General features: G+C 41.8%; 4 protein-coding genes across 5 annotated transcripts in view; 2 read left to right on the top strand and 2 right to left on the bottom strand.

The window, feature by feature from the left end:
* The window catches only part of ABRACL (ABRA C-terminal like), a 4270-nt gene extending 2253 nt beyond the window's left edge, over positions 1 to 2017 (top strand). For both annotated transcript variants that reach the window (XM_056488558.1, XM_056488559.1), the window contains exons 2-3: positions 195 to 261; positions 1434 to 2017. In XM_056488558.1, the coding sequence (XP_056344533.1) occupies positions 201 to 261; positions 1434 to 1618 (246 nt within the window). In that variant the 5' untranslated portion in view covers positions 195 to 200 and the 3' untranslated portion in view covers positions 1619 to 2017. The remainder of the gene's footprint in view (positions 1 to 194; positions 262 to 1433) is intronic.
* A 21984-nt stretch (positions 2018 to 24001) lies between these two features.
* On the top strand, positions 24002 to 49413 carry HECA (hdc homolog, cell cycle regulator). Its single transcript, XM_056487749.1, has 4 exons — positions 24002 to 24370; positions 38253 to 39293; positions 42404 to 42558; positions 45178 to 49413. The coding sequence occupies exons 1-4, from the start codon at positions 24139 to 24141 to the stop codon at positions 45340 to 45342; spliced, it is 1593 nt and encodes a 530-aa protein (XP_056343724.1). The 5' UTR covers positions 24002 to 24138; the 3' UTR covers positions 45343 to 49413.
* Positions 49414 to 60048: 10635 nt separating this feature from the next.
* TXLNB (taxilin beta) lies at positions 60049 to 92967 on the bottom strand. Its single transcript, XM_056488457.1, has 10 exons — positions 92774 to 92967; positions 87772 to 88188; positions 85917 to 86008; positions 82089 to 82259; positions 76418 to 76612; positions 74723 to 74842; positions 69626 to 69700; positions 65786 to 65878; positions 64584 to 64679; positions 60049 to 63478 (listed from the first exon to the last, which is right to left on the bottom strand). The coding sequence occupies exons 2-10, from the start codon at positions 88172 to 88174 to the stop codon at positions 62699 to 62701; spliced, it is 2025 nt and encodes a 674-aa protein (XP_056344432.1). The 5' UTR covers positions 88175 to 88188; positions 92774 to 92967; the 3' UTR covers positions 60049 to 62698.
* Positions 92968 to 109010: 16043 nt separating this feature from the next.
* On the bottom strand, positions 109011 to 112829 carry CITED2 (Cbp/p300 interacting transactivator with Glu/Asp rich carboxy-terminal domain 2). The gene is made up of 2 exons (XM_056488271.1): positions 112429 to 112829; positions 109011 to 111789 (listed from the first exon to the last, which is right to left on the bottom strand). The coding sequence occupies exon 2, from the start codon at positions 111780 to 111782 to the stop codon at positions 111060 to 111062; it is 723 nt and encodes a 240-aa protein (XP_056344246.1). The 5' UTR covers positions 111783 to 111789; positions 112429 to 112829; the 3' UTR covers positions 109011 to 111059.
* Positions 112830 to 144179: the final 31350 nt, after the last annotated feature.

The raw sequence follows: 144179 nt of genomic DNA, 5'->3' as shown, positions 1-144179 counted from the left end.
TTCAAATGTGGATGCGCAGAGGCTCTTTATCTGTTGAAGACTAAAATCCTAGATTATCCTGCAGTTACGCATCTCCAAGGTACTAGGATTTATGAAGTGTTGTGACATTTCTGAAGAACTGAGAACATGCCACAACGATGCAAAGGATTTACAGGATTCCTAATAACTTCGTTTTGTTTTTTTTTTTCTCTTAGACCACAATGAATGTGGAACATGAAATTAGCCTCCTAGTTGAGGAGATTCGGCGGCTGGGAACCAAAAGTAGGTATTGTAAAATCCCTGTGTGGATGTAGTCGTGTTATAGATGTGTGTATGCACATGCATGCATGTCGTACAGATGTAGTTGTGTTATATCAAACTAGGAACTTGGCAAATTCAAATAAGCAGGTAACCTGAAAACCTGCATATGCACTTAATGTTACACACTACAGTACTGCCTGTGTTCCATCCTTTAAAGTAGTTCTGTTTAATTAAATGTTTAAGCCTCTGCAGCAGAGAGGATGTAGGCCTGAAATCCTGCTCCCTGAATCCTGAATCAGCTGCAAGAGTCACCTTTTCTTTAGGCTTTCAATACTTGCTACAGTCACCACAGAATTAAGTTGCACCTTCTCCTTCCACCTCCTTCCTTGGTAACTTCTTTGCTTCAGAATTCATTCATTTCAATTCTGTTCATGATCATACTATTTGGAAGACATTGGTCTGCACTCCTAAAACTAATCCAGGAGTTACATGTGTAGTTCCAAACTTTCTGAAACTTGCTTAGAAGGTACCATTTCCTCTTAAGATTGTTTTTTATTGCTAAAACTCCTTTTTCTTTACAAATATTTATGCAGTTTGTGGATGTGCTGCCTGCTCCTATACATCAGTTATGGTGCCACTTGTTTTTTCAAGACCTAAACACATATGTACATCTGGCATTTTGTATGACTGCATCTGCTTTTTAGGAATAACATAACTTTAACGTATGTTTTTAAATTTTTCCTTTATGTGGAAATTCACATTGCAGCCTTTTCAGTGTGTCCCTCAAATATTGTGAAAAAATTGTGAAAAAGATATTTTAATGTATGATTTAGGTTGGAGGAGCAGGGTGTTGGACTTGATCCTTATGGGTCTCCCATGGTTTGAGATATCCTAGGATTTTAATTATTTAAAACTAATTTCTTCCAAACACTGTGAAGGGGTTCAATAGCCTGTGCTTGTCATAGGTTTCAGAAAGTCATCAATAAAAGTAAACAGAGCAGATGTATGGTCCTTGATACAAGTCTCTGGAAGCAAAGGCAGGACTAATACCTACTGTTTATCATCAGCATTTCTAATACGATCCCAAATAAATTGGGAAACACAGCGGGGTTTTCTTTCAGTGCTTCTGTGTCACCTTATCTCCCCAGTAATCTCCTAACTTGAAGGAAATCTACATTATGTCTTTTATTTAGATGCTGATGGACAAGTGAGTGTGAAATTTGGTGTGCTGTTTGCTGATGACAAGTGTGCCAACCTCTTTGAAGCCCTGGTGGGAACGCTTAAGGCGGCAAAACGACGGAAGATCATCACTTACCAAGGAGAGCTGCTTTTACAAGGTGTTCATGACAATGTGGACATCCTGCTGCTGCAGAACTGATGCAGTGTTTCAACTATGCATTGGTGGAATTGTTTGAAACAGTTTGATCAATCAGACAATTGTTTGATTTGCCACACACTCTTAATAAGGTTGATCATTCCAAGGCGTTTTGATGTATTTTGTATATCTTTATAGTCAAAAGAAAACTGTCCTATTTTGGAAAACATTCCCTTTTGTAAGTCTTCCTAAAATGGTACTGTATGTGAGTAATGTAAAAGATGCCAGATCTTTTTCTCTCTTTTTTTTTTTGTTCTTTTTTTTTTAATTTTTTTTTTTTTAAATCTCAGGTAATTCTCTCAAATGTCTGGTGGTTATTTTCAACATAAAAGAGGACTGGTAATTTAATGTTTACAAATGAAAATGTGCCATGAAAGTATAAAATAAAAGCACATACTTAAATTTGTGTTATTCTTACTGTTTTGGTTTCCCTTTTTATTTGTGATCTAAAATAAAAGAAAACTGAATTCCTGCAAGGAGCATGTTTAGGCAACCGTTCAGAAAGCATGACAGTGAGATAGAAATAATTTTGCAGTGTGATTACACAAAAAGGCATGAATGTTAAATGTACCTTGCTCATCTGTGGCAGGGTCATATGCTTTTGTTTTCTTGTCCTCTGGACTTGTGAAGGAAGTGGGTGAGGAACTCCCTGAATGCTTTCATGCAGTGTTAACCGGAAGTTAGTACAGCAGCTTCAGGCTGTGGTTCTTTTCCTCATAGAAGTCCTAGTTTCTCTAAATCTCTTCAGGAAGAAGGTGGCAGAGGAGGGGAAGAAAAAAACCCTTTTGACTGTTTTCCAGCTTACTGCCAATTCTTTTTATCAGAAGTGCACCCTCCAGTAGGGAGAAAGAAATCTGCATGAAGAAAGCAGCAGTGGGTAAGAAAACTGCTTACTGCTCTGTGCTTACACTCCACAGCTGCAGCTCTTAAAGTTGCAGGATGGGTGAATTTCCCTTTGCAACCTTTCACAAGTGCAAAATGTTTGAAAAGCGGTCTACTCATTTACAGACCCAGCAAATGCGTGCATCGTTACGGAATCTCTACAAAGCTTTGTAGCTCCAGCTGCTACCCCTTTCATCTTGTTTTGCTCTGCTTTGTGCAACAGGAAAACAACTTAGATCCTGTATGCAAACAGATCTGGGCTGCCTCTGCTTGTGCTGGCCCCAGAATCTGGAGAGCAGGGAAGTGATACGCAGAGAAACTTGAGCTGTCTGGGTCCAAGCCAGCTGGAGTGGAGGAGCAGAGCAGGAGCTCAGCACAGCTTACTGGCTCCAGGGCTCTGTCACTCTGGTGCAGCTCTTCTGCTTCCAGACCTGAGCTGGCAAGTGTCTGCACCCCTGTGCTCCCCAGGCAGAAAGAATGGGGACAGAGAACCAAGCCTTCTGCCAGAGGGGTGAGACCAGACAGCTGTGCGCTGCTAGATAACTACAGCTGGTTTTTCTTCTATTTTGCTAAAAGCCTGAGTCTGGATTGTCTGGAGTCACAGAATAGCCTGAGTGTGCTTACAGATACCAAGGGCTTTGTGATTGTCTGAGATGTCAGTGTTGGTACAGAGAGTACCAATCTATCTCAGCCAGGAAGTAGTTCTCTGTGCAAGCTTGTGACAGCTCTTTAAGCACTGAAGGGCTCAGCCTTGAAGGTTTAGTAAAAACCAAACCAGTAAGGCTCAGTACTGTGTTGTAGCTGAGACAGGACTATGAAGAGACCTTTATATCTCTCTTATTTTAGATTTATCTTAACAATACTAATAAAAGTGCTCAGGGCTTCTGGGAACACCATGTAGAAAGAGACAGAGAAACATGGAATGAAAATAAATCTGTAACAATCAGAGGAGAATGTGACTTGTGTACTGCCTGGGGCAGTTGAGTTTCATTTTCTCTCTGCTTCTGAAAGCAGGAAAGGAACAACAGGAACAAGGATGTATATCCAAGAATTTGCCTCCAGTGCAAAGTTTAGTCCAGTATCTTCTGGCCTCAGAATTGTATAGAGTTTTCACTTCAGGATATATACAATCACTGTTGATTTTCTAATTTATTTTTTTCCCCGAGAAAATCAAATACTAGCATTTCTTCCCACGTATGGGACAACATTTCTGTTGAGGAAATAATTTCCACAGCAAATGGCCCGGACATGGGACGTAGTTCCTGGAGCACTTGATACAACAATAGAAATCTGGGGGGGCGGGGGGGGGAATTACCTATTTCTATAAACAGTAGTACAATTAGCACTCCTCTGTGATGGGTTTGTGATCTTGCCAGCTATGGGTCTGAGGGAAGTTTGCAAGTCAGCCAGGTATAGAATAGAAAGTAATACAGACTTAGAATTCAAATAGAAAGTAATTCTGACTGTGGGGAAGTAGGAAGAATCAGAGATTTTTGACAACAGCGTAAGAGCTATTGGTAGCTGTTACCTGCCTGCAATAATGCTGGGAAATTAGTGAAAGTGTAGCTTGGCTAATTCAGTCTCCATAAGATCTGGATCATGGTGGAAACTTGAAGAGAAGCTGGATGAGCTCCAGGCAAATCTAACTGTGATACAATTTAAGATTCACCAGTGCATGTCTTCAGCTGGGACTGTTAGAGTAGCTGATGGAGTGGAGTGTGTGCACTTGCTGTTTCTGTATAAAATCCAGTGACTGGAGACAAATGTGCTTTTCAAAGGAGTTTTAAATATGCTGGGAAGGTGCTGAGGTGCAGGTCTGCATAACCTCTTGTGAGCTTTTTTAGTTGTTTTTTTTTTTCTGGGAGCATGAGCAAAGCAAGGATTGAAATATATGCCACACTGTATTTTATGTGCCTCTCATGTTGCAATCAATTTTGAAAATGCATGTTGTGTTTTGTTCGTTTCTCATGTTCCCTCCAAAGCGTTGCTGGAGGTATTCTTTCTGCTGCAAGGAGTTTTCCATTAATTCCTGCGTAAAGATTTGCCACCAAAAAAAAAAAATAAAAAAAATAAAACAACACTTGAAGGAAAAAACAAGAGCAAAAGAAGCAGGAAGCTCTTACATACTGAAAACTTATTATATTGCTACTGATACTTAGTGGTTTTATTTTAAACTAGTTGGATGTGTTAGAATAGGCTGAGTTTCTCCCCTTCTCTGGCAGCACTAAATATTAAGTATGTTTAAACTATTTCAGAGCCTTTGCTGAGATGACACCACATGATTGTCACAGGACTGGCCTTATGGCTCCATACCAAAACACTAACCCTTAATGATATCTTTTTATCCTCTCCACCTAGTATAAAAAACAGTCCTAGAAGTTTTTTCAGTCTGCAGCATAGGTTATGTTCAGCATTACTTGAAAGTAATTTGTCTGATAACTGTATGATGGGAATCATGCTTTCAAGGACTTTAAAAAAAGCGCAACATGTTTCTTTCGGAAGCTGGCAAAGTCAGTAATTTTGCAAAATTCATGTGATCTTCTTTTTCTCTCTGCATCAAAACCTATATAAATTTAGATATCCTAATTATTTGATTTTTCAATGCCAGACATCTTCAGCATTTTGTTCTGAAATGGCATTCTCAAAGTAAGTCAAGAGCAAGCTGAAGAGCTGTTCCAGTGCAACGATTTCCAGGAATCTGTATGATCAGTATTTCCAGGTGCCTCTGGTTTAAAAATAAGTTGAATGGGTTATTTGAGGGTAAGTACTTGACAGTGTTTCTAGAAAGCAGTGTTTTTAACATCTAGTTATATAAACTGCCTAATGTGAAATTCCTCTAATAAAGTTTTCCTGAGGGTGGCAGTTCAGTTTAGTTCTGCCACTCTGAGTGCAGCTTTAGCCACAAATTCACTGCAGTGTGTATTTAAGCAGCCAAAGCTAGTCTGCTGGCACATATTTTGAATAATACACCAGAAGCAGCATTATCTTCTGGTGTAGCCTAGATGCCATTGCAGATTATGCTTATCTCTGCCAGAGCACCTGAGTGACTCAAATATCAGCCTGGTAACCTAGAGAGGGAGTCATTCGACCTACAAATGCTCTCCTGAGTCTTATCAGATCAGATCCAGATCAAAACTCCTTTCAGAGAAATGCTTAGAGTCAGACCTGAGCATTTTCTAGTACAGCATTTTCACAAATATAGCAGCATTATGTCCGTGACCTTGTTCCTTTTTGGAGTTTCTTCCTGCACAACCACTGAAAGCTGAGTGACACTGAGGGTTTTGCTGCTGCCTTGCTGTGCTCAATGCTCTTCTCCAGAGAGGACAATGGTATGTACCATGTGACTGTATATGCATACCATGCATACTTATTGGTACAACAGGTACTCAAAACCTGGCTATTTTTTTTTCCCCAGTGGGGAAACACACAGTAAAATGAGAATTATGTTTGAATGGGAATATAGTGATCTGCATTTCCTGGTCTTTGCTAAGTCTGCTAAATGCCACAGAAGATCCTGTCAGTAAAACTGATAGTCTGTGTCTTGCAGAATTAGGTCTTTTTCAAAGTTTTGGTAATAGAAGACATATTACTGCCAGGTCTTTATTAGTCAAGAGGCCTTGGTCCATCTCTGCAGCTGATGCTCTAAAAAGCTTCCTTTATAAAATTCTATTTTGAAGCAAGGTTTATTTTCTTGGAAGTCTGGTTTTAGTTTTCTTAGGGAAAAAAAAGAAAGTCAACAGCAGTTGAAGACACTCACCACCATTCCTCAGGACTTCAGCACCATGAAGTTGTTCACACAGAATTCAAGATACAAACATGGAAATAACTGTGTTGAAGGTAGCTTCAGTGGCATTGGAATATTTAAATTCAAGTATGTGACTGCAAGGTACTCTTGTACCTCCAAGTCCACAGACACCTAAGGTTTCACTGGAAAACTTTGCTGGGAAGCTAAAATCATGCAAACCTTCCTATAACCGGAGGCATTGCCACCTTGTCTCCACTGAACACCAAAGTGCTTGTCTCAGACATGAGCACAGGGAATCAAGGCACACATATCCCTAAAATCAACCAAGGATGTGTGCTGGGAAGCAGGGACACTTAGCTTTGTACAAAAATCTCTGTAATTTTCTCCTTAAGCACCCACTCAGACACCTTCCATTATGCTGATGAGTTGGTTCTGGCCTGAAGGGGGTGGGAGAATCAGCAGTGGGTGGGTGCAGGTTGCTGCTAAGACCCTGCATGGCACATGGTGTGCCAAAAAATGTCAGCAGGCAAAGAGAAACCGCTGTGTGAAAAGCTGTGCCTCAGGCCCCTTGGGAAGCTGGTCTGTGCTTCTGTGTCAAGCAGCACTGAGGTTGAAAGGTTTGCTCAGAGCCAAGAGTAGGATTCCCTAACCTGTGTCTTTGTGTCTGGAAAACAAGGTATCTCTGTGTGCTTACATTTGCATTGTGCTCCACTCAAGCACATCCAGCCAGCTGGCCCGATGGCAGGGAACTGATGCAGTGGGACTTCTCAGAATTGTATTCTTCTCTATGAACACTTTTGGCAGTTTGTAAAGTCATAGAATATTTCAAGTTGGAAGGCACCCATAAGCTTCTAGCACACATTGCTTGGTTCTCTCTCAGACACCTTGCATAGTGAGAAAAAGAGCTCCAATCATGCTTGGGACCCCATTCATAGATGTGCACCCTAGAACAGGTTTTGACAGCTTTGCTGACATTACTGAACACGTCTTAAAAGTATAAATATGTGGCCCAGAGAATGAAGGGTTAAAACATGGCCATACCACAGTCCCACTGCCTTTACTAAGTTTAGGCCTGTACACAACGTGCTTCCCCTACATTTTGAAAGCTGCCAAAGACAGCAGGGTTTGCATTTGGATGTAGAAGTCAAACCTTCCTCTCTGCGGTCTGCAGCCAGCAGGATGTCGTGTGGGTGACAGCCAGGGGTGAAACCCTTCTGCAGAAAAGAAAACAAAGCCAGTTCATGGCAGCAGAAGCAAGAGGGAGTAAACGGTATAAACACAGCAAACTGAATGATACTGTGAATTTTTGCTTTATGGCAATCCAGACTACTTGTGATCATGCAAGCACATATTGTAAATTGCTATGTTTTGAACAAAAAAAGAAACATCACTAAAACTGTCTAGAAACTCCTCACTTGAGCTGTTCCTTGCAAGTAGAATGTGTTGCTGTCAAGTCTCATGACACTCTCTTTTAAATTTAAGAAACAAAACTAATCATCTTGCATTGTTAGTTACAGACGATGGCAATAATCTTGTCCAGATAATGATGTCTTGAGGGTAAAATGCAGACAGTTTTATCAATTTATAATAATTTTTTAAATGGCAGTGCCATCCCTTCTCTCCCTCTCTGCCTCTCCCACACACACTCAGCATTTTATGAGTCAGGCTGCAAGAATATCAAGAGGCTGATGCAAAAATCTGATTTTGGAAAGCTCTTTTTTAAAGAATGCTTGAGGTGCTTTTTCTTTGCCTTTCTTACTTTTCTGGTCATATTTCCAAGCTGCTGTCTGCAGTACAAGAGTAATGTTTTCATAAAATCTTGAGGGTACTGTATGGCTAAGGTGAGACCACAAAAGAAATACATTTTTTGCATCAAATTCTTAAGAATTCTTCTGTGTTTTGTGTAATCTTTATTTTTGCAAACATCTAGAAGTCAGTGGGGCAGTTCACATGAGATCAAGCCATGTATTAGGTTGTGGCTGTAGAAGCAAAGAAGCAATCAGTGTGAAAATGAGGAGTTTTATTACTGCACTTACTATCTGTGCACATTCCCATCCTCAGCACCGGTAGCGTGTGAGCCACTCGTGTTACATCATGAACCTGTGGCTTCACAGCCACAGTAGTTGGGGCTACCATACCATTAACCAGATTGTACCAAGGCCACAGCTTGGACATAAAATCATACTCTAGACACATCTGTCTCATGAGAATAGTTTATATTACCAGTTTAACCCACGACCATTGCTGTTTAAAAAAAAAACATACCTGGCATGAGATGTGTTTCAAGTTTAGAGGTTCACTGGGGTGGTACAGCTGTGAAGGCTGCTGGTGGTCTGGTCACCTGGCTGCTGGAAGGCAGCAAGCCTGGGGGAGAAACCCAGGATGAAACTTCTGAGAAAACCTGAGGTTCCACTGGGTCTGCCCATGGTTATGAGAAGAGGCTCTGCTCCAGAGGCACTGCTGCCTCTACCATGGACACAGCCATGCAGCTCCTCCCCAGCTGCAGGTCCGTAGCCCGAGGGGTGGGCATGACGCCTCCAGCTCCCACCCTGAGGTGTGCCTCTTGGGGTGACTATCCAATAGAGTGACTATCTATTGTTGGAGAAGGCAAAGTGTGGGTTTGTGCCTCTCTAACACCAGCAGTGCTTTTTACAGGTATCTATCCTCCTTTGGTTTAGTTTGTATCTCTAGGGTATGCCCAAGCAACATAACCCTACCTGTGATACCACAAAATATCTACATCTTTGCATAATGGGTGGACAAAACAACCTTCTGAATTCTTAGCCCATAAATCCCAGAAGATGTTTTCATTAAGGCATCTGATCACAGATCCTATCTCTATGGCTTTCCTGGTGGCATCAGGTTTTTTTGGTGGAAAATGTCCAGAGCAAGTATTGTTCCTTTCAATTTGTCCAATTATGTACCACAAAGCCAGTCCTGACTGGAACATCTGTTTTACTGATGTAATGGTGCAAATGATAGTATCATCTAGACTTAATTTAGTTGCTTTCCAAATATTTTTCTTGTCACACTCTTTTTCCACTATTACAGCAAAATTAAAAATCCATGTAAGACTTGGTTTTGCACTGGGTTGGTGGTAAGGTGAGAGAGAGATGGAGAGAAATACAGTGCAGGGCTCTTCCTGGATTTCAGGAAGAATGACTGACAGCAAGAAGATTGATAAAATAATTTTAATAAGAGAATAAAGAGAGAAACATAGTAAGTAATTCTTGTGTTCCCACAGCATCAGACACACCCCATATGGATTTTCTCAGGGCAGAACCTTCTAAGGAAAGGTTCTTCCTTTATGGTCCTTTAAGCTAGTAAATAATTTTCTTATAAAAACCCCAACTCTTTTCCTGAATGATGCTATCATGAGAGCTTCTCACAGCACTTTCAGATGAGGCCAAGGCCAAATGGGGTGGTTTAATTGCTGCTACCAAGAGCGAGCTGCCCACAGGCTCCCCTCTGAATAATGAGGTGGCTGAGTTTGTCCCATGGTGAAGGGGTCAATCTGTGCAGCACAGCTGAGGCTGAAGCCATTCTGGATGTGCAGCAAGGCACAGCACAGGCATGGGGTTGCTCAGGTTCTCTGTGGAGGGTGATTGATTCCTTGATGCACAGCAGATGAATTTTAGTTGATTCCTTCTAACACTCCTCCTTGTCTCACTTCTGAAATGAAGTCATTTAATGTACCAGAGAAAATGGGAAGAAAAACTGGGGAAGTACATTCTGATGTTGTTTTCAAGTAGAGTAATTTGTCTTCATGAGAACTTGAGTGTTTCATGTGTTGGAACGGACTTTAAAAATTGTCCCAATGGGAATTTTGCCAAATACATATTTTCTAAAATGTAAGAACTACATTGTATCACATAGAGTTAGGATATTAAACCGTACCAAATCCTACCTGGTGTCATGTGCTGTTTCTGGGCCTTCCTCTTGCAAAATTTTGGTCTTTTCTGATTTCCAGAGCTGCCAGGTACTCTAATGTTGGCCCATTTTATACTGACCCAGACACTTTTTCTCCACCTTGTTGAGTCTAAATGGCCAATTCACCACCCATGGACCAGACTGAGGGAGCTGTGGTTACAGTCAGGGAGGAAGTGTGCAGCAGTGGCAGGGCTTATTTTGTAATATTCACTTGCTTTATTCCAAAAGACATGCTCTCTCCTTTAGTCTCCTGCCTTTTTTCTTTGCAGAAATTTCATTTCCTACATGATGGAACAAGTTAAACAAGGAGCCTCATTAATTCCCAATCTTGCTTCTTTTTCTTATCTCTGTTCTCCCTATATGACAAGATCTCTGTAGAAAAACCTTTAATTACGGGTTACATTGTACATTGTACACTAGGATCCAAATTAAGGCTCCATGGAAGATGCCTTTTATAATTCTAGAGTGTTTAACCTCATTCTAAAGCATATAATGTAACTGCTGTATGTTGAACCTACATGCTCATTGCTAAGTGTTATCTCCATGTTGATAAGCATTTCTACATACAAATCCTTCATGAGGAAGATGGGAAGCAGGATCTCTCTGGATCTGTGTATGAGTTATTGGTAGCACACTCTGTTCCACCCCTTCACCAAGGCTTTTGCTCCATTATTTTGGCAGGATATTGACAGGGCAAATGCAGATAGACAAAGGACTGTGGCAACCTGAAAAATGCTTGTCATCCAAGCTTGAATGGAGCTCCCTGAGAGGCAAGGCAGCACCCAAGTCACCACTCCTCACTCCAGACTTGCAAAGGCCTGCCACAAGGCAGAGGTAGCAACTGAGCTCCTCCAGAAAAAGCCAGATAACTTTTGCAATAGCAAAAGATATTCAAGCTGAATATGTAAATCTTCACAACCTGCACATACAAGTCCAGTTTGCTCCCTCATGTCATTCTTACTGTTAAGATAAGTCACGGCAAAAGGCAGGGAAACTTCTTCAGAAGAATGATTTTGGTTTGCTTAAAATTTGGTAAACTTAGAACAGTGGCTTACTCCCTTTCTTCTGTAGATATACAATGTCTTTTAGAAGCAAGTGTAATCTTTAAACACACACTGTGTATTCCCATGTCACTAGTGACATCTTACTGAGCATCACCAATCGACAGCTGTTTGTCCTAAATCCTTTTTTAGAGATTTCCTTTCTTAGCATTTCCTGTTAGCACACTACAAGATCTCAGACAGTGCAAGAGTTGTATAAATAATACATAAACTGGATGCAAAATGTGTTTTCCTTCCAGTCCTCAAGTCTGCCTGTGAGCAAGGTTAGAGGACAAGATGGTAAGGATAATAGTTTTGCTACACTCTGGCTGGTGCTGCTTAGAGGAATGAAGCTGCTGTGCTCTTACTTTTTTCCACTTCCATTTTATGCAAATTGCACAATTTTGTAAGTGTCCTTCATCCTTCCACCTTTTTTTTTTTTTTTCCCTGCTTATTGCAGCAGGGCAGTCTTGTGGAAGCAAGAATGTTGTCTCTCCCACTTCTTTCCCCTTGCAGAACAAAGCATTCCTCCATTGTGGCTTTGCATTTCACACAGATGGCAAAATGATGTACAATATTACTAGATCAGAAAAGGTGTTTGAGATTAGTTTGCACAACAGCAGGTGATTACATCAAGTGCAAACTGCTGTATGATTAAACCCAGTATTTCTAAACATATGCTCAGCTAGAAAGGGTAAGTTTTATTGGAAGTTTTCCAGAAGAAAGTATTTGATTTTGCAGGTTGTACTTTGATGTTTATTGAAAATGTCTCAATCAGAGCTGTAAGAGTGGGCTCAGTATATTCAAAGCGGTTTGAATCTTTCAAGGTCGTGTCTTTTTTCCATTTCCAAACCCAGTGGCTTCAAATCACCACATTCCACCACAGCTGAAGTGATTTATATGTCTTAGCAGTGCTGCAAACTGCAGTCTTCAACCCTGGAACTCTCCACAAAGTATTAATGTTCCCCAATGATTTCAAATCACTTCACACACTATAAAAAGGGCTAGGTGATTAACACTCTTAAAAACTCCTTATGCTTGGCAGAGATTTACATTTAAATCCTAGGCATGTAGAAAGCCAGGTTGATAACTAACCCAAAGATATATTATTTTGTACCTTTGAATGTGAAAGGTATTTCCTAAGCTTTTTTGCTCTGCTAGTCAGCTAAATGTGTCAGAGTCTGTAAAATTACACTCTGCCTCTCAACTTCAGCAAGTTCTCATAAAAAAAAAAAAAAAAAAAAAAAAAAAAAAAAAAAAAAAAGACGAGAAAACTGGTGGGATTTTTTTTGGCATAAAATGCAAACTCTGACACTATTATATTATATTTCCCTAAGCTAAATAGTGGTTCTCACTACCTTTCTTCTCTCCTTTTTCTTGTCCACAGGCTGGAGAGAGTCTCCTGTTCCACCTGGGATATTGTTTATATAGACAAGGGGGTGGCTCTGAGACCATACAAGGCAGATCCAAAGCTGCATTCAAGGATTAGAGTAAATCCACTGGATTTCTCCCTCCTCCTCCCTTTCTATGATCAGGTAAAATGAGGGGACACAGAATAAGTGCATGTGAGGTGGGATCAGTGGGTGTTGACTTGTTGGCTAGAAGCAGATGGACCTTACAGATTTGTTGCCAATGGATACAAAACTATTTGCACAGGTGGAATGAGAACAGTCCACTGTGACAACTCTTATGTTTCTTTTTATTTTTATTCTTTTTTTTTTTAATGCAGAACAAGTTATCCTTTCACTTTCTGGAAAGGGAAGGGCAGAGCTTATTGCCTTCCCTAACTAGCTTTGAGCACACACAAAATCTGTCCCCTCCATCCTTGTGCACATAAATACAACCTTCGCTCATGTTGGTTCTGTCTTGGAGATTGACTCCTCCAGTTGGTTCAAATTATTTTCTCTTCCATATGCTTCCTTATTCATTTTGCTTTACCATGCTTTCTTGTGTTAGCTCTTGCTATGAGCCCTCCTGAATGGAAGTGCCAAAATCTGTGTGTTTGCCTTATTTCATGAGACTGGAGCTATACTCAGTTGTCAGCACATTGTTGCCACATCGCTATGGTCAGTCCCACTCAAGGCTATAATGAAGACAAGTATCAGCCACGTGCAGTACTTGTAGTGCAAAGGTTCTTGATAAAAGGATTCCTTCCTGAGCATGTGGTAAGGGGATTTCAGAAACAACCCTGAGAGCAAACAAGCTGAACCATACAGTTTTTTTGTAGCACAGAGAATTACTGATGTGTTAGTAGGGAAAATCAAATGTCAGCTCCCCCAGAGCACTAGGCTTGTCCAAGCATCTTATTTTCTCTGCTAAGTTTGAAGGTTTCAAAATTTATTTATTTATTTATTTATTATATTGCTTTTCTTTGCCCTGTAGGGAGAGGAAAAGTGTGCAAACTGAACCATACCTGTGTACATATATATCAAGACAGGCAATCTCATGGTCCTACAAGCAGAGAGTCTATAGGATGAACTGAGCTATAAAAACAGGAGCAAGAAGTCTGTGTTGGCCTGCCTTTGAAAAAAATAGTCAGCTATGGGATCTGTGAAGATCTCACTGTGATACCTCTGAGAATAAGGAAAGTCCAGGCTGATGGTTTTATTTTTTAATGGGAAGATTTTAATCTTCTGTGTTTTGGATGCACACATAGGAAATTTTAAAAATTAGATGGAAATGAAACATTAGCTGTCTTCAAAGCTTGTCACTGTTATTTTTGTGCCTGCTATTTTGCCACTACAGAAGCAATCAGAAACCCCTAGACTATTTTATGGGGCTCCTCATTTTGTCTCAGCAAAGAACAAGTATCCAAAAGTTAGGAAGTGCCATGTGCTCCTCACAGAGAGGGTCCAAGGGATACCATGACAGGTGGGCTGCCACCTCCCCCTGTTCCAGAGGAGCTAGCTTGATTTTAGCTCTGATGGAGATCAGTTGTTTTGCCTGAGGGGAGCAGGAGGAAAGCTAGTGCTCTGGAGATCTTGGATAGTTGTCTCCCGGTCCTGGCACCAGCCCCAGCTCTTTCTGTGACAGCTTGATGACTCATTTTTCCTGTATGCAAGATGAATGTTTTAGTATTTACTTCCTTGGCAAGGTGAAACGATGATTAAATTATCTTGGTTTTCGCAGTCTGATGTACAGAGTGTGGTTAGCTGCAATGTGTGCACATCATCCCCCAGCAGCATGAGCACGGCCCTCAGCAGGAGGAGCTGCTTTCACCTCCTGCTCAGCCATGGAGGGAGGTGCCTGGATTTTCCCTTCCTCGGTTCCACACAAAGGTGGTTGTTTGTCTTTTATCTGAAGGCTTAGTGCAGGTATGGGTGTTTTGAAATCCCGGGGTTAACCATTCACGAAGATCCAGTGGATGTCAGCTGGCAGTCTGAAGGGGCCAGTTGTACTACACATCATCCTCATCCTTCTGTCAGGGCAATACCTCCCAGGAAGACAAATTTCACTCTAATTGTAACAATATTCTTTGAGTACAATGAGAAATGATACAAGAAGTTTGTGATGGCAGCAATATAAATCAGCACAGCAGTCAATGGGAACACCCCACAGGCCATTCATCCATACACTTCCATTAACTGCTGTTCATTCTGTGACTTCATTATTTTCCCTACTTTACTGCAAAAGATTTACAGGTCTGGACATTAAATCTGTCTGACTTCCCTAACAGAGTAGTAAACAACACTGCAATCTAAATTTAAACTCAATACCTGAGAGACCTACTCTCTGAGATTAGAGATAAGGGAATTTAGTGGAAAAAGATGCTCAGCTCTTCCAAGCCTCTTCATTACTTCTCAGTATTTCCAAAGACTAAATATCACCTTCACACTTTCCACCCTTTTCATCATGTGATTGGAGCTAAACTCCAGAAATTTCATATAGATTCACTAGAATTTCTAGAGCTTGTGGTTCCAATGCCAGCTTTTCCTTTCTGTAATGCAGAGGCCTACATTACAGAAAAGAGAGAAGGAGACTGAAGGAGCCTAAATGATCTGTCTGCTCCAGAGCCCCTAGTTGTACTCAGATATCAAGGAATGATGTCAAATTAGAGCATGAAAAAGACATCTTCATTTTTTTTCTGGTTTTCTTTTCTGGTTGGTAGCATATTTTTTCTGCTGGAAATTACATATATACTACAAATTCATTATTATCATTTACAGTGAGTTCATGTGTATTCCCTGTTGTGAAACTCTGATACCCAACACACTTTTCTTGAAAAAAACTTCTTACAGAAAGAGAGACCTTTCAGCATGTGACAGGAATGGTGATGGCTGTGTCAAGTGGAGATGCTGATGGCATTTGTATACCACCTTTGTGTTATTTATGACTTTTACCCATCCTCTTCCTGCCCAAGTCATCCCAAATACTTCTTGTGGCAGAAGAGTACTGAATTGTTGCCTAATGGAGCCTGCTCCTGAAAATCACAAACCTGAGATGTTCAAAGCAGCCACCAAGCCCAGAGTAATGAACACCTTCCTGTTAAGGGTATGTTTCTGTGGCAAAGCAAGTACAGTGGATGTTCTCTTATCTTCTCCTTTTTGAGTTTTTAGGTTGCCATGCTAGCTTTTTTTCAACTTTTCACCAAAATTATCTGCAGTGGCCTCTTTTAGTCCAATGCTGTGCCCAGCAGCAGGGGCTTTGAGAGAGGACTCAGTCTGCAGCACCCACTGCCTGGATTGTGTCTGCAGCACAGGGGACCCAAGAGGGAGGAGGTCCAGCCAAGAATAAGTTATGGTATGGAAAAGGACAGGGAAGATGGTGCTGGGAAAATCTCCTGAGATCTTGCTGTTCCAAGCACTGGCAGGTGGCCGTGCCAGACCCCCTTCTGAGAAGCTGTCTCCAGCTTGCTGGTTTTGCCTTGTAAAGGAAATAAAGTTTTGTACCTTGTTTGTAAACAAGTGAAGCCATGTCAAAAACACTCACTTCTCTTATCATTACTCCTCTTACCAGAAAATTACAACAGAACCTTGAATTTTGGCTAGGCATTGAGGTTAAAACACAAAAAGAAGTACTAATTTAAATACACAAGGTTTGCTTAGTTCTCTTCAGGCATCCTGCAAAACTAATTTTCTTTTCCTCCTTACCCCCCACCTGAGGCACCCATTGTCTATAATTCAGGATTCACTTGGGAATATATTTTCTCTTAGAAGCCATCCTTCCTTGTTATTTCTGATTATTTTTTTTCCCCTGGAACTTGCCATTTGTGGGAAATACTAATGATTTCTGAGTTTGATATAATCTGGGCCGAAGCTGAAAATGAAAAAGAGAAAAAAAATTACTTGAACTGGGAATAGGGCCTTTTTAGACAGCTTCATCTAACTAGAACACTCCTGAATTACTGTATACATTTTGTGTAATTTCAGGATTTCTGAGAGGTTCCTTTGTAAATGCATAATGCCATTGATTTTTCAGTGTAAGTGTTTGATTTTAGCCATGGATTTCAAGGAATTTTACAAAAAACATCCATATCATGGCCTTTATTCTAAGGAACGTGAGATTTTAAACTAGAGAGGATGATATGCTCAACAGCATACCATAAGTGTCTGGAGTTGCTGGGAAGAGAAGGCAGGTCTCCTGTAAGGAAAGTCAATAATTCACAACATATCCAGCAGTCTCCACTCCTGTATCTCAGCATGAACTGATGGTTTAATTGGCTATGCACACAATTTTGAGTCACTAATACAGGGTGTGTTGCAATTGAAGCTATTTCTGAATGACCTCTCTCAAAGCTTGCAGTTACATTTATTAATGAATATTATTCTGTGCTTACAGCATCTCATTTGTCTTGTTCTGTTGGCCTGTAAAAGAACAAAATGTACTATTCTTCAGACCTGAGCCTCCACAAAGAATGATGCCCTATTGGCATATAAAACTGGGGAAATATGAAATAACTAAGCTGCCTTTGGCACCTACCAATTCAAGTTGCTTTAGTAGAAAGTATAAGGTCAAAGTACTGGCAAATTCCTTCTCTCATCTGGAAGGAAGTGAGCAGAAATCTCAGAGGCAGAAAGTACATTCTTCAATGTGGAATTTTGCCTGGTAATATAACAGACTGAGCAGAGAGTGTGGGGGAGGAAAAATCCAATCAATTTAAGCAAAATGTAACAGACGCAGCTATGAGTAGGTTTTGTCTCTATTTAATAATAATGAAAAAGGTTTGAAAGTATAGCAATTAGTTGACAATTATTAATTTAAAGACAATTAGCTGGAAGAGATCTGTGAATGGCATCATCAAGGCTAAGAAAATATTTTCTGAGTTTAATTTTTCTTTTTTTTACATTGTTTTCATACAGTTGCAAATTATATCTCTTCCTTTGCTACGACACATCTTGTTCAAAGTCATTTTTAAAAACCTCACAGTTAATTTTTTGGTGAACAGTAGGACTTGAAACCAGAACCAGAATTCCTCTCCTCTCCTCTCCTCTCCTCTCCTCTCCTCTCCTCTCCTCTCCTCTCCTCTCCTCTCCTCTCCTCTCCTCTCCTCTCCTCTCCTCTCCTCTCCTCTCCTCTCCTCTCCTCTCCTCTCCTCTCCTCTCCTCTCCTCTCCTCTCCTCTCCTCTCCTCTCCTCTCCTCTCCGGCATCCATACAATTTTTGTTGGGCACTGGCTATAGCTGGTGCCTTCAGTCACAATTTGACCTATATGCTCAACACAGATTTTGGGGGATGCTGATAGCAGGGGAGTGATTCACTACCTGGCATTATTTGACTGTACCAGTCAGCATCTCCCACGAGTCTGGGGGGAAAAAAGCCTAAAAGTTCACACAGACCAATTAGCTATTCTGTGACAGATTTAAAGGCTGGAACATGTCTTCCATAAAATATACTTCCCCCTCACTATACTTAGGCATGTTCTCAGAACAATCACTCGGGATTAGCACTTGAAATAAAATTCATGTTGCAGCAGCAGCCATAACAGGGTTGCTACCAGCAGGACCCAGAGTGGGTGCATGCTGAGGGTAACAGCTGGTGCAGAGAAATGAATAGCCAGCCATTGTCCCTGCACCTGGCCAGGACCAGCTCCCACAGCCGGAGACAATGAACAGGGCAGACACGGAGACGATTGGTGTATTTTTCTGGAGAGAAATGAATTAAATTATTATTGTGGCAGAAGTGTATGATGTGTAGGAATTATGTATAAATGAGTGGTGATGAACAAGATCTTCCACTTTCCCCCATCAAAGAAAGCTTTTCAGTTCTCTTGCCTTAGGAACAGAAAGACCTTGGGGAGAGGGTCCTTTCACAAATGGAAAAGACGGGAATGGCCAGACCAGGAATGCAAATGAGCCTTCCGGCACACTGGACGAGACTCTAATCCTCATTATTCTTTGTGGGTGCAGGGGAGATTTCGATTGTTGCCTTTGTTAGCTGAATGCAATTGAGACATGACTTGCACAGGAGGCCCATCTGTTTATAAGAATGGTGGAGGATGGTGGGAGAATGGCAAGTGCTGAGCTCAGCCTGCCCTGCTGCTTGCAGTGGCGGGCACACACAGCTGCCACAAACCCTGGTGAAGTTTTCAGACACGGAATGTGGAATAGCTGACTGTTATCACCACAAAGGGCTTTGCCTGGTGACTGGGAAGGGACAGGTAAGCCTGCTGCACTGGCTGTGTTTAGGAGGCTGGAGAAAGAAACCTTGTCCCTGTGCTGCAGCTGCCCTGGTCCCATCACCAGGAAATAATGTCTGGGTCAGTGGGGCTGAGTTTCAGCACAAGACCATTATGCTCATGTTTTGCTTTGGAGTTAGGACCTTCACCTTTGATCATAAGTGCTGAAACTCCCTTGAGTTCAAGGGACTGCATACAGCACCACTTTCCCTGATTTCACGTACAGCACTGCAGTGCTTGGCAGCATCCCTATCACAGATATCTAAACCAATCTTCCCAGTCAATTGAGTAGTAGCAATCAGTAACAGCAGAACCCATCTCCTGAGATCTCATTATAAATCCCCAAACCCATGCGTTTACACATAATTAGTGATAGCAGGAGAGACTAATCCCCTGCCTGTTGCTCATCCCAGGGATGGCAAATGTTTCCCCAATGGATTTTTGGAAACTCAATTGAGTTTTTCAAAAGTAAACATCACAAAAGTGAAATATAGGCTTTCTCATTCCTTCTCCTTCAACAACTGTTGCTATATCATCTTCCTACAGTTGCAGAGAAAACTTGCCCATGCATGGCTTGGAGCCTTTGCAGAAAATAGCATCCATTATTCAAAGAATGAGTAACAGTCGACATATTATATGCTGTGTTTCCTTTTTTTTTCCCCCTCCCTTAAGAAATGGCAGGAAGAAATGCTAACTAACAACTTCTTTGTAGTAAACAGTAATGGAGGAATGGAAAAAATTCCAGGTTATGGATAATTTTGTGTTTTGCAGCTTCCCAAAAATCAGCAGGTATTCCCATGGAAAATCTGTACCTTGCCTATAATCTCAGCAATAACTATGTGAAATCGATACATTTTTCTTCAGCTTCATCACTTACCAACTTCTGAACAACAGCAGTGAAAGTGAGAAATTCCAGCAATTTTCCCTCAGTAGTTGCAAAAGCTATGAATGTTCTGCTCTGGAAGCAAAGCTCCCAAGACTTGAAAAATACTTGGGGCTTCACAAGAGTCTGTATTTGGTGAGCTGTCACAAATTACTTCTGAGCTGAGAAGCCCACATTTTCCCTGACAAACTTCACTGCCCAATTGCAACGAGCCTGCCTGCCACTATTCCAGACTAGGGACAGAGAAAGATGCTTCAGGAAACTCAGCTTTTAATGTCTTGAAAGTTGGAAGGCTATACATAACACTACTTAGGAAAAATGGTGAGTGGCTTCTAGGACCAAAACTACTTAGAGAGACTGAGTTGAAGAGCCAAAGTCACTTCATCTCTTGCTTTTGGGGTTTGGGCCAAAGCCATTGATGAGAGGGGGCTGCAGCACAGATATGTCCAGGCACTCAGCAAGGGGCTTTACTAACAGGGCACGGGAGGTGAAAGAGGCACCAGTGGAAATCACAGATGGTAGTGACAGAGTGAGAGGATGAGGGACTCATTTCTCCTCAGAGTGGGTATTTGTGAATGGCAACTAACTGGAGCACAGATGTGAGTTTTTAGTCACCTTAAGCAGCTGGATGAGCAGTAATCTGTTATCTGGAGAGGTGACAGTAATAGCTAGCAATAAATCAACCAAAGTACTCCATTTTATCTCCCATAAAGGATGTTTTACTTTTATTTCTTCATTATGAGTAGTTCTATTTGATCAGCTTGAACCCGGACATGAATGAACATTTGTTGTTCCATTCATTGTTTGGAGAACTGCAGAGGTCTGAGTTTTCACTATTTTAATCTTATTTCTTTTTAAATTTTTGCTTACATAAATGCACTTGCAAAGAAAATTTAGAATACAGGTTTTTTTGTATTAAATATTTCCAAGAGGAAGATTTCAGAATGATTCACAACATCTTCCCATTAGCTCTCTCTCACACTTTTTGACAGCCATGGAGTGGAATATGTCTCTCTCTCTGTCAGCAATTTAAGTAGAACGGCACTATTTTATCTTCTCCCATTTCTTGTCAATTTACCCTGATTACAAGTGTCTAGTCTGTATCTATTGAGAAAGTCTTGTTTGTTCCTACACCATCATTCTGATTAGGTGCAGTAATTTATTTCTGTTATTGATGCTTTCAAGCTCATTTTTAACCTCAAAGGAGATTACACCAAGAATGAAATACTGGCCAATACCTGTAAACCTAAAATATATTGCTTTGGGGAAGTTTTCTTCTCTGTAGAAAACAAATTTTGTACATTTTCTCAGCCTCTTGAGTCTTTCTATGTGGAGCTGTTTTGATGCATACAAATATGATGCTGTTTACACTACTGCAGCCATGTCTTAAGGTACCTTTTATATCCTAAATCAAAATGTGGTGAGATTTAACAATTTGTGAATGGCTGCAAATCAAGTAATCTAAGGTCTGCTTTCTGGGAGGTCAGCTTGCTAGGTCTTTGTATAGAGAAAGAAATAAAATATTAAAAATTACAAACAAGAATAAAATGCAGTGAAAGGTGGTATGTATTGCTAACATTTTTCTTGTTTACTTACTAAAGGAGATAGTATCTATTCTGATAAAAGAACTTCTAAGGAAGTATGGTAAATGAAAAGATCTAAGTGTAAACAGAAATCTAGTTAAGCTTTCCAATATTTGCGTGAATGGTATAACAAATTACCTGATTTTTAAAATAACTCATTTCAGAGTAAACTGGTCAGAATTATTCTGTCCACCATATACAGAAAGAAAAAGAGATAATTATTTTTGAGTCATGAAAAACAAGGCTTCTGCAAAGGATTGGATTGTGGAGATATAATTTGCAGGTTGGTGTAGACATGCTGCACTTGTCAGAAAGATGCATCTCCAGGACAAGTCCTGGCTGATGATGTGCAATAAGGACTTACAGACCCAAGCAAAACCACATCACTCCCATGGCACAGAGAAGGGGGAGGCCTCTGTGGAAGGGCTGGTGGAGACTCCTTATGTGTAGGGATCCTCATTACCACACAACCAGCCATGGGTCTAAGCAGGACGTGTGCCAGAGGGACTGTGCCAATCTCATTCCCCTGCCAGACCAGGCAAGGGAGATCAGGCAGCACACATGGTAGCATCAGTACTTGCAAACTTGTGGAAGAATTTGTTCAGCCCCAGAACATTACAGCAGGTCTCTGTGACTACTGAAACTGCCATGAATTACTTGATCTCTGCACTTGATGTCTGGGATCTCACTTTGAGAAGGTCTTCCCTATACACAGTGTGACCCTTGCAAGGGTGTAAAGGCTGACTGGACAGCACCAAGATTTGACTTTCCAAACCAGGAAGCTGAAATTTTGAGATATTACACTCATGTACCCTGCCATGGAAGTTACTCCTCCAGCTCTTCTGATTCATACTAAGGAGCTGCTGTCTTGGCTCAAACAGAACCATTTAGTCTGACACTCCACACCTACTCTGGACATTTGAATCAGACCCCTATTTCACATCCATGGAGTTTTCACCATTTTAGAGGAACATGAAGACTTGAAAAGTTTTTCTTGGAGGTTTGACTCCCTGTTATAACAGGGAAACTGTATGCCTGTGAAATAGTGGAAAGGATCCTTTTATTTTTTTCCTTTGTAAACCTACAGGACTAGGGGTAAAATTTGCTCTTGTGCAAACAGATTGATGTCCTGCAGCTGGGGTGGCTGGAATCAGACTTGTGGCCTCAGAAACTGGCCACAGTTTCTCCATTCCTCTGGTTTCTATATAGAAATGCAATTTAGAAGCTTCAAAACTGTGAACTAAGGTAGGCAGAACATTTAGCTATGGGAATGCAAGACACTGAAAATCACATAATTTCAGAACATTCCCACCAACACAAGGAACTTTTTAAAAATATCTCTGAAATGCTGATGTCTGCAGGCAAAAAACTAGGCTAATTGACTCAAAACTTCTTGTGATATCTGCTTCAGTAGTATTTGAAATACAGTGGTGAATTTTCTTGGGAAACTAAGGCCTTGGCTACAGATGATCCAGAATGTATGTCATTTTTAAAAGGGAAAGATTTGGGAACTGTTCCAGTCAAACAGTTTGCCCAGTTACTTCAGATAAAATTATGACTTACAAAATGTGGCACATTCAGAGATTTCACTCATCTTGACCTATCCACTTTGACTTGATCTCTAGAGCCCAAACAGCCCAGGCATGGTCTTGTCCTCCCAGACAATAGACCTGCACAATTTCTTGCATGCCTGTGTACTTCCTCCATAAGGAGGTCATGGAAACCTAATCTCCAGGATCTGGATGAGAAGGGAAAAAAAAGTTAATTTATGTGCAAGGAAAAACTTGCCAAGCTCAGAATAACGGCTCATCCTGGGAGCTGGTGTAATGTCCTTATGATAGCCTGCAGTTTTTTATTCCCAAGTCGGATAAGCTGGTAGGTACAATGGGTGACACCTTTGAGCATCCTTGTCACCCAGGAAAAGGCATGCCATGAGCGCTGCTGTTTTGCAGCTGACGGGCATCATCTGGCGTCCCTGGGTGCAGGAATCCCGCTATTATTAGCCACCAGTTTTCTGCGGTGCCTCCACCGAGCCCGGGCTCCTGGAGGAGATGAGGCTGCTGCCCCTCGCCACCGCCGCTGTCGAGGCACGGCGCTCCCAGCCGCGCTCCAGGGGAGCGCAGCAGTTCCCTTCTCCCTGTAACTCACATCCTACAGGCTCGGCCCCGCTGCCGGCACCGCGGAGCTGCCCCCAACAGGAACCGCATTTGCTGAGAAACCCGAAGTCAGGGCTGTGCCGCTCTAAGGCTTTGTGCTCCCTCCCCCACGAGACTGCATTGCTTTGGTTTCCTTCCATCCCCCTCTCGTTCCCGCACGTTCAGGTGGCATTTTCCAGGCGTTCCGCGCTGTTTGCACGTTCGCAGCGCCCGGGAGGTCGCGGCGGAGCGCGGCCCTCGGCGCACGGAGCGCCCTGTGGCCGCTGCCCGTCCCCCGCCCGGCTGCACCCCGGGGGCACCGGCGACAGCTCCGAGTGCCGCCCCGGCTCCCGGCGGCACAGCGCGACCGCCGGTGCCGTGCCGTGCCGGAGGGAAGGGGCAGCGGGGCTTTCCCTCTCCCGCTAAGCCCCTCCCGCCGCCCGGCCCGCTCGGCCCGGCCCCCCCTCGCCGCGCACGCCGCTTCCCGCTGCCGCCCGCGCCTGCTCCGGGAGGAAGAGGGGCGGCGGCGGCCGAGAGGGACACGCCTTTCAGCCTCCCCGGCCCGGCCCCCCGGGCCCCGCCGCCCACCGCGGGCGCGGCGCAGCGCAGCGCGGCCGCCGCCGCCCCGCCATGAGCCGGAGGTAGCGGCGGCGGCGCCTTCCGCAGCCGCCGCCGCCCGCCCGCCCCTCCGCGGCGGCGGCCGGGCCCGCGATGCCGAACCAGAAGGGCGGCAAGGGCAAGAAGAACAAGCGCGCCAACAGCAGCGGCGACGAGCAGGAGAACGGGGCGGCGGCGGGCGGCGGAGCCGCGGCGGCGGCGGGTGGCGGCGGCGCCGGGGGCGGCGGAGCCGGAGCGGCGGCCGCGGGCGGCGGCGGCGGAGCGGGCGGAGGAGCGGGCGGCGCGGCGGCCGCGGGCGGCTCGGCGCCCGGAGACGGCAAGAGCGGTGAGCGGCGGGCCGGGCCCCGCGGCCTCCCGCGGTGGCGCAGGCGGCGGCGCGGAGCGGAGGGGCGGCGCGGGGGGACGCGCCCGAGGGACGGGGCGTGCGGGCGGGTGCCCGGGGCGCCGAGGGGTCTCGCCCGGGCCCTGCGCGGCTGCCGCCGGCGGGATCTCCCCGAGACGCCCGGTGTCCCCGGCCGGTGCCCCGCCGGAGGCCGGGGCCGCGCGGCGGCGGTGCGGGGAGCGGCGGGAGCCCGCGGTGCGTGCCCTGGCTGCGGGCGGCCCGGCGCTGAGCGCATCCCCGGCGGGCGGGAAGCGCGGCGCTCGCCGGCAGCGGCTGCTTCGGAGCTCCGTTGAAAAACCCCCGCTTTATTCCGTCACGATTAAAAATGGAGTCGTGCCTTTCGGTCAGTTTTGTTTGCCGTTGTACAGCAGTTGGGTTTGGCAGGTTAACGTGTTCACTTCGCATCAACCATTTTCTGCTGCCTTTGGTCGGTGGGTTGGATTTTGGTTAGGAGCGGTTTTGGTAAGGTGGTGTCTTGCAGAAACTTGCATTGCTATTCACGTTTGTTTTGCTGCAAAGAATGTGTCAGGTTAAAAGTAGCGGCAGGTAAAGGTTTTATTACAGTTTTGCTAAGCCGAGAAACCCCACCTCTTAGGTCTGCTGCTAGGTTTACAAACTGTGGTGCAGAGTCCCTACTCTTCACTTTTTTCCCCTTCCAAGTTATATTTCAGCTTTCTATTCTCCATGCTTTCCAAAAAATGGGAGTGTGGCTACAACTGGTGTTAGGCTTCGTGGTGATAGTTTAGCCTACTGCTGTTAGAAAGGCAATTCCGAATTTCTTAGTTTGGTTTCCGAGACGTCTGATTCCCATGTATTATTTAATGGAAACTTTTCCTTGGAAATATTATCAATTAATTACAAATCACTTTAGCTCACAAGGTCTTTGCCAGACTGCTTTTGTAAGAATATTACTCCAGAGAATCATGGAGAATGATTAGAATTTCCTTATTTTTCTTTTTTTTCTTTTTCTTTTTTTTTCTTTTTTTTTCTTTTTTTTCCCTATTTGCTTTAAGTGACTGAACAGGGGGCAAAAAAGAAAGAGGTTAACAGGAGTTAGAATTTTGCTAGAGTATTTTTTATCATGACTTCAGTATGGTAATGTAATATGTCCAACATCCAGATTTCAGGTGGTGTCTTATACACTGGCTTTTCTTTGGATGGGGAGAAGCAATGTTTGGAATTTTTGTTTTGCTCAAGCACAAGTGGCAGCAGTGGTGTGTCTCTGGAGTGGCGGTATTGCCTGTGGATGGTGGGGTGGTGCTCCATCTGCAGATGCCACAGGAGGTGATGCCAGTGGACGCTGGTAGTGGTACAGCGTGTTAGCTGGACAGGTTATCAGTCTTCTTCACCTGTAAGGCTGTGTCCCCCACATGCTTGACATATCCTTCCCCTGTGCTGACCAGCTTCTTCAGAAGTTCAGCTGCCTTTCTGACATCTAACCTGAGGTGCTCCTTTATTCTCTCTCTCTCTGCTTCCATATGACTTCAGTGGTCAGAAACATCCCTTGACTCTTTCACCAAATTCTTCACTTCCTCTTTTTTTCCCCTCACCTCAGAGCTGCAACCTTGGTTTGAACACTTGCTGTATGGTGCCTAGTAAGCACACCTGATCTTTGCCTTGACAGGATCATTGCATCTCATCATACCTTTCTTTTCCAATAATCATAGAGGCTGGAGGGGTAGATGTGGTTGCTGGCTTCATTTTACATTGGCTACTGCCCATCAGATAATCCTGAGCTGTAAGTTTCGTAAATTGTATTCTCACTGGTAAGTGCTGGTTCAGGTTGTGCTGCAGAATTGGGAATCTGGCTCATGTGCAGGGAAAAGATTAGACCATGATAACTGATTCCCTCAAGTCTTCAAACCCAGTGAATCTGAAATGAAGCTCTGTAGTGTAGGCACTGCCCTGGAGGCAGCTAGCCCGTTACTAGACTCCAGACATTTGTAAGAGACTCTGCACTTGGGGGCTGCTTGATCACTGAGCAGTTTATGGAGGATGTGGCCTGCTGCAGTGAGTGGTGAGGTTAATAGAGTTCTGCAGTGCACAGTCAAGTCGTGACTGTTTGTGGGAGACTGTCTGGGTTTTGGATTGAGTCTGCTGGGCTGCAGGGAAGCTCCTGGCTCTGCTGTTTTTGGACTGTCACAGCTGCATGCTGTGACTCGTGCTGCCCAGGCTCAGTGGTCCTGTGAGACCCCAGGCTCGCTCTTCCCTTCTGCATTGTCACCATAGTGTTTCTGCATGTCACCACCAATGCTCTAGTGTCATCTGTGTGTGTCTGGTACCACTGCTCTCCTACTGCACTGTACCCTGGAAAAGCAGTGCACGATCATAATGACATAAGCTGCTTTCTTTCATTAATGTCACAAGACAGAAGTGTGCAGAGATGAAAGCAGCAGATTTAACAGTTGCAAATGTCTGTGCAGACCTTGACTTTGCACTGTGATGTCAGTATGATGGTTTAATTATGCAGTCACATCAGGACCCTGCTTCACTCATGAAGAGATAGTGATTCAGATATGGGTTTTTTTAAGTCTTCACAGTTTGTTGTGTGGTCCATGTTTCTGCCCCTCATCCATATGGCATAATGAAAGAGAATTTTACATTTCGTCTGGGTTTCTCTGTGCAGCCTTGACTAGGTGTGCCATGTGATTGGAAATTGCCATTACAGGATCCTTTTATTGTGGGAAGTTCTTGTTCACTTTTACATTTTGATAAATATTGTCTCACTCCCTGCACCATTTTCCTTTTAAACAATCAGTCAGCTTTGGGCATGATTACTGAGAAATGTGAGCAGACTTTTCTCCTTCCCCAGGAGGGCATTTGTTTATGTTTTTTTGGTGGTGTTTCAAATTTTGTGTGTTCAGAACTCAGACTGTGCTTGGAGGGTTCTAGACTCCCACAGAGGAATTGGGAAGGCAGAGAGCATAACCACTGACCGGATGTGATGGCTTTTCTCACCTTGCACTCTCAGTTTCCCAGCAGGTATTGGGATGATGTCTGCAAGGGGAATTCACATTCTCTAGCTGTGTCCTGTCTCTTCCATCAGACCTCATGATTAATTTTTCTTGACCAAAGTGCATCCATTTTCTGCATAAGTGATGTATGGGATGTGGGTGGGCTAGTTTAACAATATCACAGTGCACAGGGAAACTGAGATGTGATGTCACAGAAAGTCTCATTTCTTAGATTACCTGTGTTCAGAGTATTAAATGATGTTGCTAAAAAAATTTTAATTTTGTAGCTAGTTTTCTGGGTTACTTTTCATAAAATCTGAGCTATGATAATGCAAAATTATCTCAGTAACTGCATGGGATTTTGCACTTACCCCGTTGATGGCAGTAGTCTTCATCTGCAGACATAAATGAGTGTAACATTTTGGGGATACTTTGCCCCAGTCATCAGAAGAGGAAAATCCACAGGGTTTACTTTTAGATCTGAGGCTCTGAGAAACAAATTCCTATTCCGTCTCTGACTTGCTGAGGCTGGACACTTTCAGACTCTCTGCTTCAGCTGTTTTATCCCTTTATCCTCTAAATGTCTTGCTTTAGTCTTGACATACAGTTGTTTCTGACCCTAATATTCCTTATTCTGTCCATTTTCTTTGCCTTGCATTCTTCATCTCATTAGAGTAGGGATAGAGCCAAGTCCTCTTCTTTGGCTTGGCTGTCCCTATCTTAAGATCTTGCTGCTTCATCCCCTTGTCATTGTCACTCTGTTCTGTCCAGCACTCGTGCTGTGAGAAGACTAGAGAAAAGAAAAAGCTGTGTTTCCTTAGCTGTGCTTTTCCCCTTCAGCATGGAATTCATTAAAGCCAGCCAGATTAAACTAAAAGAAACCCCACAGCATAACTTTCTCTAAATCACTGTCCTACAGTGTACTGGCCACTTGTTTTAAGATACTTTTTTTTTCTTTCTGCCCTTGCCATAGGTGAGCCCTTAAACTGCTCAAGTGGCAGAGCTGGTGAGTTGGTGGGTTGGCAGGTTGAGCTGCTGGCAGATTTGTGTGCTTTTGAACACTTCATTTGTGTTTCACAAATTTGTAAGACCTGATCTACTTTCAAATAAAAATGCTAATGTAGGAAAAGTGTTTGGAGAGGGAAATCAGCACAACAGTGACTAATGTGTTGAACGCTGCGACTAGCCAACAATTATGATTTACCAAAAAAATATAATTATATCTTGGATGTAGGATAGTTAAAGAGGGACAGAAAATTCATCAATGCAATGTTTAATTTAAAAATATACTTTCAGAGAATGAATTGTTGTAGTATTTAAGCCTGGATTAATATTTTCTGTCAAATGTTCCCTGCTGCATATAACATCCAGTTCCAGTTTGGCACTCTAGTGATGTTCAGTGTTGGCACCTTCTGATTATTTAGCCTGAGGGAGTCCCATTGGTATCAGTGAGACCACCTGGAAAATTAAGTTTCTGTTCTGTTGCAGTGACTACAAAATTTAATACCTAGTAATTTACTGAGGGGAAATAATTTTGCCTCATAATACCATTGTGTTCTTCTAACTGCAGAAATCAATTGAATGCAAATTTCGCTGTCTCTATCAATGCAAATCAGGTTTGAAAGGACTTTTATGTTAGTTTTAGGATTTTTAAAACTATGCAATTACATGCTTTGGTAGCAAATGCAGTTTGTGTAGTGCAAATCTTTGCAAATGGAATCATGTTCTTGGTGTTACTGAGTAAAAAAAAATATCCTTTCATGCAAGTGAGCCCGCACCCATTTAAGTTTGGGTTTTTTAAGTTATTTGCTATCAAAATGGCTAACACAGCATTCTGTGTTCATGTGATTAGTTAGTTATTGCTCAAGTGTTGTGCTTTCATGAGTAAGCTTTAGGTGTGATGTTTGCTCTGTTTCATATAAGGAAATACAGTTTTTGAACTGATTGCTCTGCTTTGTCTGTACTCATCGCATATCTTACTCCCAGTGATCTAACAAGTAGTGACAAAATGATTTCTAGCCCTTGGAGACATTCATAAGTTTTCTTCAGCCTTGCTTGCAGCCTTGCATATTGAGATATCCTTTGATATTAAAGTACTGTCATGGCTGGCAGACATCCATCCTTTTCTGCTTTTCTTCCTGCAGCATGTGTGAGGGAAAAAAAACCAGAGGAAAACCTTTCATTCAGCTCAGAGTAAAGTATTACAGCTAATCTTCAAGGTGTCTAAATTATAACAGGATTAGTAGGGCATGGGTTTTCTTTAAACTGTTTTGATAGAAATTCAAATAATTTTAAAGAGGCCTCTTGAAGTAGTAGTAATCTAGTCACTGGAGTGGGTAATTCCATTTTGAAAGCTTGTGGGATTTTGAGTGGAGTACTGGCATTTCCTGGTAGACTTTAGTGACATTTATCTTGGGAACATTCACTTCAACCTTGATGTCTTTCCGTCTGTCTCTCATAGTCCGTCAGTCCTCCTTCCTGGGCTTGGGAGGATATTGCTGCTGTTCTGTCTCGGGTGCCTGCTGGGAGAGGAGGTAGCTGCTGTTGGAGCCTGGCTGTGGGGTGTGCCTGGCACTGCCCATCTCCAGTTGTGTGCTGCCATAGCCACTGTGGGAGCAGTGTCAGCTGAGGGCTCTGTGTGCCACACAGTGCCAGAGATGGTCTGTGACAGGGCTGGGTGCAGCATGCCATCACAAGGAGATGCCTGTGGGAGCCAACAGCTCCACATCAGCAGCTGCTCTCTTGGAGAGATGCTGGGTACTGCAGCTCCTCTTTCCCACTCAGTTTCTACCACCTTATTTAGCCTGTAGCATGGAAAATAAAATCCAGTCTGTCGCACTGAAACTTGGGAAGGATAGACCAATGACACAAATATCCCTAGGTTTGAAAATATAAGTGATGCGGATACCACTTGATTCAACCTGCTTTCCATTCTCTCTTGCCTTCTTGTGCTTTTGGACTAGGTGTGGTGGCTAGCTGGCTCTGAGCGAGTCCAGCCTGCATTGTTTACACCTGTGCTTGGCATTAGGGCATCTACTGCATGCCACAGTTATCTCTATTTCCAGTGTGAGTTGGAGTTTGCCACTGAAAACTTGCTAGGACAGGTGCAGTAGAGTCTGCTTTAGTTATTATTAGAGTGACTGTTTCTTGAAGCACCAAGGTTAGTTCTCTGTAGCAGTTGAATTTTTTAAAAGCTCTTAGAAGGCTAAAGTGAAAGGATTTAATGGTTCAAGTGCTTTTCTGTGGGGACAATTCATGTGCAGACTAAGCAACAGACAATGTTGAGAAAAATCCTAGTGTCTTCCTAGCTGGGACATGATTGCTCATGGCACAGAGAACCAGTTGTCTTCTGACCTGGTTAAACCAATTCAGAGTTCACTTGGGAGTATTGGGGGTGCATAGTTGTCCTGGTACTGATACAGGTAGTGGCTTAGGTCTGTTCTCTGGGGATATTTCCAGCTGGATTCAGATGTTACAGCACAAGCCAGGTCAAATTTCTCCTGTACAGAGAGGGTCATTGCATCCCAAGCAAAAGCCAAAGCTTTTGTTTGTGATTGTTTTCTGTATTTGGACAACAGATATTAAATGGAAAGAAACTGGCTAAGATGGCTAGATGATAATTGTACAGATTATGGTGATTTCTTCAAGACCATGTGAATTCTTATGTTTGGTTTCAGCAGTGTAGGCAGTAGGTTCAGCTTGGAGCACAGATGGCTGTGTAAACAAGCTGCAGAATTTTTGTGCACATGTAAGTGCCTATCTTCCTTAGTTTGTACAATTTCAGTCTTGATTTTCTGCCTTACTTTGGTGAGGTGATGGTTGAGCTGGGAGTGGGTGGTTGAATGAGAGCTGCATATAACTGTATCACATGCTAGTTGCTGATTTCATAAACAGGCATTAGCTCAGACTGTGCTGTTAGTTAGAAGGTGTTAATGTGGCAGGTATGAGTTAAGCCTTCATTATTTCCATGGTATTTTCTTGCTCCTCTGAAGATGCTAGGTGTTTTTGTTTTTTTTTTTTTAATTTATTTTTTTATTGTTAAGAAATTGCCTTGGAGTTCAAGTGTGAAGTTAGCATAAGTGAAGTGCATGGAGATGTTTCTAGCAGCTACTAGCCATCTGGGAGTCCCATCACGTAAAGTCTCATCTGAACCAGGGTTTAGGGGCTCCAAAGTAGCTGAAATCTTTTCTAGGGGAAGGTGATCACTTCGTGTTACTACTCACTTAATACACTTATGGACATCTTGAACATGGGCATGAGGGAACTGGGCTGCTTATGGATTTGTTCTCCTTAAATCCCTTTTGAGAGTAGGTGTTGCCTGCAGCTGCGTGGTTCTTGGGGGCAGGATTGAGCTCTGGATTGGCACCTATTGGCAGTGACAGTATGTAGGTGCCTAATAGATGTAAAGCTATCAGCCAGACTGGCTCCAGATAACTCCTCATTGCAATGGCAGTGGCTCTCTGTTGCTTACTGAGAATGGACTGCTGGCCTTGGCTTCTCTTTCCAGGAGCGTGAGGGAGTTTTAGGCATAGAAGAAAGCCTTTGTTAAGAGTGACTTACCAGGTACTGCTGTCATATTTTTTTCCTTTCCCTCCTGGAGAATCCTCCTGGAAGCTTTTGTCTTGATCATTTGGCAAAGACTGCCTCTGAAGTTTTGAGGAGATATCAGTTATCATCAGAGAGTGTTACCAGTATGAGCCCTGAGCTGAGATGCTTTGAAAGACTTCTCCTACTGTTTGACAGCTGTTATTTGTTCTTGTTGCTGCACTGAAGATCCAAGCCTGCCTTTTGGATCAACTTATGAAATGTTTTTTGTCATTGCAATCTTGTACTGCACTTAGACTCTTAGGAAAGTGGCCAGTCATTTCTGTATTGCCATGTTATTTGTACTATTTAACCAGTTATGAGTATGACAATACCATTTGATCACATCTTGGTAATCTTTGGAATATTAGATTGTATTACAAGGTTCAGCAAAGCAAATACATCAGACGCTTAATTCAAGTTTTTCTGTCTGTTTTGTTGTGATGGTGGTGGTTTATTTTCTACAGCTGCATTACAGTATTAGTGCAGTATTATTGTATGACTTCAATTAAAATAAAGCTATGCTGATGGCAGAGGAAATTCAGAAGATTCATGCAGATGGTTGGTAGGGAGTGGCCTTCCCCAGGAGTGACTCAGCTCTGGTTCAGGCTGGCACAGTGAACAATTCCTAGCTGTGTGAGGTTGTGAAGAGAGCAGTGTTCACAGGAAAGCAGGGTAGAGGTTAGTGTTTGGTTTGAAAGGGATGTGTCCCACAGGAACCCTCCTCACCTTGGTAATGTGCTGGCAGCTAGCATGTCCTTGGCATAGATGAAGAGATGCTAGAGTGACAGTAGACCCAGAGCAAGCCATAGCAAGTGTCTCACAACCAATCTGGTGCCAAGACCTTTTCCTTTTTTTGGGGATAATTTCTTTTTCCAGATACACAACCCTACTGTTGCCTGACAGTTGTTTAAGATGACAGTAGGGCTGTCTCGTCCAGCCGCCACCGCGCTTCCATCTCCCTCTGCCCCCAGCCTCACATGTTTAACACCTCCCTTGTGTTTTACCAGGGGTGGCAGATCTGTGCACTGAGCTGAAACCTGTGCCGACAAGTCAGGGAAATAATTATCTGTTTCTGTCCACTGACTGAAAAACTGGTGCTTAACACAATGGGTAATGTGGGAGCGTAGCAGGGGAAGAGCGAATTTTGCTTTAGGCATCTACATTGAGGACTTGCAACAAATGGGAGCAGTCACGAAACTGAAGCCATGGAGTCATTGCATTTGGCTTGCTGGGTGCATCTTTGGTTTTATGATGGGTGTGTAAACAGAAGTAAACAACGTTCTCCTTAATATACTTCACCAGAGGGAAGTTCCTCCGGCAGCTGTTGTTCTGCTACTTTCATTTGGGTCATAAAATGGGAAGGATGGTCTTCATATACTGCCTTTCCTTTTTATTAAAGGCTAGAACCAGTTCATGTGGGAGGATTTTCTTTGTTGGAAGAGGTATTTCTCAGATGTTCTGTTTCTATTCCTATTCCTGGCTTTTATGGATGTTTATAAACATGAACAGAACAAATGAGAAAAAGCCAAACAATCCTATCCAGCTTCCTTGCAGTCTTCTGTCATATTCTCATTTTTGAAAGAAAAGTTAATTTTTTGGTGGCTGTGTCAAACATAAAACACAACCTTGTTTAAACAGTGAGCTATCTTTGCACAAATGTACGTGTGTTTGGAATATTGTATGTTATTTCTGTTTTAGAAGACATTTATTTACTGCTCCTTCCGACTATTTTCAAAATCACTGTTCCAAATCACTACAGAGGAATATGAGAAAACATTTTTTTTTTTTAATGTGGAAACATAACATCTTGAAAGAAGCAGCACACACTTGTAGTTGCAACTTGACAGCCTATGTTGAAGCTGTTCTGCTACAGAAAACTGCACGTTGTCTTGTTTTGTTCTCTTAGGCTATGAAACACATCTTGAAACTGAGAGTTAAATAGAAATTCTTTTATCATTATTTTGGCATCCTTTTGAAAGGGGCTGCTGGGAGAATGGATGTTGCTCTGGTACCATGTAATCTTTCATTTTCCCTGAAGTTCAGTTTCATAGTTTTGGAAACCAGAAACTTGTTGAGCCGTTAGCTACTTGGAAGCAAATTATATCTAGGTGACAAACCAGCTTGGGGCTCTAGATGTAGATGGGCAGTTTGGACATGTCATTTCTATTTACTTCTCATCATAATCTCTCTTGACAGTAATTGTTAACACAGTCATCATAAAACATTAGGATAATGATTCTAACTCTGACTTTCTGAAGAACATCTCAAAATTTATTTCTAATTATGGGAAGTACAAGGGCTTGATAACAAGAATTTTTTAAGTTTTGTAATGCTGAAAAAAGTGCTCTTTCTCATTTATAAAATGGTGATTAAATAACCCAGACCACTTCCAAGGGTGTGAATTGATGGGAAGAGCTCTTCACATTACCTAAAATGTGGCTCCCATACTGATCTGAATACTCCTTTTTCCTTCTAAGGCATATCTGTTGCCATGAACTGGGAATATTGCACAAAGTTAGCTGTTTTCTGTTTCTCATTTATTCTTTATGCAGGAATATGTGGCATAGTTACGTTTGGCAGGAGACATGGGTACGGAGAAGTCTGCAAGGGATGTTGGGTCCTGCACAGTCTGTTTTGGACAGATAATTTGAAATGTTAGGCAAACCAAATGTTGGCTTGAGATTTTTGTATGCTTTTCAGGTATTGGAATTTTCTGCTTTCTTAAATACAGGAAAACTGTAGAAAGCAGTAGAACTTTCTACTGAGACAACTTAAATTAGCCATGCTGGACTTCCCAGTTTCTATTGTGGAAATACTTCTCCAACCCAGCAGACTTGATAAAAGCAAATCTGTATCAGTTAAGGCAGGTGCTTTGACTAGCATGGCATAACCTGTGCTGTGGAGGGACAGGCTGAGAGACCTGTTTGTTTTCTGGAGTATTTCTTGTGCAGCTACAGTGACAGTAGTGAAATGCCAGGTGAGTCCCCAGAAGAGGTGAGTAGAGATCAGCTTCTTGTCTTAGCAATGATATTTTTCAAAGCAATCTCAGTGCCCCCATTTAAGAGTTCATTGGAGTCTTTTGTGTGATGGAAGGCTTTTGTTAATTCTGTTGCTGCCTTCCAGCTGCTCTAGACCTGCTTTTGGTGTGGTGATTATGTGACCAGCCAATTCACACAGTGTGGATGGCAGATCAGATGAGGGAATGTGTAAAACCTTTGTAATCATCTAGTTAACTTAAATGTTGAAGAAGGCATCGCTGTCCAGGACTTGCAGCTTTGCCTTTTCTTGCCCGTAGTTCCACTGTGTGGGATGTTCCTCAGGTAATTTGGCATTTGTAAGTTCTTGAGGAGAAACTGAAGATGATCTCATTCCACAGTGCTTCCACTGTCTGACTAGGAAAAGGGGAAAAAAGGCTATTGAAAGTCGCCTTTATTTTAGCATTCCACTACATGATCATAATTAAGTAATTGCAGGCATATTCTGTGGAATATATGGGCTGTGGTGATGATTTTTGTATTTCAGTCACTTACTTTATTAATTTCATTTTTTGTCCACATAGTGAAGAGTCTGTAAACTTCTCAGGGGGCTAGTGATCATATATTTTTGCATACAAACTCAAAAACGTGTTCAAAGGCTAATCAAGGAAACTTTCCTTTTTTAGTCAGTTAACTATGGATGAACAAGTATAGTGTCTATATTCAATTCTAGACTTGTCTGTGTAGTACTTTCTCAGCTGTCAGCTATAATTATACCTGCAACTGCTAGAACATTTACTCTCTGAAACACAGCGAGAGCAGAAGTGGATTTTTGGCATGTTCTTTTTTTTGCTGCCTTCTTGCAATGGTGGAAAGGAATATATACCAAAATAGACGAATAAAGGAAATGCAGAAGTGAGAATTGCTCATATTGGTGCCTCGGGTGCCTCGCCTCACATATGACTTCTGACGATTTGTCTTTCATAGCTTCAGTTTAACTGGCTTCTCTGAGGTCAGTTGCATAAGGATGCTGTAGTTGTGAACTATACTTTCACACCTTAAATATGATGAAAGAAAGACTGACAATGAAGAAAAGCTTTGCAGAGATACTTGACTTGAATTGAAGTCTGGGAGAATGGGTGGGAAAACTCCCTGAACTGGTAAACTGACTAATTTTGTTTCAGTGCAGGTAAGTTACCACTCCTGCTCTTGACCAGCAACATTATTGTAAATAATAGCAACATTATACCTAATAACACACAGTAAAAGAGTGAAAAAAAATTAGTTGCTGGTAGCCAATAAAATTGTTGCTTCTCAAAGACATCTCCAAACTTGTATATTCTTAGAGGGCTTTTCAGAGACATGAGACAACCAATAACAAAATATTTGTCACATGTATAGAAGGAACTTCCAAAGAGTCTCTAGGGGAAAGAAAGCTTCTTGTCGTTGTTCTCTCCAATTTGGTAATTTGTTCTTAATGACTGAAAATTCCATATTTTAAAATGAAATAGGCTTTTTCTTTAAAGGAAAGCTTTTGGGAATGTGTTTTGCTTGCAATTTATAGGCCACTCCCTAAAGGAAAGGTATTGCAGAAGAGCTCTTCTTGCAAGTGTGCCACCTCTGGCATTAGAAACAAAGAGGGAGAAGTTAAGAGAAGGATGTGGCGTCTTCCAGGAAATGGCTCAGGAGTTTTTCTGTGCTATTTGTGCCTCTTTCTCCGGTGTACATTTTAAGAATTACAGTAATCTTGGATTTGCTGAAGATAGCCTTGAACATTTTTATTATTTATTAGCGTTTTCCAAAAACTTGCTAGGAAAGGCTGGGAAAGGGACCACTAGCACAGCAAAGATCTGTTGTTGTAGAGCATCTGATTTGTGTATTACTGCTGCAGGACAGGTGATGATGGATAGTGTGTCTCTTGCTGAGAGTCAAAGTACATCTAGCAGCACAAAACCTCTCATTCTACTGCAAAGTATGTTGTGTTATTTGTGCAAGCAGTGATAAGAATGGGATTAAAAACAATGCAACAGATTTTTACCTGCTTATCTGATAGAAATTTAAAGTCCTAAGGGAAAAAAGCCAGTCAAGGCTCTGTGAACCCTCTGCATTAGTCCTGGGACTCTGGCTGAGGCTTCAGGGGAACTTGAGGAAGCTGGTTGCTGTGGTTTAGATAGGGTGAAGCAGCACTTGACCATGGAAGACCCTGAAGAAGCTTGCTAATATTTGAAATCAGCCATACAGAGGTTGCAAGGCCTCTGACAACCTTGTTGGAGCAGTACTTTCTCATAAGGTGGAAGAATTAGGAAGACAGAAATACAGAGAAGAAATATTTGTAATACTTGAGTAAGCATCTGTGGTGGGGGTCAACCTGCTGAAGCATCTAAAAAGTTTTTATAAGAACTCCAGTAGAAAATTTCCAGTCCTTTTTGAGCCTCCCAGCTGCAGCAGAACAGCCAGCAATGGGAGTCATGTGTAGTCTGTGGTACTTTGGTGAGGAGCTAGAAAGTGTCTTTGGTTCATAAATGCAGAACATTCTGTTGCATTTTTTGTGAGATAATTGAAGTAAACTGTTCTTTGCTCAAGGATGTAGCAAAGGTGCTACTTTTACTGTGTTGCATTTGGATTTTTTCACCTGTCTTGCTGCAGAACTGTTTGGTTTGTAAAATTTAGCTATCCAGAAGGTCAGTGATGGTGATATAGTCTGTATTTGCCTAGGCAATGTAATGAAGGCCCTCCTTTCTGTACTGAGAATGTAAGCTCTTTGTCTTGCTTTTCAAAGTTCTCTGCTTCCTCCTTCTCTCCTTAGCTGTTGTCTCTTGCTCACTCCCAAAGAAAAGATCTATTCCTGGCTCTCCCCATGATTGTGAAGCTGGGCTTACTTGCTTACTTACTTGCATTGCTTACTTGTTTTTCAAACAGACAGCTCTGTGTGTTCTCCCCATGTTGTCTCTCAGGCTTCAAAGCCCTCCAGAAACATTCACAATGCTTTCTCCTTGCTTCTTAAGGCTTTGCAACACTATCCACAAATGCTTGAGGAGAACTAATGCGTCTGAGATGCTTTGGTTTTGAATATTAAACAGAAAGTGGTGTCATTTTGTTTCTTTATTCGTGCATTTCCTTATCTCCTTTCACATGCTTATCTCTTTTTGGCAAATACTGCTTTTTGCACTGACCCAGAGCTAGTGCTTGTGGCCCTTTAGTAATACAGGTTGTTAGTAAGAGCTTGCATGTGTTTGTCACAGCGTTTAAAGAAAGTAGTGCAATAAATGGGCCACTAAGTTATTAATGTATCTGTTTTACCTTCCACAGAAGCCCCTTGTGCTACTCCACTGATCTGTAGCTTTGGAAGGCCGGTGGACCTGGAGAAGGATGACTACCAGAAGGTTATATGCAACAACGAGCATTGTCCCTACAGCACTTGGATGCACCTTCAGTGCTTCTACGAGTGGGAGAGCAGCATCCTCGTCCAGTTCAACTGCATTGGCAGGGCCAGGAGTTGGAACGAGAAGCAGTGTCGCCAAAACATGTGGACCAAGAAGGGATACGACCTGGCTTTTCGGTTTTGCTCCTGTCGGTGTGGGCAGGGCCATTTAAAGAAGGACACGGACTGGTACCAGGTGAAGCGAATGCAGGATGACAAGAAGAAGAAATCAGTGTTGGAGAAGAGTACGGGCAGGTCCATGACAGAGTCAGCAGAGGAGGCCAAGAAAGGCAGGCCGGCCAACAAGCCGCAGAAAGGCTTGAGTAATGACCTGCAGCGAAGGCACTCCATGGACAGGCAGAACTCCCAGGAGAAGGGTGTCATGGGCGGCAGCTACGCCGTTCGCTCCCCTTGTGTCTCTCCTGGCCAGTCCCCGCCCACCGGCTACTCTATCCTGGCCCCCACGCATTTCAGTGGCCCTCGCTCCTCGCGGTACTTGGGAGAGTTCCTGAAGAACGCCATTCACCTGGAGCCCCACAAGAAGAGCATGGCCGGAGGGGGCATGTTCAGGAATGCACATTTCGATTACGGGACAGCTGGCTTGCAGGCACACAGATCAGGACACTTCGATAGCCCCGTGCAGTTCCTGAGAAGGCTCGATCTGTCCGAGCTGCTCACCCACATCCCCAGGCACAAGTTGAATACTTTCCACGTGCGGATGGAAGACGATGCCCAGGTGGGCCAAGGGGAGGACCTGCGGAAGTTCATCCTCGCTGCTCTCAGTGCCAGCCACAGGAACGTTGTAAACTGTGCTCTGTGCCACAGGGCGCTGCCAGTGTTTGAACAGTTTCCGCTGGTGGACGGGACCCTGTTCCTTAGCCCGTCGAGACATGATGAGATTGAATATGATGTTCCCTGTCACCTTCAAGGTACAGGTTGTCTGTCGGTCATGCTGGGTTTCATTAAATGATGGAACTGCCTTCTGTGCCTGTCCCTGCCGTTAGAGATTTTCATCCCGATTCTGCGTTTTTAAGCAGTTTTGTAAAGCTTGAAGTAATGTCCAAAATACTCGCGTGGATCTGATTGGAACACTTAGAAAGAATTACAAAAAGATGTATAGAAAGATCCATGCCTTGTGTTTGGGCTTACAACTAAGCAAGTTCTGGTCCGATTTCTAGGTAGACCATGGGAAGGTTTTCCAGCCAGTCTGTTCTGGAGCAAATGCATGCTCATTTATCTCTTGGGAACTTTACTCCAAGATGCACATCAGCCTTTTAAACAGCCTTTTCAATTTAAGTGTGCTGTGCTGCAGCCTGGGTGAAAGTTGTGTTTGTACCACTGATGAGGATGAGGTACCTCTCATCTGCTTTAGACTAGACAGTATCAGTTTTGTTTTATAGTGAAGTATTATTTCTTAAGCATTGAAAAGGCTGTAGTCTGGCCTGTCTTACCACAGGCCTCAAGAGTTTGTTTCTGTTAAGAGTAAGCTTTTAATATGATGTGTTCAAGCACCAGTGAAGGTTTTAGACTTCCAAATGTGCATGTGCTTGAGCTATGTTTTGATTGTATCCTAGCTCTCATCTGAGTTGAGACCATAGCACATGGTTCTTTTTTCCTTCTAGAGAAACAAATGAATGTGGGCCAGCATGAGCTTTAGCTCTTCCTGAAAGCTGTGGCCCAAACTTAAGTGATCAGGGTGGTACATAGCTAAACGTGCCTGTCCTGCAGCCTGCTGGCAGCCAGCATGGCTAAAATAAGTCAGGGAAAGTGTTCCTGGTCTGGTGGTCAAAAAGCATAGAATTGTATGTTGAAAAGTATATTGGTAGGGGATTAACCAGAGGTATCTTAACATTAAAGATTCTCATCTTTCAATAACATACATTGTATCCCATGCATGGTCATAATGTGTTATGTAACATACCCTTGATGAGCAAACTTTGAATTTTAATTTTTTCCTTAAATCACTACGCACTAAGTCACTAAACTGTATTCATGCTAACATTATTGTTCTGTCTTGCCTAATGTACTTCAATGAGAAAAAGCAATAGGCAAATGTACAAGCCAGAAAAGTTCCAGGATAAACAAAATATACGTACATATAGTGAGATAAATATGCTTATTTGCTTTGGTGGGGAGTTACACAATGTGCTTGTGATTTTATCAGTACAAAAAGCTGATTTAGTAATAGTGAAACTCATAGTTTGTTACCATTTGCCACTAAGAGTGAAACTGTGAAATTACTTTTTTTACTTTAATTATTTCTTAACTGTTGGATGATATATCTTAAAAACTTGTTCAGACAAGTTGCTGTGAATAATTAATTGTTAAAATTTTGCTTCCTTGTCCTGGGTAAAATGGTTTATTACCAGAAGTACTCCTTGAAATGAAATTAAGCTGTAAGGTGCTGTTCCAGGGTGGTTTTTTTCAGTACAGGAAATAATTTACTTCCGGCATTTTTAAGATACTAAGTGCCTCATTTCCTATACAAAAAGTATCCTGAAAATTAAGTGGTGGGGGAGAATGTAGTATTTTAAAGTGCAGAAACAGTGCAGAACTTCAGATGGGGAAAGTTATTTATCTTCCGGCTCAACACAACTTCTATGCGTGGAGTTGTTTGAACATCACCAATCTCAAGTGTTTACTTTAGGAACAGAGTTTCTTACAAGGAATAGAGCTAATTATACATATTATATGTATATTATATACACTTTAATTTCATTCCATCATGTTTTCTAGAGCTGAACATGCCAGTGTAGAATAACTCAGTTTTTGCCAGCTCACACTAGTAAGTGCATTTTGTATGGAGATTTTAAGAGGAGTCTATTTTTTCTTCTTTTTCTGAAATAGTTGGCTTAAAAACCAAAACAAGTAAAAGCACAGACTGTTAATTTTGGAAATATCTGATACAGACTAATTGTAAATCGTTAATATTTCAATCCCATTTTTGTAGAAGAATTACAAGATGTGTGTCTGTTGAATTACAGTTTGTGATGTGTTCAGTGCTTTGATGCTAAAGGGCACAAATTGCAATCCAAGGTGAGCACATGTTAAACACAGTCCTGTTTTGTTGCTGATCTGTAACTTACTGCTTAGCTCTGTCTCACGTAGCAGTGCAAAATCTGGTATGTTGCAGGATTAGTACTCGGTGTCAGGCCACCTCTAATAGCCAACTATTAAATTGCAAATCAGTTTAATCACTACGAGTTAGGCATAGTCTGGGTTCCAGATCTTTATTATTTATGTAGGAATTTTGTTTTTTTGTGAAAGTCAGTCTCAGATTTTGCATTGGTTAGTTTAATCACATGTATGTAGTGAAAACACTTGATTTCCATGTCTGAGCCACTTGTTTTTTATGGAAAAAAGTGTAACTCAGGTTGACTTGGGAAAGTCATTTTGCATGCAGAGCCAAAGGTCATGGTAGAGCTCAATATATTCATAGTTCTGAATGGCATATAAAAGTCTTTGTATGTGCAATACATATGTAAATATACTTCTTATTAATGAGCAGTCAGAAGAAAGTACATGAAAAAAAATTTCTGACTGTTGCTTTTTTTTCTATGGGGACTATTAGGTCCTTAATTCCCTCTTTGCTGGAAGATACTGGTGAGTTGTTAAATGAATCTGTACCAAGTTTGCTAAATAAGCTTCAGCACTTCTCCACTTCTTATGTCAGGTGGGGATGATGCTAGGGCAATATTCTGGTTTTGGAAACACAGCAGCTGATCTTACAGCTTAACCTGGCATCTCTTGGAGGTTTAGCAATTCCTTTTATAAAGTATTTTGCTAAGACCTACCAGCAAATGGTGTAAGGGAGAGTGGGCAGGGTGATGACTAATTCTTGAGTTCTGCATAGCTTCAGTCAAGCCCTCTGTATTTCTTGTAGAGGGGTAGTTTTTACTTTGTCATTCACTCTTCATAAAGAAAAAAAAAAAAAAAAAAGATGTGATTTGTATCACTAAAAGTCAGATACTACATGCAGAAAATGTCTGTTTTAATCTTCTCTTTTCGTCTCCCTAAGATATGTCTTTTCTGTCCACAGGAAGGCTCATGCACCTCTATGCTGTTTGTGTAGACTGTTTGGAAGGGGTTCACAAAATCATCTGCATTAAGTGCAAGTCCCGGTGGGATGGAAGCTGGCATCAGCTGGGAACCATGTATACCTACGATATTCTGGCAGCATCTCCCTGTTGTCAGGTTAGTACCAGACATAAGTAACACTCCACACAAGGTGAAATTCCAGCTGGTTAGATAAAGTCAAGGCTGTGTATCTCTTCTCCCTTTCCTCCTTCCATCCTTCTTTTCCAGCCTGTACCTGTAAGTGCAGTACAAGAGGGCTGATGTGTCTCTGTCCCTTTGTCTTAATAGGGGCATTCCTTAAGAGGACTTTAGCTAGGCTAAAGTCTTTGGTTAAGGGTCACTGATTAATACACTTACATTTTTGAATATGCCTTGGTAATTAAATCTGATGCTTCATCACTAGCATCACTAGTGTCAGGTGCAGTTCCACATTTTCAGCAGATGTTTCATGTTTCCAGGGTTTTTTGGTTCATAAGCTGTGTTTTGTCACAATTGTAGCAAAAAGGTGCCAAGGGAACAGAAAGGTCCAAAGTGTCTTTGTGCTTGGAGATGACTCAGCTCTCCTTAGTCTTTGTTGTGGCTGGCCCTCGTGATGGTACTCACCCACCACAGCCTGAAGCAACTTTGTGTTCATCAAACACTCACCTAAGAGAGGAAGATCCAAGGCCTGGGGCAATTCCAGAGTAGACTCTGCCTGAGACAGCAGGTTGTTTGAATGCCAGAGAACAGTTGTCCATGTGCAGACAGAGCACTTGTGCTGTGCAGGTAGGGGTAGACAGCTGTGGAGAAACCATCTGTCTGGGAATAACTCATTGCTCTGCTCCAGATGCTCAGACACACAGGTGGTGGTAATAGGTCAGGACAGGAGTCTTGCAGAGATGCAGGCATTCAAGCTGGGATCTCTTCATGGTAGTGTGCATACTTTAAAGCCATCTGAAATACCATTTTGTCAATATGCAAAATTAGAGTTTATTTTAAATTTAATGTATTTACCAAAATGTGTTGCTCAAAAGACAAGTGGTATTGCTGCTGCTGGTTAAGGTGACATTGGTAGCAATTATAACTACAGACTCATATATTACCCCCAAATTTAGTGTCTCTTGAGGCTGTAACTTTCTTATTTTTAAATAGGAACTTTTGAAGGTAAAGAAAGCACTGATACTGACTTGCTACCTTTATAAAAGTCAGCAGCTTTAAATGTGAATAGCTTCTCTTGACTGTACAAGAAAAGATTTAAGAGCTCATTATACAAGAGCCTTAATTACATGATTAATGGACAGTGTGACACTGCATGGTATAAGAACTGACTGTAAAAGCATTAGCTGCAGTGACTGTGATTGCCAGATAATAAGCATTATTGTTTCACCATGATGGTTAGAGATAATTCTATGCGTGCAGAAGAATGACATTTAAATATGGTATATCCTATAATTCCAAATTGCCTTTCTGGATTTATTTTGAATAATTTAATGCCTTACTTCAAAATATTTAATTCTACATCTCAAATTTGCATGTAGAATAACGAACTGCAGCCACTGTCAGATTGCTAACTCTTAGCTGATGTGCTGGACAGTAATAAAGGAGAAAACATTTTGGTTAAGAATTCCATAAAAATTCATAACCTAGTAGATTGTATTTCTTAAAATTTCTGCTTTTCAAGCAGAGCAGATAGCAGTGAAGATGTTGGATTTGTTTCTTTTTGAGTGTGATCTCAACAGGGATAGTACTTTAATAATTTCCTCCTCTCTTCATCCAGGAAAATCCCTTAAATCAAGATGGCCTAGACAATGCTTTTTGTTCTTTTCAGTGGAGAGCTGAAGCTTTCATTAGTGTATTGGGCTGTGAGGTTAAACTGTGCTGCAGCTCAGGCCCTCGCTGCTCATTTGCCACCTTTACTCTTTAACTTCTTTACAGTCTCAAATCCTTTCTGCTTCTCTTGAGTATTCCAATGGGCTTGCTGAGCTTTCATGCTGCCTGTTGCTTTCTTTGTATCAGATGGGCTGTGTTTCTCAGCTAGATTTCTTCTGAAGTCTCACTTTTTTGTAACAGCTGAATATTAATAGCTCTGTCCGTCTTCACCTGTGACCTTGAATTATTTCTCATATCCACCCAGTTAATTTTGCTTCTTTCTCAGCTGGATTTTGTAGAATAGTTTGTGTGTTGAAGTGATGTTTAGTTTGTATAACATGATATGTACTATAAATGTTTAAACAGACACTTAAACTGTCACAATACCATGTTGTGCTGATAAAGTAGATCAAGTTATACATTTGTTAAGCCAAAAGATTAAAATCCTAATATATTCCATAGACAGATGATGTTCAAATGTCAGCCTAAACAGTTGAATTGCATGGCACAAATATGAAATTTCTCTCTTTGCTTCGATGCTTCATTAATGATTTACTGAGACATCCCTTCTTGTGCTGGGAAATGAGGAACTGATTGAGAGACTAAGCAGCACAAAACAAACCTTGATGCTCTCTACCTTGTATCAGTCAGAGTGGGAGGTGACCTACTCTCCAGAATTTGGTGGTGGTCTTTAATCTGAAAGGCATGGGATGTGCCTGCGAGTTCCCAGTCCAGGTGAGGAATGTCCTTACCAGCACATTCCAAGTTTCCTGAGTGACCCCTTCTCCTGCTGGGGAGGACAGGGATGGCCTCTGGCACCTACTTTTCCACAGGTGAGAAGCTGAGGGGAGTGTAGTTATTTCAAAAAGATGTTTTTGTTTTTTCCAGGCTCGACTGAACTGTAAGCACTGTGGGAAGCCAGTGATAGACGTGCGGATTGGCATGCAGTATTTCTCTGAATACAGCAACGTCCAGCAGTGTCCTCACTGTGGAAATCTAGACTACCACTTCGTGAAGCCATTTTCTTCATTTAAAGTTTTGGAGGCTTATTGACGAAAGCTTTGCTTTAGTAATAGCTATTTTATGGGTATTTCAACTTTATTACATATCTTTTTATAGGATTCATTCTGTGATGAAATCTAATTTCTTTTCTAACTGAAAGAGCAGCTTCTTTGTCAGTGTACATATTAATATGTATATATACATGTTATTAAAACCAGAATCCTCCTGACAAGATCTCTGTGAAGGTTGGAGGCAAGCCAATTTAATGGCCTTTCAATATATCCCATGTATGGGGTAAAGTTCAGCTAAAAATGATTTGGGTTTATTTTTTGTATAGTTGTAATACAGTTTATAGGAAGGGTGTGGGGAGACATAAAGGACAAGAGAAATATGTCCAGTTGGAAAATGGGTAATTGCATAGGGTTATTCCTCCAGCTTGGTGGAAATGGGAAATCCAGGAAATCCTGGAAAGAAATGATTCTGATAACTGTTGAATTCATTCAGCCTTTTGCATTGGTTTCTGGGGGTTCAGGAGTTGGCCCTGTGTTGCCAGTCCCCTCAGCAGGCTTTCTTTCAGATTTCCCACGACCAGGGTAAACTAAGGTATCATGACAAGTGAATGTAAATGTGTGCCAGAAAATGCAATCTTGAATGAATTCTTTTGGCATCACGTCTTCCTGCCATGTGTGTTTGATGTGCATTGCCCTCACTGAGTCATAGTGCAGGCAATAGTGCTGCTTCCAACAGGGCTGTCATGTGCCCAGCTGGTCATCTGCTCATACCAAAACAAGCTGGAGATCTTAAAATGCTTTGCTTAAAGGTATTTCTTCACAGACATTGTAGGGAAGGAGCTGGCTGAGCTGAATGGGGATGTGATTGTATGTGCCTGCTGGGACTGAGGCTTTTGCTGCCTGCAGGCTTGTGTGGCTGGCGTGGAAGGAGAGCCATGGAGTGGGATCTGGGCCCTCAGACCTGGATGAGCTGAGAGCTACTGAGTACAAAACATACATCACTTTTTAAAACAATTAATTGCTGCACCTTCGTCTTTCAAAATTGTTTTCTGTCTAGGATCTAAAAACAAGGAGATGTGTTAAGAAAGCAAACTTAGCATATTTACTTTCTACATGCCTCTGTGCTGTACATAATAGACTGCATTAAGCAGTGAATTTGTATCAGAGAGCCTGGCCCTGTAGACTCTGCAGTTGTTGTTTCTTGACTCCCATTTCTCCCTTCCTTAAATAAACTTTTTAAAATAGGTCATTAATCTTTTGCTTGGTTTCTCAAATCAGTTGAGATTTAAGGGACGTTTGGTTTTTTTGCTTTTCTCAGTAGTGTATTTATGAAGTATTTGTCCACTGGAGCAATATGGGTTTTGTTTCTGTTTACATGGTGGGATTATTTTTTCTTTCTTCTGAAGTCTTTTGTTTTTCCAAATTAGTCTTTTTAGAGTGTATCTGTTGAAACCACAGTCTTGAAAATGGCCTTGATAGTCTGCCACCCTGGGAAAGAAAACAAGTCATAAGCCAAACTAGTGTTTTTTCCTATGTTGGACTGAGAATTACACTTTCTGCTGAATTAAGAAATTATCGTGCACTCAAGCTGAATATCCATGTTTCATAGTGTAACAATGCTGAGTTCAGGGTGAGTGCTGATGCTGGCACAGTGTGAGTGGCAGTGTCCTTGGGTGCCACCCAGCTCATGTGGGGCAGTGCTGAACAGGCTGTGGTCACCTTCAGTGGTGCTCCTCTCCTGTGAGAGTTCCTGGGCTTGGTTTTGGGTCTGGAGCACGTTCTTGGGGTTTTGTGCAGCTGTCCCATTTGCAACAGTTTTGGGAAAAACCTGTTTCTTGTTCTGGGAGAATTATGGGAAAGACTTTGAGAGACTTCTAACACTGTCCTTTCATGGCAACCACACCAAGCCCAGCTGGTGGGACCAGCACTGCATCCATTGTCCTTAGGAGCAGGACCTGGCCTGGGCATACCTGGGCTGGAAGAAGGTTTCTAGCAAATAAAACCCAATTAGCTGTGCAGTGTAGACTTCCCTTGTGAAGAGCAATCAAGTTATAGTTTGGATTAACTCCTCCAGAAGGATGAGCCCTTCAGCTTTGATGGTGTGTGGAGCAACCTGCTGGAGTTAGGGTGGCTGGCAGGGTTGGAGTTGTGCTGCCTGGCAGTACCGTGAGAACCAGACCAGACAGAAAACAGCAGCTGTCACAGCAGCCTGAAACACTCAGCAAAGAGAAAGCTCCTGTAATTAAACAGTTAAAGAGAGCAATTAAAGCATCCATCTCTTACTGCAGGTTCAGTCTTGAGTGCCAGTCATGAGTCTGGGGTGTCAGTACCCATAGGATACATGGCACTGTGTGCCCACTTTTTTGTGCAGTGGTGAGAGGAGGTGTCACTGTACAATGCACATGGTAGGGGACAAGTGGGATCTCAAGTTGTCCTAGATACCTGTTCATTTGCTACCCTTAGAGCAGCTTAATTTATAATTCTGCCCTTTAAGTTCCTGGGTGCCTCTCTACACCTGTATGTGTGACAATCAAAAATGAGTAGACATGGAATAAAGGAAATATGGTCAGCTTTAAAAACAAGTGTATGAGAGATTGTATAATACATTCAAGTCAAAACCAGGAGTGGAGCAGACTGAGAAAATGGGACAGGAAAAGCACATTTAAAGTCTTAGCACTGACTAGGAATTACATACAAATATATCTAAGTAAACAGTTTAGTTCTTCACCAGCTTTTCCTTTTAATTCTGCTGTTAAGTGAGTCTTACCTACTGCTTGAGGAAATGCCTGTTTTCTTGTAAAATCTTATCTCTCAACTGGAGGCTAGCAGCACACATAGCACTGTAAAAATAATCCTCAGTCGAAACCAGTTGAGCTACAGAAAGATTCTTCTGTACTTTCACTCCAAAGTAAATTATCCCTAATTTGTAGAGGCTTTCACTGCTTCTTGTTGGTACTGAAAGCTGCTCTTGGGTTACTGCAAAATACTCAATTTTCTGTAACATGCAGATTCCAGTCAAGCAGTCAGCCCTCACCTTTGGCCATGAGAGTTTCCTGGGCTTTGCAGAAGTAGAATTGCTAATGCAACTTCTTTGGGGCCTAATGGCTACTTTGGAGGTTAAATTAGACCACAGTTGCTCTGCTTTCTGTCTTGACAAGCACTGGAAGTAGTCATGAGGTTGCAATTGCATTATAAGGGAAATTACCTCCCTAGCAAGGGAGCTGCTTGCTTTGCTTATTTGGCTAGTTTATTCTTCATTATCTTTCATTTCTTTTCTGATGCTGTGTGTTCTTTTTAAGCTGGCCCACGGTCAGATTAAGTTGCCTGAAATATGTTTTGTAAATGAGAATGCATTCCTCTGAATTTGGAGGTTCATTCTACTCTTAAGAGCACGATACTCCTTGTGATAGCAATAGGAGTTGCATGTGCAAATGCTTTTCCTTCCAGTAATTAACTCTCCTTTCCATAGGAGAGGCTTGCATTTAGGTAGACTTCATATTTTGGATGTGTAAAACTGATTTCATCCATCAGTAAGATGTCTACAAATAAATTTTGATAACCATAACTAACAAAATGGACATTTTTACATGCTGATGTGTAATTTGACATCTATCGACATGAACAGCCTGAAATTTTTGTTCTGTCTAATGCTGCAGAGTCATTAAAACTACAGTGTTTTATAGCCAGACCATAGACTATCCTATAGTCTATTTACATTAGCATCTCCAGTAATGAGCAGTGTATTCATATTGAGTTTAATTGGAAAAATAAGGAATATTCCTACAAGGGAGGCATCTAGCCCAATATTTTTCTTTATTCTGTTTTTGGTTTTTTTTTTCCCCTCCCATATTCCTCATTTTGCTGTACCAAGTAACCAAGGACAAACATGTAAGGCCACCGGTGAGAAAACCCCTCAAAAATACACTTGTCCATAAAGGTTTCTTATTGAGACATTCTTGGATTGCACTTTTGCAGATGGAAAAATATGTACATAGCAAATGAATGTTGATGAAATTAAAATAATTGGTTATGATATCATTTATGTGTGTTGTTAGAGAATATTTTGTTGTGAGTTCTCTGTATTAAAAAGTAATAAATACCAGACAGCTGATGGTGTGGGTTCTTCTTTCCCTGTTCTCTGGAGTAGTTTCTTACACCTGCTCTTTTATAGAATTACTCCAGTTGCCTTAAGTTTGAAGGGCACAGTAAAGCCAGGTTTTTGGTGTCATTTAAAATGAAGCTTTGTTGTTGTCATTTTGAAGTGTTGTGCTACAGGGGTAGTGGTGGGATGTGTGTGATGTGTCACTGTGCTAAACAGAAGTCCTGCTCACTTTGGTGGCGCAGTCAGTCCTGCAGGAGCAGTTTTAGGAATGCCAGCTGCTGCCTGTGGGGCTGAACGGAGGACAGAGTGCTGAATCCTTCACTTCTGGTGGAGTGTGCTAGTGGAATTGTACCCTCTGGTGCCTGTGAAATATCAGAAGTGCTTCTGGAGGGGAGAACACAACAGGGTAGCACTTGGGACAAAAGGGTTTCCCACATTATGACAGAACACTTCATCTCTGAAACCTGGCTGCAAATCTTTGCTTCCTCTCTAAGGTTTTTCAGCAGCTAACTAATCATGAAATCATCCATTTTAGCAAACCTTGCTCCGTATGTTTATAGCATGATTCTTCAGCCTTTCTATATTACCACAGAGAAGTTCAGGAAGGATGTGAGTGATCAAGGCCATCTGGACATACAAAAGGTAAAGCCAGTACTGCTGGGAGGAGAGTGCCACAGTTCAGGAGGCAGGAAGTGGGATTTGGAGATTTGGAAACTGTCTAACGAGCCCACTGTAGCTGTGCAGGTTTAATTTTGGAAGCAGATACTGTGGCTTGTTATTCAAGATTTGAATAGCCTTGAAACTGGCAACCTGTATGTTAATTGTGAAAAGCCTTCTGGATGACTGCTGCTTAAAATATGAGTATCTGCTCATGGGATGGGAATGTAAATAAGCTGCCATCAGCTAATTGCAAGTGACTGCAGTGATTCCATATTGATATTTTGCTGAAAGGATCTTAGGTCATGGTTTAAGCCTAAAGCCACTGTGGGAAAACTAAATGAGAACTAATATTTTGGAGAGACTCTTCCCCTAGCATAATTACTGCAGTCTTTGGTACTGAGTACTAAACTGCAGAATTTCAGGTTTGATCTGCTGTGTTACTTCGTTGCTAAAAGAAACTGAGGAGCGTTGTGAGAATGTAGAGGAAGGGAAAAGTCACAGAAATAAAAAAACTTTTCAAGCTATTACATGATACAGTATGTAGTTAAAATAAGGGTGGCACAGGCAGATTGGGTTAGGAGCATGCCTGGGCTTATTTTTCTCTTGAAGGCATCCCTGATTGTGTCACAGGAGGGGAATGAACTATTCAGGCTGCATATGTGTGTGGGTGTGTGCACCTAAAAATACAAGCCCAGGTTTCACACAGATACATTTGTATTTGATTTCTGTTCTGACAGTATTCTGTGAAACAATTTCTGTTCATTCTAAACTTGACCATATAGAACAAAGCCTGCTCTCCAAAACAGCTGCTGCTGCAGTATTTTGTCATTGACTTGGTACATGAATATGTTTTGGCCTTAAATATGTCTGTTAGTCACTGAGCTTTCTTCACGTTTGCTTTTCATTCAGTAATGTCCAACCAACATCAGTAGGATGTGGAGAGAAGCCAAAGCAGCTGGTATAGCTCCTTAATCCACAAACCTCATCCAAAACTCACATGGACTAGTTTGCAGAGCCAGACAAACTGTGGTGGCATCCAGGAGGGACTCTCAAGTCATGTTTCAACAAGAAATTTTCTCCTTCCTTGCATGAAGAAAATACTTTCCTAATGTAGGTACCTTTCCTAATGTACCTCCCTGAGGTGCTCTATATTCAAGAGTTTGCATTCAGCTCCATTGTATAATGTAACCCTGAAGCTACTCCCTTTTGTAAAACATACATTGTATTTGTTTTCTTGTGAGAAGATCACATCCATCTTATGGTTTCTGTGTCCCGTTTTCCTGGCTATGTACTCTTTTAATAGGCAACTGAAAAAAGTAAAAGGCTCTGGCTGAATCTTTTTAAAATAAATCTCCTTGGTTATCCAGATAGAGTTACAGAATAACAAATCAATGCTGCCTTTGTGTGATGCCTGCATGACTCCGACTAATATAAGAGTCATAACTGTGGAATGGATTCTGTGGAGATAGAAGATAATCCAGCCATAATATCAAGGGATATTTAATGTATATTTGCCAATTGCCAAATACTTCAGCCTTTCCCCCTAATTTTCTTTTTCTTTTTTTTTTTTTTTTTCCAGTGCCTGAGCTCTTAAATGAGTCTGGCTCCAACTGAAGAAATACTTTGTGTTTGCAATGTGATTAATGTAGGCTCAGTTTAATTGCCTGAGACTTGTTCTGAGGAACATCCCTGCTAGCTGATTACTTGTATAATGTTTGCAAACCTCCCAATCCCCACATGACAACCTGATCCTTTTGTATTTGTATATTTAGGAGGCAACATTCTATTGGCACAAGACACAAGTACTAGCTGAGGATGCTTGGTGTCTGTGAGCCGAGTTCTTCCTTTTCCATGTATTTTATAAGACCAGGAGGCAGGCAGCACCTCTGAGATCAGAAACGAGGAAGATTGACAAACTGAATCAGAATCTAGAATCAATATTTTAATAATGAGGGAATATTTTCTTCAAAGCTTTGTTTAAGTGATTGCTATGGTTACAAGCCCTGCAACAAGGATATTCCAGTTATACAAATAATTGAATTTAGCCTGCTTTTAAATCTGTTTTCTGCCAAAGAATATATTGAACTGTGTGGAAGTCTTTCCTTGCTGTTGGACAGCCTCTCCATTTGGTGCAGTCATGGCTAGATTGGCTGCCAGGTTGATGGCAAAAGGGGATCAGGCTGCAGACCTCAGCATACAGCCAGGTGGAACATGGAAATGGAATGGTTGGGGGCACAATAACACACAAGGTGTAATCCACTGCTTTGGGCAGTGCAGCAGCCAGGTTGGTTAGAGTCAGAAGTGCACAGTGAGGGCCGTTTCCAGTCAGTTTTACAGCAACTCTTCCTGTTGATTTTGTAAGCAGTTCCTCACTTAAAAGTTGGCAATGCTTGTACCTTGTTGAATTTAACAACTTCTGCCTCTGACTGGAAGAGTCCCTGTTCCATTTTTACCTCTGCTGTCCCACCCATGCTGGAGTTGAAGGGATGCTCACTGCTAGGGGGATCATGGACCTGGCTCCTTGCAGACCCACTGACCTGGATCTGTGCACCTTAGTGCTTGCAGGTACAAGATGCAGTGTGGAGAGTTGGAAGCCTTGGAGAGGGCCAGATGGATATGACTGAGCTGAATTATTTTGCTTCTGCATCCTGCCTCCATCATCTCTTGTGACCTTCTTCTGAGAATTATTTATCTAAAAGGCTGTCATGGATAAGCAAGTCAAAAAGCAGCAGCACTTAGCTACCCCTGTTGCTACATGTCGGTGATGTGAGACCTGTTACTCAGGGAACATAAAGCATCATGAGCCTGCTTGAGTTCCCTGCACCATGCAGGGACATCTGGAGAGGGTCCTTGCTTTGTTAGTCATGCACTGGAAGATTGGTGGGGGCACACTGTCACTGCCATGGTGTGTGTGACTGCTTGGTGCTCATGGAGAGGGAGCAGTCCAGCTTTGCAGCAGGTGGAGTAGGACTGCCCACCCATCTTTCTGCTCTGTGGGAAGATCCTAGTAGAAGCAGGTTTCAGCAGCTGCCTGTTTGTAGCTGGAAAAAGAGAGAAATGAGTAGTTTGCAGCAGAGCTAGGAAGCCAAGACAGGATTTTGGCAATGTAGTTGCCTGAAGTCTGTAGTCTCCTGAAGTCTGTGGAAATGGGGTTGTGCCTGTTTATGCCAGATTTGTACTAGTGCTTTGGATAATTGAAGGACATCAAAACTTCAGAGTACAGGTGTTACTGAGAACAAGCACTGTACAAATTAGTCTAGTCATGTGTTTGGCAGATCTCTCATTAGCAAGGAATTCTTAATAAGAATTACAATATTAATGAGGGTTTATCCACTAAATCCCTTTCACGGGAAGAAAAGAATCAGAAATCTGACTCAAACGGTAAGGTGAGGGCATTTGGCTGGAGGCATGAGGGAGGTGATGGGAGAATTAACACTGCAGTTCCTCTCTGGATTGTGTACAGCAGAGCAGGGCTGGAGGGAGAGGTGGGATTAGCACTTTGGGGAAGACTAAGAGAGCTTCGCTCAAGCTGTTTGATGACTCATTTCGTTGATTTTCAATATGAAGTTTAGCTGGTGAGAAACCATTGTCAAATACAAAGGATGTCCTCTGGTCTCTCTTGTCATTAAGGTCACTAGAGCTGGTGGGAGTTACCACCCAGGACACCTTGGAAGGGGAGTTTGTGGGTTGCAGTCAGGTTTTGCTGAGGGTGGTGTCTGCATGCTGGCACTCTCCTCTGCAGTGTTGTCATGGCCTTACTGGAGTCCTGTTATTTGTGTAGGTTTTGATGTGCTTCATGCCTGGCCTCTGATGGAAATGTGCTGGCAGGAGAGCAGCACTGGAGGGCCCAGCCCTGCCCTGCTCCTGGGTTGAGAGCAAGGCTGCCCTGCTGGCCCATGACCACTCAGCTGCACACACACCTACACATAAAGCAGCTGGACTTTCTAGTTCAGATTGCTGCTGAATCCTCTCTTCCCTCTGTGCTCAGCTGCTGAGTAGTGGAAATGTACTTTTGTGAAGTAAGCCAAGTTTTAAGCTAGGTGTGTATAATCTTAAGAAAAAATACTGTGCTACTGTGAACTCTCATTTTCTTCTGATTATTTTGGTGGATGCCAAGGCACGATAAATGTGCATGTGGGAACTTACACTGGTTTGACTGTGTCAATTTGAAATTGTACAGGACCCAGAAATGTCAGTATTTCACTTTTGGAAACCTGTTGTGTGGCAGTGAGGACCTCAAAATAAGTCTGACTTTCCTCTGCAGTACTGTTGCTCCCTCTGACTGCTGCAGGTGCACACTGCAGCAGCATGGGGGAAGATATTTCAGACAGGCTTTTTTGAGTGCTGGAGTCAGTAGTGCTAGGGCACAGATCATCTGAGAGCTTCATCATATTGACTTAACCTTGCCCCTGTCTTCTGGGACCAAGCTGATGCTTTACAAATCCTCACAGTTACGTAATTCATCAGCCATGACTGTTAGCTAAGTTGTTTCAGCAGTTTTCAAAATAAAAATACATATCCAACAGACTTGAAAAGTGTTATCACACATATATTGTTCAGACTTTGGTGGTTGGAGAAGCTCTGGGAGATGCTCTGTAGGTTATGTTTCTGTTTAATGTACTTAAAATGGTCTGGATGCAGGAGTTGAATGCCCTGTTGGCAGGTTTGCTGACAGTACTCAGCTGGGAAGTGCTGATGACTCTGGAGGGAGGAGAGGCCTTGCAGAGGGATCTGGATGGATTGGAGTACTGGGCAGTGATTCATGGGATGAAATTCAACAAGTCCAAATGCCGGATTCTGCACCTGGGACAGAGTACAGGTACAAGTATAAACTGGGAGAGGAGAGTCTGCAGAACTGCCAAGAAGGATCTGGGAGTGTTGGTGGGCAGCAGCTCAGTGTGGGTCAGCAGAGTGTGCCCAGACAGCCAGGAGGGAAAACTGTGTCCTGGGGGGCATCAGCACAGCAGCACCAGCCTCATCTTGAGCACTGTGAGCTGCTCTGGGGCCCACAATGCAAGGGGGATGTGAAGGTCCTGGAGTGCATCCAGAAGCGGGCAACAAAGCTGGTGGGGGAGCTGGAAGGCATGGAAGGTGAGGAGAGGCTGAGGGCTTTGGGCTTGGCTAGTTTGGAGAAAAAGAGGCTGAATTTTGACCTTTTTGCTCTCTATAGCTGCCTGAGGAGGGGACATGGAGAGGGAAGTGCTGATCTCTTCTCACTGGAATCCAGTGATAGGACACATGGGAATGGTTCAAAGATGCAACAGAGTAGGTTCAGACTGAGCATTAGAAAGTTTTGTTTTTTAGCAAGAGGTTGGAACAGGCTTCCTAGAGAGGTGGTTGATGGCACAAGACTGTCAGTGTCTAAGAGGCATTTGGACAGTGCCATTAACAAAGTGTTTCGGTTTTTGGTGGTCCCTGGGGCGGTCAGACAGTTGGACAAGATGATCCTTGTAGGTCCCTTCCAACTGAACTGTTCTGTTCTATGCTATTCTGCTCTAGTCTGGCTCTCAGTAAAAGGCTGGTTGACAAGACAAAACATCTTTACAAGACTGACTTAAGCTTCTTAACCTTTAAGGATTAGAAAAGACTTGTGCTTGTTTTGCTTTCTGTTTGAGCATAGCATGCATGGGTGTGCTTTAACCAAGTTCTTGTGCTGCTGCATTTTTCTCCTTAATCCTTGTAACATTTTGTTTGGCAAGCAGGAGCAGTACGTGTGGAAAGTTCACACACCTGTGTAAATGTTATTGCTAACAATTACTGCTCTGCTGAGGACTCAAAGTTTGGCAAAACCTCTGGAGAAAAACTCTGTCAAGCACAGGAACTCGAGCCTGTGGGAGTTAGTGCTCAAGTAGCTGTTGCTGTGCCACACATCCTGTGGGAGCTGCAGCCACAGAGGGATGAGGGTTTTGCATTCCCAATGGACCTGGATGAACCCACCTGTTGGCCAACAGTTTTTTCTCTGCTCATCTGGCACAGCTGCCTACAAAGTCATGCCCTGAGCAAAGCCAAATCAAAATTATTTGCATCTAAAACTGCCTGAGGCATTTTCACCAGGTTGGGTTAGAAAATTATCATGTAAGCTGCCATGCTGGAAAAATAGGTGAGGGTTTCCAGAGTGATGGAGATAATGGTGAGGTATTGGGAAGACTGGTGGATGAATGGAGTGGTGGCTTTACCAGGAGAACACACTGCTGCAGTTAAACATGTACGTGGGTTCTCTTGTTATGAAATGAGAATGTCCCATGTCATCTCAAGGGCTGTTTTTTTCCAGCCTGGAAAAGGCTCAGAGAGAACCTTAAACTAATGATGGGAGGCTATAGAGAAGACAGTGAAGCATTATGGTGAGGAGAGAGGCCAAGGACATGGGCTGCACCAAGGAGAATTAGATAAAGGAAAGAAATTCACTGTGAAGAAAAATCAAATATGGGAACAAGTATCCAGAGACGTGCAGTCTCTGTCCTTGGAAATACTCAAAACTGCCAGGACCTGAGCAACCTGATGTAGCTTCAAAATTGGTCTTGCTTCCCTTAGGAGGGGGAGGTGATCTCTAAAGTTCCCTTCCAATGTAATTATGTGATTATAATTTTTAATGACATCTTAAATTAGATGCAAGCAATTTGTCTTACTGAGCAATAAATGTTACTTGCACTCAAAATAATTCACAACCACATTCACTAACCACATTTTACAAGCAGCAATATGAGGCACAAAGATTTATTTGTGTGAGACACAGGGTCCCAACAGTAGAGACCGTAATGCAAAATTTCCAGGAGTTCCAGGTGTACCACCACCTGGTATCTGCATTCTGTGTCTCCCCCTGCTATCCACTGGTACTTGTGGGATTCTCCAGGGTGCAGCAAAAACCCATGTCCTCTCTGGAGTAGAAGGGCAGGAAGCAGAGCAGCAGTGTCCCTGCAGCTGTGGTGTTGCAAAGCTTACAGCACTAAAATGTCTTACCACAGCTCTGCAGGCCTGTAACAAAACAGCTGCATCATTCAATATGGTACATTAATACATAATTAGGATGTCAGTATGGTATATGTCAATTCACAGTAACTGTGGCTTAAGCTGTGTTTCATTAAGAATCTTTATTATTATGTGTCTAACAAAGATATAGAAATAGGTAACAGCAAACATAATAAACTAAAGGGTAGGTTGTCAGCTGCTGTTCTGCATGTACAAGGTCACTGTGATCTTTTACAAAAGGAGAAGTTCAATCTACTTTTGTCCTAGCTTTGTCTGGAATAGGGTTAATTTTCTTACTAGTAGCTGGTACAGTGCTGTGTTTTGGATTCAGCATGAAAATAATGTTAATAATACACGGAGGGGATGAGGGTAGTGAAGGGGTAGTTACATGGTATTTAATTGCCAGCTAAACCATGACACCTTTCTGAGGAGCCAGCTGAATGTACCATGCCGTTGTCAACTGTGCTTGTAAACTGCAGTTATTTTTATCTAAAGTGTTATGGGTGTATTTAATGATGCAGAAAATGGCAGGTGAGATAAATGGGCTGACCAAGACAGGTACAGAGATCTGCTGCTCAGCCATCTCTCATGGTGGCAGGTCCATCTCTTTCCAACCCTGTGTCAAGCCACTGTTTCTGTCCCCAAGACTTTTCTGAGCAGACTCTCTATCTGTGCAGAATAGCACCAGTTAAAGGTGTGGGTTTGTGCAATGGTCTGGCAGTCTAGCAATGGTCTAGAAGCACAAACTTAAAATCAAAACTGTCTCCAGTTGATATAATTCAAATGTGACCCTGGATTTCAGGAGGTAACACTGCATTACCAACCCACAAAGAGAGGAGCTTCCAGTAAAAATGACACAGACTTCACTGGTTTTCTTCTTTCTGTGAAAAAAATGCCTCATTTTTTTTCACATTACATTCAGGCTTCAGTGTAACAGAAGCAGAGTCTTGTGTTCTGGGATGCTGTGCTCTATAAACTTTGATTTAATAACATTTTTTAATAAGAAAAGAGAAAAAAGGAAAAAAAGAAAAAGAAAAGAAAAGAAGAAGGTAAGAAAAAGAAAAAGAAACATTGTACATGCATATTTCTGAGTAATTTTGTGAATTAGGCTCTACCACAGTGACTGGGACCAGAGATGTGACCCTTGAAGACTGAGTGATTGCCCTGCTGCTGGCACTTGACCTGTTCTCCTGTAGGAGATCCCAGGATGTCTGTAGGGAAGTGTGAGAGCTTTCTTTGTGTGCAGAAGAAGTAACACACAGTTCCAAAGCTGCAGCTGGTCATTATTGATGTGTGTGGGATATTGTGTCTTCCCTGTCTTTTGTGCTGGGAGTCAAACTGAGATTTAAAATACAATTTTCCAAATTCTGTATTTGGTCCAGAAGATGTCTGTTAAAATAGTCAATGGAAAGGCTGCCATTAACTCTGAGAATAACATAATACTCCAGAGTTAACATCCAAATGTGGGGATTCCTTTATGAGCAAAGGATGGGTGGAGTTCAATTAGCAGTTATGGTGACCAGAATTGAGGTCAAGTTTCCCTAGATACAGTAAGAACAAAAACCCAACGGGATCGCTGCAATGATCTGAGTTAAAATTAGCTGTTCTTGGTGATTGTGGTGGTGTATTTTTAACCTGAATTGTTTGAGTGACCCAGTTCAAGTGCAGCCATGCAGCAGCACATTGTGAGGGCAGCGGGTGCAGCATCTGAGTGGGAGTGATGCCTTGAGTGGGGGCACAGGGGGACAAGCTGCAACTCATGTTTCTGCCAGAGATGGCATTTTATTTTTATTTCTTTGGAGACTGGTGGGAAACACATGGGAACAGATAGCAGGATGCCTAGCAGCACTCGACCCTTGGGACTTAAGGTTCTTTTCTGTGTAGGATTGGCTGTGACACTGGAGGTGTATTCAGCTTGCAGCTTTGTTTTTCAGAACCTGAAATAGCTGGCAGTGTGCAGGCTGAAGCTTTCTGGTGTCAGTCATAGGGCACCTGGACCACCTAAACTGAGAAAACAGAAATTCCAGAAACCAAATGAATCTCAGCAGATGCTGATTTTTAAAAAATCTTCTTAGTGAGGAAGAAATAGCTACCATCACCACCTCTCTTCACCCCCAAATCTGTGCCTGATGACAAGGGAATAACTGTGTAAAATAAAAGCAAGGCTAAGGGAGGCAACCACACCAGGACTGATGAGACTGCCAGATTAGTAGAATAATGATGATAACAATGAACTCCAGGAAGGCAGGTCTCACTGCCTCCAAATGAGTGTTGAAACCCACACAAATGTGGGTTTCTGTGCCTTGAGTGCACAGGCACCTGAGGGAAGTGCAGCAGAGCTGTTGTGCAGACTGCTATCCCAAAGGCTTTTCACAAGGATACTGTGCATAGTCAATTTTATATTGGGTACCAGTGGAAGAAAACAGCAAGGGAGGCCAGCAATTAATGTTGAGGAAGAATGAGATAATGTAGATTTGCACACAGAAATCTCTGATGGTGATGATGTTATAATCTTCCAGTCTGATGCAGTAGGTGATGAAAAAATGCTTGGTTAAATTTTGCAGATTTTCCACTTCTACTGAGGGTAGTCCAGCTTTCCACAGCTCTACAGGCCATGAGATTACACGTAAACCATCTCCATAGCTCGACTCTAAGTGCTCCCTGCAGCCTGGGATCAGCCAGAACTTTCCCTACAATTCTCATCTCTTGTAAACATGTGAAGCCAAATCCTGAAACTAAAAACTATGTAGGTCACTCTGCTGTGCTTTTGTGTTGTATGTGTGCATACATACTGAAAATGAGGAGGAAGCTGCTGGGATAAAATGCAGTTGGTACATGGTATTAAAGAAGAGAAGCAACAGGTATGTGAGAGAAACTCACAGTAATAGGAGCTGCAAGTATGTGAGTGCAGTGTTAGAATTTCAAGGGCAAAAATGAGGAAGGTGGAATAGAGTGGGAGTAATTTTCCCAGAAGGCTGTGTATTTATTCATGAGGAATGATGCTGTAAGAATAAATCATAACTATGTAGGAAGTATTTATCTGCAAGATCCTTGTCTCCCTGCTTGCTGAAGTTGGAAGGTATGAGACATCAATTACATAATTAAAGATGTGACCATAATGATTACACAAAATGGAACCAACCTAAGTTGCAAGGCCATTATTATTGCATTGAATATTTGAATGTATAAGAAAACATCAACAGCTGAAGGCTATTTGAAGAAAAAGAAAGACATATTTAAAGAAAAAGAAGTTGGTTTAATGCAGGTGGTTACTAAAATGGCAACAAAATCAAACAAGATCAAGAATTAAAACCCCCAAACATTAACAAGTATATAAATTGCATTAATTTTAGAAGTCACCCTAATAGCAAACAAAACTTGTAATGGAAACTATATTTCTACCAACTTAAGTCAATGGAAACTAAAAAAAGAAGTGTATCAGGTGAGTATAACTTTTTATCTCAGGATACAGATTTGTTATAGATTAATGTTTCCACAGGCACATATCTGGCTTGGTTTTCAGAGATGGCCATTCACTTAGGGCTTTGAATCTGAATATTTGATGGGATTCATGTTGTCTAATTTAGATACCTAACAATAGACATTAAACTTAAATTAGTTGTCTAAGGCTGGCTCTAGAATCTGAAGAGAAAGACCATCCTCAGAGAGAAAGTAATTCCTTCTGACTTGGATGCCACTCTTATCATGGGATAACTTCCTTAAAAGATGCTTTTTCTTTTCCACTGCTTATAAAAGGAACTTAAGATAACTAAGACTCAAATTATCTACTTTCACTGATTGAAGACATGGGATAAATCCTGTACATCTATCTAACATAAGGCATTCACATCTGAAAACTGTGGTCCAAATAGCTACAGGCCATATCCAAACACACTTTTGCAGTTTATGCTCTGTAGACTCCAAGGGTTGGCTCCTGAAAAGGCTGAACCAAGCAGTTCACAGACACATTTAACCAGGGTACAGACCATGTTGGCAGTAAGCAAAGATTCAAACCCCATTTTCGGAGGGTGGCATACTGGAAGGACTCTGTGCTTCCCACAGTGTGTCAAAGATGACATCTTTCCTTTTGGTTCACCTGTGTTTCAGCTTTGGCTTGAATGAGTCACTTTGTCTCCAGGGTCTTCTTGGAATTTGGCTATAAACATGGGGTTCTTTGATTTTAAGATTTCCCTTTCCAACCTCTAAACATCTTATTTAATTGCCCTTTTCAAACTCTTAATCTATCCAGCTCAGACTCTGAAAGGCCTGGATGGAATTCAGAGGAAAGAGATGAGAAACAAGGAATGCTCCTACAGGATTGTTTAACCTTCTTTTGAAAAGCCTGCTTACTCTCCTTGCTTGAGACTGTAGAGCTGCCAGGGTAGGTGCCCTCTCTTGCCTCCTTCCTTCTTCATCTCTGTTCTTGGCACCAGAATAAACCAGCTTCTGAAAGGTGCACACATTATTAAGCAATAGCTGTTGGCAGGCAGATGGGAAGAGCCAGTTAGACAAGAAAGGGGACGAGAATGTAGCCAGCTCCTGGAGGTGTCTGTGAGAAGGATTCCTGCTTTCCTGGCTCCTCTTTGCTTCTGGCTTATTGACTTGTGCTCTGCTTCCAGAATAGGGTGACAGGTGAGCGTCCTCATCCTTCTCCTGGGAGCATTAGCACATGCAGCAGGGCCAGGAGGGAGCAGTGGTTCATGTGGCTGTAACTGGGAGGGACAGCACCATCCAGAAGCATGATCTCAGGATTATTCTTCTGTATTCTTCTGGAAAAAATCCTGGTACCTTCCACTCTGCTTTCTGCTCCTTGCCTGGAAACTGGGATCTGCAACCAACTTCTGAACTTCTAAACTCATTTGTGAGCTGGAAACAGGCACGATCCCCATTGTCAGCCTTGTGATTCCAAACAGTATGACAAGCAGCAGTTTTCTATTGGATTTTTTTTTTTTTATTGTTTTCAGTTATTTTATGTGAATCTAGAAAAGATCTTTTCCCTTTCCCTGTAGTTCTGTTGAAAAAGAAACCTATTCTAGAACACTGAGCAGAAAGACCAATGGAAGGAAAGGCTAAAAGCTTGTGGGTGTTTAGGCTACAGTGATGAGTGGTCATTTCCTTGCCCAAAAATTCACCTCTGGTTGTTGCACTGCTTCTTGGATATTGCTGACCACATTTATGGTTTCACTATTTTACTTGGTAATTACAGATTCCTTTCACCTCATTTATTAAAATCACTGTGTGTCCAAGTAGGCCATCGTTTATGCAATGTCAAAATAAACAGATAGAATTAATTATAAGTCTTTAAATATATGCATGAGAGTTGCAATGGTTTTTTGAAACATGGAAGTGGCAACACTAAAATTATTTTCCTGAATGAGATGACTCATCATGCCTGGGAAAAAAAGATCCTGTGATTTAATTGTATTTTCATGTCATTAAGAAAATATACTTCAAGCAGATGAGGGACTGCAAAATTTGCAGACCCACTATTACTGGATAGTGTAGCAAAGAGAAGTGCATTACATTTGCATACAAATACATGAGCGTGTTTTAGGAACCAATTTTTGTTTCTTAAAAAAAAAAAAAAACCAACAAAAAACCAGGTATCCATTTAGAAATCAATGCAGAGCTCTGCTTTGCAGAAGACAAACCTGGACACACAGCGTCTTCAATCCACTGCTTCCATGTCTGTGTCCCCTGTTTGCTCTGCAGACTGACCCTGGACAGATCTATCTGCTGGGTCATCTGCACATTCTGCAGCTTTTGGAGGACACTGAATGGGTACTGGCACATTCCCAAGGGAAGGGGGTGTGTTTTGTGTGGGTGTTGGCACATTTTCGGGGGTTGCTGGCATGCTTTCCGTGGGTATTGGCATATTCCCAGTGGGTACAAGGACACTCTCAGGAGGCATTGGCACACTTTCTGTGGGTGTTGGCCCCCTGCCTGGAAGTGAGGGTGTGCTTTTGGTGGGCTTGGACACGTTCTCAGTGGGCACTGCCATACTTTCAGTGGGTGCTGCTGTGCTCGTGCTGGGCTGCTCACAGTGATTCCCAGGCTCTGAATGTGGAATGAGAGGAGCAGGGGGTTCTGGCACCAGGATGGCATTATGTGTTTGAGTGTCACAGGTCTCTGGATTGCTGCTGTTGCTTGGTAGGGACTCCTCTGCCTTGTGGGACACCCTGAAAGCTTCAGCCAGCTGCTTCAGCATCCTCTTGTCACTCTCATGCAGCTCAATGCTCGCCTGCTCAGAGGAGGAAGGGATCATTTCAGTATCATCTTCTTCATCATCTTCTTCTAAGATGCCATTTCCATTCACTTCTTCTGGCAGCTGTGCTTGCTTTATTTTTTTGTACAATTCATTCCTCTCTTCCTGCAGAGCACGGCAAAGGTTCTCTAGTCTCTGGATTTTCAGCATGAAGCACTCATATTCCTTGGTCCTCATGGCTTTCTGTAGTCAAAGATAAGTAAAGATACAGGCTCAGTTTGGGTGCATGCAATTCATTAGTGGAACTGGAAATTAGGAATTTATTTGAAATCTAAGCAGCCATCTGAGGATGCTACTGGAAGGCTGGCTTTCACCAACTGCTCTTCAATAACTATGGTCTTTTGGACCAAAGCTTCAAGAGGAAATTAATCCCTGTAACTACAATGTATTAACATTCTGGATACATATTCAGAGCAATTACACTCAGATATATTTCCTGGAATACCTGCTAATGATCTGGAGAGATGGAAAAGCATAGTGGATGTCCATACAAATAAGCAACCAAAAGCCTACTTGGACTTTTGGTTGGTGTGGGTGTGAATTTGGAGGAAAACAAGCTGCTTTATTTTTTTTTATAATTTATTTACCTTGCTTCTGGGTTCTATGAGAGCATCCTGAATTGGAACACTTTCTACACCCCGTGAGGAAACAAGAGATACAGAAATCCATAAAAATAGAAATAGCAATAGCACAGAGATACAAAGCTAACCAGAAAGATCTGGTCCAAGTTCAGCATATGTTTGGGGTGAAACTTCAGGCAGCCTCTTATCTTCTTTGAATTAGTTCCAATGTGCTTATGAACTTCCTTTGCAATGCCCCTGGGACAGCACATTTAAAAGTATGGTAAGACACAGTACTTGCTTTTGGCTCTTAGAGTCTGACTACACAGGAAGTTAATGAAAGGCGTGATTTTAAAGTTCATTAGCTAGAACATATTAATTCCCTGGGTGGATGCTCTTATACAGAAAGTAGCATGATGTGAACTAATGCCAATTTGCATCTATGGGAGAGCATTCAGAATCACCCATTTTTAGAGCACTTAAAATTCAGAGTTACATAATTCAGTTTCTCATGGATATAGTGGATGTCTGCACAATCTAAAAGCCCTACCAGCTGGGATTGTCTTTTTCTCTAAAGACCTCCAATTATCAAGGTAGCTTGAAAGAAAGACTCTTAGAATCAAGAAGAAATTTTCCACTGACTTGTGGGATTTTCAGGTTATCTCATCTCCTAGTTAAAGCTTTATGTGGGGAAAAGGATGCATTTTGAGATGGGAAAGACTGCTCACCTCTTCAATCATGTCCAGTAGTGCTCTGTTACAGTTCTCAAACCTGGATTTCCATGTAGCAGTATCCTTTTCCAACTTCTTCATTTTCTTTGTCATCTATGGAATCAGGAAGAAAAGCTGAATCACAACAGAAATTCCATGCTGAAGATGAAAGTAGGGCAGTGCCTTTATTCAAGTCTTTGGCCCTACTTATAACTCTGCTACCAGTGGCTGTAGTGTCTGTGCTAAATAATAACTTATGTTAAAGGATGGATTTCATTTGAAGTAGTTGCTGTATCACTTTCAGCCTCTAGTCTGTAGTCCCAAAAGAAGTACTGGTTGATTGTAGCCAACTTTCAGCATACAAACTACCACAAAAACAAAAGGCAAAGAAATGGTGGAATCTCTGTCTCTTTACAAGACTACAGTGTTAGACTGCTGGGAAGTTAAAGATGGGCTCTTCTGAGCCCTCAAGGCCAGGGAAGTTCCCCCTGGACTAGTCACCCCTCTATATTACCTCCAGAACAAACCACTAGATAAATAACACCATTTTTCCTGTTGGTTTTCCACAGGCAGAACTCTCTGTGAAGAATCAACGAGGATTTTGAGTCTTGGTGGCAGAACAGAACATTGTTTATTATGAAAGCAGGTACAATATATAAGTGTGTTTGGTTTTTAACTCCCATTCATTACAGGAAATAAGAACCCCAGCTGCAAGGAAACAGTTTCTTGGACTGTTTCCACTTGATGTAAAGGGGTTGGTGGGCTTCAGTTCTGCCTACACACTCTAGTGGAATGATGTGTTGCCTGTGTCAAATTCTCTGTACCAGTGTCAGTCACTCAGAAGGTTCTGAACACTCCTGGGAGCATGGCCTGATAAATGTGGCTCCTGACTCCCCCTCTGGCATGTCTTATGGATCTGTACCCAACCACCACATTAGATTTTAGGTAAAATATTTATTCTTCCAGGCATTTTCAGTTTTAGCTGAAATTGAGGGCTTCCTACTCTCCTTTCTGCTGTTAAGCTTGCAGAGCTGAAATCTAATCTGCTGTTGGTTGTGGCTGAGTGTGTCCTAAATCTTATTTGAATGTTGATGGAACTATTCTTCAAAATGTGCAGAGATTGTCCCATCTCAGGTAAAATTATTAGAGTGTGAAATATTAATATCTAAAAGGAAAGTATCAATTACGGAGTTCAGGCATGAGCTCCTTTTTCCACTCACTTTTTCCATCTCCTGTTTGAATGTGGCGAACACTTCATTGCTTTTGGCCAATGTTTTCTGAAATTCTTCAAACCTTTCAGAGTAGAGAGTGATCTGTATTAACAGATTAAAAAAAAAACAAACAAACAACCCTCATTAATTTCAGAACATCCAGGATGGTGAACTTCTACTTTGGTAGAAGATAATAAAACAAATATTTTATTTGGACATGGAAATTAGCTACTGTTTGGAGACCATGAAGCACAAACATCAGGGAACAGAAACTCTGTGCATCTTTTTATGGTTGCAAACTATTGTGATTCCTTCATTGCAGAAAGATAAACTGAGTAAGAATAGAAAGAGCCAGGCAAGTGATTTTAAAATGACCTGGGAGTTATGGGTGCCCTATTCTCCTGAATGTTGCAGCTGTGGTATCCTTATACAGGGTGTCTAGAAGAAAAGTAACGTCAAGACTTCTGAAAACATTTTCCTTAATTTTGTCCCTGGCCCATCTCCATGGACCTGAGCTGGTCCAACCACTGATGCTGTGCAGGATCATTCATCTGTGCAGCCTGGCAGCTTTCACCACAAGTGATGTGGTGGCTGGGGCAGGGTGGGTGCAGAGCACTGGGAGGGTAAAGAGCAGCCTGCAGTATTCCAGTGTGTGGCTAGAAGGTGGTTAGCCTCTCTTCACACCAGCAGGGAGCTGGATAAAGGATTATCTAGGAGCTTTGTTTTAGCAGCCCAAGTCCTACAGCCTAGGTGGGACACTGATACCAAGTGTATCAGTGGAACATTGACATTTGTAAGAGATGTCACAGGAGAAATGCCTGAGCATCCCAAAGCCAGGTGATGGAGCAGGGGTGGGAGTCAGAGAACTGAGGATCCTAGCCCAGTTCTGTTTTAAAAAAGCTCACCTCAATTCTGTCTCTGCTTTCCCTCCCAATTTTTGCGTATTTTTAAATTAGGTCAAAAACATTTCACGTTTGAACAGGGCAAGCTCTGACCTCAGCTAGGGCCCTAAGCAGCACCACAGCACTAAGAATAGCTTCTGCAATTTGAACTGAATAATAAATGAAGGTTTTCATAGTGGCTGGAGCAGGCTGTGAGAGATCTCACTCACTAGGAGCGTGCACCTGTTCTCGGACTCAGGGAAATGAGGATCCCCCTGCTGCATCCAGCAGGACTGTGTGAGCAGGGAGGGTGAAGGCAGCACTGCTGTGAGTGCAAGGCCTTGGGAAGGAGAGGATGCTACGATGGGGACACCCCTTTAGCCTTATACTTTTCTTGGCTGCCATGGCTTAGTGGCTGCACTGTTCTGGCTACCAAAAATTCAAGGTCTGGGCTGGCTTTTATCTTTTTATTTTGTTTCAATGTATGAAGCTAAAATAGTCTGCCTAAGCATCCTGCCAGGGGAGAGCGTGCAGCATCCTAGGAAGCACCACCACAGTTTGGGTGCACCTCCTCAGCTGGTGCCATATCCCTGTCACCATTTGGAGTGCTGGGTTTGGCTGTCTCTGGCACATTGTGCCATCCAGAGACAGGCTGGCATGAACATGATGTCCCCAGTTCCTTCCAGCTCAGAGAAGATGTGGGTGTTCACCACCTCCTCTGAAACAGAGTGATATCTCTCTGTGAAGTTTATATTATGGCTTCTCCCTGTCTCACTGACCCAACATCTTCTCATAAATTTTCATGCAGCTGTTTCTGTGTTAATCATAGAACCATAGAAAGACTTGTGTTAGAAGGGACCCATCCAGCCTGTCCTGGAACACTTCCAGGGATGGGGTATAATATCTATTTATTGCTTTGTGTTGTTTTTATCAAGGAGCTCTTTATGCTCTTTCTGTTCTGCCCTTGCACAACACCTTACATGATAGCATCTAGTCCATGAGGGAGGTCCTTTGGTGCTACCATAGCAGAAATAATAATTTTTTTAAAAAATAATATTAATAATCTTATTTATTCCAGTAATTCCAAATGAAGGCTGATATGTAAGTGAGAGCTCAGACTTGAGCAACACATTTAACTGCATGTTTCATTTCAGGAAGTGAATAATCTATTTTTTTTTTCTGCACAAGTCTGCAATGGGCACATATATTCTCAATGCCTTTACAGACTTGTTTGACTCATGTTTTCTAAAAACACCTTTTCTGCGTCAAAAGTTCTAGTTTTTACCAATGCCTCCAGCTTCACTAAACTGACTATGGAGGTCTGCCTGCATAAATATTTTTCTTCTGGTTGAACACAAAAGTTTAATTAAAACCACTCTAAGAAAATTGGGAGCAGGTTTGCAGTTGGGACAGACTCAGTTGGAGGCCTTTAAGGTTTGATTGCAAAACCTGTCAATCTATTGTCAGCAGCAGGTTATAGGATGTTTTTCACTGTGCCACAGGCATCTCTCAGCCTCTGAAAAAAATGTGAAAAACTAAACCCCTCTTAGCATGTTTCCAGGTTATCAATGTAAAACTGGCATTTCTTGATGGCTTAACAGGTTAGACCAGATTAGACCATCTGCAAGGAAAAAGCTGGGACAACTGGCCTGTATGATTAACTGTGAGCAAGGGCTAGGAGAGTGCTTCCTGATGGGTGAGGGGATTGGCAGCTGCAAGAGGGGCTGGCAGACTGACACCACCCCCCCAAAGGGGGACTCTTTCTCACAGACAGATCAAATAATCTACATAATTGTTTCTTAAATCTAGAAAAATCTACTGATACTCTCTCTTCTTGATGTAATCACTCATGGATTCAAGGTCTCACTTGATTATTCAAGGTGATTATTGCATTGCTTCCAAAGTGTAGTATATTCTGCCTATTTTTTTGTTTTACTGCCTTTCACTCCAGCTTGACTCCTGGTGTAATTCTGGCGAGAAATTTTATTTTATTGAAAGTTTCAAATTACAGTTGAGCACTGAAATCCTGGAGACCCTTCTCTATAAAGCCCTTAGAATTCCTGTTAAAGTTAATGAAAATGCTGCTGTTGCACCCCAGCCAGAAAAGCATACTGGGCACAGCTCCAGTTTGGTAAACTTGTTTTTTGATATGTACCTACTTTCAGTGCTTTGCTGTATTGGAAACCTGCCTGAAGGGAAGTAATATTATATATATATATATATAATATGTATATTATATATAATATATATATTACATAATACATGTATATTAGACATATATATATTTACATATATATTATATATATATTTACATATATATATATATATAATCAAGGCATAGATGTTCTGTGGTTAAACACTGTAAACACTCATAAAATCAGCACTGTAGAATGATTGGGGTCAGAAGGGACCTTTAAAGATCACGTAGTACAATCCTCCTGCCTTAGGCAGGGACACTTTCCACTGATCAGTTGCTTCAAACCCCATCCAGCTGGTCTTGAACACTACCAGGGATGGGGCATCCACAACTTCCCTGGGCAACCTTTTCCAGTGTCTCACCATCTTCACAGCAAAGCATTTCTTCCTCACATGTAAAATAAGTCTCTCCTCTTTCACTTTAAAACTGTTACCCTTCATCTTATCACATGCCCTGGCAAAAAAAACCCAAAAAAACAAAAAACTCCCCATCTTTAAAAACCTCTTTTAAATAAAAAAAAAAAAAAAATTGTAAAAGGGCCTTCTCTTCTTTAGACTAAACAACCCATGTGTTAGAGTATGATTTGCAGCATGGGCATTACCTTACAGTTGGCTTGAAAATAACCTGCTTCCTTTGCAACAGTCTATGGGATGTAGAATGAGGCTAGAAGGAATACACAGAAAGCAGTTTGGATACTTTATCTGGGATGTGCCTCATGGGTTAAAAACTGGCAAACAAAGGCACACCATGCAGTCACCTCTCCTACATCACCTGTGCCTGTAGGACAGTCTCTTGCTCCTTTAACATTTTGGCCTGGAGCTTCCATTCTGCAGCTTGGTTCAGGAGCTATGTTTTGGGAAACAGAGAGAAAATTGTTAGGTCCCTAGACTATCAGCTGGAAATCCTCATCCTCTAGCTGCTCATGTTACTGTGATAAGGAGTGATTTAACTTTCAGGTGAATATACTTAGAACAGTTAGGTAAGGCAGACTATTTAGTGTTACTCTGAGACAGGGGACAGGCTATTTGTGTTCCAAAGGCATATTTGAATAGAAGTTCAAAATCTACTTGGAATTAAGTGTGCAGTGTTGTAGGCTATAAAAAGTGTGGTATTTAACCACATCATCACCAGACTTCTAGAGAATGGTTATGATGCTTTCTGGCACATTCATTTCAGCACAGCTCCAGCCAAATCCTGCTCTTCAGTGAATAGCAAACTTCCTTTCTCATTAATGAACATGAGTTAGCATGTGGGTATGGTCACAGTCAGAACTGCATCAAAAAAATCCGTGAGCTTTCAGAAAGCCAGAGCATAATAAATGTCATACATCTACTGCTGTCTCATTTCTTTGGGCCCTGTTTGCACTGACAAGTGGAGAATTCCAGCTCAAGGTGATAAATATCTCAGGTTAATGAGGCAGCCGAGGAGGAGCTGGACTGCAGTTCTTTCCTGGCTTCCCTTCTCCAAGGTGTTTGGCAAAATCACATTCTGATGTTCAGGCTGCAGATAAAACAGGTGAAGGATTGGACAAGGCTGAATTAATTGTAGGAATGAGTTGTGCAGAGGCCTTTCCTAGCTACAGTTCTGAGTCAGCACTTCCAAAGTACACAGTAATATTTTAGCAACTGGTTTAATCTGAAAGCAGGAAACATTTACCAGAGCGTTAAAGAAATGTCCCTGTCATCTACCAAGCATTTATAAAGTGTTTTATTAGTCAGGCCAAATATATTTTAGAAAAAGAATGCTAATGATAGCTTGAGAAATTAGACATAGAAAAGTTATTTAACCACAGGATTTTGCACTGTTGGATTAAATTGTACTTAAATTGTACTGTAAATTGTATTTAAAATAGCACAGCTGGGCTCTGAAAATATACTGAAAATTAAAAGGACTGTGTATGTTAGTGGATCTTATACTGGAAGTGAAAGGTGAGTAGAAGCACATGCAGAAAATGTATTTGATCTCCAGTAAAAACTTTTATTCTAACCATTTTGTTGGAAATAACACATGTAAACTATGCAAATACTACCTGGTTATAGAGCTGAGGACAAACCCTCATCAAATCTCGACTGCCTCCAGCTGTTTGTGGCACAGAGACTATCTGGATTAGACTTGCTACATATATAAACATATATATATATATATTAGCTCTAGAGAAATATTTCTTCCATCAATTTGGCCTCACTGAATTTTTACCATCTAAAGTTTCCTGGACAAGATTGTTTTACAGCTCAATTATGAAGAAATGATGTATTGTACTTGCTTTATACCTGCCTTTTAATATTTATTTTGAGAATTTAATTCGATGTTGAGGTAAATCAAATCATATCTTGTTGATTAAAATTTCAAATAGGTTGTGCCATGGCCAGTAAAAAGAGTTGGTATGGGTTAAATGAGCATCAGTTTGTGCATTTATTTTCTCAAAAGAGGGTACACTTTACATGCACAAAAATAAAAAGGAATTTTTTTAAGTTTGGATGAAATATGGATTTTTAAGTTTCACCTTCCTTTGATATCTACCTTTAAAGAGTGTTTTTTAGAATTTATAGGGTTTGAATGATTTAATGAAGAGTGCTTTGAAAGCCTTCAGAGCTACCCTAGGCCAGTCATTACTTCCAAGAACTGGACTCTTGCTTTAATCTCAGCTAGGGTTGCCTCCATACCCACTGTGGCTGGAATAATGAAAAGGTCCCACCTCCTGTCTTTGGCCACAGCACAACAGATGGACAGAGAAGGCAAAGAAAAGTTGCTTCTTTTGCCTCTTAATGAAATAGCTCTCTCTTATTGACCCACAAAACTTGTGCAGTCAGTAAAAACCCAAGAGTTAACAAACTCTTCTGTAATGGAAGCAAGCCACAGAGAGGCTTGCTCAAATTAGCACACGTTCTTATGCAGCCTGAGGTCATCTGCAAACACCAAGCTGGGAGAAAATGAATCAGAACTGATACATTTATTAATAGACTATGAAGTGGTAACAAGGAGACTGAAGTATCAAGAAATGAATAAATATTGCATGTGGTGTTTACAGAGCAGCACTTTAGTGCAGGGTGGTGATGCTACACTTTATTATTAGAGCTATGATTGCTGCTGAAGGCCCAGACAGTCACAGGGGCTGGCTTAGTGAAAATTAAGCTTCTATTTTGGCTGTCAGACTCTGTAAATTCCAATTATGCAGAAAGCTGACCAATGCCTTGCAGTCATGTACTTGAAAACCACACATGCTTTAAGCTGCAATTAATTGCACATCAAAGTTTATATTCCAAGTGCTAAAAATGTCTGGTATGGGAAAGAGGAAGTACAAGTAGTGCTGACCAGTTGTGGGACGGTGGTAAAGTTGTATCCTTAGGTCAAGTTGTCCCTCTGTGGAAGCCACATATTATGAACTATTGCTGCTTCAATAGGGAACTGCATTTTTGATGCATGTGTAGAGTGAACTGGGGAAGCAATGAGAGGGCCTCCTTTTGAGGTGTACAGGTTCTACAAGAGGGAGCATCTCTCATTGTCTGAGGTAAAGAAGTTTTGCACAGGGGCAAAGATTCCCACATGGGAAAGCATCAAAGTGAGCCTTCAAAGAGTAATCAAATAGATAAAAGAACACAATAATTTTCATTTAAGAACACTTGCAAAATCCTGCAGCAAAGGTGATGCACATGAATGAGAAAATTCTATGGAGGGAAAGGTTCTGGAAGCTCTTCTACTTTGCACATTACTGGAGAGAGTCACATTTAAGTGAGATAACTCCATTAAACCTTGATTTCATACATCCATGTGTATACATTACTCCCACAGGCACTAGTACAATACTGGGTGGGTGGGACTGAGAGCATCAGTAGGGTGGAGGAGGGAGCCAAGTGTAGGCCAGCTCTCTGGGTGCTGGGCCACCTGGGATGAGTTGTGACAAGCCTAATGATGCCTTGGCTCATTGCATGGCTTTGGGCCTCAATTTCTGCAGCTAAATCTACCTTGCTTGGAGGTGATGTTAGCCATGCATCACCAGCCTACCTTGAGGATAGGATTTTTATCATTCATTTGGACAATGGCAAAAATATTCTTTGTACACTGTGCATACTGCTATACACCCACTGCATAAAGGTTTTGTTTTCAAACCTATTATTTCATACACACAGCAAAGCCCAAAAGAAAATCTTCCACTCCCAAGTGTAGACAGTGATGACTTTCAGTGCTTTAAAAGAAATTGAAATACCAAAACTGTTCATACCAGTTCTGGATAATACACACAAAGAAGTTTTGACTAAAACAGGGACAGTCACAGGTGACAAGCAGCCCCAAACTCATGTTCTGAGAGGTGCAGCATGAAAGGTCACTGACACAAGGCTGTATATGCCAGTTTGCCACAGAGTCAGTGCCTGTTCTTTTACATCTTTTGTTTGGCATTTTTTTGCCCTCAGTATTTGAAATCTGGTACTCATTAGCAGAACTCCCAGTGACATCAGTAAAGCAAATCCATATTTGCTTGGCCATTGTAAGTGATTTCTTGGACAGCTGGAGTTTTCTGGAGTTTAAATCTGCCAAGAATCAGTGGTCATTAATGAAATTTTGGGGTTTGGCTTTATGTAGGTTTCAGAGTGAAAGGGAATAAGTCAGCTGGACTACAAATTGTCATGCAGTGATATGCACATCTGCACAGAGAAGCCCCAGCTCCTTTTCACCCTCACTCTTTAGCAGGGAGTAAAGCTGAGCAGGAGTGGGTGTTTCAGCTGCAAGATCAGTGCAGAGAAAGAGGATAAATTCTCTCTTGGGCTGTTTTTGGTAAGAGGTGTATGCTGTGTTTCCCTTGTGCCCTAATCATAAGCCTTAGAGCCCCATATTTTATTTTCATCTATTTTGAGTATTTTAAGATACCCTTTTGAGCCATGCTTGTGCTAATATGTCTGTTTCCAGATATGGGGAAGGCACAAATGTCCTCTCTTTCTAGAAATCTCTCATGCTGCTCTTGAGTTAGCTGGAGGACTGATGAAAACTAATCATCCAGCTGATGAGAGCCTGTCACTCCCTCTGAGAGCTGCTGCCTCCACTGAGAGGAGGGACCACATGCCTGTGTTGAACTCTGATCCTTTGCAGATATAAGGATTGCTGTGAAAATACCAGGCAGTCTGAGAAAATTAATTTTAGTCTGATTGAGTCACAAAATGTGTGAGACTACAGATGGAGGAGTGTTCTCCTCCCATCCCAGCTGTGCCTGCAGAGGACATCCCACCTGGACCTGCTTTTCCCTGCCCCCCTGCTAGAGATCCTCCCTTCTCCAGAAAGGGAGGAAGAGCAGACAAAGCTGCTAAACAGACTCAGATCCTGCCTGCCTGAAAGAGGCACTGGCAAGCCAGTACAGAGAGGGAAACAGAGAAGAGCAGGCTTTGTAAGAGCAAGTGGCTCCTGTGGATTCCTCCACTGGCAACAGTGGATTCATGGCAGGATGCCTGGGGAGCCTTGGAACTTGGGGAATAGCAGCATTCAGCCATTTCACTTCAATCCCACACTCTTGGTGTCCTCTCTGATGGTTTAGATGTGAGCATTCATTGTGTGGGGAGATGGAGTATCAAATAGCAGAGACAATTGGAAACCAGTGGCATCACCTGACCCAGCATCACAGTGCATCAACTGCACAGTAACAGTGAGCTGGCTGGAGCAGCCTGGGCTCTAACCCACTGCTCTGCAGCATGCTCCTAAAACTGCAAATGGCAATGAAACAGCCTTTCAGAGGCTGCTCCTTTGCACTGAGCATTGATGGTAGCAACAAAAACTTCTCTGCCACCCTACCCCAGATTGGACCCGAATATATTAGTGAAATAGCATGCAGGGCTTGTTTTGGCCTAAAGCTAGATAAGACTGGAAAATTAGAAAGATAGGTACATATTCCTTTTCTTTCTGATGTCGCTCCTCAGCTTCCTTCATCATTTCCTGAGACTGTTCCAACTTGGCATCCACCAGTTTCTGTTGAAGTTCTCTGTGCTTAAATATTTTATCAAGGTGCTGTAAAAAAAACCAACAAAACTCTGCTGAATGTGCAGGTTTAATTATCTACATGGACCTTCATGCTCATCCATGTACAGCTATTTACTGGAAGACTTAAAAGACAAAATCATTGCAAGACAAGAAGACACTCAACCTATTGCAATTACTGAAGAAATTACAGCTCTGATAAGAACAAACTGTGCCAGAATTAGCATGGGAAGGGAAACTGGTGTACATTATAAATTTTGATTTATTGTAAGAAAAATAAAGCCTTAGCATCTTTGCCAGTTCTGTCATCTACATATGAAGTCATCAGTATAATTTGGTATGACTGAAGATCAAATAATTGCTCATCAATAATAAATATGTTGGGGATATAATTTTTTTAGCTGTTAAATGGCCAGTGGATCTAAGCCACAGTGGATGATGGTGTAGACACATTGCACCTGCAGTGCTTGGGAGCACGTGCACAGCCCATGACTTCCTCTGTGTAAGTACAAGCCCAGTACAGCCCCTTTGGTCTGGCCACACCTGCACAACAGAGGGCTTGGGGGACAGAACACGAGCAGGGATCTGGAGATAAGACCAAACAAACCAGAGGCCTCCTCTAGCCTTTAAAATATCTGCCTCCATGGTGACTTTCAGGAGATGAGTATTGCTGATAGCCTTCTTCACTCTTAATGCACTTAGATAAAATTCATAGGAGCAATTATTCTTAGTGTGCCCCTCTGGTTTACATTTTCTTCTCATAGACACCACAAGAGAGGAGTGTACATTTCCTTCATTCAGTATAGGACTTCATACATGATTCAACAGATTTGGAAAAGCAGGTATTGTATCAGTCATTCCAGATTGTAAAGACAGATAACTTATGTTTTATTCAGTATGATAATGTTGTCTGATTGCACTGAGGCTCACAGTAAATGTATTTAGAAACTATAAAAAGACCCATTGTGATATTTGTTGATGTTTGTCATAAAATTAAAAAAAAAAAAAGGTAGTTTGGGATTCTACTGGAGGGTTTTTTCTGGTGTCAAAATTTTCTGGCCAATTCCAATGTTTACAGAAAGAATAATTTCCCATCTGTCTACTATCTGCTAGATCTCAACAAGCATTTTGCCTGAAAAAAACCCAGCATCTATTTCAATTTAAAGGGTCTCCTTTATCTGTCATCCTAATTTTCTGCTTTAGGGAAAGGGTCAAATAGTTTACATCAGAGCCTTTCTCAGCAATCTGCTTCTAGAGGGAACAAAAGATATTTGTTGTCACTTGCAGAATAAGCTGTCTAAAGAAATGGGAGCTGGGATGCACTCAGTGGGAGCTTAGTGGGAAGGAGGAAAGGGATGCTGGGGGAGGTCCCCAGGGATTTGGGGCAGCTTAGCAGACAGCTGGTTGGGTGCCTCAGCCCCTCTCCCCAGGGCTGCCATGGGCTGTCCCACACCATTCCATACCTCGCTGAAGGCACAGCACTGCTCAGAGGGCCAAGCACGGTGGGCTACCCTTGCCACCCCTGTGGGACACCCAGATGATGGCCAGGCTGCTGGCAGTGCCTCCAGCTTCCCTGGGACAGCCAGCAGCCAGGGCGCTGCTCACCTCTTCCCGCAGCTCATACTGGTCAATGATGCTCTTCAGCTTCTCTGCCAGCTCTGTGTTCTCCTGGCAGAGCTTCATGTTCCTCTCACTTTGCTGCTCGATCTGAGCCTGGATTTCACTCAGTGTGCCCTGGAAGTGATTAGTTATTTCTTTCCTCTTCTCATCTTCCTCCCGTGCCCGCTGGATTGTTTCCTCCTGTTGTTAAATGGGAGAGAACACAGTAAGTGAGAGGCATAATAAGCAGTCCCCGAAAAGTACTGTTTCAGAGTGGCATAAGGCTTCCCTTTGAAGGATTATACGTGTTTGCATTCCTCTTTGGAGATTTTCTTGCTTTCATCTGCTCCAACATTAGGCATGATTCTAAATTTACAGAGCAAATTACACAGTGGCCTTGAAAGAAGAATTTGCGTTTATAAAGATGAATGTGGAGCAGAGCTTCAGGTCAAAGCAAGCCTGAAGGAGAGGACATACATGCATATTTTGATTCATGATACTGCATCACAGATTTTGCTTCAGAAAAAGATATTTAGTGGAAGCAGTCAAAAGCTCTTTTATCAAAATTCTCTTTGACTGAATTAAAAAAATCACAATGCCTCGTTTTAACAAGGAATCTTCATATCAAAGTCATGGCCTTTGGGATTTAAATTTTTAAGAAAAATCCATCACTTGTTGAAGAATCCTTTCTGATTCCTCAATTTTCTTTCCCTAACTTTAAACTGACATGAACATTTGCACTGATTTTCTAGGTAGGGAATTCAAGGAAAGCTTGTAGGTTGTTTCCTACAGAATCAAAGCAGACATTCAGATTTAATTTTTTCCCTATTATTGAAGTTCTGCTTTAGATTTGTTTATATAAAAGACAATGCAGAAAGAATCTGGAATTCCTTGCTTTGGATCCAGAAATACAGATTATTTTTATTCCTTCCTCATTTTCTTCCAGGGCAGTCTGCCCTTCTGGGGAATGTAATCCTGATTTAGAATGGCTAGGACCATATCTGCTGTAGTTACAAATCATGCCAGGATGATGGGTTAAAAACTCACTCCACAGCATGCAAATGGCATAGTCTAATAAGGTTTCACCTAGCATAGTAATTTGCATAAAAACCTCTGGTAGCACTGCATATGGATACTTTCTATAAATATATTTGAATAAAGCTTTAGCTGACTCTAATAAGGTATAATTTGTATCATGAATATGACATAGCAGGTGTTGATTCAGGCCCTGCTCACTAAGGTGAATACCAAATGACCCAATTTCTGCTTAGCATGCACAACACGAGCCTGATCTAGGACAGCTGCTGTTCAAGGTAGGGCATGTTTGTCCTTCTGCAGCCCAAGGAGCCATAGGGCTGACAATGCCTTGGAAAATGGGAGGAAAGCAATGGAGCCATTAATAACACCCTGGTGCACAGAAATCACCACAGAGCCCTGCTCTGCTCTGCAGTTCACACAAGAACCTGCGTGTGTACTCACAAACAGAGTAATACAAAGTGTGAACACAGAAGGACTCTCCCTCCCAAGAGGAAGGAAGAATTTCATGCAGAGCTGGACAAATGACTTGGGGGTTGGGTCCTGGTTCAGTACCGGGCGTGGAAATTGGACACAGAAAATTTGCAACAAGATGAAAGAGAAGCTCTCCAATCTTTTTTTTCTCAGTTGGTGAGAATGTTTTTGAAACATTTTGCTTGACCAGCAATTGAGCTGTTTGTAGGTATTTTTTGTTTAAATCCTTTTAGCAGAAGAACGTTCTTCCAAAATAGACTTAAAAATGCTGCTCAGAAGGTGTTTTAAATCTACCACTTCAGCATTCCCAAAAGGAAACATTTAATTTTCTTTTGAAAGCGCATGTTTACAATGTCATCTTTTTATTTTTATTTGAAACTTTTTCCAAATTTGATTTGAATTCCTAGTCAGAATTCCATTTTCTCTCTAATACACAGTTTAAAAACTTCTTGTGCCTCTTAGTTTTTCACTACATAGGTGTAGCCCTGAGCAGGCAGAAGGGAGACCAGGTGCTTCACTTCCAGAGGTCAGAGTGAGAAACTGAACTTGCATGGCTGAAGTCCTCTTTCTATGGCTTCAAAACATCCTTCCTCAAAAACATTTTATTGTTATAACACAGGTAGCATTATAACATGTCACTACTGTGATTTAAAGCTCTCCAGAGTAATAAGACCATATAAATATATAAAACAAAAGAGGTGGATTGTGCATATGTCACACCAAAGAGTTCTGTTACAAGGTGAAACGAGACATCCTGAGACTACCAATCATGAAAATGTAAAAATCCCAACCATCTGCATATGTGTTACTCAGAAGATCTTATTTCCTGCTCTTCTGGAATAGAGAAAAATAATACAGAGCACAGAGACAACACAAAGATTCATGGTTAAAGACCCTGAGCCAGTGGGCATTTATTTGCAGGGTGCAGGATTTCTCTGTATCTGTTCTGCTTTGGAGAAAAATATGCTTGAGAAGGATATATACTTGGGGGTGGGGGCTGGTGTGTGTCCTGGGGAGCACCTCAGAGCCCTCATTTGTTAAATCCTTGAGAGCACAGGCACAGATCAAGGGTGGGTGGGGGTGAGGGGATCTGGCTGGGCAGAAGGACCACAGTGTGGCTACAGCACTGAGCAGAGACCAGCCGTAAACTATTGTACTATTTTCTCTGCCCTTTGGGAACCTTTGCACTCCATGTTTCCTTTCGAACATATGTTCTTGTCCTAGTGCAATATTGCTTTTGCTCTCATATTTTGCTGCCAAGAATGTAAGAATGCATTGAGTAAAACCTTGTTAAAATTAAGACAGGATATTTTGCAGTTTGGGATTTAGCACAGGAATGTGAGATCATTTGTGAACAGAAGAGTGTGATTGATACTGGAATTGTTCTCGTGTCTCTCTGGGGCAGCTCCAGAAGACTATTGGTCTGCTGAAGCCCTATCGGCCAAGATGATATGAGCAAGGAATCCTTTTTTCCATGAACTGTGCTCTTAATCCCCAGGCACCGTGGTCTGAGCCAGTTTGGAGCTGAGCCATAACTGAAGCTGTTGACTTTTGTGACATTTGTATGAAAGTAATTTCTTAATGCCTGGTGGCAGGAAGGACGAGGGACCTGAGATGTTCATGTCACTACAGGATGCTAAGTAGCTACCAAACTGTCAGATAATTGGCAGAATATGAACTGCATGCAGAGAAATGAGTTGCTGTTGCTCTTAGCAGAGCTGCTCTCCATTGCAGTGGGAACACATTCCTCTATTTCATGAACCTTTATTCTGCTTTTCTTGGAAGGAGAATTAAACATCTGTGTAACTGCAAGGAAAGAATCAGAATAGCTGGACTGTACAGAAGTGAGAATTTGAGGCTGGTATCCAATACTAACCAGATATTTTTCTTCTCTGATCTGCCCTGTGGATTTTCAATGCAGTTCTGCATTGCATATTCATCACCACTTGGCAGCAGGGATCTGCAGTTAATGGGAATTCCACACACCAGATGAGTGAAGATGACATTTACATGACGTGATGTGCATATAATGTACCACATGGTAAGTCAGAGGTGGTTTCTGATCTGGGCAGGCCAGGTTTCTCCTTTGCTATTGAAATGACACAACCTCCTAGCTTATATTTACCATGTTTTGAAACATAATCAGAACTGCTAATCCCAAGCACTAAAAAATTATGAATCTCTGTCCTGCCGAAACCAAAATAAAAATATTTAAGCATAAGATTTTAAAAATAAGATTTTATGGATTTTCTGGTTTTGGGCCCTCTCAGTACAGCAATAAGTGAAAGAAAATTGCACTTGTTTAAATAAATTGAACATAACTTTCTGGACATTCACAGATTCCCAGGAGCTAAAGCATAAAGACAAATATTCCAAGAACTAGGCTAAAATTCTTAGAGGGACAAAACTGGATAAAGATAATGAATGCCTTTGTTTATTACTTTATTTCTCATGCATTCTGCAAGTATATTTTGTCTTACTGTCTTATTTAATTTTGGGGTTTTTTTTTTTTAACACGCATAACATGGGAACCAGAGGAAAGATAGTATTCTGGGTTTCTTCAAAGGCCTCCAAATTTTTAGAAAAAAGTGAGGAAAATTTGAACACTTCTTCCTAATACCAGATCACCTGGCTCACCTGGCAAAGATACAGAGTCTAAAAGAACTAAGTCTAAAATTTATGGGTTTATTTAGAGAACCTACTCACAAAATAAAGCAGTCTAACAGGTAAAAAGATATTGGAAAGAGACTTTCCTAATTGTAAAGATGAAATGTGTAAGGAAGTATTTATATATAAAGAGAAAGCAAAAATCATACTCTCTAGAAGTAAGATTAATAAGCATAAAGTACCTGGGAAACTGCATGAGGAATTCATCAAAATTTGTTTCAAATATGTTTTCCAAGTAGAATTAGTTTTTCTAAATGCCCCAGTCTTCACTGATTTGTTCCACTGACATGATTTGCTTAGGAATGTTAGTTAAGGCTATGCAAAGCACTGTACACTGTATCTTTAATTCACTTTAAAACTGGCTTATATTTCTTTTGAAAGATTTTACCCACAGATGGCTTAGTAAATCACTGTAGATCAATACTGAGGAATGGCTCATGTCTAATAGAAATGACAGGCACAAATTTAATTTTCACTACCAGTTCTGTGCAACTGTAACTGAGCACAGAGAGATTTGCTTCTAGCTTCCCTATCTGTTATACTGCTTTTATCCTTCTACTAGGGCACAGTTTGTGTGTGACTATTCCCTCTCCCAGCTGCATTCTTACCAGCACACAATGAAAGTCAGAGCAAGACCCTGAAGGCCCACTCCTCAGCTGATGGGAAATGAATGAAAATGCATTAACCAGTAATAGAGGTTATATTAGGTGGAATTCTTGCTGCTGACAATTCCTATGTGTAATTCTACACATAACTATATCCCCATAAAGAAAGGGTTTGAATAGATCAAAGCAGAGGCCTTTTGTATACTAATACCAACACCATCCCTCAGAAAAAAAGGATGATCACAACAGAAATATTCTTCTTGAATATACTTTTTTAAGGAGCATAATCATATTATAAATTTCACATTTAAATGGCATGGTGCACCAAGCAATTGGCAGACAGAGTGTATTGATCCCAGTCCTTTGACATTCCTGAAAATTCTCTCTTTTAACTGATTCTTATAATCCAAGCAACTTCCACAAATAGTGTTGGCATTCTTCCTGTCTTAAGGTCTGATGTCTTGGGGCAAGTGTCCTGATTGACTGACCCTCACGAATAACTTGAAAAAGTCCAAGTGCTCAAATTGCATGAGAACACCACCAGCCTCCTGTGAGTCCACTGGAGCCAAGCTGGTGTTCCTGTGGTTCTGTCCATGCACGTGGGTTTGCATCTGCACTCCGAGGAACCTGGCCTGTTTGCACCACTGCTCTTCTCTGCACTGAGCTCCCTAATAATGCAAGGAGGGCTCAGAGGTAGTGTAGGCAAACCGGGATATTTCCAAATGAGAAATAAAGGGGTCTTGGTGTAAATGGACCTCAAGATTAGAGCATATATACAATTGTATACTGCATGTGCCCATGCAGAAGTCTCTTTGATTTGGTACTAGAGGGAGATGGGAAGGGGTCAAGACCACCTTTCCCCCACTGCTGGGCACTGTGCTAAGGCTCCCCCTCACCTTGAGGTTCTTGTTGTGCCTCTGGAGCTCGCGGCACAGGCTCTCCAGCTTGCTGCGGGCGAGGATGGCTCGGCTGTGCTCGCTCTGCAGCTGGTCCTTCTCCTTGGTGATCTGCGCCTGCCTCTTCTGCAGGCACTTCAGCTGCTTCTGCTCGGCACGGTGCTCCTCAAGCTGGGCAAAATGGAGAAACGTTGGTTAAAATGAAACCAAGAGGCAGAGAAAAGTTAAGAAAATGAGCTCTTTCAGTTTGAGGGATGTCTTCAAGTTTTCTTAACCTCTTAGGAAGTCTTTTGTATTTACCAGCACTAATGTGAGAGGAGAGAGGAACCTGGAGATTTCCAAACCTGCTTGCTGCAACTGTCCCAAGTGTGCTGTACTGTGGGTGGATGAACATAATTTTTAACATTCTTGCCACACCATTTTAGCTCTTGCTTTTTTGGTTTGAATTTCTTTGAAGGACATCTGTGAGGTTTTTATTTTTGTATCAACATTTGGAACTAGAGCAGTCCGTAGTGCTTTATGTGGTGAGATTTCTCTAGATCATGAGGTGATAGAGTAGTTGCTCATTCTATTTTACAGTTTCCTAAATATCCAGGAACCTGCTGGAAAAAACAACAGAAGTGCAGGAATGCTGTTCATGCAGGGGCTTTGTTGCTGATGGAGGAGAATTCTCTTCAGAGAAGAGTTTCCCAAAATGACATGTGGCACCTCCTCTTGCCAGGCTCGTCTGGCTCATAGGACCATGCGAGAGGGTCTGTCAGCTGTGTTTCTGGAGGTCCTGCCATCAATGGGAGCAGGTCATGGTGAATCAAACCTCTTCTGGGCCCTTTGTCTGAGTATAATGGAAACATGGACAGTCCCTGATGTTCCCTTGGGAGCCTGTGCTGTGGGTGCACAGCTCCTGCCTTCCCTAGAAGGCTGGTAGGGACAGGGGTGTATTTGGAGGGGACAAAGAGGACCAGCAACAAAATTGCTAATGATAATCCTTGCACAGCCTGGCCATTTCTTTTGGCCCGTGTCTATCACTGGATGTTTGGAAAAGAATTCCTGTATGGTAAATTAACACCCTAACAGTCAGGTCAAAGGAGCCTTTCACCTCTGAAGCTTTTAATGATTTCATCTCCCATTCCAACACACAATAACTCTCCTCTCTGCATCACAGGTGTGTATACATTGCAAGGTATTTCTGAAGTCCACATGTTTTCTGATTGAAAAACAGTAGCACATGAGCTTAAACACGTGAACCTTAATAACAACAGTTGCTGTTAAGACTACATTATCTAATAATATGGTACCACTTGTACTAATTAACCCCAGTATGACTGGGAAAGTCTGTGAGCACTGGGGAATGATGTGCAGCTAAAACAAGACAGTCAACAGCATAATATTTTGCACTTTCATCTGTTTTGTGCAGATGTTCAGTAATTTATGCTTACAGTAGAGAGCTCTGTGTATTATTAATCAAATCACAGCTAAGTTTACCACAAAACACTGCTCTCATCAGCTTGGACTATATTCACAGTTTATGTCCAACTTTTAACATGTACATTGTCTATTTTTGCTCCTGTAGACCACAATATGGGCTTTTGCATCTAATCAAGCTGCACTAGCTGAAATAATTTTTCTAGTATTGTAGAAATTTCTTTTCTGTAACTAAGGATGAGATCTTTTTCCTTCATAAGCTTGTTTTTGTCCCCTTTCTGCTGAAGAACATAAAAAGTATTCTTTTTGCTTCACATTTTGCATGCACAGCCTGTGCTCAGTGGATAATGGTTTATCCAAATTTCATGATTCACTCAAACTGTGCTTGAAATAGGGGGCTCAGAATAAAGTTGGTCTTAATCATGATATGAGAAGTCTTCCAAGTATTTTTTGCATTTTTTTTTCCACATTAATATTACTTGCACTAGAAACTTGTATCTCAAAGTTCTCAAGAATATCTAAGACATGGTGTTTTGCAATGAAAAAGGCAATTCACTGGTAAAAAGGAATGCCAAAAAGGTCCCCAGTGATAATTTTTTTAGAATAATTAGTGAAATAGGAGCTAAAAGCAACTGCAAATAGAAGGAATTTTGGCTTTTGGAAGCTGACCTGGAGAAATAAACAATCAATTTAGGAAAAAAAGTTTTATCTTGATCCCACTGCAGACAATGACAGAGCTCATATTTATTTTTTAGCATATTGTTCTCGCACCCAGCACTTGTGAGACTCACAAGACCTCTGAAAACAATCCAGTTATAAACAATTCTGCAACAGCTGTTTGTAAGTGAAAGCTGTTGAAAGCACAGCCTGCTGTACTGGCCCAACACACCGGGCTGAGTGAATGAAATGTTCTCAGTTGGTGAGCAGAGTGTCAGAGCTTGTGCCCAAATGGCTGTGCTGTCCTGCTTCCCCATCCCTGCTGGCATGGCCCATGCTCCAGCCCACTGTGTACCCACAGTCCTACAGCTGTGCCAGGGCCTGGGCTGCAGGGAATAACATTGCTTCAGCTACAGCCAGCCCCAACACTACCTGAAGCGGGGGAAGCCACTGCCAGCACCCAGCTCCATCTGTCTCGTGGCTACACCTTCCCCTGAGCTGTGCTGCAATAAGTGCTTGTGTCACCACATGGCTCACCAGCCCAGGGAGCTGATCTGGCTGGAAAACCACTCAGCAAAAGCAAGACATGATCCAAAGTGTGTGATGGGGACGGACAAGAGGGAGCAGGGAGAGCACTCACAGCTACAGCCAGCTGCTGACAAGCCATTAATCACCTCAGCCACTGAGTGAGCAGGGTAAGGCTGTCTCCACAAGGTTTTTGTTGTATTTACTGACTGATTTATTTTAGTGACATCACACAGTATTCAGAAACAAGTGTTCAGTAGTTTTGTTTTAGCACCTTTCTCCTGCATGGACTACTGGCAACACAGCCCCTGTGTTATAGAGTGCTGCAGTGCCATTTGAATGCAGTGGAGAGCACTGTATAGAGGAACAAGACCTATTTCAGTTAATCCGTGAGCATAAAGTCCTTTAAGCATGAGATAAACTACAAACAGCCTGAGCCAAATTCATGAAATCAGAGGATTTTACATGAAAAAAGGGAAAGCTAAATTTCACTTCACATTATGATGAGACATGGACACATCTGTGCATAAAACCAATTACAAAGTCAGTGCTCTGCTTCACACACTTTTCAGCGCTCTACAAAGCGTAAAATGCTGCAGTCTTGTCATTTGTAAGATTTCCATAGCTTATGGTCATACAGTCCTTTGACTACAAAGAAAAAAATCCCTTCATCTGAAAATAACCCATCTTAAGTGTGGAAAGAACAGTCAGGTAGGTGGCATTGTTACAGGGGTGACATTCTGGTGGCAGGGGCTTTGACTCTTCATTTCATTGTGCTGTGGCTTCTCTTATGATTAGTCTCAGTTGTCTATTATCTGCTTCCTACTACAGGAAGTTTTATACTAAGTCCTGTATTATTTTCATTTTGATGAAATCACCAATATATAATTCTAGGCAATACCCACCACAGAAGCATGCAGAACTCCTTGCAGGAGGTGAAGGCAGGAGCCTAGACACCAGTCTCCAGTCTCCAGTTTGGTAGATTTGCCTTTAAGTACAAACATTCTGCCTCATCAACTTTTTGACCCAAATCTTGTTTTCCTCACTTTTTTACTTTTTTTCTCTTTTTTACCCATAATTATCTGACCATGAGACTTGTGTTGGGATTCACTTATCAGGACTGACACTACTGGTGTGTGAGGTTTGCCCATGCTGCATGTCATGTATTTTTTATACTGTCTTGTAAAGGCAGTTTGTACAGAAAAGACCCAACATTGTACTCACCAGCTCAGCATACTTCTTAAACAATAGGTCCAGCTTCTCTTCTGGAGTACTCAGCTTATTCAAACTTTGCATCAGTAGGGTGGCTTCTTTTCCTTAGAACAAGAGAAAGCAGAGATTTTGATGCTAGAGGTAGTTTGTAGTTGATGTACTGTTGTGAAATTGGTTGTTTGATGCATGAGTCTGTAAAAACACAGGGTGAAATGAAAACTTTCCTCCATTTCAGATCTCAGTAATGCACTTTTTTCCTAACAAAAGCATTGTCTGTGAAATGCTTTTGTCCTACTTAATCTGATTTTCATTCAATGTTTTTGCAACATGATTTGGTCAGACACATGGTACATTTACTGAAATAGGACAGAAAGGGCCTGGACCCCAAAAGGCTCAGGAACAGATCTCTTTGCAAGTAAAGGTGGATCAAATCTGGTGTACTCAGCTCCTTTGCTGATCAACCCACACAAGATATCAGGAATATTAAGTCAGATATAGAGACTATGGTGTGGAAGTAAACAATCAGAGAGTGGTAGGTGCTGCCAGCCAGGTCTGGGCTACATGATACTCATGTAAATCAGTTCCCTGACTTGGTGAAGAAAGCTTGTGTACCAGAGATACACAAGGTACTCTGGGCATGCAGAGCTACATCACTGCACAACAATTTACTTATTGCTTCTCCTCTGGTACCTCTTGGTTTTCATTTCAGCCTCAGGTATGAGCTGGAGTTTCTATACTCATCAAATACAAAGTATTCCAGACATCCCTGGAGGTAAGGTTGTCTGTGATCCCAGGTGCTTGGACATGCTTTTCCAAATGCTCCTCTTTCCTGAGGCTGTGAAACAAAATCTGCTTTCTGCTTTCTGCTTTGGGCTGGAGGTTTTCTTCTTCAAGTCTAGTGCAGTCCAGGAGTATTGTCTCTGGAGAAAATCCTTTATTTCACACTAATTTCTCTCTATAACATCAGCATAAATAAGTGGAAGTGAGCTAAAATCAAATCTTGGTGCAAACTGTCACAAGGGCAAATGGAGAACCCTGTGTTGTTGGGGTTTACACTGAGCTTGCTGAGATACCAACACCAAAGCCAAGGCACTAGAAACTGAGAAATTTTCTTCTGAAAATTCAATTTTTTAGGAAAAAAAATCCATGCCATGTCCTATGCTCAGAACCGTGTCTGTACCAATGTCCTGTAGTGATTTCTTTACAGGCTTAGTCTGCATTTGGGTTTGGGTTCTCATGCAAAGGAGAGGCTTGAAGATTGGCTGGAGTTAATGTAGGAAGGGAAATAATTTACATCTATATTAGACTAGAATGTTACTACATTGCTCTCTAGTGGCTGCCCAGCAGAAAGTACAAGTATACAAAAACTTGCTGAGACTTCTTTCTAGTTCTGCTGCTGACAGCCTGGCCAGGGCTGAGGTGCTAGAGAGCAAATGTATTGGCTTATGTCATGTATATTATATGATGAGCCCAGGGGTTTGCTAAATGAAAAATAACCTGGGCATAACAGTAAATTTATTCTGCAGGTCCCAATGCCACATAGTAGAACCATTATTATTGTTGTGACCAGTCACTAGTCATACCTGAGCAGACAGGAGAAGAAAACATTCACTAAAGTACAAACGAGAGGTATGTTTTCCTTCATCTAAGTGACTTTGTGCAGTGTGTCATTGGAGTGACAGCTTTGGCTACATGGTGGGTAGTGCCAAAAACAATAATCAGTTATAGAAAAGTTGTAATGGTCACTGTAATTTTCAGTGGGAGCTGGAGGTCTCTATCGTCCACACCATAAACTTAACATGGGAATGAGCAAGGACAGGGAGTTATTTGTGTTTGCAGAGGGGCTGTTGAGTATGTAAATACTTGCCTAGGCCCTTCAGGATTTTCTTCTCCAGCTTCTGCTCCTTGTTGCTGCTGGGCTCCTTTGCTTTGGAAGCATCCCCAGGAGCCAGCTTCTCTTTCTCACCCTCTTCATTTCCATCTTCATACTCAGCATCCTCCAAGCTGCCTGGCTGTCCCTTCTCAGGCCTGTCAGTCCCTGGAGCAGTGCTTTCCTTCTCCATCAGGCTGGTGGCAGACCCGTAGGTTTTAATGATGTCCTCCAGCTGCCGGCTCAGCTCCTCTGAGATGTCACACACGGCTGCTTCGGGCCAGGCACTTGGCTGCTCCGTGGGGGCTGCAGCAGGGGATGGCAGGCCAGGGCCAGGTTTGTCCCCACTCTGCCCCTGGATGTCCTGCCCAGGTGAGGTGGAAGACTGGTCATTCTCCATGCTTGGTGCAGCACCTGACAGAAAAACAAATGGAAGGTTAATTTCAAGGCATAGAATTAGCCATGTAAAGAATTAGCCATCAAGCTGTTCCCAAAGACTGGCCAGGATGTGAGTGATTTTGTGTGAAATTTGGGATGGCAGCTTATCCATTGGCTCTGGCTTGACAAATATGTCACACTTAGATAAATAACCAAAGTGATTTGCCTGCAAGGAGAAAAGCAAATTATATACTTTCCAAGAGAAAAGCCTATCCAAATCTAACACTTAAAAATGAAATTCCCACTGCCAGCAATGACACATTAAATGACACCCCAGTCACTTATACAATTTTCCTCCTTGAATCAAATACTTGCCACGTGTTTACTTTTCTTGATCTGTTTACCTGCAACACTGGCTACTGATATGGGCGGCTTCACTTCAGACCTGCATTAGTTTCATTTCCTGTTTCTCTCCTGTTGGCACACCTTAAGTCAATAATCATGAAGAACATTTTAAATGAAACTGGTGAAAATTGCACTGTGCCCTTGGAAAGCCCAGCATGGAGCTTGATCTACAAGAGACATGGTTTGGTACCGTCACAATAACAGCAAAGAATAAGATAAACAGCTCTAAACCACACTTCTCTTGTACTTGCTGCACGCTGCTGACAGCTTCTTTGACAAAGTACAAACTACAGAATAAATCACAGTGAAATAAACCCAACCACAGGAAAACTCAGAGTACTGAAGGCCCCTTCCTTCTCAGAGGGAGAGGCTGCTGGCACCTCTGTGTTGCCCTCATGAAGTAGTGCAGAGGTGTGGGGTGCACAGCTGGATCTCAATCTGCAACTAATCCCCACTGCTGCTTGACTGCAGACTGCACTCTTTCCAGACATGAGTCCTTTCTCCCTCTTTTCCAGACTGATTTTTGTTCATCTCCTTAATAATATGATTTACTATGGTGCCAGTGGGGAAGGAAGAGGGGAAGAAGCTTGCTTGGTTTGTTCCTTCCAGCATCTGAAGTGGTTGCTTTCTCATTTTTAAAAGACTTGAAAACATGGAACTAACTGTTCCCTGTTCAAACAGGCTGTAACATATATTTTCTATAGTGTCTAAATTTCTTCAGCTTTCAAAATTGTAAACTACCATGACCAAAGGCATTATATGATAAGAAAGATGTAATTTACTGTAATAAATGACTCAGTGTTCTTAAACTGTCCCCAGTCAAAGTGATGTTTGGAAGTGCAGTGATGGCCATCACTAAGGCAACATTTTTCATGATTTGATTTTCTAGCTATATGACTGGGCTTACAGATAAGATAGTCAAATGAATTATCATCTCTCAAGCAAATAATTGAAAGCTTTAAGTGGGCTCAGGAAGCACTTGAAAACTGTTAGCTATAAATCCATGCCCCTGCAGTCCACCCATAGATACAACTTGCCGAAATGGTTCAGGAATGCATCTGGACCTGGTCTCACAGACCTACCACATAACCACATCCCATTCTTTCCTCACTCCTGGGGGCACAGTCATTATATCACTGCAAAATGATTGTAAAATTTATTGATCTGATTTGATGTCATGTTGAGTTTAATTCACATTGAAAAATTAGACCCTATATGTGCAATTTAAGTAAATAATTCCAGATAGCACAGATTTTAGGCTCTTGTTTGTGATCTTTTCTAACTAGAGTTAATTGACTGCCAACTAATTCAAGGTCAGTAAGAGTATTGTAGAGGCTAAGCTAGACACTCCACAAAATATGTGTTTATCTCTGACATGTTCAGGCTAGTGTTTACTGTTGCAATCATTAATTTGAACTAATTGTCAGTTGGCAATCAATCAGCTAGAAAACCCAGGACTACCAGCTCTTGTTTAGGCAGAATAAAACTCTCAGAAAGTATATCCCAATTTAAATAGCTATTTTTGTAATATGTCCATCACAGAGGGAGAGCAGGACTGCAAAATGTTCCATTTCCAAATATTAATTTCTTTTCTGACTATCTCCCCCTGTTTGTAAGAAGGCTCAAGTTAATGTTCTCTCTGTACCCCGACTCTTCCCTTGGCTGCCTCCCAACTTCATCACTTGGGGTAGCATTGCCTGGCTAAAGGTTTCCTCATATGTGAATCACAAAGCATGTCTCCAAATACTGCAGGCTTTAAATCCACAGTGGCAATTGATCTGTATATGATGTGTCTCAGTAACAAGGGAAAAACATGGGTGAATGAAAGAGAAACCAGATTATTAGAATCAAGGGCAAAAGATGTTTACAAGCTGGCCTTGCAGGAAATCTTCCCTAACATACATTCCTGGCTAGAAAGGGATTAGTTATAATCAGTCTGAATCGTGGCAGAATGGTGAGCAGTCAGAAACCCCAGAAATACACAGTAATGAGCTTGTAACCCAAAGGTGCCCACCTGCTGGGTCATACTGGGGGCTGTATTTATACACACAAAAAAATATCATAATGTTTTATTTTGTTCTTCTCCAGGCTAAACCAGAGGTCTGATAATTGTTTTCCAGCACAAACACAATGCTTGTGAAGACTTCTGCACCTTGTTTTGCACAACAGCTTCCACAGCACTGCAGTTTATGTAGAGGAAGTCACAGCATCTGAGAGTTGCCTGCTTACAGCCTTTGATGCTGGGAGTTTTTACTGCAGTTAGCCCCAGTCCTCCCTTGTACTCTAGCCTGCTTAACCTTCAGGTACACAAGGAATTCTCCCTTATCAGGCCATAAATAAGGGTGCCAATTTAAGCGAGACCCATTATACTCTATCTTATACAAAGTAATGCCAAAAAATTAGGTGACTGAGTCCAGGAGAGGAATTCCTTGTTTATCAGACTTGCCCAATTTTAGACTAGCCACCTTTTCAGTTTTGCAACTTCTACTACCATTACTGTTGCCTCCAGGCACCTGAATTTCTAACACAGCCTTATTCTGTTTTATGGCAAGGGGGAGGACTGACCAGTCTGACTGAGTCTGAGCATTGCATCTTGTTTACTCTTTTCCTCCTGCATTCCCAAATCCTGGACCTGTTCCACAGCTGTGAGATCAGCACCTTTCTTGGCCCTGGCGTTTTGGATGGAAACTTGACACTTGTGGTTGCTGCTGCCTACAAATAGTCACTGTGATACTCCTCTCCTTCAGCTGGAAACACCCCCAAGTGCCAGAGGGGGCTGCTGCCTCCCCACTGTGAGAAAAACTCTTCTCCATTCTCCTCTGTTCCTCTGTTAAGAACTTGGGATAACTCAGGACAGTAATGGAGCTTTCAGCAGAGCTGAGCACACAGCATATCCACAGCTGCACCCAGAGGCAACAGTAAAAGGTATGTGCCTCAGATCAATCTGCTTACATGCTGAGTTTGTTTGTCTCCAACTGTATCCCTTAATATTTCACATTTGCAGCACAATTTACCTTCACTGTGCTTTGAAAACAGCCAGTATTTCCAAAGTTAAAGGTCAGTAGGCAAGGCCAATGACTAATTTAGCAGAGCTGCAATAGGCATCCCACTGCTGCTGGGAAAATTGTTCCTGTGCTGGGGTGTGCCAGCCTCCCTCTCACACTGCTGGGAGCTGACACTGCTGCCCAAGCACCCTCCTGGCAGGACCAAAACACAAATTAAACGTCTTCTTCCTAGCTTGTCATGCAGGCTGCCTTGAAGACTGTCACAGAGTTTTGTTTATCTTTTATAAACAGTGTACTTCCCCTTCCTTCTCATGGGGTTTGCTTCCTGATTTCCTTCTTGCAGCTTGAACTTCTAGAGGGTTTACAGACTGGTCTATTTTTAGCTTTTGCATCCCCATGTATTCAGCAGAAGGACACATGCCACCTGCTCTGCAGCCACGAGCTATTTTAAGCTCTTCTAAAATGGGTGATGGTATTTAGCACTTTATGCTCAAAGTTCGCATACACACACATTTCTCTAAAACAAAGCTTTACATATATTTGCCCCAGCCAACACATGCAGATAAAACCTGAATTTTTATCTTTATATTACACCAGATTGGTCTGCAGTGACACCTCAAAGCAGCAAACATTAAACTCTGGAATTGCCCCTGCTACTGTATCTCCGACCACCATCCAGAAAAATACAAGTACTTTCTTGCAGTTTAGGTAGACACTGCCCCAGGTGTTACTTTAGAAAGCAGAGATAAAACCAGCTGTATCAGCTACCCACCGCATTTGAATACCTTTATGATTTACCTGCAATTTTCTGGTACCAAACTGAACAAAAGTTTGGAGGTTTCGTGGCAGTTTTCCATACAGGCTCAGAAGGACTCAGAGGCTTTGTGAAGCCTCGTGCCTCACCTCTCACGTGGGACCTGAACCTTGACCACTGACTGTTGTAGCAGACCACGCATGGCCCCCAGTCTCAATTCAACACAAGCACTACCAAACGAATCTTAAATTTCTCTAATCACTCTTAAGAATTTCTTACTTTCACCAACAACCTTGGATACATCCCTTTTTTCCTCAGATGTCACATGGTGCCCAGACTTTCCTAGGGCTGTTCCTAGAAAACGCAGGCTGATGCTCCCAAAGGGAAGTACTTACACCAAAGCCCTTGTGCCTTGCCACCCAGCAGTGGCAGCAAGGAATCTGTTCATCAGACTTACCCGAGCAAAGAGCTGAGCAGAGGAAAAGAGTCGGGCAGGAAGCTCAGACAAGGGCACGCCAGCAACAGGACACTGGTTCTGTAATCCTGCCACTGAGGGAAGAGGGATGGGAGGACCAAGTGAGGAGGGAAGGACAGAATGACACAGGAGGAGCAAACAGTGCGGGGAGCGAGTGCGCACTGTGCAGGGACCGTCTCTGATAGGCGCAGGGGACGCTGCCTGCTGGCTGGCAGCATGAGCCAGCTATGTTGGCTATTCCCTGCTCTGACAGAGATAGCAGAAGAGATTAGAGTCCTGGGCCCTCAGAAAGACAAAATAAAGGAAGGATACTTACACAGCTGCTACCCTTCAAATTTAAGTCTTAATCCCTTAACGGCTTGAGGTGCTGTGCTGAGTGAAATTTGTCTATATTGACTATGGATTGCTCGAACTTGGTTGAATTTTTCTGTGTCTACCACGAAGACTGGGATGGATTTCCATAATGTGAACTCCCAGCTGTGACTTCCCTTTTCAGCCTGGGATTTGGGCAGGATTTATTAAAAACAGACTGATCATAGACTCACTGGCTGGAAGAGACCACAAGATGCCTTTAGTTCAAGCTCTTTCTTGAAGGAAGCTCAGCTGTGATCTCAGACCAGGTCTCTCAGGGCTTTAAATTAATCTTTAAAACCTCCATGGATGGAGACTGCATGACCTCCCTGAGAAGCCTATTATCTGACTTGACTGTCATGCACTGAAAAAGTTTATTTTTCTACCTAACCTTAACTTCCCTTGTTCCAGCTTGTGCCTATTGCCTCTTGTCTTCCTGCTTTACACTCCTATGAAGACCCTGTCTCCATCTTCTTGATAATCTCCTCCAAAGCTGTCCCTTTTCCAACTTTTCAAAGCTGAACGTCCAACCTCACCTCACAAGACAAGTGCTCCAGTGCCAGCCACCACGGTGCTCTTTTGTTGAATTGACCAACTTTTCCATTAAGGCAGCTAAAAGAGGTGAGTGATGTAGCTGCCCCCTGATCCCAGCAGCTCCAAAACTAATATTGAAGCCAAGATAACCTGCCTGACCTACTTTCTACATGAGACCATGCTGGCTCATGTTGGCAAAAGTTGTTGATACAAACAAGCAGAGCACTCCCCAGGGAGCTCAGCTGCACACTGCTTATGCAGCAACCAGCATTTCCCACTTCTGTGAGCCACAAGCCACTCAAGCACCATCTTGGGATGCCATATCGCCTATGCACCATCTGCTACCCACTCCCTAGAAGGAGATGTAGGTCAGTTCAATGCACAGATATGCAAACAATAGAGAAATGATAGGCTGGTGTTGCAAGTGGCAGCCAGGGCTATGAGAAGAGAAATGGGACTTGGTCTCCAGCAAAAAACAAAGAGGCTCAGAACAAAAGGTGGCAAAATAAACGTAAGCTATAATGGTTTGGAGTAAGCCTTCCAACCCACCCACGGCAGCAAAAGAATCAGAAATGCTTTGTGCCTGATTTACGAGGGATGTCAGAGAAAGCAGTACTGGGCAGCTCAGTATCAAGAAATACCAGCTCAGAAATAATCCATATGTTGTTAGCAGCATTTCAGACTTTTACTGGAGATGACTAAAAGTCTCCCTATATTTGTGGAGATGGTGGGGCAAAAAGTTCACACTTGAGGTGGTTTCTCATTAGTCTTATTTCTCTACTAGGAAAAGACAGCTCCTATAATCTGGGAATGCAAGTCCATTGTGGCTTCAGTTCTTTCAATTTTCTTTGGACACTTGTGGCGGCTTGGTAGCATTCCTAAGGAAGTCACTGTTTTAGGGATAATGAAAAGAAGTGAGCTTGCAAAGTCAGGAGCTTCTATAGAAAATCTTTGGGAGAGGGCTGGAAACTGGCTGGATGTGTTTTGAGATAAGATAAAACTCTGGGTGTGTTTGTGACAGGACAGTGTGAGAGATCAGAATACCAGTGAAGATAAGAGAGTTTGTATGGGCTCTTTGTGCTCCTCCTGATTTGACTGAAGAATTCTCCTGTTCCAGTCCCTGTTCATTTTTCTTTTGAAATAAAATCAGCTCTGAGATCAAAATGCACAACTGAGCTACCTAGGAGCTAAGTAACAGCTGAGCTGCAGAAACTTACTCTGGCATATTCTCACTCCTTGGCAAACACAAGGCAAGACAGGTTCAGCTTTGCTCTCTTTCACTGGGGCTAAAGCTCTCTTTTGCAACAGCCTGACAGCATGCATGGGAACCCTTATCACAGCTGAAATGACATGATGGGATTCACTGGGCACTGGGAACTTGATCATGTCCCTGAGACAACAGAGCGTACTGATAACAGGAATAGTTGGTGTTATCATAATAAAAATCACCTACAAGTAGTACAAAGCTACACATTCTGAGTTGTTCCTAAATATACAAGTAAATAAACTGGTCTGTGGTAAAGTCAGGAAATAGAAAGGCACAGATAAAATCAGTATTACTAAGTTTGTGGGGAGTATGTGGGTGTAGCTCCAGAAGATTAAAAGGGCTCTGCTGGATTTTGGGCTGTGAACTGAAATAACCATTTTAGGAATAGAAAGGGAAACTCAGAGAAATTTAGAGGAGTGTGTTGAAACTGCCATGTGGTCAATTTACATGCTGAGGACAGCCAATTGACTGGCACTTGGACTCTGCATGCTGGCATGGTTACATCTGGCCAGCTCAGGAAAGAGTGGACTGAAAATGCTTTCTGTGAAGCCTGCACAGAGTCTGAGGTTTCAGCTCTTGCAATGTTTTAGGGATTTCATGTCCCTTTTTTTGGGGAAGAGAAAGCAATTATCCCCAATACATGAGAAAGAAGAGAAATATACCTTCCTCACATTAAAGCTAGAAGACTCCTTGAGAATTTGCAGGAACAAAACTGTTTATTTTACAGGTGTGTTCAGCTATGAGCTGGATTGCTTATCAATAACCCTACGCTCTCTTTGTCGCACAGTGGCATTGCCGTGGACGTCATAGGGAATATCACAGACAAACTTTCTTTTTCTGGATTAAACGCAATCACCAGCACAAATCTGTTGAAGGATAGACTTCCCAGGGGAGGAAAAATATTTCTACCTTTATTTGTCATTTGCTCTACATAATATTAAATGTGTTCAACCTTACCAAATGGAATGACAAGTTCATCATTAAGTCAATGTTACTGAAGCTTTTGGATTTCCTTCCTGTCTTCTCCTGACATACCTTTTCCCTTCTTTGCCTAGGCCATTTTGCACAGCTGCAACATTCAGCTCTCCCCTGCTGATGCTCCCTGCTCTACTCACTCCCTCCAGAGCTAATGTTCCTTTTGGGAATTTTGTATGTTTTCTGTGTCTCATGGGATAGTTTAGGTGAAAGACTGATGGTTCATGTTTAGAGTCTCTCAAAGGCTCAAAGGCTTTAAAAAATGCCAACTCTGAAGGCAATACTGTGTTGGTTAAAACCACTTGAAAAAGTTTTGAGGGTTTCTTTCTCACTACAAGCAATGACATGCCTTAGCTCTTCTTCCACCTAAACAAACACTGAGTTTCTGCAGAAGCCGTAATATCCCCTGGCAGTCATACAAACTGGTTTGTCCTGCAGGCCAGTCTTTTCACAGAAGGCAAAGAGGCTGCAGAGATTCTCCTGCCTTCTGCACTGGCAAGGAAAGAGCTGTCTGCACCCCTCTGCAACGTGCAGCTGCTCTGCTCCATGAGACCCTGCCTACCAGCAGCAGCAGAAAATTTTGAGACTAGCATTCCCAGTCCTGTCACACACAGGGATGCAGAATTCAGTGGACTGCCATGGTCTGCTACTTCAGTGCCAAATCTGTATCACTGAGAGTACAATTTTTTAAATCTTGTGCAGAACTTCTCTAAGAATCTGAATGAGTTTTTCGAGGCTTTCCTCCTGAACAGTTTCTGGTTTATTTTTTGACAAATACAGGTTTTTAAAATTATAGTGTGCAGGGACAGAACCACTTGCTGTAATACCACTATTTCAGTCAATTATATTATAAACATCATTGGAAGGCAAAACACATCCTGGGCTGCATTGAAAGCAGCATGGCCAGCAGGTCAAGGAAGGCGATTCTCCTCCTCCATTCTGCCCTTGGAGACCCCACCTGCCCAGCTCAGCACAAAAAAGGTGTGGATCTGTTGGAGCAAGTCCAGAGGAGGGTCACAAAAATGTGGGAGGACCTCTCCAGTGAAAAGACTCAAAGAGAGTTGGGGTTGTTCAGCCTGGAGAAGGGAAGATCTGGGGAAACCTTATACCAACCTTCCAGTACTTAAAGGGAGCTTATAAAAATGAGAAAGAGTGACTTTTTACATGGACAGATAGAACAAAGGACAATTGCTTCAAACTGAGAGATGGTAGATTTAGATATAAGGAAGAAATTATTTTTTCTGTGAGATTGGTGAGGCATTGGAACAGGTTGCCCAGAGAAGTTGTAAATGCCCCATTCCTGGAAGTGTTCAAAGCCTGGATGGGGTTTTCAGCACCTAGTCTAGTGGGAGGTGTCCCTGCCTGTGGCAGGGAGGTTGGACAAAGATGGTTCCTTCAGACCTGAAGCACTTCTATCATTCTGTGATTCTGTGAAATAACATTGATCTGTTCTGTTTAAACATGACCATAATATACTTATGTAATTACAATATAATATAATATAATATAATATAATATAATATAATATAATATAATATAATATAATATAATATAATATAATATAATATAATATAATATAATATAATATAATATAATATAATATAATATAATATAATATAATATAATATAATATAATATAATATAATATAATATACAGTAACAAGCAGGCATGTAAAATATATAATGGAAGTATAGTTTTGATGAATAATTTAGAAATGTCTATAAACATAAAACATATAATTTGAATTTGAAAAGAGCCCTCATAACAGGTCTTGAGACACAGAAGCACAGTGACATGTGAAGAGTGGTTTAGAAGTCAGAAGGATGCTGAATCTGGCAGCATTTTTCTGCCATTGACACCTACAACTAAACCAGTGTTGGGAGAGACCTATGATTTTCCAATGAAAAGTTTGTCAAGACCAATCTCCATTGAGTTAATTTACTTTGATAGAAACACTGTAAACACCAGGACCAACAGGACATTTTCCATGGTGGTCTCTTGGGAATCATTTCTCTCCTGTTCTCTGCTGTGTTAATGTGAAAAAAAGCAGGGGAAGGGGAGTAATATATTTGCATTCCACACTGTATCAATTTTCTACAGATTTCCTAGCTGCACATCAATCTCAAAAGGGTTGGAAGGTTGTGATTTGCCTTCTAATAAGATTTTATGGCCTGAAGGGTTTGTCATATACCTAATGTTTGCCACGTTTTTTCTTCCAGAGCTCAAAGATCCTGACTACCAATGGCACTTAATAATGAAGGCAAATTAGCTGACACAGAAAACCCCAATAGGCAATAGACTTAACTATTTTAAGCAAATAATTTAATTCTTAATCTACATCACTAAGAATATAATTTCTGCATTGTAGCAATGAAACCACTCTAAGAATCTGGAGGGATTCCCCATGGTCTGCTACTGAACAGTTTTTGATTTAGTCTTGGAAAGATTCAAGTCTTTTGAAACTTTAAGAGCTAGCAAAATCAATTATCAGGGTTTCAATTTTCTCTGGGCAATTTCCACTGCTTCAGCTTGCCCAAGAGACAGACTCTACATAAATACATTATGCTATGTGCTACTTGGAGAATTTGGCAGAGTCGAGAATAGCTCCACATGAAAAATCACACAAAAGGTAAAGAAAACCCTCAGGTGAGGCATGCAGTCACACCTGAATGCATATCAGCAGTTTGAAAATAACTCTTCTCCAATATATAAAGGTAATTTATTGGGAAGGGAAAGAGCAGTATTAGCTGCTTCTAGTTATTCTGGTACTGAAGTGAAGTTATTGCTGATTTATACCATTATAAGTGAACACAAATCTAGCATGAAACTTCAAAAAGGTACTGAGTCCTGAAACAATCTATTTTTGTAATGTAATTTCATTTAGAAATTATGCTCCTCTAGCTTGAAATTATCTTCTATCAACACATGGTGGGAACAGATTTGGGCCAAGTCAACCATCAACCCCAGATATTTTCTGCAGGGGAAATCTCTGGGCCCAATTCAGATGTGATCATGCTGTAAATCACATATCAAATGTACTTGGGAAGTCTTAAATGCCAGTGGTATCAAGTCAAGGGTGAGTTATAGAGAAGGAATTATCTATTCTGGCATGATAATGTAGACCAAATTACTTTGTAAAAGGTACTTGTCTTTGTCTTTTCCTCCCTTTTCTAAAACCTTCCATTTGCTAGTAATGTTCACTCACATCAGTTTCATTATCAATATGCATCATTTATTTTAGATTGCTGCTAAAACTGGCTTATAAAAATTAGAAATGGAAAATACTCGTTAAAGGCTCAGTCCTGCAGCTGCTTCGTATGTGGAGTTGTCATTGATTTCCCAAGCAGCACCTGCTTGTGAGCAGCAGAGAGAATAAAGCAAATTAGAAATTGAAGGCTTGAATCTCTCAGCTGTCTGGGCTGTACATGGGCAGGGAAGCATCTCATAATTGGAGCTAAGCATCTTTCTCTGGAAAGGTCCAAATTCTGCTGATAATCATAAGGAAGCTGAGGGGGGCAGAGGGCTGAACAAGGTTATGACTAACAGAGGTTATGACTAACCTGTCTAGGAATACTGGAGGAAAGATTAGGGGCTGACACAATGAAAATGACACAGATTGAGATAAACAACGTTTGGAAATCAGGGGAACATTTGTGGTGAAAGATAAAGATCTGCAGAAAGAAGTGGGAAAATAAGAGAGAATGATGTTGAAATAAGTCCTAACGAGGATCTTATTTTATAGGATAATCACAGGGTGAACAATGAACTCTTAGTTCAGAAGGAATGTTCCTGTGATCAGCAGAACTGGCAGCACTACTCTGTGATGTCTAAAACTGCTGCTGATGTAAACACCAATGACCTATTTTAAGGCATGCATGGAAAGAGAATCATCACTACATGGAAAACACAAAAGGATGCAAGAGGTATGTTGGCACTGGCAGATCAGAACTGTGAAACAGTGTCAATTGGATTTTTTATAAGGGTTTTCTAGCTATGCAGAAGCATCTTATTAAACATAACATTTGTGGGACCAAATTAATAAAGAAGAAAAGAGAAACCAAGAGATGAAAGGATGAATAAAGAAAAGATCAGGTGAGAGCGAGCTTCATATTTTACTAAGCTGAAAGATAAATACAAGAGGTGGCACCAATGTCCCCAACTTGTTGAATATAGTAAATCTTCATTCTGTGTACATAAAAAGCCTAGGCAAGTCATATGTATTGAGAAAGGCAATTTGGTCTCTAATTTAGATTCCAGACTTGAATAGGAGTATACAGACAGATGCATACATAATATTTAGCCTTAGGTGTGTTCAGATGTGTCTCCAAAACTCTATTACTATGAATTTAAAGAGTTTTTTTTCCTCTAACAGCATTCTAAAAGAGAGGATGGGTCAGATCTCAGTGTTTTTCGATAGCCTCAGAGCAGTTATGTAATTTGAGACTCTCAAACTCTTTGGAGTATGGGGAATTGCTGAACAAAGGGAAGAAAATTAGCTATTTAGCCCCCCACTTGGAATCAGAGAGAACAATTCTAGTTCACTTGAAAACCCATCATCAGGCAATCTGTAATATTGTCTGCATTTCTATAGCATTGCAAGATACATCACTAGTTACTGTTTGCTTCTGTGGCTTCCAGTGTTTTCCAGTTGTGTAGTAGCTTGCATGCAAGATTGTAATATTACCTATTAAGTAACTTCAACATCAAGCAGCAGTGAACTGCAAAAAGCACATTGTACTCATTATTTGAAAGGGTAAACTGAGACATAAAATGTTACATGTTAATGCACAATAAGTAAGGACTTGCCCAAGGTCATGCAGATAGGAACAAGACGTGCTTAGATTCTTTTGTACTTTAATTGTGGCATGCTTGCTTAATACAGGAGGACCAGAGTTGCATACTTAGAGTGAAAGGGAACTCCACCTCACAAAAATGTTCTGTGTCTTTGTGTGCTTTAGATGCCTTCACTTTCTGCAAAGAGTTACATGGATTGACCCATGCGACCTGTCCAGTCAGCTTGAGCAAAGATGGTCTAAAACCCACACTGCTTTTAACAAAGGAGAGCTAAATTAAGTAAATATAGGACTGAAGGGTCTAGATGTTAACCAATCTAATCTATTTCTGTACAAAGGAACTGTAGTCCACATGACCAAGGAAATGTGTAATTCTGATTTTCATTAAATTCAGAAAACGTCTGTGAGATCTCTGTGAAATTTCAGAGGTTGTGACTATGACAACCCACACAGGAGAATGGAAATAAAATCACAGGATGGTAATATCATTATTCTAATGACTAGTAAATATTACCTTTCCTCAGTTTGTTTATCCCCCTGCATCATCTGGTCTCTCAGTCTCTCATCTGTCTCCTCTGTCTTGTAAGATAGATAGTGAGTAAATCACCCAGAGCCACCATTCTGTTACATGATTGTGCTTTCCTGGTGCTTCAGGCTCCTACTATCTGGTTGTAGCTCCAGCCTTCTCAGTGTTGGCTTCTGTGTCATAATCTTTTCTCTCTAGGAGATCAGCTAGCAGAGCAGGCAAGAAAAATAGTTACAATTCATAAGAGTGTGGATTGTTTTAGCAATCACAAAATAAATAAAAAAACCAAACCAAACCAGTCTTTAGTCCTATCCTTTCTCACTTATTTGCCAGTCATGAAGAATAAAAGCTTTTGGAGGGCACACCAGTCAGTAAGGCCCCCAGAAACCTCTTATGTGCCAGCCAACACCAAGCAAAGAGAAAATACAGTTCTTTAGGTGTGGTTTTCTCTGTATTCTCTTTCCTTTTATGTCACCAACTAACATTTGACTAGCTGGGTCCTTGTGAGGCTCTATCAATTTCAAAGTCCTGTTCCATGACCCAGTTCCTTCATAGGCTGTCAGGCATTAAGGATACCCACAAACTTCCCCATCAAACTTCCACATAACCTTCATGAACAAAGTGGAAGAAAAAAAAGTCATGCTGCATTTCAGCATGATCACCCATCTCAGTCAACAAACACTGAGGACTCATGAATCCGGTAACTCTTGGCACAAGCAGGTGTAAGCTGGCAACTTGCCTTTCTGAAGGAAAGTACAAAATCTCTTTGATAACAATGGATGCTTTGCTGGCAGTGTGAATTGGTTTGGATGTTAACTATTATCTACACCTATGTCTTTGCAATTTTAGCAGAACAACCAGAAAACAAAAGTGTCTATACCCCGAAGATGTGACATACATGAAAGTGATTCATGAATGTACTTAAGCTTCCTTAAAAAGCAACATGTAATTTCCTCACAATGAAAGAGGTTGACCAAAGCCACTGACAAGCACTTTGAAACTGCTCATTTTTGTGATGGAGGGAAAAAAATTAGGAAAATGTTAGTCAACCACATTTCCATCTACTTTCCTTCTCAGTAGTTAAAGGCCACCTGCTACCAGGGTGATACAAAACCCACAAAATAAGAAAGAAGACATTTTCAAGTTATTTCACTTTAGGCTGAGGAAAAAGGGTAATCAGAAGGTCACAGTAGTTTTTTATCAGAATGATTTTCACAGTAATAAACCCCAATAAGCTAATATCAGAGCAGAATATGGACCAGAATGTACTTTAATCCATTCTTGACCCAAACACCACTTGAGGATTATACTCAAATATGTGACACTCTATCTGAATTAAGTTAATGAGAACATCAGACAGACTCTCAGTCATCATAGTGATAATTCTGATGTAATCAATCTGAAATTACCACTATTACACGAGGTGTTGGAATTAGAGAGGATGGTTCATGTCTGCATCTGCAATGCTGTGCTCATGCAACACTTTACCTTGATCCAGCAGTGTCTCCAGCAAAACCACTCCAGACTCTCAAGAAGGACTTAAAAGACCCAAGACTAATTTACACTACTATGGTATAATCTGACAAAGCAACATATGGTCCTCCTAAAATGATTAATGTGTTTTGAGCACTTTTCAGCTCACTGAATCTGGTGGGGTGACTTTGGGGGAGCTGAAGTGACTGCATCAGAATATACTATGCTGTTTTGGCACACAGCAGTGCCTGCACTCCAAAAAGGATCCCAAGGCTATGGCTATAAGCCATCAGTCAGGCCTTGATTTTTCACTTGGACTTCACTGACCAAGCAGTTACCTAGGTCAGAACCCAAAGATCAGTGATCTAGATATTGGTTATAAAGTGTATCTGGAAAAAACCACAGGTGAATAATAAAGTTAAGTCCTGTTAATTTTTACAGTTCAAGACCACTGTCTTTTGAAAGCTAACCATAAAAACCCAAAAACTCAAAACCAAAATCAACCACAGACAAATAAAAAAACTCACAAAAAACCAAAACAAAAAAACCCCACAAAACAAAAGAGGGAGACTAGAATGTACCTCCTGAACTTTGCCTTATCTTCAATCACAGTTATGAGAATGCCATTCAGGGCAAAGGTGTTATGTACAGTAAGAGCTGGAGAGACCTGAAAAACAGGCAAGGAAGAAAAGTAGTCTCCTTTCCTTCCTTAGACCAAAATACTGAGAGTTCAGCTTTGGAGTTTAGAAGTGCTCTGCTTCACTGATTCCTATGGAGCAGAAATCTTTACCCTTTAAACACAGACCTTGGTAACAGAGCTTGGGGGAAAACAACTCAGTCCTCTAATAAAGGACTTCATTGCTTGTAATATTTACATGTAAAACAAGCCAAGCCAAAAAGACCCCTGGACTAAGAGGTTTTGGCTAAAGGAATCAGTCTAGTAGAGTCACTGTGTGTATTAATCTAATTTTTGTGAAGGCATTGTGGAATTGCTAAGAAGCAATTCTTGCATTAGGTAAAGGCTCTACTCCATAAGCATCCATCACGATTCATTCTCACTACATTCATTCAGTTAAAATGTATACGATAAATCAAATTAAAAGGCTGCTCTTTTAAGTACTTTAATCAATAAGAAAGGCAGAGCTTCAGCTACACCTAGCTACAAGCTCCCAGTACTGCAGCCTCTCCACGACACTGACAGCAAGGCTTTATCTGTCGTGGTAAATAACTACTGCTCCTCTTCAAAACAGAAACTGTGAATTTAAATTAAGCACTTCCAAGTAAGTATCAACAATTTAAACAGCTCCTTGTAAAAATCTGTGTGATTATCTGTGCATTGGCATCTTTCATGTAAAGTGCTTAATTAAAATGTCAGGCAAGGTCTCAAAAGGCAACAGCTCAGGAAAGAGACCAAGAAGTGAAGCGATGGGATGGCGGGCTGCCCTGCAGCAGGTCCCTCTCTGCGGAGCCAGGGGCGGACCAAGACGCCTGTCAGAGGTTGCTCTTCTCCTAATAGGGCAAAGTCACAAGGTGACTTGGGACAGAGCAGCTGTCACCCTCCCCTACCATCGCAGGGCACAGCTGCAATAATGCTCCGCACTGGCTGACCGTTCATCCCAAAGCAAACACGCTGCTGCCCCAAATACTTTCATTGGTTACATTCGCCCTGATTAAACCTGAGTGAGGACATGAGGAAGCACAAGGCCTGTGGTGCTATGGGACTGGAAAAGTCCCGCAAGACAAAGCTGAGAGAGTGTATTACAAGGGATTTGAGAAGAGACAAGGTGGTTTTAGAAGCAGCACTGAGCACAGGCTTCAAGCCCATGTTTTGGCTACAATGGTTTCCAGTGTGACAATTGATGGGAATGGGACTGCTCTCTGCTTGCAGTCCAGGAGCAGGACATGCACCCTGCATCCACCCTCAAGAGCAGAGAAGCTGGTGCTCAAAACTGCAGGCTTCCTTGGCTCCATCCAGCAGCAGCTTTGCTCACATTCACCTAAGAAAATTCAGGTTTTTTCATGTAAATAATGGCCCATGAAGGAGGTTAACACCTCAACACCTCATGTTTTCTCAAATTCTCCACTTTCTGGCATACAATGTTGTGCCCTATCAGATACGAAGAGCAAAACCAACCTGTCCCAACCACTCCACTGACAGGTACCTATTCATAGCACATGGTTAAGGATTTACTGGTCTTCAGACCTTTTCCCTAAAACTTTCTCTGCGATAGTCCCTATTTTTTTCTGCCTGTTACTTAGAAAGACTTTGTATTCATCCCCATACCTGTATTTGAACCTTGCCCTTCATCTCCTTGATGGATCGCACAGTAGCCTTAGTGAAGCCTGCTGATAAGCAACCCAAAATATAAGTATATAACCCTTATAATCCTATAAGGAACCTAAAATATAACTATTTGGTTTCTGTACAAAGCAGATGCGTGCAGAAGCTTGGTGTCTTTCCCTGTTGTTGGGAAATCCTAGGAATTAATTTCTGCCTTCAAACACATACTCTGCTTTATATAAAGTTAATGGAGGGCATATAACTGTATGAAGTTTGTAGACAGAGATAATATCACTTATTAGACCAAATAATGTAACTTGAAGTAAATAGAAAAGATTTTGAGTATCAAGCCTTTAAATACATATCTGGGCAACGAGAGAGAGGGCAAAATCCAAAATACTCTGTGTTACTTGTGTTTGAATAGCAGCAGATAAGACATTTTATATACTTTCAGAAATGTCCTCCTCTCCTGCACAGTGCACTAGTGCTAGCAAAGCAGCCTGCAGCAGAAAACTCACAGGGCAATTCTTAGGAAGCTCTTGGTCAAAACTGCCCTCAGCATCTTATTGCAAAGATCATCTGCTGAATAATTAGCTTTTGAGTTTAGGAAGTGCTGTGTACCTGCACAGTACATAACTGTGCAGGTGCCACAATTCAGCCACATAACTTCACTACAATAACTTTAGCCACAGTTTTAGGAACTTGACAATTCTGAAAGTTTCTTTTATTTTACTTTATTGCTTATAAAATAGGTAATATGTTGCCAAATGAACACTCCAATAGAGAGAGATAACAAAAAAGCCCAGTGGAAAAAAAAAAAGAGGTGTGAAAAGTAGTTAGCATTTCACGAAGTCTGATAAGCTGGAAAATGTTTTGCTTGGTTTTAATAAAATAATATTAAATTAATAAGTCTTTAATAAGTCTTTCAAAATCTGTTTCAAACCTGTGATCAAATTGTCCCTATGTAATTTTTTAAGAGGGGGAAAGGCACAGCAGATGGAGAGGGACTGAACCAACTCTATTAAAAACCTGGTGTTGCAAATTTCTTCTAAAATGAGGCAAAGAGGATAACAGAGAACCTACCATAACAGCAGCTCATCTGTTCAGTCATTTGATGTATCTCTTTATTGTTGCAGTTACTGAGACTCAGCTTTATCTTGTGCGTGAGCACAATAGTGACACCATATTGAAATGTGTAAATATATTTTCATAAACTATGTAAAACACCTCCTCTCTACTGACAAAATGATGCACTTAGAATACATGAAATCCTGAGAAAATGCTGCTGCCTTGGGTTCCAAATTCCTCTGATTCCTCATCTGAGTTTTATTGCACATGCACTGTTATCTGACAAATATATCTGCCAGACTATTTAAAATATACTTTGTTTTATCATTTAAACAGCTTCTGTCAATGTTACCTAGTCCTTGTTCACACTGCTATTCCTATGAGTGATGATGCAGAAATAGATCAGGTTAAGGTCAGTGTGTGTAGCCCAGATCTGTAACAATGACATTTCTTAATCCTGTCTGCAGTAAACCTGAAGAATTTTTGAACAAATTAAGGCTTCAAAAAGGACAGCTGTAGGGTCAGGGACAAGAACTGCTTTTTCTGACTTCATTTCCCTCCCCTCAAGGCTTGTGGCCCACGATTTTGCTGGGGTTTCTGATGCAAGGGTGTATTGTCCCCTTGGGTACCAGCTCACACGTTAAGCCCTGGTGTGCCGCACAGCCAGGAGGAAGCAGAGGCAGAGGGCAGGACGAAGAGGGCACGAACCAGGTAGGAATGGGATGACTCCTATAGCCAGATGTTGATGCAGAAGTCACCTATGCCCTGATGAACTACTTCTGTGGGGCTCCACAGACACAAGCCTTTGGCTGACCACCAGTGATCCACAGGGCTTTGCATCCAACCGAGTGCGGAAAACATCTCCCTGGGGAAAAGTAAAAAAAAAAAGAAGAAGCGTGACTAAAAAATGAAACAAATGAAAGGAACTCCACAAATCCAGATGTTGGAATTTTCCAATCCCCCTAGCAAGACAAGATAAGCAGGGGATAATCCTTGTTTATATAACTTTTTTTTTACTTTTTTTTTAAACTATTTTTTATTTTCTTCAGTAAAACCTGAGACCAACAGGCGCGTTTCCGCCAGGTTCGCGTGCTTGTTTCCTAAATCCGCGCCGAGAAGCTTCGGGCGGGCCCGCGCCCCCCTCGGCCCGGGCGCTGGGCAGGGTCGGCGGGCGCGGCTCTCCCTCCACGGCTCTGCAGCGGTCCCTCGGGCAGCACAGCCGTGACCAGCACTCGCCCGGCCGTGGCGGCTGCGAGCCGTGCCCCTCCTGCGGCCCGGCACGCCTCTCTGCGGGCCCGCAGCCCCGCGCAGCCCCGCACAGCCCGCGGCGAGCACGGAGGCTCCCGGCTGGGGGGCGGCTCTCGGCCCCGCGCCCCCGCCCCTCAGCGGGCCGGCGGCACAGCGCGCGGCCGCCGCCGGGGGGCGCGCTGGCGCCGCGGCCGCGCCGCGCAGGTGCTGAGGGGCCGGGCCGGGCCGGGCCGGGCAGTGCTGGGCTGGGCTGGGCCGGGCCGGGCCGGGCCGGGGCTACCGCAGCGCCCCCGGCTCCGGCGGGCAGCGCCGGGCCCTCGGTGAGCGGGGCCCTCTACGGCCTCCCTGAATTCTTGACTCCCGGGGAACAAGGCGTGAATCGGTGCCTAATTTCCCACCGAGCGCGCGTTGCGTGGCGGGCCGGCTTAGGGCTGATCTCCCTTCCAAATAAAGCAGCGCGTCTATTTATGGCCGTGGCTTAAAGAGGAGCAGATCTCATGTACCACGTTGGAAGTTCTTGAAAAACAGCCAAAGTACAGAGGTCAAGTTTCCTGTACTGACAGCAACTTAGCGGGATGCGAGACGGCAGTGTCCTTCGTGAGGAGCTGGAGAACTGGGTCACTGTGCATCCTTCACTAATCGCTGGGTTCCAGTAATAAATCACCTCAGTCTATTTCGAAGCAGCGTGGAGGACAGAGAATCTACTTGAAAGCCTGTTACTGCCTCAGCCATGGGAGCCAGAGGGAGCACTGCCAAGGGGTTGATGTTGGAAAGATGAGGGTCAGGCCCCCAATATTGCTCAGTAGATGATATAATGAATAAAAAAATCCACACTCGTGCTATCCACTGGGATCTGACTCTTCATTAGAAATTAAGGGACAAGGCAGACAATATGATTGTTTGGCAAATTTCCCCAGGGTCCACTTTTAAGAAATCATAAAACCCCTTGGCGACGCCTTGCCCAAAGCCAGTGCTTTCAGTAGCTGCTGTTACTCAGAGGCAGCAGCTCCCAGTTTTACACGGAGTTGTAGGCAAATAGACTCTACCAGTGTGCCCATGGAACTGCCTACTCTTGGAAAAGCTTGCATGGAAGGATTTAATGTTGACAGACTTAAGTAGTGATGTCTCAACTGTGAAGAATCTGTTGTTTAACCAACTTTATGAAGCAAAAATGCCTATCATTAAAGTGAGAGTATTCCCTTTGGTTTTAGAAGATCATCGAGGCTTTAAACATCTATGCAATTTGGCATGCACATAATTTGATAGCCTGTTTTACAAGAAGTTGATTAGAATCAGAAAAATCACCCTCCCTAACTCCCGCAGAAGAGAGCAATGAAACGTGTGCAGATCAAACAGCCTTAAAATGGAAAAAGGATTTATATAGTGGCAAATTGGGCAATGGCTCTTAAAACTACAGCTGTATTCTTATAAACACGCTTTTATGTTATTGGTGAGCTGGTAAGTTATGATTTACTGTCATTTGATATAAAATTTACCGTCCCAAAACATTAGCAATCACTGGCTGAAACCAGAAGGCTGCTTTTTTAAATTCTTGGTATTGAGTTTTCTAGGAATGGACTGTCACTGCCTGCAGAGTGCGTTTTGTCATCTCAGTTTTTCCCAGAAGCATACACTTCCTTTTTTTTTACCTTTGCTAATACTTAAATATATATATATATATAATTTTTTTTTTTTTTAATTCATAAATGTGTTAGCTGCTTTGTGTCTATAAGGCAAAGAAGGACAAGTATCACTTTTCTCACCAGCTGGGGCAATCTTAGAAATAGTAATCAGTTTAATTTCCCAGCTTGATTCAAAACACTGCTATTTACACTCCCATTGTGTGGTGATATCCTCCTGTTTACGTGACCAGGTTTAAAATTTAACTACATCCACCATGCTGTTTTTCTTCCTAATTCAGAAGACATGGATTAAAAAGGAAGCAAAAAGAAAGCTAAGTGGTACTGCTCCTCTATCAAACTTGGGAAGCATGGCTAAACAGGATTACATGTATTATTAGGGTCCTGATCCCACAGCCCTCAGCAAACTAATAAGTTGTGCAGGAGCTTTGCCAAAGGCTGAGTGAGGGCAGGAGGCAGCAACAGTTGGCACTAAATGTCAGCTGCCTTAAAACAATGGACGTTTTTCTGCGAAATATTTAAGTAGATCTGTATGGATTTGTGTCAGTGGCTTCAGTTGGCAGCAGTTTCTGGGAGAGAGGAGTCAGAGATGTCCCACTGTGGAATACTTCAATGATATAGTCCCCTTCTCCTAAGTCACTGGAAATGAAATGAAACTGGTTCCAGCGTCACGCAGATCTGGATTGATGCAGCAATCTCCTCTGTTATCCTGAGACGTGAGAGAGAGGCAGAGGGTGACACCCACCACCCTCCCTTCCCACACTTTTTACATAGCTCTTCCAGGTGAGATAACAAATATACAAAAGAACAAAGTCTACTATATAAATGAAAGCAGATTTATAAAATTACAAGTTTAATAGATAAATATAATAAATACTTTATGCATCATAACTCTGGACAACTACATTTAAAGCAAGTATGTTGGCAAGTCACAAAAAAAGTTGCTCCCTTGGCAACTTTATTTTTCAGAAAACCACACTGACAGGCATATTACAATGTAACGCATGAGGCTTTATGCTGTAAGTATGTTCAAATCCCGCTCACCTACCGAGTTCACCATGACATATATATGGGTGTAGTGTACTTTCTATCTTGGAATGTCCTTTTGCACACCAACACAGTTGTACAGATAGATGTTATGTTCTACTTACCGGGGACAGTGGGGAAGAGTTTTGAAGAAAAATACTGGTAAATGACTTCTAGAAAAACTAAAGCATTTCTTAACTTTTTATTGACATTGGCAAATTAAAATAGAATAAATTAACAATATTTTCTCAAAAAAATGTTTTGTACAAAAATACTGTCAAAATTTCCTGAAAAGCTTTCAACACAGTAGTATCTTTTCATGTACTGAATAAACTATATTAGCACAGTGTCAAAACGCTGAAGACAGAAACAAAATTAAAAAAAAAAAATAAAAATCTGTGAAATGTTTGCCACTAGTCAACATTCCATCCACACCATATTATTGTCTGTACATATGGGGGAGGGGGAATGGGTAGCAGACTTTTTAAGTAACAGTATTACTTTTCCTGATCTGGAAAGGTTTGGCCCACATCTGTTAAGCTTCCAGTTTAGCGTATTCAGAAAAAAAAAAATAGTCTGCACTGCAATGCATAGTTAAAAATTAAGCAAGATGGCAGCTTTTGTGCAGTAGTATCTGCCCTTCAAAGTTCATGCAACCAACTAATGCAATTCTTTTCCCTGTTCACTCAGAATTTGAATGCAGTTCAAGTCACTGGAAATCAAAGTTTACAAAATCCACAAGATTAAGCAATTTGCCAAGATTAATATCTAACAGTCCGGCACTGTGGGAATTATGGGCACGTTACTGCAAGAAAATTAAGAGAGGGAGGTCGGGAGGGGGGCAACCAACATAAAAAGGCAGAGTTTGCTAGATACTATTACTACAGGAGGGGAGGTGAGTGACAAAGCTACAAAAAGAAAAAAAAAAGTGGCAGCGATTTAAAAAAAAAAAAAAAATTATACAAGCGCATAGTTGACTCTGCTTTCCAGATTCTCACCTTTTCAAGCCCTGAAAAGTGAGACACCGTGTCTAGGGGAATGTTTTCATTCGCACCGATAAAAGTCCTTTGTTTGTTTTAAATGAATCAGCAGCTCACCCTGCTGGGCTGCTGTTTGCAAACGAAGTCTGTCATGAAGTCAAACTCGTTCTGTCCCAACCACAGCTCGGGAAGCTCCTTGATGCGATCCAGCCCCATTTCGATGACTAAGGACATGAGGACCTCCTCGTCGATGAAGTCCGTGTCTATGACATTGGGCGGCAGCATTGCCGCGGGGACGTGGGGGACGGCGGGCGGCAAGCCGCTGCCGCCGCCGCCGCCGTGCTTGGGGTTGCAGTCCCTGAAATGCTGCTGGCTGCCGCCGTTCAGCTGGTGGCTACCGGGGTGCAAGTCCGGCATGTAGTGGCTGTGGGGGTAGGGGTGGTGGCTGAAGTACTGGTTGTTCAGCTTCTGGAGCTGCATGCTGGCGCTCAGCTGCCCTCCCGGGCTGGCGACGGGGGGGGCCATGAACTGGGAGCCGCTGAAGCGGGCGGGGGGCGGCATGCTGCCCGCCGGGTGCCCTCCGCTCACGCTGCCCGGCCCCATGGCGTGCCTCACCCCGCTGCTCGCGTTCATACTCCCAGCTCCGTAATGTATATGGTAGCCCATCAGGGCGCTGAAGGCGTGCTGCTGCGGCGGCTGCTGCTGCTGGTGGTGGTGATGGGGGGTGGGAAACTGCCCCATGCCCATCCGATGCGCAGGGTGGTGGTGGAGCCCGCCGGATCCGTCGGGGAATCGCCCGTGGTTCATGGCCATCATGTGGTCTGCCATGGCTCACCTGGAAAGTTAGCATGCGAATGAATTAGGAAAATACACCCTCCTCGGACATCCAGCCGCCTTCTCCCGGACCAGCTGCATCTCCCTGGCCCTGGCAGAAATTACTTCGCTGCTCCTGCAGTCCTCTCTCCTTCCTGGTGGAGGGAATTGGGGAAAAAAAAAAAAAAAATCTCCCAAAAATCTACCGTGGCTCCACCACGGAGTACAAAAGGAAAAATAAAAGGGGAGCCCGCGGAACAAAAATCCCAGTCCCCTCCGCTAATCCGGCGGGCAGCACGCCTTCCAACTCCAAGTCGCGTATACCTATCGGCGGGGAGCGTCGCATTCGGCCACCGCCGCCGCCTCCCCGCTCCGGAGCCGCCCAAGCCCCCCGGCTTCGCCCGCGAAGGCAGCGGATTCCCACGGCACTCTCGCTAACTTGCGGGGAACAAGCAAAGAATTGGCAAGTCCCACCTAGCCGCTGTCAGCAACTTTTCGAATTAAGTCCCAATTATTTTGCTGAAAATACGGTAATGCACAGATAAGGACACGAAGGCAAACAGCGGAGAAACACCTTTCCTCGCGTGTTTATACAGTCACGTTTTTCCTGTTGCACACAAAAGGGACACCCGGCACCAGCCACGAGAACCGCCGCACTCACCTCCCGGCTTCTTTCTTCTTCTCCTTCAAAGGTGGCGGTGGAATCAGTCAGCGAGAGTCACCCAGCATAGAGAGGGCTTCTCCGGCTCCCTCTCCCCGGCGCTGACGTGACCGGCGCCGCGATCGCTGCCGCAGCCCCGGAGCTGGTTCTCGCCCCTCCGCGAGGCGCATCGGCACTTGCCAACAATGAGCTGTGTTCCTTACACGGCTTTGGCCGCGGCTAATATAGGATTTCAGAAGGGAGGAGCAAAACCCTTACAGGCAACCAGAAGTAAAACCTGGAGCAAGCGGGGCGGGGGGGGGAGGGAAAAGGGGGAAAGAAAAAGGAAAAAAAAAATCCCCAAACACCCAGCACCCAGCGCGCGCGCGCGCGGGCAGCGGGGCACACGCGTGTTCGGAGACACGCGGGAAGGGGACGGGCGGGTCGGGAAGGCACCGCGCACCCCGCGCTCAGCGCCTCTCCCGGGAACAAAGCGGGGCTCCGCGGCAGGAGCGGCACCCCGCGCACCCCGCGGCCGCTCTCCCGCCGCCCACCGCCCCGGCCGGCCCCGCGCCCGGGCATCGCCGCTGCCCCTTGCGCCCTGTCCGGCCGTGTCGCTGCGGCGCGGCGGCCGCGGACACGCGTGGGGCTGAGCGCTCCGGCAGCGCTGCCCGGGCAGGGCGAGGTCCGTCCCTCCGGCGCCGCCGCGGTGCAGGTGCCCGGATCCGCCGGCGTGAGGCCCCAGAACCCGCGTGGGCGTCCTTGCGGCCGGCCCCTCTCCCGGAGGCGAGATCCGAAATCCACCTTTTTCCACAAACACGGGCGCCGTATGCGAGAGGTGTACGTGGGGATACCGGCAGGCTCCCCACTTCCCACGTCCCTCCATCTCCTGTGTTTTCCCCGCTGCCACCCGGGCTGTGCGGGGCGAATGCCCACCCACTCTTGCCCTTGGCCAGTGTGGTGTGGTTTATTATAGTTGTTTACGATTGTTTTCCTTGGAACGGCAAAGAAAAACAGAATCTGCGGTCTGCGGGTGGGCACACGCTTTGCACGGGCAGTCGCCCTGGCTGGCACTCCCCTGTCGCTCCCCCTGCCCGGCAGAGCCCTGCCTCGCTGCACAGCCCCGGCAAGGGCCACGCGTATCCAGGCCGGCCCCCCACCCCCGAGACCGGCGCTCCTGCCTTCTGCTCCAGATCTACCAGCTCCTCTCTGAAGGGCAGCCATGCCGAAGTAGCAGGGAAGAGCTGAGGGGCTGGGGGAGCCCATGCCACAGGGAAGTGCTGGATGGTGGCCCACTTTTCCACAGTGCCTTTGCCTGCTTTCTGCTTCCGTGTTTGTTTTTCTGCTTGGAGCCGTCTAAGGCACACAGAAAGGACAGTGATAGGCAGGACACTCCCCCAGGCACAAGGAATTGTGAATATGAGGTCAAGACGGCCATCATGTAGGCTGAGATAGGGTTTCTGCTTCTCCATGTGCTTTGCAAGGATGCACCACAGTGCAGGAGAGCGTCCCTGGGAAGGAACAGGTGAGGCAAATGGGACGTTTCAAGAGGCTCTCCAAGTGGCAGTGTCTGCCCCCTTTTGGGTAGGTTCTTACTTGGCTGCAGGGACTTATGAAACCTAAAGGATGGTTAGCTCTGCCATGTCTCTCCTGGGTATGGAGGCAGAGCTGGGCTCCTGGATGCACTGAGGTGTGATGGATGGGTGTCTCTGTGCAGCTGGTGCAATCCTTTGGCAAAGCCACATGGGCAGGTGGCAGCGGTTGGGCACACATGGGATATTAGGAAAATACCTGGCTGGTGTCCCAGCTGTGAGGGACAAAAGGGGTGAAATCAAAGCACTGGGAGGACAGGAAGCTTTTAAAAGTGTGAATTACTTCAAGCAAGTTATCCTGGAGCTGTCTTTCCTGCAGCAGCTAAGTTGGGTGCCGCCATGATTTCATATTTTGGTCTTCAAATGCATGTGAGTAGATCTCCGATACAGCCAGGGATGGTCAGAAAAGTGACAGTACCTTTCTGGAGTTTTTTCTTCTTGTTGGTGTGCAGGTTTAGCAGGACAAAACAATGAATAATGAGAAGATCCTGTTCCATTTGGCAAGTAGTCAGCTGTGTATCATGACAAGTGGTTTGTTTAATGTCACATATCCATGGTGATACTGGTATGCCTTTTTACTCTTCACTGCTTTAAATTTGTGATCCTTTTTAAAGCCAAGCACACATTGTATCACCACCCTGCAAATGCCCTTTCCTATTTTCAGCTTTCAGGTGCTGCAAGCTGCCAGCTTGCCAAAGTGAGTTATGGACAATTGGCCTGAGACTGCCAGAAGCAGTAGTAGGGAAGTCATAGCCTCCATGACACTCCACTCATACAAAACACATCTTCAGGTATTTACAGCCCATGTACAAAGAATTAGATGGGATGGTGCTTTTTCCATTGGGGGCTGCAGTGGGATCCAGATACGGCTCAGCAGAGTGGTGCCAGACAAGGCAAGTCTGTCATTGTTTATGGCCATAGCAAAGTGGGAACACAGTCAGTTGGTTGCTTTCCAGGAAATGGCTGGAAGACTTGTGACTGTCAGCTAAGGGAATGCAGGACAAAGCATGAGCCCATCACCATTGAGCTTGCAGGAAACACCAAATCTCATTTGTTTGCCACTCCTGATCTAAGCCATGGCTATTTAAAGAAATATTTTCACTCATGTTCTTGAAAGTCTTTTCCATACGAGTTGGTTCCTCAGTCAGACAGCAAGAAAGCAGGGCACTGCATACCAGGAGAAAGGGTGAGGGGTGGGAATGAAAGCAGCAGGATTCACAGACTTGCTTCTCAAGTGAAGAATCGGAGTAGAGTTGAAAGCAGAATGTGACTGAAGGGCCCATCTAGGACAAATCGCTGAGAAATATCAAACACAACAATGGAAAAAAAAGACAAAGATGGATCCTTGGTTGAATGTTAACATTTTGGATTGAAAGGCTGGCTTGCACATGCGGCCTTGTTCACTCCTTCCAGAGTGGAATGTCTGCTGAGTGGTGAAAGGAAGGAAAGGAAAATCACAAAGGAGAATCCCAGATGGTGTGTTTTCAGATATTCGCTGGAAGTGTTTAAGCTTGCAGAGTATTGGGGGTATATCCCTGGAACAAGATACCCAGGGCAATGAATTTCAGGCCAACTTGGATCTCCAAGTCCTTTTTTTGCAACTTTGAAAATGTAGTCCCTAACTCTCTGTAAGTTGTCTGTCCCAGATGATTGCGTGTTCCCTCCCACACAAAGCAGTCAGGAAAATCCAGGTCAGGACAGCTGCTAGGGTTATCTGATAGGAAATTTTATGTTAGAATGATATCCTGGAAGAAATGCTTTTTCTGTAGAAATGACACTGCTGTAGAGAAGACAAGTCATGATTTTCTGGCTGCTCTCACATCTGACCTCTTCAAAGCTACCTTCAGTCCCACCCTTCCCAGAGGCACCTGGTGGTTGGGATGGAGGAGGGAACTGTGGTGCAGGAGGTCCTCAGCTCTTTACTGGATGGCTGTCCCTAGCTTCACAGCCCACCCTGAGGAAAAATGACAGGTTTGTTCCAGATGGTCTCTCTACATGCCTTCTTATTACCCCTGGAATTCCCTTTGTGAGAAGAACTGTTAGGGACTTTTTTTGGCTGTTGCGGTTTTGATTAACAGGGAACTCTGTTTTCTGTGTTGCTGAGAGACCTATTATTATGGGATTGAGGGGAAAGATTGGACACAGGTTTAACCATTAGTCTAGTCATGAGATCTTCTGTGTACCCAGGTGGGAAGGAATTACCATGGCAAGTTTGGCTGTTCTAACAGCCCCAAAGTCCAGACTATGGCAGAAAACATAGGATTAGCTCAATTTACTTAGTTCAATATCAGACGAAGTCTTCCCAAATCCATCACAGCTCCCCTCTGTTGGTCCAGACACTCGCCAGGCAGTCCCCAGAGCTGAGCATCTAGCCTCCTGTTTCAACAATCTGCTATCCCAGGGAAGGCCACTGTTCAGAGAGGTACTGCACCTGACATACAGGTGGGCAGCCCAAGTGTGGATGAGGTGACCCACTGGGGATTTATTTCAGTGGTGGCCTGTTACCAGGAGTTACTGGAGTGATGTCAAAGCAAATCTGTATTGTATTTCTGAGAGTTGGCTAGTGGGAGAAAGTCAGTGGAAATGCAGAAAGAGACATAGAATGTGCTATCTCAATTAGTCTGTATGGGATTAATTTTTTCTTTGACAGGTTTCACAGGATAAACCATCTCTGTGCTGGTTGCAGGTGGTCACTGTGCTGAGAATTGGGGTTACAAGTGTGCTTTATTAGCAGCAGATCATTCTGAAAGGAGTTACCCAGGGCAAGGAACTTTCTTGAAGCATTAAGGGATATGTTAGAAGGTTTAATGTGCTTGCATCTCTTGTTGGTATGCCAGGAATCAAAGATATACACATAAAATTGCTGGTCAGAATTAAGGAATACAGGCTATGCAAATTGTGCTACTATCTTCCCACTCACTTTTTTTTTGTTTTTGTTTTGTTAGATGAGTCAAGATAGTAATGTGCCACTATATTTTATTTTGATAATAATGAATGTGGCTTTGCACCCTTTATCTGCATGGTCTTATTCATGTGAGAATGTCTTGGCAAGCTTAATTTTTTTACCCATATATGCCCTCTTTGTGCAGTCTTTCAAACTTGTATGATCACAACTGAGGGGAGTATTTAAGTGTAATTTCACTGCAAGGTATCTTTTTTGAAAAAGTAACTCTGCAAAAATGGGAAAACTTATTAATAACATTATTTCCTGAAGAGACACGAGAGGATGTAAATATACTAAAATAAACACACATGTAAGCAAATAATGAATCAAGCATCATTCTATTTTCCTTTATCACACAGAACCCCAACACAGACCTTTTCACTACCCTTTATGTTTTGGTAACAGTGGGAACCAGAAGTAACAAAAGGAAACATTCAGGTGCTTTTGACAAAGCAGTGGCAGCTTCTGTAGTAAACTGAATAACACAAGCTTCAAATAGAGCATGGAGGTAGAAAGCGGTCACCAGGGCTAGGCTGTATGAACAAATTTTTTTTCATTTGGAGACCAAGCCATGTACTAATACTATGCTTTTTTTTTTTTTTTTTTTTTTTTTTAGAATGAGATGCTTTATTTAATTAAAAATCATTAGAAAGCAGTGTGCATACTTTGAAGTATATATTAGACCTGGATGAGTACACCTAAAGCGTTTGTTGCATACATTCTGTAATTAATTGAACTGGTAGTTGACAAGTAATTTATTTGAAGTCCACTGAATAATTGAAATTTATTATTAGAATTAACTGGAATGCTAAAAATAAAAAAAGATTTATGATTACAAATATAGGGCTCAATACAGTTACATTTATATATATGGTTAACAGTCACTTTTTGGTACCCTATTCTCTTGAACCTGCACACAAACATTCTATTTTAAGTGGGTGAGGCTATGCAGGAAATAAGATTCTTCTCAATATGAGTAAGGTTGACTTAACTTCTCAGACCACTAGCCAATCAAATTGACACAACTTACATCCAGCAACTGTCTCTACTTGGGACTGGATTTTCAGGTGATCACATCTTTGTAGCACAACAGTCCCCTTGAGACACTGATCTGTTTGAGTTTCTGGCCTGGAATTTAATAATACTCAATTAAAAATATAATTATATTATTCCATTGATAAGTTCAGATCGTGTCTTTGCAATTTCAATATTTCTGACTTAAAGAAGATGTTAGTAAAATTAACATAGTGGTTATTATATAAGAGAAGTGTTCTGTTGCAGTGCTGAACACCAATTTAGATATGGATAAGCATGTACTTTGAATATGCTTATTTGACCTAAGAGTATCATACACAGCAGAATCTCTCTAAATCACATGAGAAATACTGACTTTCGTGGGACAGCAAGAGTTCTGTGTACAGCAAACAAGCGTGTGCAAATATGGTATTGTAGGATGTAGGAAAGCAGTGGTTCCATATAATCACTATGGTCATCAAGGCTTCTCCAGCAACTTTGCCTCTTTAAATCTTTATTTAAAGAAATAGGGAAGTAGTTTAGTCCTCCTCTTGATGATAAAGGGTTACAAGCAGCTGTGGTGTTGGTGTCACGTATCATACATTGTCAGCAGACAGTTGCAGTTTCAGTTACATTTTCTCCTTTGATTTGATTATGTTCTTCTCCTAAATTAAATAATTCTAATGTGTGTACTGTGTGGTAATGGCAGCACCATCTATTCCAGGCCTTTAGAAATATGCTGTGGGTTCAGGAGAATTTGTAAGCAATAAACCTCATCTTGTTTGTCATTTTAGGCAACTTACTTTGCATACACCTTCCCCAGTGGTTTATTTTTTACAAGGATGAAGAATCTGGGACTCATTCCAGTCTGACTTGTCATATCAGTGGATTTTCACTGCCTTTCTTTAGTTGAGAACCTTTTACTGCAAAGCTGCATTTTGAGGCTTTATAGTTCAAATTTGGTCTCATCTCAATCAAGCACTTTACATTGTCTGTTCTCTGGAACAGGATAGGTTATCTTTGTTTTCTGTGGCAAGGGTTAATCTCGCTCAGACAGGCCATTCTCAGTGTAGAAGATGCCTATCTGTGCTTCTCCCTTCCTGAATGCTTGCTGCAGAGGAGCCTTGCTGCTATCCCTCTCAAGATTAGTTACACACTTTCTATGTGGATTACTTCCTGCTTTCCTTCAGCCTTTCATTATGGTTGGCACCAGCAAATGTTGTTTCCATTTGTGTAAGTAGCTGTTTCGTGGGCCCTAGGATTTGGAAACTACAGACTCAATTCTAGTACGTTTTAAGTTTTTGCTCTGAAATATGTACAGTAAGTTAGTCAAATCCCTGAAAAATAATGAAATGTAAACAAAGAAATATAAATATTCAAAATAGTTTCTATTTCCTAAAACGACTCAAAACTCAAGTTTGGTAGCCCCTTATTTGGAAATACACACCCTGTTTTCTTATCAGACATATCTATATGAGTGTGGCAAACTGCACCATCATTTTTTTTTTCCAATTGATTATTTTTGGTTTCAGTTGTTTTTAGCGAGGCACAGCAGATGTATGTCATTTTTCACACTTTGCTGTTCTTACGCGTCAGCCTGATGATATCATACTCAAGCACTAATAATACTACTACTCGCCTTTTACATAAATTAGCACTTCACAGCTTCAGAGCATAATACCAACATTACCTAATTACTCCAGAATTGAGCATGCACTCTTTTCCTTTTAGAGTAGAAGCTTAAATGGATTTAAATGGTCAAATGTAATCAGAAAGGAAAGCAAGTCCTTTAATAGCTGTGCAGTGGTCTCATCAAAAGGCCAGGAGCCAGGGTATTTGTTCTCTCCTCTCTCCAGCAGTGTAATTAAAATCAGACTTGAGCACCCGAATTCCTTTCTCCTTCTGAAAGTCCTACATAGACCTCAGTTTATCTCTCTGTAAAGTGGAAAAAAATGATACCTTTCTCCCAGAAAATGCCTAGAAGAGATCCTTTTGGGTTAATGCCTAAGAATCACTACTGTGGCCACAGACACATGACATCAAAGCATTTTACAGCTATCCTAGTTTTCTGCATTTATTTCAGATCATGAATGGTGCTCTGGCCACCTTAATGTCAATAGAAATAGTCATTACCATCACTGACTTCAGTGTAGGCAGGATCCACTCTCATTTTCAATCTCATCCAAAAGGTAACCCTTCCAATAACCTTGTGTTCAGTCCCACCCAAGCAACAGGACAAAATTCTCCCCTCTCCTCTGCCTTGCCTGTGCCCTAAATATTCCACTCCCAGTGCCTCTTACCAATTACCTCTGCAAGACTCTTTGGAGGCTCTTGCTTCCTTTCTGCTCCAGGATGAATTATCCCTGCAAACTTTCAATCCCCATAGCTCTTGTCCAGGAAGATCATTGCAATTTTCCTTCCAAATAGCCCATTTCCTGCAGCTACGTGCAACACCCCCCACCAAATCTCTCACAGGGTGAATGGCAGCAGTCCAGCAACATACTATCAATCACAGTGAAATTAGCTTCTTCGACAACTTCTTTACATAACCACATCCACTGCCTCTTTTTTCACTCCAGACTCTGACACCCCAATAACCAATTTCCATTCATTTAGAAAATGTTAAATCCAACAACTTCCCTCACCATAATGCCCATCCATGATTATCCAAACATCATATAATTTGCTTGGTATGGAAGGTGTTCAGTGATAGCATGAATATGTGTTAGGGCTCTTTCATCCATCTGAAGTTGTTTCAAGATCTTAAGAAAAATATTTCCTCCAAGGGTAAAGGCTGACCTACACTTGTACTTCAATGAGGTTGTCTGCAGTTCAATCCCCCTCCCCCACCACCATTCCCATGCCAGGGTAGGAAGAGGATTATTACTACTGATAGACATGTACATATTGCTTTTACTCCTCCAAGAGTTTGAGAAATATCCACCACTCTGTATTTTCATTTACAGAGAATTCTATAATTCTTTATATTTAAGGGCAAAACTCCTGACAGTTTGCAATGTTTTGAACATTTCATTGTCTCCCATGTATAAATTCTCCAAGGTAGTTGACTGCTCAAGATTATTATTTATTATTATTATTATTATTATTATTATTATTATTATTATTATTATTATTATTATTTTGAATATCATATGGTCTTGAATATTATATTAGCTCTTGCAGATTAAAACAAATGTTATGTGACTAATACTGGCTTAAATTCAGTCTACAGCTCTGATTAATGCTATTTTAAACTGTCATTACTTCTCATGTATTATGGCTAGCAATCCCTCGCTCAGTCTTTTTTTTTTTTTTTTTTTTTTTTTACTGCACAAGGGAACTTTATTTCAGAAAGAACAAATAGCTAAAAGGATATCTGAAATTCAGTCACATGTATTTTGCCTGAAGACAGGTATTCATAGCACAGGAAAAGCTGCTGGTACACTAAGTTCAGTATCTGTCTAACTAGCAATGCTAACATTAATATCTTCTAGAGAACTCGTGATGCATCTGACATTCAACAATACCTGAGGAAGGATTCCCTCATGACTGTACAACTGAGAGGACAAAACTTTAATATAAAGCAACTCGCCAGCTATATCATCACTGGTGGAGACATAAATTGAGGGATTTCTATCTTAACCCTGCCGACTCCTAACACTGGAAATTGAAGATTCTTGTCATTTTTATTTTCTGTACAACTGATGAAATGGTACCTCCGTGGCTTGTATAATCAGTCTGCCTGATTACAACAGTTAATGGGCTGACTCTATTTACATGAGCAGAGAAGCTGTGTTTCCTTTCTTTTTTTATGTATAAGTCTCCTTGGTTTTGATGGTAAACAAAGCTATTTACCACAGTAACAGTTTATGACCAGTTTTCTGCAGATTAGTTACAGGCTGCATTGAGAGACTATATCCTTTTACATGTTTTTTTATTATGAACTAGGTACATAAGCATGCCATGTGCCACATCTGTTCTGTCCTTCATTGAACAAACTTTTATGTACTCTTTCTTTAAAAGTCATCAATCTGCTCAGTTGAGGTGCTGAGATTCTAGGATGCACTGCAGTCAGTAGTTCAGGAAATAAACAACACTTGGCATGATTGACCTCTACAAGTTCATTTGTTTTTTTTCTCTAGGCAGGTTTCTCTTTTGTATCCCTCTGAGGCTGGATAACTGAAATTTTCTGTGAATGTTTTTTTGTATAATCATGTTACAATATCTTCTGTCATCCATTTTTTTATTACAGCTTATTTTCTGCAGTTTGACCACTGCAACACACTGAGCAGACATCTTCATTAAGCTGTCCACGCTGATGCCTCAATCTTTCTGTTGAAAGGTTACAATTAATTCAGAACCCATCTGTGTATATGAGTAGTTTAAATCATGCCTTCCAAGGTGCGTTGCTGTGCACTCATCTACATTGCATTCCCTTTGCTGATGCATTACTCAGTGACTTAGTGTTGTCAAGGCTTACCAAGGTGCCTCAGCAGCCTTGTCTTGCCCACTGCTCTTACAGATCCAGCTTTTCTAGTAGGACCTCAATAAGTACATTAAACAATGCCACAGTTTGTATTGATCCTAGAGGCACCCCACTACTTAAATGCTGTGAAGAGAACCAAGCAATTATTCCTGCTCTGCCCCTGCATGCTATCCCCTAACTGGATTTGCATCCATGACTGGCAGTGTGTTACCCACTCTTCTCCTCCTGACAACTGGCTTTCCTTAGTAGCCTTTTGTGAACACTCCTTATTCAAGGCCTTTGCACTGTTTAAGTAACATCCCCTGGTTCCCCATTAGCACGTCGCAAAATTGCTCAAAATCCAAGTAACTGACATCAAAGCCTTATTTCTTCTCACAAATTTTTGTTTGTTGACCCAGAAGGTTTTGTTGCTATGAGTGTTGTTTTTTTGGTGTTCTGTACAGGTGACTTTCAGGTCTGTACTACTGCAGTGCAGCTGTTATGGGCAGCTACTTTATAAACTAAATGTATTTCAGCAGGCTGTTGTGTTTTGTACAAGTAGCAATTTCTGCAGAGGCAGTTCTCTCAGCCACTTAAGAGCTGAAGAAAAAGGATAGAGAAATGAAGTTTCCTCAGCAATTGGTGCATCCACATACCCACACCCCATTTTGGGGCTTGCTGAGGGTTCACTTTTAACCCTATTATCCCATGCTTTTGTGAGTAAATTTGGTACTGACTGATCAGCATCTGCTACTTTGTCTCTCAGGAAGATTCCTCGGGTCTCTGTTTTGCCTGCAGGAGAGGCTTCTCTCAGACACCATGTCTATCAGGTGCACAAGCCTGGGCTTCCCTTCCCCTCCAGGGCTCATCTCTGCCTGCCACCCCACAGCTGTCTCACCCCAGCCTTGTTCATCCCTGGTGCCTCTTCTCAGGCCTCCACAACTCCTCAATCCTCAAGTGGGTCATGCTTCTCTCCCTGGCCACCACCTTGGCTAGCAGCACTGCCTGAGTGCCCTTTTCTGCCATGCCTGTTGGGGCAGGTGGCTGTGCACATTTTGGCATTTGGAGCAGGCTTGTTGTGGTGTCCCCATGAGCTGGGAAGTGTCAGCCTAGAGGAGAGTTGTGGTCCCACATGGTCCCTTGGCTGGGCCCAGGGAACGAGCCAAAACTGTGCGCAGAGATCACCTAGCTTTAGGTGAATCACCTTTATTAAACTCTTCTTCATAGGTGTGAGGAATGGAAAGTTACTTCGAAAAAAGAAAGGATTTGAGATCACCTGGTGGCAGAAAATAATGGCACCAAGTACTAGAGACTTGTGACAGTGTGTGGGAAGTGGTGCAGCACCCGAGAGCAGAGATTCTTTGAAATTGAGGCCTTTCACAGGAAGGGACACACTTTCTTCCTTAAGGGGATTTGATGTGGGTGTTTATTTATTTCTTTTCTTTTAAATCTTTTTTTTATTCACTGGCTGTGAAGCACTGGTAATGGGTGGGGCACAGCTCCTGTTTAACCTTTGGCAATGTGGATGGAGGTGAAACAGTCATTGTCCAGGGAGCTCCATCTGCAGCTGTGCACTGAGCATCCCTGATACTGATGGAGTTGGACCAACCTTGTCAGTCCTCAGAGATTCCAGAAAAAAACACAGACAAGGCCACTGCATCCCAAACTACAGTTTTTGAAGTTTGCCTTGCTTACTGCTGTTGGCTTTTGCTAGTGAAAAATAACAGGTTTAAATGTGGCAAGATGAGCTGTGATTCTGGTCAACATGTGACCATCATGGGGCTGGAGGCAAAGATGGGAGTTCAGTAGTGTGGGGGAAAGGTTAAACCACCTATTTTGCCAGCTTATACAACACAGTGTAACTGCATGGCAGAACTGCAGATTCCTTCAAGCTGGATACCTTTTTTACTATTCCACATAGCAGAAGGAGAAGCAGCAACTCTTACCCTGAGCAACTTGCACCCCAACTCAGTTCCCCCAGTGGAATATACTTTAGGGCACTATACTTACTATATGGCTGGTACTGTTGATACCAGCTTGGTTTCCTAATGTTTTCATTTCATGGTATTCTAGTTTGGTGAATAAAAAGCTTAAAATATTTTTACATTCACTTTCACATTAACCTCAGAGTAGACCTTCCAAATCTGACACACTGAAAATAAGTGACACTCATTTTGGATTAATTTTAAAACACTCTTAAAAAGTATTACCTTCCCCCCTTCTGATAAAAGAATTTTGCAGTTAGTTTCAATGATCCATTTAAAATCTCATTCTGCTTTTGAGGTTCTTTTTCTAATCTAATTTAAATTTCTACTGCTTGGAAGACCTGCTAAGAATTCTTAATTGGTATATGGAACAGTAAATATAAAAACAAATGGCAAAGAATAGTGGGAAAGAACAAAACAGTTGGAATGGAATAGAAACAAGGAGTGACTTTGTTGCCACTATTCTAGCAATGCAGAGTTTTAACAGCATGCTCAATGTCAGTTCTCTTCCATAACTTTCTCCCATCTTCTTCTACAGGATTTTTCCTTTCTTAATTATTTTTGGAATCATGGCTCTGCAAAATTCGATTTCTTCTCTTCACCCTTCTATTCCTCTACCAACTTCCTTGAAACCAAGAAATTAATTTATTTCTCTAATAATTGCAGTGCAGAATAGAGATTATATCATAGAAATTAGAGATGCAAATGGGCAAGTTAGGTCATTCAGCAGTGCATCTGTACTGTGTATGCATGATGACTCCCTGTACTGTAACATGTTCTCTAGTGTTTTGTCCAATCCAATTTTGTAAATTGGGTTGACTTCTATTTAAATTGTGAGGCTGTTCTATAATGCAGAGAGATTACCAAGAGGAATGTCCTACATATGACCCAATTTAGGGATTTTATTTTCTTTTTAATCAAGCTTTTGCCATATAACTTTTTAAAACTTCTTGCTAAAACCATATGGGAAAATACACAGAAACCATCTAAGATCACTGGAATGGTGATGCAGCTTAAAATCACTTTGAAGGAAAACTGAGGATTAATCTTGTCAATAAGTGCATTATAGGGACTGCTTCCACAGCAATTCTTCCCACACAAGTGCCCATTGCCCCAAATAGGAGCTGCTCAAGTGCTATAGCTGCAAAATCAATCCCCCTTTGTGTAACATCCCTCGAATAACAAACTAGAAGTGCAGTGTATTATTAGTTTATCTACAGTCTGAAAGTCTCTCAGTTGTTTTTGCATTTGAAGTGCAAAATAATTATGTAACTGTCTGAGCAAAGATCCATTAGTCTAACCCCAGAAATCGAAAGATTATTTGCCCTAGTTTATTTGGTAGAGAAGGAGACAGGAGGCACAATGTTATTTAGGCACCTGACTGTGCTTGAGTGATTTCAATGTGAGCTGGCCATCTACACAGCTGCTTGGTGCCTTAGACCTTTGTAGCTTTTGGCCTGAATATTTGGCTTCCCATTCCCTGTTCTAAACACAGCTTAGGAGTTCTAATTCAGTAATTTATCATATGAGGCATTAGAAAGAATAGATGAGACTTCAATATTTATATTGTGTGAGATTAAAAAAAAATAATTAATTGGTCCTTGTTATGTATCTTAATGTTATGTTTTTGTTTTGTAAGGTAAACAGTAAGTGGCTACTTTTGTAACGTGGCTGCTTTGGAAATCAAGATTTTTTTTTTCAGGTGCCTGAGCTGTGCATGGTATTCTAGGTTGGAGCAGCAATGTAGTTTTGAAGTTATTTCCCCAATTGTCTCCACTTACAGAGCTCTGGTTTAGTCTGCAAAGTGGTTTTGGTACAAGCTAACTAAATTTTGTTTCTTTTCAGAGAAACTAAACCAGAAGCTTCTCTCTGCTCGCACACCAAAACCACTTTGACAGCTGGTGATGGTCCAAGCCTGTAATGCAGCCCTTGAACAACTTGGAAATGCCTGGAGGAACACATGCTCAGTTCAGGGGATTGGACTAAACTTAGGCTGAATTTCCCAAACGGAACTGCTCGAATTGGAAATAAAGGGGCCTCAGTACCAATACTTTCGATTGCCTTATCTGTGCTTATAATGTCAAATTAGTGGCTAAGGATAAACTTAGCCTGAAATTTTAGGAATGTAGTGTTAGGCCCCTCTATTTGGACCCATGAGTGCATTAGTGACTCCCTACATGCCTTTTCCAATTCCACTGGAAAAATAAATCATCTTTCTCTCTGGCTTAATCACTTGGAAACTACATCATCTTGAATTAAAATTGCTTTTTCCTATTTACAAAACCAGGAATGGTTTCTAAGAGCTCTGCCCCTCCCACATCACTTTCTTTGCCTCTTTTCCAGCTGGGTCCAGCATGATTCCAGTGCTGAGATAACAAAGCACCATCAGCAGGGTGATGTGGGTGGAGGCACATTGAGAGGGTGTAACTGCCCACCGCACATTTAGATATCTTTTCACTGAATCAGGTGAAAAAGATAGTACTTAATGCCTTTAAGAAAAGGCCGCCTGTGTGACAAGTACAAATTATTCTTCATGTTCCTGTAATTTGACCAGTCAACACCTGGTCTAAAACAAGTGATATGCTGTTAAAAGAGAATTCCAAAGCCACATCTAACAACAGACATATCATTTTCCAGATGAAATAAACAGGCAGTTAAACCCCCATCTGCACTCCCTAGAAACCAGAAAAGCTAAACACTCAAAGCTTACCATTTAAAAAAATGAAGAAAATGTAGGTAATATCACACTGGTTTATATTAACAGGTTTTTTTATTATGATTATTGATGGCTGTACAACTAAATGTTCAGGTTTTGAATCATTATAAAAATAGAAGTACTTTAAGATAAAACCTGGAAAATAAAGTTTCAGCAGATATGATCTCTATCAAAATATGTTTTATCTTGGTTAGAAAATACAAATGTTTCTTTAGTTTTGTGTATATAAATAAGAAAACTGAGGTGCTCAGGTGACCTTGGTTTAATAAATTCTGCTGGGAATTATTCTTTAAATTCTGTTCACTGACAGAACTGAGTGTAGGTGCTCAGCAGAAACAAAACCAGTAAATAAAGGTTTAAGAAAGTACTTTTGAATTGTGGCTCTTGGAGTAATAATGGTTTGGCTCCCGATAATAATACATAATTGAACCAACTTGGAGGGGAAACCAAACTAAACCAAAACTTGCTAAGAAAGAAGGATGTCTCTGTTCATCAGAAATATGTGGATAGAAAATTCAAGCGAGAAGGAGAGCTTAAAACCACAGCAAAGAAGGAAGAAGTCTGCAAGATTCGGTGGCTACCAAGGAATGAAGGAGTTTGGGGGTTGGTACTGAGGGAAGTGCAGCCTCATCTGCTGCAGGCAGTCAGCTGAAGCCCCTTTCCTTTCTCCGTGGGCAAAATCAGCAAAGCTTGGACAAGTTTGGGGCTAACTCTTATGGATCCTCCAGTTCTCTGAGGGCAGGGATGTGAATATTTAGTTGAGAGCATCCACCTACATCACTGGCTTTTAAAAACTTGCCTGGGACTGTGCTTTACAACCTGCTAAGTGTATATTCTGAGGGTGTCTTGTGGCTGGAGCCCTTGACTGAGGAACGTCTTACACTGTGTTGCTTAAGAAGTGTGTCCCAAGAAGTGCTGGGCAGGGCCATTCCTCCTGAGCTCGTTAGCACTCCTACTGTGAGTAAGGGCTTGTTTACACTTCGAGCTATTTCTGAGCAGTTGTCACATGTGGATGCAGTGGCCGCATGTCATTAACCAAGAACAATTAATCAGGAAGAACTCCCTGTATAGACAAGCCCAAATTTAAGATGCGGGTGGTCACAAGATGGTGTTCTCCAGGAAAGAGACCTCAGAGCAGATGTAATTTCCATGTGGATTATAATGCTCTTGGCTGGGAAAGAACAGACATTTGAGAATGATTTAATTTTTTATGACCAGGTGCACACTCATACACCACTGTTAAGGATCCCTAGTCCCATGAACACTGGAATATGGATCATGAAGATGGGCACCTCTTGCTGTTGCTGCCTGGTGTGTACAGTATGAGGCTTTCCATGTGTTAGGAGACACTTATGAACTGGCACTGGGCCGTGTTGGCCAAAATGTAAGGGCATTTATTCCTTTATCTTAGGAAAGGTTAAGTACAGAGAACCTAAGCCTTTGTCACTAAATGGTTTGTGATGCTCAGGCCAAGATTGGATTAAATTTTCCTGTTTACAACCAAATTACTCTGCTGTGGAAGTTGCTGACAAGTTCTTCTTGTGTGGTCAGCTTTTAAAGATAAAGATGGTGCAGTGATATACAAGATAACCTCTTCCAGTTGCAATCAAAGGAATTTCCAGGGCTGGTAGGAAGTAAGATTATTCTGGAGGTGGGTTGGTGTGCTCAGGGAATATTTACCCTTACCTAAGGTGATTCCCAAACTGGCTGTTACATTGTTTGTATGCAAGCTCTTTTCTGTACCATTTTGTGAAGAACTAATTGCTCATCCTTAGCTTGTTCAAGGTCTGACCAGTGCTTCTTTGTCATTTTCTTTCCCCTTGCTTTTTGGTACTCAGACCGAGAAGTTGCTTCTCTGGTTCAGTGCATAGTTTGGTTGGGCCCCAGTTCCACAGTGCTTGCATGATGTACTCTTTCTCCTCAGAATATTTAGTGGAGTTCACTCTGTATATAATTTTCCATGAAGCAATATGAAATGCCTTGAAAACCAGAGTGTCACATGTTAGGACAGAGAAATTTTATTTTATTTTATTTTGGAGAATGCAAAATAGCAGGGAAGTATTCAGACCATGTTTGTATTTGGTCTGATTTGGAGCCATATATGAGCATACATTTTGAATATATGAGACCACAGCACATTTTTGAGCAAGTACCTCCTACTGAAGTTATTCTTCCTCAGTGGGAAATAGAGCCCGTGAAACTAACCTGCTAGTTAAGGTGGTTGTATGGGAGACTCAGATTCATGTGCATTCCAAGAAATGTGCAAAGTGAAGCAGCTATAGTGGGACAGTTGAGATGGATTTTTTTCCAAACACTGAATGGCTTTGGCATTTGACCAATTCCTGGAGAAAGAGGAATATAGGTTCAAGTTCCTTCAATGAATGAGGCAGAGAGGAGACTTCAGAATGTATTTCTCAATACACCTAATCCTGCTGTGTGCCCTGACCCTGCTGCACCCTCCTAACCTCCCCACCAAATGCTGAATGTGAGATTTCCAGCAGAGAGTGGGCATGTGGTAGGCTAGGAGCAGCTTCACAGCCTGGCATGTGCCTACCTGTTGATCTCCTGCTCTGCCCTCAAATATAAGCGGGATCTGTGGGTTGCAGTAATGCTGAAATGTTAACCTGAGGCACCTAAACTTGGAGCTAGGCACTCAATTAATTTGTAGATTTAGTTCATAAAGTCTGAAGCATTGCATAGCTTAATAATTGGTTTCTATAATAAGAACTTTGTTTTGACAATAAAAATGTGTATTTCTTGCTTGCATGTATTTGGCATTTTTAATTACTCATTTTTCTAATACTCTTGTGAGGAAAGTCTTTTCCAAACTAAATAATTCTCTGATTCTGTGATATAATTTATTTTGTATTGTCACGTAACTCAAATGCAATTCTAGGAATAGTATTTTTGGAATGAATAGTTCTTTTTCTTGTTACATTTTGACTATGCTTAAATAAATAAACAAACTATATCATAAAGGGATATAGCCTTTAAAAATGTCAGATATTTAAAGTTACTGCAATTTTGTTCACTTAAATTCATGGAAGTGGCATTTGGATGACAGATACCCAAGGTTTTGCTGACCTTGTGAACATTACTGAGTAATCAGTCATTAAGTAATCATGAAGTGTTCATGACCAATGTAGCAATGTTTTCAGCACTTAACATGCTTTCCCTTGAAAGCAGGAATCTTCTTGTTCCATCTTCTATTCTGGGATCCAAATTTGTCCTAATTTAAAGGGAACACTGTTCTTCATTTTCTTTGTTTGCCTTTTCCTGTCACATCTCTTCTTAATGGGAGTAAGAGCCTTCTGTTCAACTTTTGACTTTGCGTGTGTCTCTTAAAGACTGTAATAAAACTTGAGCTTTATGTCTTGACTGTAGAAGGGCTGAGTTCTGCCTTCAGGTGGAAAAGCATAATTCCCCTTGAAATAAATGAAACTCGAGCATATTTTCTGCAAAATTCTGCGAGGAAGGTGAGCAAAGCATCATTAGACCAATCTTTGCAGATAATCTGAGACAAAGAGGATTAATGAATTGTCGGGATGCATTTAAAAAATCATTACTTAAAGCTACTCCTGGCACTCAGGAGTTTCTGGGCTCCCAGTCCTATGTGCAATCCATTCTGAAACCAAGGCACCCCAGGGTAGTAGATAAATTGCTCTTCCAAAGGGTTCCATAGCAGGTTTTTCAGATTCTCCAGCTTGGTGTGCAGACAACCAAATTGGCACTTGGACCCACACACTGCTTTGCAGTTTATGGAATCAAATCAGTGAAGGAAAGGCTCTGGATGCCATGGCTGAAGGATGAGCTTTAATGTCTGCTGTATGGGGTGGCACTATTGATGCTCAACACACAGGAGGCAGGGTAAGGTGAACAGAGGGGCATGGAAGAGGGAATGTCATGATGAGAGAGGATAGGGTGGGAGTGGAAGGAAAAGAAAATGGTAGGAGTATGAGAGAAAAAGCAGACTGTAAAGGAAAGGGACTAATGGAGCTAAATTAGAGAAAAGCATATTAATTGATGTAATTTCCTATCATTTGAAGAATGACCATTGCATATATCTATATATCTGCATCATGATAGTTCTACTGTGGAAGGTATTCCAGGAATTATTGATTGCTTCTACAACACAAAGAAATAATTGTTAATTTGATTTTCTGAGTTTAACAGAGTTAGTGTTGTAGTTTGTGATAGATTGGAATCAGATTTGCCAAACACAATGAATTAAACTGGTTCCTGAAAAAATAACAGTTTGTACTTGCTCCCCTGATATTGATATCAGATTTCAAAATTACTTATATTAAAGTAGGATTTTGCTTTTACATGAAAGCCCTGGTTTCCTGAGCATTGAATTTTCTGTTTGATGCAATGGGCATCCATTTAATGGCTAAGAATGGAATATATATGCCTATACTTTTCCACTAAAACTCCTGTGTAAAATCTACCTACAGCCACCTACCTTTGTATTCTGAACTACTAAAAGGGACCCTTCTAAAAATTTCATGGTTAGAAATACACATGTTCTGTTAAGATTCACTTCACTAATATGCTCCATATTATTAAAAATATTATGGAAGGTTTTAATTCCCTGGTAAGATGCAGGAGATCATTGAGGAAGGGAGAAATGAGAGTTTGAACATGCAAAACACGCCTATACGAGCTTACTTAGGATGGGCACATAATCAAATGTCAGAGATACAGATATATTATTTCTTTGTTGTTTCTTTCAGTTTCAGTAGCCTTAAGTGTTATTTTCACTGTTGTGGATACCACATTTGATAGGCGTAACAAAAATGTGGTTTTCAAGCTGACCCTTTTAAGGCAGAATAGCCTGAAGGAAATGCACCCATTCTGCTTCAAAGAAGATCTGTCTGTAGGAAGGAGGAATAATATGCATGCATAAGTAATTAATAATGATCTGAAGCTTTGATATTTTGTAAGGCCCAGAAAATTACATTTTTGCAGGATGTAATATATTGTTGGGTTAAAAACACATGGCTTAATTCCGTATCCTGTGACAAAATTTCTGTTGAGATAAATAGAAACCAAGCTTGAATAAGGAGAGATATATCAAAAGCACTGGTTTGAGTGCTATGTATGTCCTTTTATTACACCAGTGAATACAGTTGTGGTATCACTGCAATCCTTAATAGGATAATATGGATGAGAAAGATCTTCAATACAGAGTATAATGAGGTGTTCAAATAGCCTGACTTTTCACTTAATTTAAAGAATTCATTCCCCTGAAAAGCTCAATTTCTACATACCTAATAGTACAACATGAAATTCAGAGGCCAAATCTCATTGACTAGATTTTGTTTGAATATGTTTTAAAACAGCTGCTTTGACTTCATTAGATGTCTTTAATGTAGCCATTTGTAAAGTCCTTTTCTTGTATAATAGATTAACTTGCAGAGAGGAACTGGCTGATACAGCGATGCCTTCTGACAGTCCTATTTTTAGAATCAGAGGGAGGTACAGGCAAATAAAACATGCTGCAATTAATAAGCTAGATATCAAGCGTGGATCATTTTGAGGAATCTCCCTCTGTGTTTCAACAGTCTTCCATCCCATCTTATAACCACTGAGAATCCCACAGGCTGTTTTTACCTGGTGAGAAAGTACCTGTGCACTTATCCATCTGTAACAGGTAAATACATATTTTTCGTTTTTACTTTTTTTTTTGTCCAGTGACAAAAGATGAGAACCTGATGATCAACTTCCACCATTCATTTATCTCTCCTCTCACACGTTGTTTCAGCAGAACATAAGGACACTGAACTAACAGGTAACCATTCTATTATATGCCATGGCTATGGCAATGCCACTCTGGTGCATTACACAGATCAAGGTTTGAAAACCTGGGGGAATATGTTGCTATGATGTGTTCTGGGGGGGTTAAACTATGCAGGACCCAAACTGGTCAGTTAAATAGAAACATGGAAAGATTCAGGAGATTTAATAGTACCCCCAAAAGTTGTAGTAAAAAGAAAATTGCAATTCTGAGATCAAAGGAAATGGACTGAGTGTGGTTTGACTTTTGGTGAACTATTACCACAGGGAAAAGATCTCCCTTTTGGCAGTCTGATAGCAGGTTAGTTTAATTCTGTTACTGAAATATGACTGGCAGAGTTTATATGTTGCCTTAATTGAAACATTACACATTTAGAAATTTGTGTAGCAAGGTGATGGTGTTTGCAATTGAAAACATCTCTGTATTTTTGTAGGGATAAACTTTCTTTCATATGCAAATCGGTCATATAGTTAATTTGATATTTCCAGATTATGGTTATTGCCCCAGAAAAGCTTTTCACTGAACATCTCTGCCCATTAAAGCTACTAGGAAAGTAAATATTCAAACCTAGGCTTCTCTGACTGGAAGCTTGGATTATCAAGGTTGGTTAGCCTAATTTAGGAATCCATTCCCTTTGGTGCACTGGCAAGTTGTCTGGTGAGGAAGGCTGGAGAAAGGCTGAATTTATAAGTGCAACTTCCCTGCAGGTCAGCTACACTCAGTGTCTCTGTCCTTCCAGTGTAGGGTACAATCCCCTTACCTTTTCCACAGATGCTTGGGCAAATGGCCTGTGCTTTCTCACTGAGCACTGGACAAGAATGTGCAAAGCAGCTAATGGTGAAGGGGATAAGCTCCCACAAGTCCTTCTGATGCATTTCTATATGGCAGGTGCTTCAGTGCTATGGCACATTCACTAAGTACATGAGGCATTCCTATAATTTCCAGTTACCACCATTTTTGCCACCAAGTTTTTATTCAGAGAGCAACAGAGAGGTAAACAGGCATTCCCAAGGAGTCAAACTTCAGTCTTCATTCCATTGTCAGCACATTGACTTTTTGTTTACTGCTATTGGAACTGTTTGTTATTTAATTCTGTATACTTACACCCTACAAACAAGTTACCTATTCTAATGCTCTGTCTAGACAAAGACTGAGGTGTGATGTTAGCATGTGCAACAAACATTAACCCATGCTAACCTGTTAGATCCTAGGCTCCCCATGATTCTTTAAGACAATCTATTCAGCATGTTTCAAAGATAATGTGTCCTGTCTAAAGCTTAAGAAAAATATAGTTTGACAAAAGCTCTAAGAAGACAGCAATGTGCATCACTAGTCTCTTTGTGTAGCTGCTAGATTCCATCCACCTCCCCCCCCTTCAAGCTGGCATAGTATTTTTTCGTAAAACAATGTGTCTTTGTTTTATTTATAAACCTGCCTATCACTTTTGCCTCTGTGGAAGACTCACCAGTTTTATCTAGGCTCTGTTCACAATGAATTTTTAACTGATGTATTTGCAGTTACATTCAATCCTTACTGTGGACTTCTAGTTCTGCACTGAGCCAGGCAGTTAACCCTCAGACTAAGCTGTACCACTAGTCCCACCTTTTTCACTAAGGTAGCACGTGTTCTTTAGGTACTGTTGAAGAGTTGTCCTATATAATACAAGTTGTCCTGAATTATGTGGTCAAGTGTGGAGTCAAGTGTCTTATGAAATACATGTTGAATTCAGTTTTTCCCAGAGCAGCCGTCACAGTAAAGGAGATTTTCTGAATATAGAAATTACTTGTATATAATTTGTCTGATCTCTCAGTTATTAGAACATTTGATTGATGTGCAGAGTACTTCATTCTGAATCAAATAAAACATGTGCATAACTTTTCTCTCTAGGACTATCTTGAATTTTCCTATTTAAAATCTGACAGCTGAAACATGAGAGATTTTTAGCAGTGTGTAACCACTGCACAACCATAGTAATGCAAAAAAAAAAAAAAAAAGAGAGAGACAAAAATATTTTAATGTCTGTTGATAACAGCAAGATTCATGTCCCTGTACTGCCTTGATCTTTTTTATTTGCTTTTTTTTTTTTTAACAGGTAAGGCAAATACAGGAGTCATTCTTTGATAAACATCTTATGTGATAACATGTGTTTCTTATTTGTGCAACTTGTTTACTTGATCACTGAATATTTTCAGGTATCAACCCTTAAAGACCAATTGTACTCCCAGCTCTTATTGATTTAGATTAATTTTTGGCTTTATTGTTTGGCCATGATGATGGCAGATGCTATACCTCCTTTTTTTTATACCTCCTGCTATATCTTTCTCTCTTATTCTCCAGTACACTGTACCCATATTTTAGGACATAGTCATTATCTACTTGTTTTAATTCTGGCCTTTGTAAAAATCTATTTCAGATCCTCAGACATTCTTATGTCCTCTGTCAAGGTCTCTGCTAGTTCAGTTTTCAGTATTCCTACATCATATTATTTTGCACTGCCATGCCCTTTACACATTTTTTTCTCAGTGATTCTTCTTATACATGCCCTACATAACTCACTAAAATCAGTCTCCATTTCATTCTCTCACCTCACTTTCTGTACTCTCCCACTTTTTATAGTGTTTTTTTTTTTATAATATAATTTTATCCTCTCTGATAAGTTGATTTGTGTTCCTTGTGTTCGTAACCAGGACAAACCTGCTCTGAGTGATACACAGAAACAAAATTCAGTATGTCCCCTCATAACTTTATTGTTTTACCACTGAAATACTGCACTGTTACTTCCAGTTAAGTATTTTGATTATGTAGAGTAAGATCTTTGCTTCTATTTCACATCTGAAGAAATATCTGGTTTGTTCAGCACTAGGAGAGCCACATTGTATGAGCAGTGTTGGTGCTGCCAGCAGGTCCTCAAACTTCAGCATCCACAGCAGCTCTGCAGGATCAGTTAAGCAACCCCAGGCCACCTGCTGACCTGCAAGGTAGTTCTTTTCTCACAACTCAGTCAACTGGAAACACTGTCTTTTTGTAAGCCATACTCTGATAAATAGTATTCTTAATTAGCATTGGATTTATTCATGTAGTTGATTTCATTAGGCAGCAGGACTATGAACAATCATTCTGCTTCATAAATGTAAGTTGCACTAGCCTAGTGTCACAATCTGCTGTTAGTTACACGATCAGTGTTCTTGAAAATGCTCTTGGGGGAGGAAGCTGCGTTTCAAGCACAGACAAAAGAAAATTGACACCATTTTGACTTGATGAGAGAAGCATACAAGTGTCTTGTCATGGATTGGATGCTCTACTTTATCTTTGAGCAAAGAGATAGCATTTCATCCATAATGCACGCAAGCTGTTTCTAATGATAAGGCAGAACAAGAGGCTTGTTAAAAGATGGTCGGCTTTTGCCAAGGTGGGCATGAAGCTCTTGCCTCTGTGTTGCCTGTCATCTCCCTGCCAACATAACAGCAACGAGGTAGGAAAAGCATTTCAGAACTTCATGTTATAAATGCAGAGTTTCAAGTGGTAATTCTTTGGACGTTCTTTTGTGGCTGAGGTTTTCTCTTAGGTGGGAAGTGAGTGTGAGCCCATGTACTGGTTTTGTTGGTCTTTGTCTCTTGCCCACAGGACCCTAGTATTCTTATAGAACAGTGGGAGTATAGAATGATCTGTGGAATAGAGCTTTACTTTCCCTCATGCTGCAGCCCTGAGTAATATAACATCAAGGAATCATTTTCTTTTAGGAAGAATAGATCCATTAAAAAAAATTCCCCTCTCTGCACAAAATGTGATGGTGTGATCAGTCCAGGGTTATAGGTGCCAATACCATCTAATTACTCTTGCTGTCTGTAAAGTTCTAATAACAGCTTTTCATTCTTTCATTATTTTGAGACAGGTAGAAACAGTGTTCATTAAAAATTTAGCACTCTTCTCATTTATTCGGAATAGATTAGCATAGTGGTGCACTACGATAGGTTGTTGCATATGAAACTGGTGGTGCTGTTACCCTTCAGCCAGACGTGGCTCTTTCTTAAAAGGATGCTGTAAATGCACACAGTTCTCTATCAATCACAGTAAAGGCACAGGATTTTTCAGAAGTGTCTATTAGTTTCAGGTGCGTCACTTCTGTGGTGCTTATATTCATACAGCTTAAGAGGAGTCTGATTTTCAAAGAGCAGGTGTCCATCATTTTGTGAAAATCCAGTTATATTAAAGTGTCAGACAACTGGAGGTATCCAGATGCACTAAGCCATTTTTTGAAGTCTTGTTCAAACCAATGTCGTCTGCAAGACTTTGTAGTCTAATTCACCAAATACAATGTATAGAATGAAAACAAGATGAGGCTTGAGAAGAGAGACACATCAAAGGGAACAGAATGAAAACACAGAATTTGTCATATCAGAGCAGACCGTTGATCTGAGGAGAACTGTGTTCTGCTTCCAGCTGTGGCCAGTACCCTGTGATTATAAAAGGAGGGCCAAAAAATGTGATTCATAGCTTGCCATACAAAACCCATCCCCCCCTCCTCCAGGGATTTGCTCGTGTTGTTCACTGCAAATACACTGGGTAAGTAAGAATGAGGTGGAACAAGAAGCCACACATGCCACTTGATAGTTGATGTGAAGGAAGTGGGTTATGTCTGCCTTGAACAGAAACTGCCAAGTTTGCTTGGGGAATTTCTTTGGAATTATTTATCTTAATTTTTTCTGATTGCTCAGAAGAACTTTATGATATGTCATTCATTTCTCCTTTGTGCAGGAACTGTTGCGTAAGTTGGAAAATAGCTCATCAGCTAAGGCATTGCTTCCTCAAAATGGGGATGTAAAGTTGGGCACTGAAGGTCATCCTGTGTGTCATATCCTTCTTATTTTCACATCACTTCAAACTTGCATCTTTCTAATTATCACATTATAAGAAAGTCTGTGCAGAGTCATGGAATGGGCTAGGATAGAGGGGATCTTTGGAACTTACCTGGTCAACCCTCCCCTGCTCAAAGCACTGCTAACATTTGGTCAAATTGCTTAGGACCTTGTCCAGGAAAATTTTGAATATTACCAAGGATGAAAGTCTCATGACCTCTTTGTGAGCCTGTTCCTTTTTCTGCCTATTCTTCTTATGTTTCCGGGCTTTTTTCTTTCCTTTTGCATGTCATTGCAGTCTCCCGTGATGTAAGTTTGGAGGATTGCCTCTTGGCCTTTTGCTGTGCACTGCTGAGAAGGAGCTGTCTCTATCTTCTCTCTGTCTCTTTTACCCTGTTTAGGAGCTGAAAATAGAAACTAGACTCTACTTATGCCTTTTATCTGGGTTGAACAAATCCAGTTTTCTCAGCTTCTTGTCCTATGTCATGTGCTTCACTAGAGTGATAGAACTTTTCTGTTTGTAAGTATCCATTTTGTCCTAGGGAACCCCAAACAACACACAGTGCTCCAGATGGGGTCCCTCAAGCGCTAAATTGTCAGGAATAATTGCTTATTTATAAAATGGGTCATGATTGCTTTCCCTCTCATCCCTCTACATTAATACAAAGGTAAAGAAAAAGAAGAAAAACAAGATTTTGGGGCGACTGTAAGGGAGAAAAGAGATGCTGTGATGCTATGCTTAATTTTTCCTTCTGGTTCTTCCGGTTTTCTTTTTTTTTGTCTGCATACTGACACAACTTCAAAAGAAGGGGCAGATGGTGCTGCTACTGATCCCAGTTATCAAAGAAACACCCTCCTGTTTCTTTGAGGCAAGAGAGGCAAGAGAGGCAAGAGATAGGGGTTTCAGAGAGTTCCAGCTTGGCCTATCAGTTGTTTGGGAGAAATATGCTATCCATTCAGAGATGATTTAATATTAACTTGAATATTCCCACAGAGATCTCTTTACATGCAAAAATGTTGTTGTTTTGAATTTTGAGGCTTTTCTGCATTTGCAGACACTCTTCTTGCCCCTACAAGTAGAATGTGTGTGAAACACCTCAGGCTGGATTCTTTCAATATACTGCATGTATTACTTTGTTTGAGAAATGCAATGCTTTGGTGATGTAGATATAAGAATTGTCTTTCAAGTTTCTAAGCTTCATTGCAGTTTAGACCGGGGAAAGCTCTGTGCTTGAGAAGTAAGATACCTTCAGGACAAAATGAAAGCTGAGTCTGGCTGCTGCCAAGTGAGTTGCCCAGGCACATGAAGTCCCACTTAATGGTCAAAGGCCTCTTGTGGAGGTCTAACCTCAAGAATAAGTTTCTAGCAGTATTTAGGCAACTGAGTGATCAGATAAGAACATAATGTGATTTAAGGAATTTTCAGCTCCGCTATCTCTCAATTTCCTGGTTTTGACATGGACATATTCTCTTCTTGCAAGGGTGTTGTGGAGATGAAATTACATATTCAAGTCTACAGAGTTCTCAGACACTATACTGTGTGCAGGACATAAAGCTGTTTCACCAGGTACTGTGATAGAGGGATTTAATGCTCCTCCTATCTCAGTCCAGTCAATCCTCTGCTTTCCTTCTGCTTGTTTGCCTTTTCCCTCCTGTTTTATTGTGATACACTTCTGTTCTTTGAGAAGCATATGTTGACGAATACTGATGGGTGAGTGAGTGTTGTGGAAGAGGTACATACTCGGCGATTTATTTTTTTTCCCCATGACAGTTTTACAAAAAATATCTGCAAAGCCATTCATGAAAAAAACCCAGGCATTCGGTATCATTGTGCAGAGTATAAATCACCAAAGAGGCAGCCTTATGTTTGACTTTATAATATGCAACAGAAGTGCCTTCACATCATCAGATGTTGATGCTATGGCTGCCATTCCTAAGTTGTTCCCCCCACACCCCAAGCTGCTGCTAATAAATTACAAACACATTTGCTCTCATTAATCATTCTTTGGAATGGCAGAATAGTCTTTGCTGATTGAAAATAATTATTAGCTTCTCAAAAGGATTAAACAGCCTGTTTGGATTTTAATTTATATCACCATTTTGATGGAGTGATGTGGGGGTATGTACACAGCCTTTGTCTTAAAAGTAGTAATAATAATAATTAATGCTGTGTAACAAAGAGTTTCAGAAGGACTTCAGACAAAGAAAGAAAGAAAAGGCAGGCAAGGTGAGCTGTGGAATAAATGTAGGACATAGAACTGAACATAAGCTTGTGTTGGGCAAGAAGCCTCCTACTGTTGCAGAGCAGTGATAAACACAAAGGAAACTACAGCATTCTCTACATAGCAGTGGAGAGACTTGAAATTTCTGGCTAACATTACAATCTGAGCAGTGTAATTAATCTGGGATTGAAAGAATACCACAGATGTTTAAAATTATTTTTTTCTACTGAGTCAGTATCCTGCACATTTACAAATTGTAGGTTGTGGATTAATAGCCTCTGAGGTTCATTACCCAATGGGCCTTGCTCCAAGCTTTGAATTTACACTCAGCAAAGTGTATTTGGATTGAGACAATTTCCTGAAGTCAGGTCCCAAGGCTTTAAAATAAAGTATGTTTGCTCTTAAAATGTTCTGTGGGGCCTGGGATGGGAATGCTTGCTGGAGTGTCAGGGGTATTAAAATTTGAAAAATAAAAAGTATGCCAGGTAAGATTTAGCACATGTGTACTTCAGAATGGGATGCAATGTGGAGACTGCCAAATTGTATAACCCTATTGATGTCTTATGCTCACACTGTAACACTGCTAATATGATATTTTATTTGCCTGCTGAGGGGCAGGACTTAATAACTAGATCCATGTTCTACATTAATTTGATTGCACTGTCTTGGGACCTGAGTTGACACACCTGTGCAGTGCAATACAACCCTCTGTGGAGGTGCTAGCTTCTGGGGGTTCTTCATGTGATACAGGCAGGCTTTCTAAGAATCTGAGCGGTACAGAAACACTATGGGTCATTTTTGGATGGGTGAATTCCATCAAAGTCCCCTGTGCTTGGTATTTCCTCTTGGCTCTCTGTAGGCTTCTCTCTGTCTTGACCCTCATTTTAGTTCTTTAAGTCATTCCTTAGAGTCTTTCATAGAACTTGGATGAAAATGGAGCTGTTAAAATAAATCCCTCTGTGACTGTCACGTTTCATTCATCCTCAGTGACATGCTTGAAGGGACAGCCTAAACACTGGGAGGCCAATAATGGATTTTCTTCACCTGGGGGGATGGGACATGTGGCATTCCAGCTTCTACTCAGAAATACTTACAAAGATTTCACAAAATGAAAAAATCCCATCAAGAGGGGTGGGGATGTGATCTCCTTGTTTGGAAATAATGTTGGTCATGTAACAGCTGAATTAAACCGGTGAAGCAGAAAGTAGTCACAGCTATTGAGGAGAGGAGAATCCAGAATGGTTCTTTCGTGTGCTGCTGTTTACTGATGTGGACTCCTGAGAGAGAGACATAAGTACAGTGCCTTTTGCAATTCCTTTATGACCAAGTGAAGAATGGTTGGTCACTATTTAGATGGTTGTGTGTGTACTCAACAGCACCTTACTAACTTTAGCAGTGAAAGAAGGGGATATTTTAAGCACTGAATATTCAAATGGTGCTTTAAATGTTCAGCTAAAGAGTCAAGCAGGTATTTTGTGAATCTAACTCTGGTTAGCCCCAGAATTATTTCCTGATGGCAATGAATATGACTTTTGAATATGCCTTCAACTAAAAGAGAAATTGTACACACGTAGTGTATCTTCTGTTCCCTGTCACAATTTGTACCAAGAATCATAATACAAAAGCTTATCTGAATTTATGGTTGGATAAATGATTTTGTGACACGGGTCAAGGAACTCTTGACCTAATTATTTAACTAGCCTCTGGAGCATTAGTTCTCTGACTGTACAATGGGAATCAGAATTCATCTTGGACTTTGCTATGCTTAATTAGTGTGCAAGGTCTTCTGGCAGGTGTAATATCTTAAAATGTATGTAAGCATTTTAAGGACCTGTGCACTGAGATCCCCATTTCCAGTGAGTGCTGCAGTAGAAGCAGGTAACGAGATGGGCCGTGTGACAGGGTGCACAGCACAGGGTGCTCTCAACCATAAAGTTAAAGACAGTGTGTACTCCAGACAGCTTGCAACCTAAATACTGGTGATTTATTTTTGCAGCTGTTTACATAATTCTTATATCAGTGTGAAAATTGTCTGTGAAAATATTTAAAAGTAAATGCAATTTATTCTTCCAAAGTTCAGTATCCAGTTCCTAAACGTGGAGCTCCAGATGGAGGTTTATTTACTAGAAGAATGTCTGTAACATTATGTATATTCTATTCTTCCCCTTTTTACAGGGTAATATTCCTATGTGGAATTTCCATTTTGAACCTACTCCATACTAAACATTTTCTTTTTCAGTTGCCTAGGAAGACATTTCTGAAAACTGTATATACTGAAATAGATTAACAACTTTCTTGTTTTTCTCACAGATCACCTTAATAAATACTGTATTGATTCTTTACTATATTAATTGCTACTGTTATGCCCATAATTCAGACCATGTACAGCTGTTGTTTAAATGAGATCAAGAAGAATAGAATAGGTAAGATCTGTCAGTATTTTGTGTGGATAGATCATCTGATTTTATGAGGGGAAGGAACTCATCTAACCTTATAACTAACAGTTGCTGGTTGATTTGCATAATGAATTGATGGCAAAGCTTTCCTTGTCAACAATTAAAAGCAATATTGGATTCAAATTTACAAAGTTGCAGAGAATGATAAATGAAAATATACTGGACCTGGGAATTAAGGCAACAAAATATCTGTCTTCCACATGTTAGCCTAATTTCTCCTTTCTCTGGATTCAGATCTCCTTTGCAAGTGACTTCATGCAGCCAGATGGGAAAGCATTTTCCTCACCTCCCATGTGTGCAGGGAAGATCCTCTCTCCAGTGAAAACCATGATCCCTTGACGGCACAGCCATCTGATGAGTAGGTGGGAGGACGCTTGACTGTGTCTCTTCCGACACAATCAGCATCGTGTAGAATGGGGAGGAAGGTGGAGGAGATACAGATTTACTGCTACATGCTTCCACTATGGGTCAAGAACTTTCTGAACTTTAAGCCACAAAACTTTTTTGTAAGTTGAGTTTGGTTGCATGTCGGCTCCTCTTGGTAGGGTCCTGTTACACATTTCTACACACAAGTCTTAAAATTAGACAGTGCATGTTATATTTTTTTTATGAGTGAGATCTTTGGTTATGAACAATTCTACTATTACAAAGCAGAAACAAAGAAAAATTAAGGCAATGAAAAACATTAACCTAGAAGAATAATTTTTACACAAATATTGGCATGCTCTATTATAGTATGGGATTTTATAGAACAAAATACATTTATATCTCCTAGAGACATTGAAAAAGTGGGAATAGTCAAGGTAGCACTGACATTCATTATTTTTTTAAGTACTTTATTAACTTGGGTTATCATATCTTATTATCAGCTGTTTTTATTTTTATACAGTTTGAGCCTGATCCAGTATCTTTTTACCACTAAGCAGTATTCTTTGTATAGGGAAAATAGGATTTTATTCTTTTGTTTTTCGATTTTGACTGCTCATTAGAGTTCACTTCTGTTTGAGCTGTTAACAATATGTCACTGTATCTTGAGAGTCTCTTTGGATTATTGCTTGATAATTGGGAGACTCTGTAATATTGCAAATTATTTTAAAAAGGGTATGGGGCATAACAGAAGGCTGATCCGTAATTTGTTGTAATAATTAGTTTGACTGACTTGTCTATCCTAAACAAGTTTTACTGTGTTATTGCAATTACTGTATGTCAGAAAATAGTAAAAAGAAAAAATCTCATTGGCTTCTATTTCAAGAGAGTTCAGGAGAACCTGAACTTAACTGCAGCATTAAGATACAATATCTGGTTCTGCCTTTTTAAATCCAACAAAAGTCAAATAAATTGTGTGGATGAAACTGAAGTGTATTTAAATTGTTTTGCTTTGCTTGGTGCTAGGATAGAATGTGAAACTAAATATGTTCATCCAAAGATAACTGAAGTTCCTGCTCCTGTTTAGATTTCATCGTCTGTTAGAAATCTCCTAGGTGATTAAACTAATGCACTGTAAAAGAATGAATCAGTCCTGCAGAGCTCCTCTCTGTACTGAGAATAACTTGCTCAGTTAAGTACTGTTGGGGTTTTACTAAATTAAAATCCTGGGAATTTTTGTACATAATATATTTTATCTGCGAAAGCTGAGTAAAATTTTATACCTGACTCTCAAACTAAATTCCTTTGGTAATTAATAAAGAAGATTTGAATACATTTCTGGTAGAGTCATCTTTGACC

Source organism: Oenanthe melanoleuca, chromosome 3 (genome assembly GCF_029582105.1).
Source record: "Oenanthe melanoleuca isolate GR-GAL-2019-014 chromosome 3, OMel1.0, whole genome shotgun sequence".
NCBI lineage: Eukaryota > Metazoa > Chordata > Aves > Passeriformes > Muscicapidae > Oenanthe > Oenanthe melanoleuca.
Note: the sequence above shows the minus strand (reverse complement) of the source record. Positions and strands in the feature narration are given on the sequence as shown.

Excerpts from the sequence above, each read along its gene's own strand:
- TXLNB (XM_056488457.1), bottom strand. The coding sequence starts at position 88,174 with ATGGAGAATGACCAGTCTTCCACCTCACCTGGGCAGGACATCCAGGGG. Across the intron at positions 86,009-87,771 it reads GAAAATCCTGAAGGGCCTAG|GAAAAGAAGCCACCCTACTG; the intron begins GCAAGTATTTAC and ends TCTTGTTCTAAG. Across the intron at positions 82,260-85,916 it reads TTAAGAAGTATGCTGAGCTG|CTTGAGGAGCACCGTGCCGA; the intron begins GTGAGTACAATG and ends CATTTTGCCCAG.
- HECA (XM_056487749.1), top strand. The coding sequence starts at position 24,139 with ATGCCGAACCAGAAGGGCGGCAAGGGCAAGAAGAACAAGCGCGCCAAC. Across the intron at positions 39,294-42,403 it reads TGTTCCCTGTCACCTTCAAG|GAAGGCTCATGCACCTCTAT; the intron begins GTACAGGTTGTC and ends TTCTGTCCACAG. Across the intron at positions 42,559-45,177 it reads CAGCATCTCCCTGTTGTCAG|GCTCGACTGAACTGTAAGCA; the intron begins GTTAGTACCAGA and ends TGTTTTTTCCAG.
- CITED2 (XM_056488271.1), bottom strand. The coding sequence starts at position 111,782 with ATGGCAGACCACATGATGGCCATGAACCACGGGCGATTCCCCGACGGA.